The sequence below is a fragment of the Ammospiza caudacuta genome, chromosome 23 (genome assembly GCF_027887145.1).
Source record: "Ammospiza caudacuta isolate bAmmCau1 chromosome 23, bAmmCau1.pri, whole genome shotgun sequence".
In the NCBI taxonomy this organism is placed as follows: Eukaryota; Metazoa; Chordata; class Aves; order Passeriformes; family Passerellidae; genus Ammospiza; species Ammospiza caudacuta.
Window position 1 is genome coordinate 6,731,137 of NC_080615.1, and position 113,130 is coordinate 6,844,266.

The 113,130-nt window shown below is 44.5% G+C and overlaps 3 protein-coding genes across 5 annotated transcripts; all 3 read right to left on the bottom strand.

Moving 5' to 3' along the window:
* Nucleotides 1-2,620: 2,620 nt before the first annotated feature.
* ARHGEF12 (Rho guanine nucleotide exchange factor 12) lies at nt 2,621-90,169 on the bottom strand. Of its 2 annotated transcripts, XM_058818942.1 has the most exons (41): nt 89,976-90,169; nt 50,830-50,853; nt 50,056-50,144; nt 48,607-48,663; nt 41,306-41,404; nt 39,954-40,003; nt 39,181-39,238; nt 37,577-37,755; nt 36,489-36,566; nt 36,153-36,272; nt 35,015-35,149; nt 33,774-33,845; nt 32,827-32,919; nt 31,145-31,255; nt 30,104-30,202; nt 29,374-29,416; nt 29,148-29,253; nt 28,019-28,156; nt 27,296-27,328; nt 26,264-26,378; nt 25,464-25,569; nt 24,229-24,441; nt 23,724-23,853; nt 23,381-23,416; nt 22,638-22,792; nt 21,942-22,088; nt 20,578-20,663; nt 19,698-19,823; nt 18,314-18,428; nt 16,990-17,090; nt 16,099-16,176; nt 14,851-14,926; nt 14,284-14,451; nt 13,712-13,799; nt 12,865-12,954; nt 12,644-12,720; nt 12,121-12,330; nt 9,022-9,522; nt 4,967-5,274; nt 3,739-3,811; nt 2,621-2,897 (listed from the first exon to the last, which is right to left on the bottom strand). In XM_058818942.1, exons 1-41 carry the CDS (start codon nt 90,005-90,007, stop codon nt 2,887-2,889), a joined length of 4,626 nt encoding a protein of 1,541 aa, XP_058674925.1. In that variant the 5' UTR covers nt 90,008-90,169; the 3' UTR covers nt 2,621-2,886. The 2 variants fall into 2 exon arrangements, with proteins under 2 accessions (XP_058674925.1, XP_058674926.1); XM_058818943.1 differs by lacking the exon at nt 48,607-48,663.
* A 9,326-nt stretch (nt 90,170-99,495) lies between these two features.
* On the bottom strand, nt 99,496-103,895 carry LOC131567371 (TLC domain-containing protein 5-like; the record flags this gene model as incomplete). Its single annotated transcript, XM_058818957.1, has 3 exons — nt 99,496-100,034; nt 101,461-101,665; nt 103,785-103,895. Coding segments are annotated over 3 exons (855 nt in total), but the record flags the coding sequence as incomplete, so codon positions are not given.
* A 2,509-nt stretch (nt 103,896-106,404) lies between these two features.
* LOC131567442 (TLC domain-containing protein 5-like) lies at nt 106,405-111,696 on the bottom strand. Of its 2 annotated transcripts, none has more exons than XM_058819060.1 (3): nt 111,546-111,696; nt 110,748-110,944; nt 106,405-109,127 (listed from the first exon to the last, which is right to left on the bottom strand). In XM_058819060.1, the coding sequence occupies exons 2-3, from the start codon at nt 110,941-110,943 to the stop codon at nt 108,625-108,627; spliced, it is 699 nt and encodes a 232-aa protein (XP_058675043.1). In that variant the 5' UTR covers nt 110,944; nt 111,546-111,696; the 3' UTR covers nt 106,405-108,624. The 2 variants fall into 2 exon arrangements, with proteins under 2 accessions (XP_058675043.1, XP_058675042.1); XM_058819059.1 differs by lacking the exon at nt 111,546-111,696 and adding an exon at nt 111,225-111,267.
* Nucleotides 111,697-113,130: the final 1,434 nt, after the last annotated feature.

The window sequence follows — 113,130 nt, forward strand, 5'->3', positions numbered from 1 at the left end:
CTGGGGTGTGCCAGGGAATTCACTGGGGAAAGAATTTCACTGGGAAAAGGAATCCCATGGGAAAGGAATTCTCTGGGAATTACCCAGGAAAGGAATCCCATGGGAAAGGGAATTCCCTGGGAAAGGAATTTCGTTGGAAAGGAATTCTCTGGGAAAAGAGGCAAAAACGTGAATTTACACTGCCAGCTCTCCACTGCTGCCACAAGCACCAGAGGTGACGCCAGAGGTGACGCCAGGGACCACCACAGAATTCTGTAACCTGGAGAGACCCAGCGAGGATTTTGTGTTCAACCACAATCAAAGAGCAGGAGCCACCCCAAACCCCACCCGTGCTGCCCTTCCAGAACATTCTCCAAAGCCACACTGAGCTCCCTCTGCCCTGCAGCTCCATGGGAGCATCTGGGAACCTTTTAATCACTTTAGACCCTTTAAGGTCACCACAACTGCTCCTGGTTTTGGAGTGTGAGGGGAATAAAGGGGTCCAACCCCAGGTCTGGGCTGTTTTCAGTTTTCCTCCTGGCAGCATTCCAGGCTGAGGGGGTCTCAGAGGGAATCTGGATGTTTAAAATCCAGGGAATTGAGGGGCTGAGTGCTGGGTTAATACTGACAATAATCCCACACTACAGGATTTGGTGCATCCCAAAAAAACCCCAGGGAGCTCCTGGCAGTGGTGACGCTCCTCAAACAACAGGAATTCCTCCCTTCCCTCCCTGCAAGGGCTCCTGGCTCCAACTCCCACACCAAAATCACCTCTGCTGCCACCTGAACTCATCCTCCACAGGATTCTGGGGGAAAAACAACAGTGACACTGGGGACAGCTTGAATTGCTCCCTGTGCCAAGCAGGACAGTGAAATCCCCTCTCCTGCCACCTGAATTCATCCTCCACAGGATTTTGTGGGAAAAACAACAACAGTGACACTGGGGACAGCTTGAATTGCTCCCTGTGCCAAGCAGGACAGTGAAATCCCCTCTGCTCCCTCTGCTGCCACCTGAACTCATCCTCCACAGGATTCTGGGGGGAAAACAAGAGCTGGGATTCCTCTGACAGGGGACAGAGGTGATTTCTTGCCAGCAGACAAGAAGTTTGGCTCCCTTAAAGAGCTGAAAAACTGAAAAGAGGGTGTGTTCCTCACCCACCTGGCAGGAGCAGCCCAGTGGCACTGGGGACAGTTTGAAGCACCCTCTGCCAAGCAGGACAGCAAAACCCCCTCTGCTGCCTCTGCTGCCACCTGAATTCATTTCCCACAGGATTCTGGGGCAAAAACAAGAGCTGGGATTCCTCTGACAGGGGACAGAGGTGATTTCTTGCCAGTAGCCAAAGGGAAAATGTTTGTTTTAGAGGAGCTGGAGGATCCTGGTGCTGAGCAAAGCTCTGAGTCCATGGGATGTGCAGGATGCTCAGTTTGCCTTCCTTAAAAGAGCTGAAAACCTGAAAGGAGCAGCACAGCCCAGTGCCAATGGGGACAGCTTGAACCACCACAGTAAAAATTCATTTTTGCCCTCATTTGATAGACAAAAGCAGGAAAACAAGGAGACAGCTCAAGGGGCAGGGCACGGATCCAGAAGTCCCCGCTGTCAGACCCCTCTTGTGTGAAATCCAGCCCAGGGGATGGGAAATGAATGGAATTGGGCTCAGGCTGTGCCCAGGGTCACCCCAATTCCCACCCTGGCAGGAATCCCCAGCAGGACAGGCCTGAGGAGGCGCCCAGAGCTGCTCCAGCCTCCTCAGGTCACCAATCTCCCTCTCATTGGCACGAATGATTTCCAAAACAAAAAAAAAAAAAAAAAAAAAAAACCAAAAAAAAAAAGCAAAATTCCACAAAAACCAACCCCAAAAAAACAACCCCAGAGCCCACCCCGAGCCCTCAGCAAGACATACTCCAGGTACTAAAACTTACTGGCCCTAAAATCAGCAGTACCTGTGGCTAACTCCATGGCAGCCCTTTTTCATTCAGTAGTGAATCAGGGGCACAGCTGCCCCACATCTTTGAAACACTTCTGGGTTTGCATTTTTTATCTTTTTTTATCTTTTTTTTTTATGATCCAGAGAAGAGTTACAAAAGTGCTGCAGGTCCAAGTATTTTTCTTTTTATCACTTTACAAAGGAGACAATGATCAAAGCCAACAAAGTCAAGAAAAAAAAAAAAAAAAACCCAAAATTAAACCTTTTTCTCCTCTCCCAGCAAAGGAATGGGAAAGGGGAAAAGGAAAATTTGCCCATCTCAAGTGCCTGGCTGTTTAGTGCATGGAAAATTCCTGTTGCACACGTGGTGACACGAGCAATTCCCATGCAGTTGGCTGGATACAGACAAATCCCAGCCACAAATTCCATCCTAACACCTTCATGAGTAGCTCTTGGTGCCAGCAGGGAGTGCAGAGTCCATTCCAGTGAGGAATCACCTGCACACAGATCCCCCCTGTCCCCTCACCAGGCAGGGTGGGCCAGAACTGTCACTACCCAAAAAAAAAAAATAGAACAAAAAAAAAAAAAAAGGCAGATTAAAAAATTAAAATGTGCTTTTGATACACGGAATGAAGTCAAATAAATACATTGATTTTTTTTTTCTTTTAAATGTCTAAATACATTTTTTTTTTATATCCTACACCCAAAGCTCTGTACATTTGGTTTGGTTTTTTTTTTTTTCTGTTCTGAAAAAAAAAAAAAATTTGAATTTCTGGTAGCAAGGAGAGGAGCAGAATAGAATAGACTCCCTCACTGACAAGATAGTGCAGATGCCCCACAGGAAAAGCACCCCATGCCCACTTTGCTAGAGAATGGTTCTGTTTGGATGCTCCAAACCCTCATCCCAGAGTCCACAGGGGAGACAGCGGGTGCTGGGTCCTGATTCTCTTCCTCCAATCTTCAGCCACTCCTGGAAACACGACTAGCTTTTGTCTGGAAAGGGGAAAAAAGGGAAAAAAAGGGGAAAAAAGGAAAAAAAAAGGTGGTGAGAGAGGAGTGAGTGGCATTTCTGAGCACTCCCACAGGCAGAGCTGCTCACTGAGAGCTTCACCCCCAGCCCTTGGTCAGGTGTCACTGTCACAATTCTCTGAAAAATCCCTTCCACAGGATTTCTGCTCCTGGGAAGCTGAGAAACCTCAGAGAAAAATGAAAACAATAATTATCTGATTGCTTCCCCTTTGGAATGTGTTTGCACATTGTTTATCCAACATGTGAATTGTTTTTACTTAATGACCAATCATGGTCAGGTTGTGTTGGACTCTGAGGATCACTCATGAGTTTTTCATTATTATCTTGTTAAACCTTCTAAAATCACCAAAATAATAGTGTGAAACCAGCGAGTCCATTTTTGGGTGGGTTTTGTCTGCCCTAAATGTCCCAGAAGGCCCTTCAATGAACAGAACTGGTTTTTATTCTTTTAATCCTGCCTGGCCTCTGTTTTTGGGTGGCCCAAGCAGTGGATTTTGTGCTCTGGGAATATCCACTTTGAAACACTGGAATTTTAAATCAGAATATCTCACTTGAACGCTGGAATTTTAAGTCAGAATATCCACTTTGAAACGGCGGGATTTTAAATCAAAATTTTGGGGTCCCACCTGAGTGCTGTCCTGAGGAGGCTGAGCCAGCCAGCCCCCGGCACCGCAGAACGCTGTAATCCTCCTCCACCTCCTGCACCTCCTCAACTGCTTTTTATTCCCTAAATTCTGCCTGGCCTCTGTTTTTGGGTAGCCCAAACTGTGGATTTTGTGCTCTGGGGGTGACTTTGGGGTCCCACCTGAGTGCTCTCCTGAGGAGGCTGAGCCAGCCAGCCCCTGGCGCCGCAGAACGCTGTAATCCTCCTCCACCTCCTGCAAAACAGCAACAGCCCCAAAACTCAACGGTTGAGATTTTCCATCTATTTGATAGAGATTATATGATATTTAATACTAATGCTACTACTACTACTGACAATAATAATAAATGATATTTAATAATAGTGTATTATGATATTTTTCACAGATTTGTAACGCGGATCTCTATTTACCAGGCACACGAAGAGGGTTTCAAACAGGAAAAGAGAATTTTCACCACTGCAAACACCCAACTGGAGTGAGCCCCCTCAACTCCTTCAGCAGCAGCTTCATTTGCATGCAATATTCTGATTTCAGTGAAATTCAAGGCTGGCTGCTGAGTGTTTCACAAAATAAACTTTCTGTAGTTATTCTATAAAGAGAATCCCTGTCCCATGCAAAAAAAATTTGGAATATATCTGGAAAATAATTTGGAATATATTGGAATAGAGTTGGAAAACAATTTGGAATATAGAGAGCCTGAAAGCCTCAATATTGGTCTGATATCCTCGGTGCAACTCAGAATCTTCATTTGACACCACGAGCAAATTATTACTATTATTATTGTTATTGTTATTGTATAAATATAAATATAAATATAAATATATAAATATAAATTATATTTAATATAATTTATATTATATTATAATATATATAATATATTATATTATATATAATTATATAATAATACTATATATTATAATAATATTATAATAATCGTTAAGTTATAATTATTTATATTATAATTCTATATTATATTATTATTATATATTATATATATAATTAATTATATTATATAATTTATATATTATATTATATTATATTACATTATATTACATTATATTATATATAGTTACATAATAATACTATATATAATAATATTATAATAATTGATACATTATAATTATAAATAATAATATTATTATATAATGTTAATATTATTATTAATAATAAATATTATTAATTAAAAATAACAATAAGAAAAACAATGTACATTTAGATAATAATAGTAATAGTAATACTAATAATAGTAATAGTAATAATAGTAAAAATAGTAATAGTAGTAGTAATAATAATAATAATTATTATTATTATTATTATTATTATTATTATTATTATTATTATTATTATTATTATTTTGAAATACCAATAAAAATCACAAAAGCCACGCACCTTGAGCTTCTCCAGGGCATCCTGGATGTTGTGGATGTACTGCATGAGCTGCACGCGGCTCTGCAGGGGCAGCTGGGGGCTGCCCAGGAAGGGACAGGGCTCCTGCAGGCCTGCCCAGCGCAGCTCCTCGGCCAAGGGCGAGCTGTCCCTGTCACACCGGGGCTCCCTGGGGGACAGCGGCTGCTGCTGCTGGGGACAGCCCAGCGCGGGCTGCCGGTGCGAGGTGCACTGCAGCACCAGGGCCGACACCTCCTCGTCCGTGGAGCTCTCCTGCACCGTTCCGTATCCATCGAGGATCAAATAATTTCCTGTGGGGACAGCGGGCATTGGGCCTTCAGGGGCTTTGAGGAGATCTTTAGAGGCAGAATGGGGAAGTCCCAAAGCCCATCTCCTGAGAAAACTCAAAGAATTTCCTGTGGGGACAGCAGGCATTGGGCCTTCAGGGGCTTTGAGGAGATCTTTAGAGGCAGAATGGGGAAGTCCCAAAGCCCATCTCCTGAGAAAACTCAAATAATTTCCTGTGGGGACAGCGGGCATTGGGCCTTCAGGGGCTTTGAGGAGATCTTTAGAGGCAGAATGGGGAAGTCCCAAAGCCCATCTCCTGAGAAAACTCAAAGAATTTCCTGTGGGGACAGCAGGCATTGGGCCTTCAGGGGCTTTGAGGAGATCTTTAGAGGCAGAATGGGGAAGTCCCAAAGCCCATCTCCTGAGAAAACTCAAATAATTTCCTGTGGGGACAGCGGGCATTGGGCCTTCAGGGGCTTTGAGGAGATCTTTAGAGGCAGAATGGGGAAGTCCCAAAGCCCATCTCCTGAGAAAACTCAAAGAATTTCCTGTGGGGACAGCGGGCATTGGGCCTTCAGGGGCTTTGAGGAGATCTTTAGAGGTAGAATGGGGAAGTCCCAAAGCCCATCTCCTGAGAAAACTCAAATAATTTCCTGTGGGGACAGCGGGCATTGGGCCTTCAGGGGCTTTGAGGAGATCTTTAGAGGTAGAATGGGGAAGTCCCAAAGCCCATCTCCTGAGAAAGCTCAAATAATTTCCTGTGGGGACAATGGGATTGGGGCTTCAGGGCTCAGGGGGCTTGAGGAGATCTTTAGAGGCAGAATGGGGACGTCCCACAGCCCATCTCCTAAAAAAAGTCAAATAACTTCCAGCAAAGACAAAGAGGTTTGATTCAACTGTCCCCAAAAAGCTTCAAGGCTCAGGGGGGTTTGAGCAGATTTTTAGTGGGGATATCCCACAACCCATCTCCTAAAAAAACAAGTCCCACAGCCCATCTATCTCCTAAGAAAAATCAATTCATTTTCTCCAGAGACAATGGAGTTTGACTCAACCATCCCCAAGAAGCTTCAGGGCTCAGGAGGGTTTGAGCAGATTTTTAGAGACAGAAATGGGGATGTCCCACAGCCCATCTCCTGAGAAAACTCCAATAATTTCCTGCAAAGACAATGGGTTTCAATTCAACCATCCCCAAAAAGCTTCAAGGCTCAGGGGGATTTGAGCAGATTTTTAGTGGGGATGTCCCACAGCCCATCTCCTAAAAAAAGGAGTCCTGCAGCCCATCTCCTGAGAAAAATCAAATAATTTCCAGCAGAAACAGAGGGGTTTGATTCAACTGTCCCCAAGAAGCATCAGGGCTCAGGGGGTTTGAGCAGATTTTTAGTAGGGATGTCCCAGAACCCATCTCCTGAGAAAAATCAAATTATTTCCTGAAAAGACAATGGGTTTCAATTCAACCGTCCCCAAAAAGCTTCAAGGCTCAGGGGGATTTGAGCAGATTTTTAGTGGGGATGTCCCACAGCCCATCTCCTAAGAAAAGAAGTCCCACAGCCCATCTCCTGAGAAAAACTAAATAATTTTCAGCAGAAACAGAGGGGTTTGATTCAACTGTCCCCAAGAAGCTTCAGGGCTCAGGGGGGTTTGAATAGATTTTTAGAGACAGAAATGGGGATGTCCCACATCTGATTTTTCTCCTGAGAAAAGCCAAATAATTTCAAATAATTTTAAATAAATGGTGTTTGACTCAACTACCCACAAGAATCTTCAGGGCTCAGGAGGGTTTGAGCAGATTTTAAAAGATAAAAGTGAGGCTGTCCCACAGCCCATCTCCTGAGAAAAACCAAATAATTTCCAGCAGAAACAGAGGGGTTTGATTCAACTGTCCCCAAGAAACATCAGGCCTCAGGGTTTGAGCAGATTTTTAGTGGGGATGTCCCAGAGCCCATCTCCTGAGAAAAGAAGTCCCATTTGTGAACCCTCCAAGATCAGTGGTGCTGTCAGACTCAGCGGGTTCTGAACAGGTTCAGAGATCAGGGATGGTTTTTATACTGTATATTTTAAAAAAACCATAATTAAATGGCCAGCACCTGGACTCAATGATCCTTCTGGCTCCTCTCCAGCTCAGGATATTCTGTGAGCTCATCACCTCCCTTCCTGCCTGCCCAAAATCTCTGTTTTTATAATAATATCTGAAAATCCTATTCCTGCACCCATGCTTTTAGATGGGTGAGGTTTAAAGCAGAGCCTGTTGATACACTAAAAAATAATTACAGACAGAAAATGCTTTCACAACCTGCACCCAGACACAGGAATCTATTTAATGAATTTCTCCATAACAGCACAGGCAAAGCCAGCACAGGGGACTCAGAATTGACTAAAAACAGATCCATCTCATTTTGATGTCCCCATACAGCTAAAAAAGTAAACAGTGGAAGAGGTGACAAATAAATTAGATGCTTCAAGTTGTTGGCTCAGTTTTAATAATTCAAAATGTCTCGGGGAGAAAAATTATTTGCACTATGTATTTGGAAAGCAGCATTGGGGCAGTCATAAATTGGCTTATCCACATGGATATAATCCAATTTTTAAATAAGAGCATATTTATGGAAAAGAGACTTCTGTGGGGCTGTTAGTGCTGAATCCACCTGATAGCAGCTGCTTCTACTAGAAAATGCACAGAGACAAACCTCAGTTTCTCTACTAAGTTTGGTGTTCTCAGGATTTGTAAATAATTTGTAGCTGTCAATAATTTGAAGCCGTCAAATAGTCCATGAGCAGCAACAACAATAAATATAATAAAATAATAAACTTTTCAGAGGTTCAGAGTGTGGTAAGGTTACAGGAGGCTATTACAGTGTAAAATGAAAGTTGTGGGTTTCTTTCCTGAAGCTTGATTAGGAAAAGGGCCTTAAAAAGGGCTTTGATTGCAGGGAAAACCTTTAGGGAGTAGAGAGATGAAATTGTCCAGGCTACCCAAAATCCAGGGCCTGGCAATTCCAGTTGTCACAGGGACAACTGTGTCAGCTTCTCCTGTAGCACATGAAGAATGAACCAGCTCTGTGTTTCTTTCCTGAAGCTTGATCAGGAAAAGAGCTTTAAGAAGGGCTTTGACTGCAGGGAAAACCTTTAGGGAGTAGAGAGATGAAGTGGTCCAGGCCAGCCACAGTCGAGGGCTTGGCAATTCCAGTTGTCACAGGGTGCATCCTGTGTCCCCCAGCCCTTCAGTTTCTCCATGAAGAATGAACCAGGTGCTGTTTGCACAGGGCTAAAATGACTTGGTGAGAGCTGGGAGCTGATGTCCCACCCCAGACAAACAAACAGTGAAGTTAAACAGACCTGGCCAGGCCATCACCTGTCACAGACATCTTTTCAGGAAAAATGTTCTCCTTAGGATTTTTTTTCCTCCTGAGAAGCTGGGAGGCCTCAGGAACAAAATGCAAACAATGGTTATCTGCTGCTGTGGAATGCAACAGGTGCATCTGGGATTGGTCTCATGTGGTTGTTTCTAATTAATGGCCAATCACAGTCAGCTGGCTCAGACAGAGAGCTGAGCCACAAACTTTTGTTATCATTCCTTCCTATTCTATTCTTAGCCAGCCTTCTGATGAAACCTTTTCTTCTATTCTTTTAGTATAGTTTTAATGTAATATATATGATAAAGTAATAAATCAAGCCTTCTGAAACATGGAGTCAGATCCTCGTCTCTTCCCTCATCCTCAGACCCCTGTGATCACTTGTCACACTCACCCCCTGCAGGAGTGCCCCAGGCTCACCTGAGATCCGAATTTGCACCTCCTCCTCCTCCTCCTCTTCCTCGTCCTCCTCCTCCTCCTTCCTGCCCAGCAGCTCGCCGCCCTCGCCGGGGTTCTCGTCGCTGTGAGCCTCCCGAGCATCGAAGAAATGCTCCCCGCTCTCGTCAGCCCCCAGCCCCTCCAGCTCCGAGCTGGAGCCCTCCAGGTTCGTGCTGTCCATGGGCAGGGCGGCCCTGGCAGGGGGCTCGGTGCCCAGCAGCTGCAGGGCATCCCCCGAGGCCGGGCACCGCGCTGCAGTCCGGGCGCCGTGCCTCTCCTCCTCCCCAGTTCTGCCCAGGGCTCTGTCCTCTGCAGCCTGCTGGGATCTGCTCTCAGGGTTTGGAGTTTGCTGCTGCTCGGCGCCACTCTCTGTCTGGGCTTCCTGGGACACGTTCCTGAACCTGGGCAGGCGCTGTCTGTCCTCCAGGGTGCCCTTCTCAGCCAGGCCCAGCTGCTGCACCAAGAGCTGCTTCAGCAGCCCCACTGCAAGGACAGGCAAGGGTCAGGTGGGAGGGACAGGATTTGGGCTCAAAGTGACCAAAATAACTCAAATTTTGACCCTACAAAGGAGCTCAGAGCTGTGGTTATAGCAGGGGATTCCTACTTTGGGCTCAAATTGCCCAAATAACTCAATTTAGACCTTGCACAGGAACTCGGAGCTGTGGTTAGAGCAGGAGATTCCCACTTTGGGCTCAAAGTGACCAAATAACTCAAATTTTGACCCTACAAAGGAGCTCAGAGCTGTGGTTACTGCAGAGGATTTCCACTTTGGGTTCAAAGTGACCAAATAACTCAAATTTTGACCCTACAAAGGAGCTCAGAGCTGTGGTTCCAGCAGAGGATTCCCGCTTTGGGCTCAAAGTGACCAAATAACTCGAATTTTGACCCTGCACAGGAGCTCAGAGCTGTGGTTATAGCAGGGGATTTGCACCTCAAGGAAATTGCGAATATTCCGCTCAGGTTTGAAATGACAGCAAAAAAACAAAGGGGAAAAAATCTAAGAAGGGGGGTTTGAGCAGGTTTTAAGAGACAGAAGTGGGGATGTCTTATAGCCCATCTCCTGAGTAAAACCAAATAATTTCCTGCAAAAACAAAGGGGTTTGGTTCAACCGTCCCCAAAAAGCTTCAGGGCTCAGGGGGTTTGAGCAGATTTTTAGTGGGGATATCCCAGAGCCCATCTCCTGAGAAAAGAAGTCCCACAGCCCATCTATCTCCTGAGAAAAACCATTTGTGAACACTCCAAAGATCAGTGGTGCTGTCAGACTCAGCGGGTTCTGAACAGGTTCAGAGATCAGGGATGGTTTTTACACTGTATATTAAAAAAAAAAACATAATTAAATGGACAGCAGCTGGACTCAATGATCCTTCTGGCTCCTCTCCAGCTCAGGATATTCTGTGAGCTCATCACCTCCCTTCCTGCCTGCCCAAAATCTCTGTTTTTATAATAATATCTGGAAATCCTGCTCCTGCACTAATGGCACCCGACAAACACAGGCAAAGCTCACAGAGCACAGAAGGGATTAAAGCAGACACAAAGGTCACTCTCTGACAGAGATCTGACTCCTTGCTCGGGGTAGGAAAAACAGGGATAAAAATAAATGTATTGAAGGCCTCACTGTCCTGTTTTACCTTACAACATGTCAGGACAAGTTGCATCTCCTTGGAGAAAACCAAGGAAATTGTTTCCAAAAATGATCCTGAGTTTCACCCTGCACAGGAGCTCAGAGCTGTGGTTAGAGTAGGGGATCCCCACCTCAAGGAAATTGGGAATATTCCACTCAGGTTTGAAATGACAGCAAAAAAAAAAAAAAAAAAAAAAAAAAGGAAAAAAATCTAAGAAACATTTTTTCCCTAAAATTCAATGCAAATTTATGCCTGGTTGAACTTCAACCCACATTCCTTTAGCTCCCAAATTATCCCAAGCAAACACTTCATAATAGGGACATATTGTTCCAAACAAAAACGTGCTGCTGTCAAGAGCCCCAGATTGTTCCTCCTCACCACAAAATGCTCCTGCAACACCCAAAAAAAGCTGTGATGTCACACAGCAGAGCTGTCACTCAGCTCAGGCTCTTGTCACAATGTTGGAGAGCTGCTCTTTTAACTCTCAGCACTCAGGAGATGCTGAAGGGTCACTAAAATTGTCCTTACACACCCCCAGACTGAGATTATTTTAGTTCTGGTCTCTTAAAACAAGTACCAAGAATATCTGGGCAATATTCAGAACTGGAAAAGAACTTTAAATCCTCTGAGAAGGAGAATCAATGGAATTAAAGCTCTGAGATAACTCTGAGAACTGTCATTGCTTGGACAGAGGGATGGAAAAGGCAATTGGGGCCAAGGATGAGAGAGTTCTGCATTTTGGTAAAAGCAAATATTGCACAGACTCTTCCCTCCAAGTACAGCTGAGGGACTTTGTGTCCCTTCCAGAGTTGCCAAGGACAGATCTGTGCATTAATGAATTCATTGAAATTTTAGGGAGTTATATTTAGGAGTTGCACTGCCAGAGCTGATCCAGCAGGTTGCAGAGCCCTGCATTCCTCCTCTGAAAGGAGAGCAGAAGAAATTATAAAAAAACTTAAAAAGAATCTCAAACAATGATTTGTCCATCAGGAAAACTTCTCAACACACACAAGTGTTGATCTAATTAAAGCAAATTAAACTCAGGAAATCTGAGCCTGGGCTTTGGATATAAGTGAGCTGAACAATTTGCAGAATTTTACAGAAAATAAAAAGGAAAATTGCATTCTGCAACACAAGCAAGCTCTCCAGTTCTGCTCCAGTGCTGCAGGAATAAGGCCAGGGCTGAGTGCCTTGCCTTTAAAAACTGCTGACCAGCAATGGCACTGTGCACTGAGTTCTGCAATATAATTTTGCCATCAGAGCACTCCATGGATGGTAGAAATCCATGATCAGCCTCGTTTGATACAGAAAACGCCAGAAAAACCAGGAGATGCCTGAATCCCAGGGAAGGGAGAGTGCATGAATCCACAACTCCTGGCTGCCACATCCCTTTTGTGTGAAACCCAGCCCAGGGGGATGGAAAATGGATGGAAATTGCAGGTGCAGGGGGGTACTCACAGTTCCTCAGGGCATCCCGTGCCCACTGCCCCTCTGGCACCGAGGCTGAGCTGCAGCCAGAGGAGTCCTTGAGTGCCAGCTCTGCCTGCTGCCCCTTCTCAAACTGCCCCTCAGCCCCCAGCAGCCCCTCCACCTTGGCCTTCTCGGACATGATGGGCGAGGAGGACTGAGGGTTCAGTATCAAGGGAGACTCCAGGCCCAGATCTTTATCTGGAGGACAGAAAACAAAAATTCAGGTGAAACAACAATGGTAAAACTGCAGAAAATTCCACTCTGGAAACACTAAGATTCTTCAGCTACAAGGCCAGTTCTTGCCAGGGTTTATAAATCAGATGGGAATAGTAAAAGATGCATTTCCAAGAGGTTCAGCATCACTTCTCTGAATGACTTATAAAGAAATCATCCCTTTCCAGAACAATCTCAAAGCTGCCCCAGGATCCCCAATCCCCCAGGACTATGGCTGAGCACATCAGCACTCCCTGGAGCAAATCTCCTGTTCCTTTTCCCTGAATTCCTGCTTTACCTGGGCTCTGCAGGCTGCTGGCAGGAATGTCATGCTGCTCCTTGAGCTTCTGCTGCTCCTCTTCCTCACGCTCCTCTCTGCAGGGAGGGAAGCACAAACACATCCTCTCAGTCAGCCTCATCTGCAGCACAATCCATGCTTTGCAGGGCAGTTTTTAAACAGGAAAAGGTGTGCTGGAGAAGGAAAAATCAGCTTTTCTTCCTCCTGCAGCTTTGACTTACTCGCCAGGGCCTGACTGAGGCAGTGGGATCACTCTCCTGCTGCTCCCCATCTTCACAGTTCCTGCCATCTGAGCTATAAGGTCCTGCCAGCTGCAGCAGAAACAGCAAATAAAACCATGCAGCAAGTGAGGCAGAATGAGCATTTCTCTATTTAATCCTCTTAAACCCAGCTGATATTATCATTGCTTTTTTTTTACCAAAAAGAAATGTCTTTTTTTTTTTTTAAGTTCTGTTACACTCAGTCCCCTCAGGAACAGCCTGAAATCACCACAGGTGAAAGCTCGGCTCACCTGGATGCTCTTCAGCAGACAGAAATGATAGACAGGACCTTATCACTTGTCAGATCAAGCAGTTAATTGATATATAAATACATGAAAAAGCATTATTTCACACATCACTGAAGGGTACAGATGCAACAACAGGCATGTATCCCATAAACACATCTGTGCCTGGGTATTCTTTAGGAGAAAAGAGTTTCTCCCAATGAAGCTTTCAGCCATGGAATCCAATTCCTGCACTGGGGTGTTTGTGATGCCAGAATGTAAATCTGCCAAGATCTCTGGTGCTGCATGAAGATGCAGGATTATTTCTGTGGCTGATCTGGCAGTCAGGCCCAAAAAACCAGAATTTTAAGGGTAAATAAAAACATTTTGGAGGTCAGGACAGTCTGGAGTGAGCCAGCTGGGAGGGACTATCCGCAGATGCTTACAGAGACCACAAGACCTACAACTTACAGAGACCACAAGACTCCAGCTGAATTTAGAGAAGGAACTCAGGGAATTCATGGGGTAAAAGGTCTCTGAGGTACAACAAAGCCAGCAGCAGCTGGAATTTGCCCAGAACTTACACATTCTTCTCTGAGACAGTCTGTGCCACCAGCTCGTAGATGTGAGCCCCCGTCGCCGACATGGAGATGACAAAGAAAGCTTTGTTATCTGCACCAACACAGAAAAGGGAACTGAAACTTCCCAAAAATTCACAAATTCACTTCTCACTTCCCCAAAATTCCTACATAACCCCAGCCCAAAGCAAGGAAAAAGTCCTTGAGATAACTTTCCAACACTAATACAAAAACACTGACCTTGTCCTATCAAAATGTGCCTTCAAAGGGAAAAAACCCATTTTGAAAAAGCTCCATTTCTCCTCTTTTTCCTCCTAATAATTTCCAAAGTGCTTTTCCTCTAACACAATCAGAGTACTTTCATTTAGAAGTCTATTTAAAACTCAAGCAAATGCCTATTACTGATGCAAAGAAGTTAAACAGCTCATCCATACTAAGCACGATGTTGGACAACCAAGAATTAAGCCTACGCAGTTTTCCATGTTCTGCTCTGCGAATCTACACAAAATCATCTTCCTCAACTGAGCTAATCTTTATTTTTGGCTTCTCTTTTTGCTTCCTCAGTGGGCTGCACTGACCTGTGGCCACCTGGCGAACCAGCACAGTGTTGAGTTTGATGATGGGGCTGAAGGTGTGCTTGCTGTCAGCTGTGGATGCCAGGATCTTGCTGTGGCACTTCAGCACCAGTTTGTCATCTTGTTTCTGCAGCAGCACCAGGATGTCCTCCAGCAGCAGAGTGTACAGATCTGCCCAGAATGCAAAAAAAAAAAGAGAAAAAAAAAAGCCCAGAATGAGTTAAAAGATGAAAGCAGAAAGCTGCATTTCTGATTACTCATGCAGAGGCAGCAATCAGTGCTGTGCCATTCCAGGCAAAGCTTGCAAATCTTCCTGGTGAAAACTCCAGCAGAAAGCTACAGATGGAGCTGGATCAGCTCATGACTGACTGCTGTGTCCCTGCACGGCCCTAATGATACTCCAGCACTTTTCACAATTGACAAGAATAATTTAATCAGCTCAGAGGAGCACACAGGCATTATTAGAGGTGGCACAAGAAGCGTAATTGGGAGCTGCAGCAGAGCTTTTCCCTGCTCTCCTTCCCAGCAAACTCAGGCAGAGCCAGGGGATGGGGGATGGCCCAGACTCACCGATGGTTTTGTCACGATTCACCTTCCAGGTCAAGGGCCCTTCATGGAGCATTTTTCTCTTTGTTAGATCCAGGTTCTGTCACCAGAGGAAAGAAAATAAAATTAAAATTTCCATGGAAGCAAGTCATGATAAAACACAGGAATGCCAGAAGGACTCCAGTTTGGAGCTAAGCAGCTAAACCCAGAAACACAGAGCAGGGAACACAAAATCCTGTCAGAGATGCTGTTTATCACTTTTCCTCTTCCTCTGCTCTTTTCCACACGCCAAGTGCCACAGAGTGGGGAATTCTGCCACCAAGTCAAGCTCCTGGGGCACTGGGATGTCACCTGTTTCCTAGGAGGAGTTTTTCCAATCCCCCACACTCAGCTCCAGCATTACAACTGATTAATGCTGCAGCACTCGATTTGCAAGTCAAGTGTGCCTACAAATTATTTACAAATCATCCCCCTGATCTGACAGGCTTTGTAATGTCAATGGATTCTTCAGGCACTTCAGTGCCTGTGACATTTAGATCTGCAGGCAAGCAGAAGTGACAATTTTCACAATTCATCCCTTCCAAGTCTCAGAGTCTGCAATCAATGACAGCGAGATTTTGGAGCTGCCAAAAGTTCTTCCTTCCCTTGCTCAATGCTTGCAGGTTTATTTGGGGAAGGATACATGACACAGTTTTATAGAAAAGTTGGGGTTTTTTTAATTCACACTGACTTTGAGGGAGATGGGGAATAAACCAGCAGGTGACCAGCTTCCAACAAAACTGCAAAGATTTACAGGAGACATGGAAAAGAATATTTTTAATACTGGACTTCAGGTTTTATTTGGCTGTGTGGAACTCAGACATTTTTGTACAAGCTCTCCTTTTAAAGCCATTTCCATTGTTACACCTCAGGGCTCTCCAAGGCCTCCCCAGCTCCAACAGCACCACTAAGAGATGCACTCACATGAGATAAATACCCACAATAATCTCATTATCCATCAGATATCTCTTCTGGGATACAGTGCTTGAGCTTGCAGGCCATAAAGGTTTGTTGCACAGAGCTGACAAGCTCCATCAGCACCATGATGTGCAGAACTGAGCTGTTAGAGCCACAGCAATCTTCAGGAAGGTGGCAAAACTCACATTTCTGAGACTAAATTGTTTTCATTTTCAAACAGAAATATTTATCTCCAAAGAGCACTCGAGTGTGCACCAGGAGAAGCACAAAGTGAACACAAACTCCATTCAAACTGGATTTAATGCTCCCACTCACCCTGAACTCATCCATCATGGGATCCTCGGACTGCTTCAAGTAGGAGAGGTCGAGTCTCCGCTGATAATCCTCCAGGTGCTGCAGGAAATGCAAGGAAATGTCAGAACTGCCCAGGGTGGAGTGCAGGAAATGCAAGAAATTGTCACTTGGAGCAGCAGAAATACCCAGAGTGCAGGAAATGCAAAGAAATGTCACTGGGAGCACCAAAAAATGCCCAGAGTGCAGGAAATGCAAGGAAATGTCACTGGGAGCAGCAGAACTGCCCAGAGTGCAGGAAATGCAAGGAAATGTCAGAACTGCCCAGGGTGGAGTGCAGGAAATGCAAGGAAATATCACTTGGAGCAGCAGAAATACCCAGAGTCCAGAAATACAAGGAAATGTCAGAACTGCCCAGGGTGGAGTGCAGGAAATGCAAGGAAATGTCACTGGGAGCACCAAAAAATGCCCAGAGTGCAGGAAATGCAAGGAAATGTCACTTGGAGCAGCAGAACTGCCCAGAGTGCAGGAAATGCAAGGAAATGTCAGAACTGCCCAGAGTGCAGGAAATGCAAGGAAATGTCACTTGGAGCAGCAAAACTGGAAAGAATGCAGGAAATGCAAGGAAATGTCACTGGGAGCAGCAGAACTGCCCAGAATGGAGTGCAGGAAATGCAAGGAAATGTCACTTGGAGCAGGAGAACTGTCCAGAGTGCAGGAAATGCAAGGAAATGTCACTTGGAGCAGGAGAACTGTCCAGAGTGCAGGAAATGCAAGGAAATGTCACTGGGAGCAGCAAAACTGCCCAGAATGGAGTGCAGGAAATGCAAGGAAATGTCACTTGGAGCAGGAGAACTGCCCAGAGTGCAGCTGCCCTGCTGTGCCCAGCCCTGGGTGCTCACCCTGGCCCCTCACCTGTTTGTTCTCTGACTCTTTGACCGCCTGGTTCACGTGGTTGAGGATCTGGCGACAGTGATCTGCTGCTTTCTTGACTTTCTCCTTCTCCTCAGGCAGCTCTGCAAGAACAACACAAAGCGGGACAGTGCTCCCAGCCAGGCCTGCATTTTGTCCTCAAACTGGACAAAAAGGAGTTAAACTCACAGAGGAGTCACCAACAAAAGCACTGCAATAATGATAAAAATGAGATTTGTCAGGAGAGAATTGATTGTGACCTGCACATCATTACACACACTGCAATTGTTCCTCTCCCTTTTTTGGGGCCTTGTGACAACTACTCACAATAATCGGAGAGACCTAAAATCCTTATAAAATCCTTATAAAATCCTCACTAAGAGTGCAGGCACAGGTGAACCCATCAATTCTCCCCAGCAGCAGCAGCAGGCACGCTGAGAATTCACTTAACAGGAACATCACCCAGTACATCAAAGATAATGGAGTATCACATGCTCTCCTAATTAGGATTAGAGGGAACTTGTAGCTGCAGTCTATTTTTATGAGTAATGAAATTACCCTGCAGCAGGTATCAGATAGTAAAGCTGGGAAGGCATTTTGTGCTGTTATTTATCACATTTTTACCTGTTGTGCTGGAAGTATCTTTCAGTGTAACAGATCCTAATTAAACCCCACCCTCTGCAAGAGCATGGGGACGTTCTGTGCTGCTTTAGAGGTTTGATAGAGTCACTTATTTCACACTGAATGTCCTTTTTATTTTCCTTAGGAGGAACCAACACTGGTTTTTTATTTTTATTATTATTTTTACACCTCCTGTGCAGACAGCAGCAGTGAGGTCGCAATGCAAACCGAGACACATAAAATTAAAGTGTTATTTAACAGATTTACCTAAAAAACCTGCTGAGATGGGTGTCTGTCACAGACATCTTTTATGAAAAATCCTTTCCTTAGGATTTTTCCTCCTAAGAAGCTGAGAAGCCTCAGGAACAAAATGTAAACAATGGTTATCTGCTGCTGTGGAATGCAACAGGTGCATCTGTGATTGGTCTTATGTGGTTGTTTCTAATTAATGGCCAATCACAGTCAGCGGGCTCGGACAGAGAGCCGAGCCACAAACCTTTGTTATCATTCTCTCTTTTTCTATTCTTAGCCAGCCTTCTGATGAAACTTTTTCTTCTATTCTTTTAGTATAGTTTTAATTAATATATATCATAAAATAATAAATCAAGCCTTCTGAAACATGGAGTCAGATCCTCATCTCTTCCCTCATCCTCAGACCCCTGTGAACACCATCACAGGTGCCCAAACCCCAGTGGCAAAGCTTTACCTGTGTATTTAGCAATGTTATCCAGCAGAAGGGGGTATTTTGTCAACCTCTGCATCTCTGTGGGGATGATATCCTTGAGCTGCAGCCGCCGGCACAGGGGATTGCTCTCGGCATCCTAAATTCCAACAGCACAATATCTGCATTTGTCATTTTTATTAAGGCCATAATTACCTGAATGCACAACATCTATTCATCACTTAAACATCTATTACTTCACTTTCCAGTAATTAAATACAAGACAAGAGATGCCAAGATCTATCACTCAGACAACGCATCCCCTCTCCATCTGCAATTACCCAGAGGAAAAGCTCATCACAGCAGCAGTGCCTTCCTCCCCTCATTACTCCCCATGGGCATGGGCCCATCCCCAATCCATCTCAGTCAGCAGCTCCCAGGGAACACATCACTTTGGGCTTTCACAGCGCAGCAAAACTCGGGATATTTGTCAAGATAATCTGCCCTGTACTCCCAGAGCTCCTCCCAGGCTGTGCTAATGGAGATAATGTTCTGCAAATGCCACATGGACCCAAATCCCACCCCTGGCAGGCAGAGCAGCTGTGCAGCATCTGCCTCCTGCTCCTGGCACTCTGCCCAATGGGATTTGGGATCCTGGGGCAGCAGGAATCTCAGGGGAGATGGCATCTCCTGCCTGGGACACGGTGCTGCCCTGCATTCCATCCGTGCTGCCCAGAACTGAGGGCTCCTCCCTGCAGAAACCACCAGGAGAGATAAATACAGTGCTGGACGTGGTGCTCAGATGAAGGCATTGTTAGGCATGATGCCATTAATTAATGCAATTAATTATCAGAATTTTATCTAGGAGGATTCATTGGGCTGTGCTGAGGTTACTCCAAGCCTGGCGGAGAAAACTCAAAAGCCTGGTGGAGAGAACTCAGAGCTTAGGGGAAAAAACTCAGATTTTGGTGAAAAACTCAAAGCCTGGTGGAAACCACAAAAGCTTGATGAAAAACTCAAAACCTGGTAGAGAAAACTCAAAAGCCTGGTGAAAAACACAAAGGCTGGAGGAGAAAACTCAAAGCCTGTTGGAGAAAATTCAAAGCCTGATGGAGGCAACTCAAAGCTTGGTGGAGAAAAGTCAAAAACCCAGTGGAGAAACTGAGAGCTTAGGTTGAAAAAACTCAAAGTTTGGTGAAAAACTCAAGGCCTGGTGGAGGAAACTCAAAAGCCTGGTGGAGAAAAACTCAAAAGCCTGGTGGAGAAACTGAGAACTTACACTCAGAGTTTGGTGAAAAACTCAAGGCCTGGTGGAGAAAAACTCAAAACCTGATGGTGAAAAACTCAAACCCTGGGGGTGAAAAACTCAAAGCTTGGAGAAGAAAACTCAAAGCCTGGTGAGAAACTCCAAGCCCTGAGGCAAACCCACCTGCACGAAGGTCTGGAAGCGCGAGTCCTTCTTCTGGCGGGACTTGATGACCTCCAGAGCAAAGGGCTGGTTGCTGCAGAAGGTGGCAGTGGCAAGTTTCAGCTTCTCCTCTGCTGCTCCACTAAACTGTGCCAGAAAGCCAAAAAAGCCAAGTTTAGACAGGCTGGAGCTCGGCACGAGGCACCCTCAGCAGGCAGAGCCACACGGGACTAGGGTCACCAGGGAACAAAGGAATTATTGACAAAAATGAGGAGGCATTTCTGCCCTGGTTTAAGGGTTTGTCTTCCCAAACTCTTCAGTTCTCCTGAATCCAGCCCTCCCACATCACAGAATCCCAGCCTGGTCTGGGTTCAAAGGGTTTTTAAAGCTCATCCCCATCATGGGCCAGGACATCCTTGAACACTTCCAGGACTGGGGCAGTCAAATCACTCCATAAAGATCTCAAAAGTGAAGCCTGCAGCAGCACTACAAACTCCAAATTTATACATTCTAAGATTAGAAATCAGTATATTTCTGATTTTTTTAAACTGCACCGCAGGCAACACCAGGCTCACACTTCACTGTTACCGAAATAAATCGTGCCACTACATTTCTCAAAATCCCACTCTCACCTTTATGTACCCAAAGTACCTTTCTGTTCTACCCACACATCTTTAGGATATTATTCTTGTGCCTTAAATGACTCCTATTCCAGTCAGATGAAAATCCTCTGAGCTCCTCCTGCTTTCCTTCCCCCCTCATCCTCCAGCTCTGTTTTGGCTCCAGGACTCACAGCCCCTTCAGTTCCCATTGCTGGGAATTACCTCCTCCAACCTCTGGCTCTGTTGGTCATTCCATGACATAACTTTTTCAAATATAAGAAATATTAAAAGAATTTTACCCAGGAAAGCAAATCTTCCCCAATTTGGCCAATGACAGAAGTCTCGTTCCGTTTTCGGACAGATTTCATCTGATCGTTCAGTGCAACTTAAAAACAAGGGAAAAAAAAGGTAAATTTTATTAATAGTGGTCAAAATGTTGGCTTAATTTCCAGCATTTAACATAAAAGCTGTTCTAGGAGATCAGATTTGAAATAATTTTAATTAGCTAATAAACAGCATCCTGCAACTTAATAAATTTAGGATATCTAATGAAATGTGATGTAACTCCTCAGCACTTGTGTCTCACCTGGCTTCAAAGGACCCTTAAGAACCATTCCAAACTCATCTTTTCTGAGGCTCAATATCATTTTTCTATCAACAGGAATAATTAGGAAGCCAGAAAACCACACAACTGATGATTCAGCGGCTGAAATTCCTACTGTGAGCAGTCCTGTCCCTAAACAACAAGGAAGGGCCACCCTTCACCAATAGACATAAATCTTTATAAATCTGTTTTCTGCTCTCCTCAGGAACAGTTGTACCATCTCAAACCCTGGCCCATAAAGCTCACTGCTCTTTTATCAAGCATGAATCAACACAGATAAGGAAAAGGAACACTGGACACACAATTCCTTATCAAAATATCTTTGTGAATCAGAAACGGAAAAAGTGAGAGCAAAAGCAAGCCCAGCAAAGTGTCCTAAAGAATTCTGCTCCATCTCAAATATTGGGTGAAGCTGCCTCATGTTCCACCACCCTTCAGAAACAAAAAGACATCAATCTTTATAAATCTGTTTTCTGCTCTCCTCAGGAGCAGTTGTACCAGCTCAAACCCTGGCTCATAAAGCTCATTGCTCTTTTATCAAGCATGAATCAACACAGATAAGGAACACTGGACACATGATTCCTTATCAAAATATCTTTGTGAATCAGAGGTGGAGTAAGTGTGAACAAAATCAAGCCCAGGGCAGTGTTGAAGAATTCCTGAAGAATTCTGCTCCATCTCAAATATTGGGTAAAGCTGCCTCATGTTCCACCACCCTTCAGAAACAAAAAGACATCAATCTTTATAAATCTGTTTTCTGCTCTCCTCAGGAGCAGTTGTACCAGCTCAAACCCTGGCTCATAAAGCTCATTGCTCTTTTATCAAGCATGAATCAACACAGATAAGGAACACTGGACACATGATTCCTTATCAAAATATCTTTGTGAATCAGAGGTGGAACAAGTGTGAACAAAATCAAGCCCAGGGCAGTGTTGAAAAAATCCTGAAGAATTCTGCTCTATCTCAAGCACTGGGCGAAGCTGCCTCATATTCCAGGGTCCCTTTGCTTCAATTTTTCAGCCACTGGAAGCCCAAATTGCAGCGTCCAGCTGCTCCTACCGTGCAGCCCAAGGATGTCCTCGAGGTTGGAGAAGATTTTCCTCTTGTCACTGGAGCTGAGGATGCCCTCCCTGGTGACCCTCTGGTAGAAGACGTTGTGCAGGACCTTCAGCGTGCGCACGTGGGCTCGCTCCGTGTAGAACAGCTCTGGGGACACGGGGAGAGCAGGATGTGTCACAGGGCAGCTCAGAGCAGGGCCCCCAGCAGCATCTCCCTCCCTGGTCCATATCCCAGGCCCTGCTGTAATTCCATGTTTGGAAAATTCCATCGTTTACCCCAAACAAACAGCTCTGAGCTCACAAATCCATGCAGGGGCTTCTGTTGAAGTTTGGAGCAGCATTTCCATCGCCTGCTTGCCAAAAAACCAAGCTTTTCTTGTTGTCTTTAATAGAACATATTAAAAACCTGGCTTTTCAGCGCCTTAATATTTAATAACCACTTGATATTGTTTATTTCTCCTCTAAAGACTGGATCAATCTCACCTCAGGTCATTTCTCACTGGATCAATCTCACCTCAGGTTATTTCCGAGTAACAAGTATGAGTTTCACAGAACAAAAAGTTCTACAATTCTCCAGCCATCATTTCACAAAAAAAAAAAAAAAAACCCTAATTGTAAATTTTTAAGAACCTCAAAGCTCCAGGGGGAGGTTTTTCAGCTCTGAGCTTGGCCAGGTAGGACAGAACCCCCATCTCACCATTTATCACTTCCTGACGTTTGATTTCGTAGGGTTTGAGCCCCATCAGCACCTCCCTGCTCACGAGCTGCTGCCAGTTGGGAGGGTCCGTGTCCATGTCGAAGTCATAGAGCTCATCCTCACTCTGCACATCTGCAAAGCCAACACTGTCCATCCTGATGGGAGGAGAAAAAAAGAATTAATTCCCATTTCAGAGAAAAGCTGAGTACATCAATCAGCTTTATGAACACACTGTCCCTGCCAGCTGGGGGCTGTTTGATGCCTGAACCTCTGGGCACATTCTCTAATTTTGCCCTTTCCAGATTGACTGTTCTGACAGTGTTTTCATAACCCTCCTTTTAATGACAAAGATCAAATCATTTGCAGTCAGTTAGCAAGGCAGTGAAAAGGGCAGGTTACAGTTTCTTGCCTCAGTCTATCTGCAGGTACAGAACCAACAGCAACACAGGTTGAAAAGGAAAATAGGGATTTCTCTACTCCCTAACCCAACTGCCATCCATTCAAATCAGTGCATACAGCAATCATTCCACTCCACTCACAGATCAAAGGGGTATTTTTGCATCTGATTCACTCCACCTGCCCTACAAATGGCTGCAGTGTCTGATTTCGTGTGTTCTTAAAGAAAAGAGACCATGCAGACAACGGTGCTGCCTCAGAACAAAGAGCACTGCTGCATTCTGCTTCATAACCATCTGAAATCCAAACAAACTCACTCAAGTTCAAACATTTCTAAGCACACTCACTTGCGAAAAGGCTTTGGTGTTCCCATGTCAACCATCCTGCAAGGAAGGAAAGGAATCATTAGGGAGCTTCTCCCTGCTCAGAATGACTTCAGAATGGAGGTCTGAGCTCCAAGGCAGAGCATTCTGTCCCCTTTCCTGACAGTTTTCTATCACAGCAGAGACAAAACCAAAGTTTCCTAATTCTACCAAGAATATTTAACACAAAGAATGTCACTATCATTTTACGCACTAAATTCCAGCAGCCACTGTCACAATGACAAAGGTCACTCAACAATTTTATTTTCCAACCCATTCCAAGCTTTCCTGACTCTCTCCCAAGGCTCCCCCAAGCAGCCAGAGTTACCTCTCAGCCTCTCCCTCCTCCTCCTGCAGGTTTTCCAGAGGAGATGGGAACTCAAAGGTGTTGTTGGGAGTGCGGGGGGTGCCATCCATGGACTCGCTGGCAGGCGGGGCTTCCCCAGGCTGCTTCACACCTGGACACAGCAGAAATGTGAAAGGTGAGGAACCCAGTTAGAGGACACCAGAGAACCTCCCAGCCTCTCCAGAGCCTCCTGATTCCAGCTTCAGAGCTGGAGCAACTCCATTCCCAGGGCGGTGAGAACAAATCTCAGAGACAAAAGCTTCTGCTGGGCTTTTCCTGTTGGATGATCCAATGCCACACTGGCAGAACCCACTAACAACCCCTGCTGCTCGTGGGAAGATTCCCTAATTGAGGAAAGCCATTAAGGTGAGGAAGAGCAGCTCCAATGACATCAAAGCATTGCCTAATTAGCCCAGCTCGTTGCACCAGCGCTCTGCGCATCCTGCTCACAGCACACAACCTTTACCCACTCTTCATTCCACCCTACCTGCGTCACTGTCCTTGCTGCCCTCTGGGGAGGCAAAGGGCCCCATGGCCAGGGGGGACATGGGGTTGGCAGGGGCATAGGGGGCATCGGTGCCATCGCTGGAGGAGCCGCTCTGCCGCGCCTTGCTGCACTCGGGGGGCTCGGGGCTCACAGAGGAGGCTGTGGGCGAGTGCTTGGGGTGCCTGGGCTTCTGCATCTCCATGGCCCTGCCAACTGCACAGAGAGAACCATCACCCTGCTGAAAACACCCCTGCAGCGATGAGAGAAGCAGCAGTGCAGGGCCAAACGGGTTTGTGCGCCTTCGAAGCTGGGGTTTAATAAGAAGAAGTTTAAAATCACCCAATTCTACTGAAAAAATCATTAAATTGTGCTGAAAATCACTCAATCCTGCTGAAAATCACTCAATCTTACTGAAAAATCACTCAATCTTACTGAAAATCACTCAGTCCTGCTGAAAAGCACTCAATTCTACTGAAAATCACTCAGTCCTACTGAAAATCACTCAATCTTAATGAAAAACACTCACTTCTAGAGAAAATCACTCGATCTTACTGAAAATCACACAATCCTACTGAAAATCACTCAGTCCTAACAAAACCCACTCAATTCTAATGAAAATCACTCAGTCTTGCTGAAAATCACTCAGTCCTGCTGAAAATCACTCAATTCTACTGAAAATCACTCAGTCCTAATGACAATCACTCAATTCTAATGAAAATCACTCAGTTCTACTGAAAATCACTCAATCTTAATGAAAAACACTCACTTCTAGAGAAAATCACTCGATCTTACTGAAAAACACACAATCCTACTGAAAATCACTCAGTCCTAACAAAACCCACTCAATTCTAATGAAAATCACTCAGTCCTGCTGAAAATCACTCAGTCTTACTGAAAAATCACTCAATCTTACTGAAAATCACTCAGTCCTGCTGAAAATCACTCAGTCCTACTGAAAATCACTCCGTCCTGCTGAAAAATCACTCAGTCTCAGGCCAAAATGCCTCAATCCTACCCCAAAATGCCTCAATCCCAGCCCAAAATTCCATCCCACAGCCCCTCAGGGTGAGACAGGGCTGGAAGGGAACTGAGACAAGTGGGGTACAAGTTGTGAGGACTAGAATTGGGTGAGGCAGGATGGGTGGGATGAGGTTTAGGGGGAGAGAGGGATCCTGGCAGGGATTTTGAAGGCAGCAGGGATTTTCTGTGGCTCTCAGGGCACAGGGGTGACATACTGGCACTGCTGTCGTGTCTGCTTGGTCGCCTTGGGGGCCCCAGGATGTTGGGGAAGCCTCTCCTCTTCCCTTTCTCCTCTCCCTCTTTCTCTTTCTTGATGCTTTGCTGCAGAAAAAAGAAAAGCAAACTCATCACTCACTGCTCCAAATCCAGCTGTTTACTGAGATTTTAATTAGTTCTTCAAGGGAGAGGACACAAAGCTTCAAAAGGGTTTCACACTGTTTCACCTTTTTGGTTAGTGCAGAACTGCTTGAAATTCTCTTAATGTTTCAAAGGAAGCTGAAATGCTGATGAAAATAAGTAGCTACTGTGACCAGATACACCCCCATGCTGTGGGAGACAAGGGATCACACCCACAGGGATGAAGTTTTGGTGGAAATATTCATTATATAATTGGAAAAGTGGGGGTGGAAAGGAGAAGAGCTCTTCTGCTTCACCAGCCAGGAGGGTTTGAGTAAATTTCTCCAGAACAAAGTGAAGTAAACAAGGCAACAGCTTTAATGAGAGCCTCCTGTGGGTTCAAGGTTGTGTTGTATGAAATATTCCTCACCCAAAGTTTTAATAACAGCCAAAACAAGGTGAATCAGAGATAAAACAAATCATTCCAATTATTTCCAACTCACTCCTCTACCAACAGATGCAGAACCCAATTTCAGCTCTTAGGTTTGCTGTGCAGCTCAGCAACCCCAGATCCTCTTGAAACACAAAAATCACACCCATTTTTAACTTTTTTAATTGTTTCCCTGCAAAACTGGGGTTTGGATTGCACACAAATCCTCTGTGGCCATGGCAGCAATACCTTGATCTTTGGCAGGAACCCAATCCTGCCCCGTTTCTGCTCCAGGTTCCGAGGCTCCTTCACTTTCACTCCCAGGTGTTTCATGTAGGTGAGGATCACATATTGCATCGTGGAGCTGCCAAACACAGAGAAAACCAGGGAGCTTTAAGAGGAAAATATTGGGAAAATACATTGAGGCAATAAAATTAAGGCCAAGAGCCAAGGCTCTGTCGAGAAGTTCATTTTTATATTAAAGTGATGAAATGAAGGGAAATAAATTCCCACAGGTAATGGGAAGGCTCAGGCAACAGCAGAATTTATAATTTTTTAATTTAAAAATATTTTTATTATAATTTATTATTAATTTATTATTTATTAATTTTTTTCTTACTTATTTTCATTATTTATAGGGGGTTTTGGGTTTTTTTAAAATTATGGAGTAAATAAAGATGGAATATATGGATAGGGAGGCCCTGGCACAGGTGCCCAGAGAAGCTCCTGGATCCCTGGAAGTGCCAAAGGCCAGGTTGAAGCACCTGGAATAGTGGAAGTTGTCCCTACCCATGGCTGAGGTTGAAATTAAATCATCTTTAAGGTCCCTCACAATCCATATCATTCCATGATAAAAGGCACAGAAGCCCAGGAGGTGAAAATACAATTTTGAGAATTACACAGAAGGTCCTAAAATTCTACACTAAAACCATATTTGATGCCACATTATAGCTTTGAGTTATGGTAGAAATAACAGTAAAAGGTGACTGCAAAAAGGAGGAAAAGCTGCTCAGATAAAAACTGAACAGGACAAGGCACACACAGAAAATAAATGTTAGAGCAGATGGACGCAGTTACAACACAAAACAAAAATAAACACAAACTCTCAGTGACAGTAATTTTTAAGATGTGAAACACAGGCAGCAAACATCAGCAGAGAAGAGGCTGGTGCTCTGAATTTCAATGGTTTGTGCCAGGGGATTCAGGAGTTTGCAGAACAGCCAGGAGAGGGCTGTCGCGCTCCATCCGCACACACAGCCCGAGCTCCCCAGCTCCCATTACCTCTTGTCTTCCTCCAGAGGCTGAGATGTCATCCTAAAAACAAGAAAGGCTTTTAAAATTAAGCTCAAAACCCAATTAACACCCGGTCCCATCCACCCAGAGCATCACTAGTTGTGTTGAAGCGTCCTTTAGAATGTTCAGCAGTCCCAGCAGGGGGAAAAAAATAAAATCAAGAATCAAAAGTGAAGGTACAGCTGTGGAAATTAGATTCAGCCCACATTAAAAAGGGGAAAATAGGTTGTGAAGCTGTTGTTTCTGCAGGAAAATGGCTCTGATCTAATAATGCACAGCTGACAATAGAAGCATTGCCTGTAATATTTCACAGCAGCCTCCTGGACAAAACAGCTTCCCCTTCTCTCCTGATCCCTCCATTCCATCCTGAGCTTTCCCTTCCCTTCCTTCCCCAGCCTCCCCTTCCATTCCCTCCCCTTCCCTTCCCTTCCCTTCCCTTCCCTTCCCTTCCCTTCCCTTCCCTTCCCTTCCCTTCCCTTCCCTTCCCTTCCCTTCCCTTCCCTTCCCTTCCCTTCCCTTCCCTTCCCTTCCCTTCCCCTTTTTCCTTTTTCCTTTTTCCTTTTCCTTTTTCCTTCCAGCTGCCACCACCCCAACAAACACTCCAACTACACACAGTGACACCAAACCCCACTCCCCAATTCCTCCATCCCTGTTTTCCCAGCACTTAAGGTTATTTTTCTTCCCCCCATTGTCCTGTTTGGTGTCACTTACAGGACCTCCTCGATTTTGGCCAGGATCTGCTCTGCACAGCTCCTCTCCTTCTCCACGGCGTTGCGGTCGCGGAGCCGCTCTGCGTCCAGCCTGCTCAGCTCCCCCTCGGCCAGGGTCAGCCCCATGCTCCTCTTCTGCCTGCAACAGGGCACAGGGAGCATCACCTGCAGCTGGGCATTACTCAGGGGGTGGCACAGAGGGGTTTTGAGGGTGTTTGGAGGATCTACGTGAGGTTTTTAGGAATGGAAAATTCATCGCCGAGCTTGGCATGGAGCTCTTAGCACTCCACATGAGAAAGCAAATTGATTATCAACTTCTACTCCATGACTGTGAGAGCTCACAGAATTCACAGAGCTCAAAGAATTCACAGAATTAACTCACACAATCACAGAATCACTGGGTTGGAAGAGACCTTCAAGATCATCGAGTCAAATCCAGCCCCAACCTCTCACCCAGCGCCACATCCAGGCTTTGTTAAACACACCCAGGGATGGGGACTCCACCACCTCCCTCATCCCTGAGAGTTCCCAAAATTCCCCCAAATTCACAGAATTCCCAGAATCACAGAATCACTGGGTTGGAAGAGACCTCAAAGATCATCGAGTCCAACCCAGCCCCAGCACCTGAACTAAACCCTGGCACCCAGTGCCACATCCAGGCTTTGTTAAACACACCCAGGGATGGTGACTCCATCATCTCCATGGGCAGAACACCCCTCATCTATAAAGACCCTTTCTGGAAAAAAACTTTTTCCTAATATCCAACCTAAATTTCCCTTGGCCCAGCTTGAGCTCTGTAAAGGGGATTATTCCCTGCCCAAAGGAAAATAGGGACAGAAAAAAAAAAAAGATATAAGCTGATTATAAACACAATCAGTGAGAGAGATTTATACAACAAGACCTAAGAAAAAATACTCTGAATATTTCCTCACAGAACTTCCAGGAATGAAGGATCCAAGCTCTAGGATTGCAGCTGATGATTTGATTTAAGGATTGGCCACAGGGTGTATTCCTGGTATGCTCCTATCCAATCCAAGAGGAATTTTATCTCCCTCAGGTTTCCCTGTGCTGGAACACTGACTGAAATCAAATGTGAATGAAAAGGAAACTCCATAGAGAGCTTTTGGTACCTGAAATCTTCCAGGTTCCTCTGAACCTCTGGGCAGACTTTATCCTGCATGGTCTGGATGAACTGGCGGTGCAGCTCTTCAGGGAGGAGCTCTGGCCTTCTCCTGTCTGGGAGGCAGAAAATTCACAATTATTCCTCTGGGAACCGCCCCCACCTTCAATAAATCACTTCAATAAAGTCATTAATTAATGAATTAACCCACCCTCTGCCCTTCATTCCCACCCTACCTAATTCCAAGGAGATTTCCTCTGGAACTGGGACCTTCAGGTTCTGCAAAAGGAAAGAAAGGATGGGAGAACCCACAGAGAAACCAGCACCCCAAAAAAACCACACAAATCACTCCAAGAAATTCCCTAAAATGCCAAAATCATCCAAGCTGAGCACCTGAGCAAACCATTTATTGCTGGTTTGAAAAGGGAAGACTCCCATGAATATTTTATCAATTTATCATTTTATCATTTTATCATTATCATTTATCATTTATCACAGGATTATTTAAGATGAACATGGGGTACATAAAGCTCTGATGAAGTTTCTGGGAGTTTAATTCATGACAGCAAAGAATTTTCTCAGCTTTCCAACAGAGACATAACATTTCCCAATGCTTGGAGCAGCCACATCAATACCCACAGCAATTATTAACTAAAAAAAGTAACACAGAAGAGGCAGAACTTGCTGAATTAAATTATTTCTCCTATCAACAACAAATCCCCTGGGATTTACTTGTTACCAGGCACCTGAGGCCATTCATTCCCTGGTAACAAAAATACTCCAAATTTTTATTGCATTTTTACATTTTATGAAGATATTTATTAAACATTATTCTGATTTTGATTTTTAAAACTGTTTCTTTTGGATGGCTTTAACCCTCTTAATTTTTCACAGCTCAGGTGAGTGGAGAAAGGTCAAAGTCAACTTGCTGGATGGGTAAAAATGAGGAAAACAAAAGGAACCTACTGCAGCTCTGTCCAGGAAAAACTGGTAAAACTCCAGGAAAACACGGCGGGTCTCTTTGGAGTTGGTCTGTTTGTACAGGTCTGTGTAAAGGTAGCACAGCTGTGGGGAACAGGAAGGCAAGAAATGAGGTGAAAACCACGAAAACTCCAAATTTCTTTCCAGATTTGAAGGAATTTAGCCGTGCTGGGTTGAAAGCTTTCCCAGCTCCTCAGGGAGGTGCTCTGGAAATGGGGAGAGAGGGAGCTGGGAGAGGAGCACAGAGAGGGCAAAGCTTCCCTGTAGACAGCTGATCCCACACCTTGGGCTGGAATAAGAGGCTTGCAGGAAATAAATAATTATTTGTAAGCAGCCAAATGTAAAGGGAACAGTTATTTTCACAGTTATTTTTGTGTTTCTCTCTATCTGAAATGGAAGGAGCTGGAAGAGGGGAACAGAGAGGGCAAAGCTTCTCTGTAGACAACTGATCCCACACCTTGGGGTGGAATGAGAGGCTTGCAGGAGATAAATAACTATTTGTAAGCAGCCAAACATAGAGAGTAAGTTATTTTCACAGTTATTTTTTTGTTATTTTCTTAATCTGAGCGGGAAGGGGCTGGAAGAGGAGCACAGAGAGGGCAAAATTTCCCTGCAGACAACTGATCTCACACCTTGGGGTGGAATGAGAGACTTTCAGGAGATAAATAACTATTTGTAAGCAGCCAAACATAGAGAGTAAGTTATTTTCACAGTTATTTTTGTGTTATTTTCTTAATCTGAGAGGGAAGGGGCTGGAAGAGGAGCACAGAGAGGGCAAAATTTCCCTGCAGACAACTGATCTCACACCTTGGGGTGGAATGAGAGACTTTCAGGAGATAAATAACTACTTGTAAGCAGCCAAATAGAAATGAATCAATTATTTTTGTGTTTCTCCCTTTATCTGAGGAGATAAATGAGGATTTTTCACCCCAGGCCTGCACAGAGCGTGAGTGCTGCACAAGATCTGGTAAATTCTGGTGAAGATCCCCAAACGTGAGGCAGGGAAGGAACGGCAGAGCTTCTCACCAGCGCTGCAGGATCAAACTGGGACACCACGTGGTGCAGGAGCACGGCCAGGTGAGCCGGGCGGGATTTCAGCAGCTCGATGTTCTGGAAGCAGCTGCACTGCCCATTGATCTGCAGGCACAGGAATCACTGAATTATTCACGAATAGCAGAAATGGCGGCTAAAATAACGCAGGGGGAATATGTGGGAGCTGTGCTGCTGTGGGAAGAATTTGGGGTTTAAGAACAAGTGAAGGATGTGAAATAAATTATAAATAAGTTCAAAATTAATTATAAAATTATATAATTAATTAATTATATATGTGTGTATAAAAATCAATATTAATGAATTAATGATAAAAATATTTTATATAAATATTTAATTAATTATATATAAATAAATTTAAAATTAATTATAAAATTGTATCATTTAATTTTATAATTTAATTATTAAATTAAATCTATGTATATAATTAAACTAAATATTAAATTAAATATCTATAAATATTAAAACATATAATATATATTATATATTATATATTATATATTACATATTTTTATATATATTAAAATATATACAATATTAAAATATATATTAAAAATAAATATATAAATATTAAAATTATACATATAATTATATATATAATTATATATAGATAAATTATAAATTTATATATATGCAATAATTATATATATTATATAGATAAATTAATTATATATAATTAATTATATATATAATATATAATCATTATATAGAGATAAATTATAAAATTATATATATATAAATTTAAAATTTATTATAAAAATATATTATTTAATTTTATAATTTAATTAATTATATATAATTTTTAAAATAATAAATTGAAGTTTGGAGAAGAAAGAAAAATAACAGACCCAGAGATGGATATTTTCATAAATTCCCCAAATATTTCTATTTGGAAAGATCAGCAACAACAGGAATTCCCAAATTCTTATTTCACCATACAAGGAGCACTCAGCAGTTTAGGAACAGGGGAGGAGAATTCTGCTTGGTGGAGGGAAAAAAGGCTCAAAGTCATCCCCACCTGTTGGAATTCAGGACGTCCCTCTGTCTGTCCTGGAGTGCCCAGACCCTGCCAGGGGGCTCAGAGACCCTGGCACAGAGCCCAAAATGCCCCTGTGCGTTTGGTTATGACCCATGGAAAAAATTACCAACCACAAAATTTACAAACCACAAAAATTACCAAGCAACAAAAGTCTAAATAGAATAATAATTAGTTTGTCATGAGGTGAAAAAGAGATTTTTTGGGGATTTAGAATGGGGGTTCAGGGGGGCAGGATGGAGGAATCTGGGCATGTCCAGCCTTTCTCCTTCTTCTTCTTGGCCTCCATCTTCTGCTGGGATGGTGGCACTTTGGGATTGGTTTAGAGTAGAAGCTCACTGTCTAACACAGGTGATAGGGATTGGGAAGTAATTGTAAATATTGTACAGGTAGTTTTTAGTATAAAAAGATAACACTGCTCTGAGGGTGTCAGAGTGCCTCTGTCTGACCTGCTGAACGGACCTCAGCAGGCCAGAGAAAGAATTTTATAGATAAGAAACAATAAACAACCTTGAGAGTGGAACTGAAGAGCTCTGACTCCTCCTTTGCCTGCTGGGCTGGGAAAAGAGACTTTCTAACACAACTCAGGGTCTCTGTGAGCAGAAGAAGCCCCACGACTCACCTGCTCCTGCTCAGTGTCAAAATCATCATCCTCTGCTCCGATGATCTGAGTCCCCACCCGGGACAGGGGACTGCCAACACTGCACTGCGAGTCCTGGGGAGAGAAGGAGAAAAGCACAACCTTGGCATTGTCCCTCACAGGGAAACCTGGAGAGGTTCTGATCATTGTCCCTCACAGGGAAACCTGGAGAGGTTCTGATCATTGTCCCTCACAGGGAAACCTGGAGATGCTCTGATCATTGTCCCTCACAGGGAAACCTGGAGAGGTTCTGATCATTGTCCCTCACAGGGAAACCTGGAGAGGTTCTGATCATTGTCCCTCACAGGGAAACCTGGAGATCCTCTGATCATTGTCCCTCACAGGGAAACCTGGAGAGGTTCTGATCATTGTCCCTCACAGGGAAACCTGGAGATGCTCTGATCATCATAACTCTGCAAAAACTCCACCTTAAATGCCCCTCCAAAAATCCAAATATTCCCAAAGATCAAATCAGGTGCATCAAGAGCAGCTGCAGCCAGTGCCCAGTGCCATCCCTGCACAGAGGGGAAATGTGGCTTTGGGAGGAGGGCAAGGAGAACCCAGGAGTCATGCCAAGGGTGATGATGGGTTCAGACAGCTCTGCCCTTCCTCTGAGCTCCACTTGTAGCCCTGCAGGTCCCAAATGAGTGAATATCCTCAAAAACAGGGCTGGGCTCATGACAAAACATGTGCAAGTGCTCTCCTTGCAGGCCCAGCTGTTTCGCTGCTGATCAGGTATTTCTCACCCTGCTCTTCAGCTCCATAAACATTTACTCAGCCAATGAACTTTCCCTGCACCACTTTAATTGCATTTTATTTTCTAAAGCAAAGTTCAGGCATGCTCCATTTAGAAAGCGAGGGAAAACTGCAAGATTTTAATGGGACTGTTAGAGGAGGTGCTGTTCGGACATTTGATGCTTTGTACTCACAGTGTCTTGAAGCTCAGCCTTTTCTGGGCTCTCATCTGAATAAATCCTCTCCTTCAGGCCACTGCGAGGGCTCTGGGAAAGAGGGAAGTGCAGTTCTGGTAAGTACCAGCAGATCCAGGGAAGGGAGAACTGCACTGGGCACTCTGTCAGCCACAGCAGCCAAAAACTTCTCCTTTCTCACAGGAAAAGGAGGTGTGAAAAACCAGAGTAAAATCTGTGCCTATATGCACAGTTAAACAAAAAAACCCCAAAACTGGAGTGAATGCAGAAGTTTGGGTCAGAAATCTGGCGACAGCAGAGCTGTAAAATCCCCAGCCCTTGGCTTTTTCCTTGCTCTCTCCACCTTTTCTCACAGCTCAGCTCTCTTCTCCCATCTGCCAGAAATGCTCTAGCTCAGGAAGCCCAGCAGGGCCTTATTTGCAAAACCCACGTGCTGCTGGCTCATCTTCAGTGTGCCCAAAGGTTTTTCCAGCTCAGGCTGCTGCTTTCCAGCCTGGCTTTTCCCCATCTGCAGAACTCTTCCCACTCCCAAAGGTTTCTTTCACCCCTGATCCTTAATTTTCTCAGAGCTGGATGGAAAAGCTGGAATGTTGGGTGTGCCAATCACCTGCACTGATCAAATTCCATCCCAAAACCGACAGCATGATGATTATTAGGAAGATAATTATGAATTTTGTTGTTGCATTTATTAAACACAAGCACTGAGGGGGATCTGGTCAGATTTGCAATGTTTCAAAACAGAGCTGGGGATGCTCCATCTCACCCACCTCCCTTTCACTTCCAACTGCTGGGACAAATTTAGCTCCCACATCCTTAAGTTAATCAACAAACTCAGGCCAAATCCAAGCAGAGAGTCTCAATTCCCCTGCACTAATCAGAGAGTGGCTTAATTAAGGATCAGGCACCAAGGGAGAGCACACAGATGGATAAATCATGAGTGAGCACACCAGGAGCCTGGGCTGGAGCAGGAATTGAAGCTGATTTGGTGGAGGGAAGGATCTTTCCCACTCTCAGGGCAAGCTTGGGTCTGAGTCACAGTGCTGCAGTTGGAATATTCCCTTCAAAGATGCTCTAATGAGTTTAGAGAAACACACTGGCATCCATCTTTGTCTGGTTACAGGGATTAATGCCAGGACAATCTAATCCTGGACAAAACCCCCCCATTTATCCTCTCCCAGTCTCTAACACCAATCCAATAGAACAGGGAAATGTTTTCCCTATGAAAATCTTTTCAGACTCACATCAGCAATGTCACTGTTGGGTCTGGAGGGGCTGTCACCACTGAAATCCAGTTTGCTGCCACTGTCCCCACTCTCTGCCTCGCCCTCGCTGATCTGCAGCGACTCTGACACAGATCTGGAGGACAGGACTCCATCCTGCAGAGATGAAAGCAGAGTATTTCAAGAGATCATCCTTAAAAATCAACTCCTTCAAAAGCCAGGCAGCTCACATTACTCATAAAACCTTTAATTTATCTAGAAAAGGCTGCAGTGCTTTTCTAAGAGAAAACAACCACACCAAATTTTCAGCACTTTTAACACAGGGGAAAAGGGGAAAATGACACAGCCTAAATTCTTTTCTTTTTCAAAAGTGAAAACAAAATTGTTTAAAAAGCTTCCAAGAATGACTTAATGGGTGTATTTTAAGTTGCACTGACAGATAATAAACACATCATTGCTTGCACTTGTTCCTTAAAGCAGGTTTTTCAGAGATGAGAGCCCAGTGCAAAATGCACTCCACATTAAGATGACAGCACCAACTTCAAATCCCAGCTGCAGAGGGAGCAGCCTGCCTGTCCCAGCAACTGCAGCTTGGGAAGACTGGACAGAGCTAGAGAATAAAGCAGGGATTTATTAAAAGGATCTCCTCAATGGATCCACCTTGGGCAGCACAAGAGCCCAGCCAGGGCTGCACCCAAGATGAACCAAAATGGTCAAAAAATGAACCCAAAATGAACCCAAATGGCCCCAAAATGAACCCAAGATGACCCAAAATGGCCCCAAAATGCACGAGCGCTCCCGGGGTCTCTCCCTGGGATCAGCTCTGCTCCGTTTGCACCTTGCAGTTCATTGTCCCATTCCAGCTTTAGCCCAGGCAGTCCCACCCTGCTTGTTTTTCTCTCTGCAGCCCACGGGGTTTGTGCTCCTGGGCTGAGATTTGGATCATTTGTCCTTGGTGCCCAGCTGGAGCAGGAATTGTTTTGTTTCCCTGCTCTGTGCCCAGAGCTCAGCATCCCCTGATGTGAACCCAGACCCACACACTAAATGAGCACAGAATGTGAAAATTACAAAACCCAAAACCTGAGGCATCCTCAGAGCAGCATGAACCCCCTGGATCATGCCTGGGAGCCCTCCCCAGAGCAGGCTGAGCCCAAATTACCTGGGTGCAGCCCGTGGCCTTGGAGAGCTGCTCCTGCAGCTGAGGAATGTGTTTCTTTGCCTCCTGGATCTCCTTGAGCAGGCGGGTGGACGGGGTCCGGCTGTACTCCTCCTGCAGGTCCTGCAAAGGAATTGTTTGTGTCTTTTAAATTAACACCTGTACACCCAAAGAGCTGCCACACAGAGTCTGTTTTGCTCTGACAATAAATTAATGATAATTAAATTAACAAATAACAGATAATAAATGAAGTCTGGTTTACTCTGATAATAAATTAAATTAACAACCCCTCTTTGCATCACTTCCCCCAGGTCTCTCCAGCCTGCACAACTCCAGTACCTGCAGCCTCTCCTGCTCCTTCTGGAGCATCTTCCTCAGAATCTCCACCTTCTGGTTGTGGACAATGTTATTCTCCTCCTAGAAGTACAGAGAGATTAAGGTTGGGCTTTTTGGGCAGAAAAGCAAAATGGACATGCACATTTTTCACCCACTTCTTACAAACAGGCTCTGAAAATCTCTGTGAGAAGCAATTCAAATTTCCAACCCTATTCTATGTATTCTTTCTTAATTTTGAACAGCTATAACAGTATAAAAATTGTATTTCTATTATCTCAGATAGAACTGCATATTTTTACTTGCAAATTTTCAGATCTCAGATAGAGCTGCAAAATCTCAGATAGAACTGCAAATTTTTACTTGCAAATTTTCAGATCTCAGATAAAGCTGCAAAATCTCAGATAGAACTGCAAATTTTTACTTGCATTTTCTTAAGTGAAGAAATACCCACAGACAGGACAACAGGAATTCCCAAATTCTTACTTCACCATACAAGGAGCACTCAGCAGTTTAGGAACAGGGGAAGAGAATTCTGCTTGGTGGAGGGAAAAAAGGCTAAAAGTCATCCCCACCTGCTCCTGCTCAGTGTCAAAATCATCATCCTCTGCTCCAAATTTCCAAACCTATCCTGGGTATTCTTTCTTAATTTTGAACAGCTCTAACAGTATAAAAACTTGTATTTCTATTATCTCAGATAGAACTGCATATTTTTACTGGAAAATTTTCAGATCTCAGATAGAACTGCAAAATCTCAGATAGAACTGCAAAGTTTAACTTGCATTTTAATTACCCACACACAGGACAACAGGAATCCCATTTCCAAATTCTTATTTCACCATACAAGGAGCACTCAGCAGTTTAGGAACAGGGGAAGAGAATTCTGCTTGGTGGAGGGAAAAAAGGCTAAAAGTCATCCCCACCTGCTCCTGCTCAGTGTCAAAATCATCATCATCCTCTGCTCCAATGATCTGAGTCCCCACTTGGGACAGGGGAGCTCCAACACTGGGCTGGGAAATATCCCAATGCCAATTTGAAGTGTAAAAAAATAAAAATTCAGGCCAAAACCCCCCGAGTCCATTTCTCCACCTTACCCCCATGAGCACTGGGCTGGTGATCCTCTCTGCATTCCCTGACGTGCCAGGCGAGTGGGGGGATGCCATGATGGGAGGCATATGCCCAAAAGCTGCCAGCTCCACGTCAGAATCCGCCAGGGGGATCTGGGGCGACCCTGGAGGGCGCCCCTGGACAGTGAGAGCTACATAGGAACCCGCTGTGGGGACACAAGGACAGGCACAGGTCACACACACACACACGGGGACACTGCCGTGATTCTTGATGTCCCTCACCCTGCAGACACAACTCACACCATTCCTCCCCCAAGCTGAGCCTGAGAGCGCTGCCTGCTTCAGAAATTCCAGATATTCCCAAAACTTCCGTGAGAATCAGCCCTCACAAAGCAAGCAGCCAAATTTCCAACCCGGCAGGTTAAATTTGCAGTGCACACGCACAAAATAAACCAGCAGCATCTCCTTCCTCATGGAAGAAAATCCACCAGGAAGGAATTTCTTGTCGTGCTATGCAGGCATCACACAGCAGTGCACAGTAAGTGCTGCATAGCTGTGGTATTTAAGAGATACCACATTTAAGAAAATCTAAGTGTTTAAGAAAATATCTCCTTCCTCATAGAAGAAAATCCACCAGGAAGGAATTTCTTGTCGTGCTATGCGGGCATCACACAACAGTGCACAGTAAGTGTCTGCCCAGCTGTGGTGTTTAAGGTGGAAATATCTCCTTCCTCATGGAAGAAAATCCTCCACGAACATATTTCACACAGAAATCACACTAAATGCCTGCCCAGCTGTTGTATTTAAGGTGGAAATATCTCCTTCATCACAGCAGAAAATCCACCAGGAAGGAATTTCTTGTAGTGCTACGCAGGCATCAGACAGAAACGCACAGTAAGTGCTGCACAGCTGTGGTATTTTAGGTGAATTAATTTTTTAGAAAAAAATCCACCAGGAAGGTGTTTCCTGTAGAGCTGTGCAGGCATCACACAGAAATCACACTAAGTGCCTGCCCAGTTGTGGTATTTAAGTTGAAAATATCTCCTTCCTCATACAAGAAAATCAACCAGGAAGGAATTTCTTGTAGTGCCATGCAGGCATCACAGCAATGCACAGTAAGTGCTGCACAGCTGTGGTATTTAATCCAATTTAATTAATTTATTTCACCTTAATTAAGGTGAAAATATCTCCTTCTTCATAGAAGAAAATCCACCAGGAACATATTTCCTGCAGAGCTGTGCAGACATCACACAGAAATCACACTAAGTGCCTGCCCAGTTGTGGTATTTAAGTTGAAAATATCTCCTTCCTTATAGAAGAAAATCCACCAAGAACATATTTCCTGCAGTGCTGTGCAGGTATCACACAGAAATCACACTAAGTGCTGCCCAGCTGTGGGATTTAAGGTGAAAATAAAGCACCCAGGCAAGGTTTGGTGGCAATTCCAACATTAAGTTAAGGAGAAGCTACAGGAGAATGTATCAGCTTACATTCAGGATGTCAAAACCATTTCAATTTCACTTCCCTGTTTCACACACTCCTTGATCTCTCAGCATTGGCCTCACCCTTGGCAGGGCCCTTAAAATGATGCCTGTCACACTTTGAAGGTGACAAGAGCCACCTTTACTTACACTTGATCAGCTTGACCACCTCCAAATGGTTCGAGTGCGTTACCAGAGTCCCGTTCACCTGGCAGGGAGCAGAGAAAATTCAGTGTTTGCCTCCCGGTTTCCAAGCAATTCCACACATTCCAGAAGAACAGCAGCATTTTCTTCTCCTCCATCTCCATTACTGCCTCTTTCAAGACATTACCAGATAAATTATTTATCCTTCTAACAGTTTATCTCAGTGAGCAGAGCTCTGCAAAAGGAAAGCTCTGAAAGAACTCAAGCAGGCTGACAAACAAAAAAAGGGCAATCCATCTCTGCCTGGGCAGGAAAACAACAGGGTAGCTAATTTAATTCATTAATTTCAATGCCTGCTTGCAGTCCCAGCTCCATCTGTGTCAGGAGCTGCTGCAGCATTTTGCAGCAATAGTTTACAGAGTCTTTTAAGTCACTGACTTGATTTCTTACTTGCTTGGGACTAAAAAAGAACATGGATGTGGGAGCAGTTAGGGGAGAAAACAACAATTCAGGCAGGCTGTTTATTTACAGATCATTATTAACAACTCTGCTTTGCTTCTCTTCCCTGCCATTTCTGGTTTTATTGTATTTGTGATATTTGAGCCTGGCAGGATGCAGAATTTGTCCATAAAATTCTGAAATGAGGATCTGGAGGAGAGTCAGAACACTGGAGCTTAGACCATTCCTAATGCAAACAAATCAATGTTTTGGGTTTTTTTCAGAAAAAGAGCTCATTTAGGACAAAGGAGCTATTTCTCTCCCCATTTCAAAGTCCTTACCTTGATAATTCTATCACCTGTCTGCACTCCAGCCCGCATGGCTGCTCCATCTGGAGAGACAAGAAATCACTCAGTTCCCGTTTCAGTACAATCATTTAGAGCAAAAATGGTTTTATGACTTCTGTAAAACATGCAAAATACTCCTGCACTCAGCCAAGCTTCCTCTCTCAGTAAAATCTCTGGGTCTAGAGCAGTTTTGCTTTCACCTGGCACTGGATCCCACCATGTCCCATGGAGCCATTTCCTCCCCTGGGATGCTCCAAACCCACCAGATCCCAGATAAACCAGGGTGGAAAAGACCTTTGAGATCACCACAGAATGATCAAAGATGTCAGCTCCAAACCCACCAGATCCCAGATAAACCAGGGTGGAAAAGACCTTTGAGATCACCAAGTCCACCCTGTGACCTGACACCTCCTCATCCCCTAAACCATGGCACCAGTGCCACGTCCAGTCTTGTTTTAATCACATCCAAGGATGGTGACTCCAACACCTCCCTGGGCAGGTGATTCCAGTGCCCAATCCCTCTTCCAGTGAAGAATTTTCCCTTGATGTCCAACCTAAACTTCCCCTGGCACAGCTTAGGGCTGTGTCCTCTCATTCCCTCAGTGGCTGAAGATTGAGAGGAATAAACTCACTGCTCAACCCTGACCTTGCACATCCCTTCCCAAGCTGCAGCAGGAATCTGGGAGTTTTCTGCCCCAGCTCAGAGCCATTTCCAGGAGTTTGGAAGTTTTCTGCTCCAGCTCAGAGCAATTTTCAGGATGTCCTGGCAGGTTTGGGGGCTGCTCTCACCTTCCTTGACAGCAAAAGCAGCGCCACATCCCTTCCCAAACTGCAGCCACCCCACCTGGAGTGTTTGGGAGTTTTCTGCTGCAGCTCACAGCCATTTCCAGGAGTCTGGGAGTCTTCTGCCCCCTCTCAGAGCCATTTCCAGGAGTTTGCAAGTTTTCTGCTCCAGCTCAGAGCAACTTTCAGGATGTCCTGGCAGGTTTGGGGGCTGCTCTCACCTTCCTTGACACTGAAAGCAGTGCCACATCCCTCCCCAAACTGCAGCCACCCCACCTGGCAGGAACCTGGCAGTTTTCTGCTCCAGCTCACAGCCATTTCCAGGAGTTTGGGAGTTTTCTGCCCCAGCTCAGAGCCATTTCCAGGAGTTTGGGGGTTTTCTCTTGCAGCTCAGAGCCATTTCCAGGATGGCCATGGCAGATTGCACATCCCTTCCCAAGCTGCAGCAGGAGTTTGGGAGTTTTCTGCCCCAGCTCACAGCCATTTCCAGGAGTCTGGGAGGTTTCTGCCCCAGCTCAGAGCCATTTCCAGGATGTCCTGGCAGGGTTGGGGGCTGCTCTCACCTTCCTTGACAGACTGCACGAAGACGGGGTTGTCCCCGCTGACCGTCAGCCCGAAGCCGTTCTCATCCCGCTGGATCACCACACACCTCTGCACCAGGCCTGGGGACACAGGGGCGCCACAGGGAGGGCAACACACAGAGACACAAGCCAGGCATCAGTCCAAAACCTTATCCTCCCAGATAATCACACAGAGCTCAAAGGAAAGGGGACAACACGGCACAGAGGAGAGACAGGAACAGGGCGGCAGTCCAGAAATGGAGAGGGATGTCAAGACAGGTCAAGCTTATTGCTCCAGCTACACAAAACAGAGATGCAGACAGCTCTGGCACATCAGAAACAACCTGAGGGAAAAGCAGCTTTTAAAGAAGAGCAGCAGTACCCACACCAATGAGCAGGATTTCTTTTGTCTGCATTAATAGTTCAGGAACACCTCACAGGTTCTGCAGGCTGCTCTAAAACAGAAGCACAAATCCCTCAGAGTAATATGAAAGGGTTGGGCTAAAACAGATTTATTGATCAGGAAAATTCTCACAATTCTCAGCCAAAATCTCCTCCTGGGGCACCTTCTGCTCCAGGTGAAATGCTGCACAGAGCCAGAACAGCAGAAGTGAGTAAGTACAAGCCATATTTAACTGTCCTGAGCAGGATTTCTGAAATAAAGACCAGTCCAGGGCCAAAATCCCAAGAGATGAGTTTGAATGTGCCCCTCCTTTAATCTGCTGTGAGGCATCAAAGACAACTTGTTTTGTTTCCTGGTATACTCAGCATAACATGAGCACAAATGCAGAGATAAATTCATTGAGTAGGTGCAGCATTTGGACCAGGTGGAATGCTGGGGATGTCTTTTGTTCCCCTGGAAATGGAACAAGGGAAAGACAAAGCAGTCCTGGCCTATGCCTAGGATCACCTGCAGAAATCCTCCCACAATGGAGCCCTCACCCTGAAAAGTGCCTTCAGGAACTCTGGAAATGCTTTCCAGGGTGATTTCCATCACCTTTATTTCTAACAGATTGCTTTGCTTTTCTATTTCTAAAGGCACAGCAGGTAAAGTTCCTGCACTGGCACCTCGAGAAAGGAATCAGAGCTGTCCCAAACCAGTGCAGCAGTTTTGTTTGGTGTGCAGGGAACAGGGGGAATTGGGGAGACGCTGTCCCAGCCAGACTGGCTTTTCTGGAATGAGCTTTAAGGTATGAATGGGAGCAGAGCAGGGAGTCATCCCCTGGCTCACACTGCTCCCAAACCTCCTTTCACTGCTCTGCAGCAACTCCCCATGGAAATGAGCAGCCCCAAGAGCCAACACTGCCTGCCCAGCCAGTCCTGCCCTCCCTCCAGCGTGGCACCGATGAAAATGGGTGTGGGAGCAGTGGAAAAAATATTCCAGGGCTTCTGCAGCACCATCACATCCCAGGAATTCCCCTCCTGCCAACAAAGCAGGGGACAGCTGCTCTGCGGGGCTGCGGAGGGGATGGGAAGGAAAATCAGGAAAATCCCCCCACCTTCCACCCCCTGTGCACAGGGAGCCCTGAGGAAGGAGCCTCTCCCTCTGCACCTCCCCTGCTTTTATATGACCAAAGCTGCTTGAAGTCTCACTTCCCAAGAATGCTGCCCGGGGCTGGGGTGTGGGAATCGGGGCTGTTTGAGAGGAGCAGCTCCTGAGCAAGGCACCAAACTCAGCTTTTCGCTCACAAAGCCTGGCCTTGGTTAAAGGGTAGCTAATTTAATTCATTAATTTCAATGTCTGAAGTTGAGTCTGCTCTGCCACTGGATTTCTTTTTCTCCAGGAGAAATAATCCTTGGATTTACTGATAAACTTCCTCTGATGCCAAAGCAGTGCCCACACCACATAAACTGACCTGGCAGAGGATAACTGAATGTAATTCAAGTTGATTCAAGTTAAACTCTTCAGTCCACAAGCTTCAGCTGCACCCAAGACCACCTCATAGATTTAGAATGGAGAAACAACTGGAATTAGGACAACTCAAGCTGAAATTAGTCCATAATTGCTTTTTCCTGTACTTGTTTTCTTCAGATAAGGGACACTTAACCCTTCTCCTAATCCAATATAAAAGGCTGGAATGAGGCAGAGGAGATAGCACACTTGATAGAGAGACACACTTTAGAGTGATTTTAATGAAGTTATCTGGAAGTTTTCTGGAGATAACACAGTGACCTGCAGAACTAGATCGGCTCTGATAGCACTCCCTGCCTGAAGCAACCTTCAAGTGCTTTTACTCTGCTCATTTTGAAATATCCCACCAGGATATCTCACTTTTTCCAGCTGAAACTCAGTGAGAATTACAAAGCCATCAGATTTTGTCATTGATAGTACTCAAAATAAAATAATTAATTATCTTATTCCCATTTTTGCTTTCCTTAACAATATCCTTATGTTATGAAGCGAAGAGACATCATTAACTAAGCTTTAAAATCAGTCTCTGTTTGTGTCGGGAGTGGATTCCTAAAATTCTGGAGGAAAAACCATCAATTTTAACGTTTTCTGTCCTCATGGAGATGAAATTTCCCCCAAACTCACTCAAGCCAGGAGGACAACAAAGCAGCCAAACCCATGCTGGAGTTAAAGAGGTAAAAACGAAAAGTGAAAGCAGAGAGAAAAGCTGCAAGGAAAGCTGAGAGCAGCTTCAGTAGGTGGCACTCGTCCCTCTCGCTTCTCTAAGAGCTCTTTGGGATGGTGGAAGGACAAAGCCTGCACTTCTCAAGGTCACTGACACCCCAGGGCCAAAACAATCGTCCCAAACAGCCTGGCCAGACACTTCTGGGCTGCCCAACAGCTTCTCTGGGAAGCTCATTTTTCTTTTTTCTCTTCCCTATATCCTATTTGGAAGTTATTGAACAATACAGGAATTTCTTTAGCAATAAACAGAGCAGGGGTTAACTCTAAAAACCTGACTGAGAGGATGGAGAGACCAGGATGGACCAGGCTGGGGGCAAGATGGGCCACTGGAAGCTGTCCCTGCCTATGGAATGGTTGGAAAAAAATAATTTTTAAGGATTTTTCCACCTCAAACCAGCCTGGGATTCGTACACTGTTCCCAACCATGGAATGGTTGGAACAAAAATAATTTTTAAGGATTTTTACAACCCCAAAGCAGCCGGGGAGTCCTACACTGTCCCTGCCCATGGAGTAGTTGGAAAAAAAAAAATTTTTAAGGATTTTTCCACCTCAAACCAGCCTGGGATTCCTACACTGTTCCCAACCATGGAATGGCTGGAACAAAAATAATTTTTAAGGCTTTTTCCACCCCAAACCAGCCTGGGATTCCTACTCTATTCCCAACCATGGAATGGTTGGAACAAAAATATTTTTTAAGGATTCTCCCAACCCAAACCAGCCTGGGATTCCTACACTGTTCCCAACCATGGAATGGTTGGAACAAAAATAATTTTTGATGATTCTCCCACCCCAAAGCAGCCTGGGATTCCATGGGATGTGAATTCCATCTCCCAAGTGCAGTCCAAGCCTGGAGCTGAGATTTGGGAACCAAAACCTCCCCTGGGGGCATGAGGCCACCATAGGAAAATGCAGTTTAACAGAGGGGTTTGAAATGAATCATTCCGTAAACAAAAAACCCAAACCCCTTGGGGTTTTGAGAGAGGCTAAATGCTCCACTTCATTTGGGAAGCTTTTTGTCCGTGAAATATTGTCAGAAATGCTGCTCCACAAGGATAAACAGAACTTTTATAAAGGCAAATTTCTCTGGAAAAACGGAGGCCACAACATAAAGAAGACACAAAGCTGGTAAGGACTGCAAAAAAAAAAAAAAAAAAAAAAAAAAGAAAAAAACCTGGAGAGAGTAAGTTTCAATTTCAAAACATCTCAAATCTGGAATTCAAAACAAGAACCAAAAACTTATCACAAAGTTGGAGAAAATATGTGAAAGAGTTTGTGTCAAGTCCAGGCTAATATTCAAGCCAGAAACTGATGATTGCTAAACATAAAGGAAAATATTTTTGGAGAGCAATGGAGTTGTGAGGAAAAGGAAAGAGAAGCTGATGCCTCACCTACCACGCTGAAGGGTAATTTCAGTTTGAAGTTCATTTAAGAGATGAAAATGCTACTTTGAGAAAAAGATATTTAATATCATGGGAGGTCATGGCACTAATTAGAAAATTACAGCATAACAAACTACAGTCATTCTCTCTCCCGATAACCTGAATTTTGTTGAATATACAAAGGTGAGATGGCTGAGTTACTGAATGAAAAACTGAGAGTTTTACGTCACTATAAATTAATTTCTTTACATTACAGCAATTCCCTCCATGACCACTCTGCCCTTTCAAGCCACTCACAGACTTGAGGAAATTCTGGCTCCTGAATTAAAAATTTCAAGAGGTGAGAACAAACAGCCACCAAAGCCACTCCTCTCCTCCTGCTGTCACTCCAGCCCTCCCCATTATTCCCTTTCCAGCCCCCATCCAGTCAGCAGAGAGGAAAATATCAGTACAGGGTTTCTACTTGGAGGGCTTGGAATAGTTTGGTGCCTTCCAAAGCAAACAGCAGAGCCCTGCAGACATTCCAGAGAAACCTGGGAAAAGCAGACAAAAGGCAGGGCAGGGCAGGAAGGACGAGTGGGAGCTGCTCCCAGGCATCCTGGGCACGGGGACAACATCTGCAGGAAGCTTGGGGGAAGTCAGAGATCATGTTAGGAAGTTCTGTTTGCTTCTGGGAAGTCAAAATTTCCATTAGGGAGCTCTGTTTGCTTCTGGGAAGTCAAAATTTCCATTAGGAAGCTCTGTTTGCTTCTGGGAAGTCAAAATTTCCATTAGGAAGTTCTGTTTGTTTCTGGGCAGTCCAAACTCACATTAGGAAGTTCTGTTTGGTTCTGGGAAGTCAAAATTCCCTTTAGGAAGCTCTGTTTGTTTCTGGGAAGTCAAAATTCCCTTTAGGAAGTTCTGTCTGTTTCTAGGAAGTCAGAACTCATGCACAGGAAGTTCTGGTATTTTTTGGCAAGTCAAAACTCCCATTAGAAAGTTCAATTTGGTTCTGGGCAGTCAAAACTCCCATCAGGAAGTTCTGTTTGGTTTTGGGAAGTCCAAACTCATATTAGGAAGTTCTGTTTGGTTCTGGGAAGTCAAAATTTCCTTTAGGAAGTTCTGTTTGTTTCTGGGCAGTCCAAACTCACATTAGGAAGTTCTGTTTGGTTCTGGGAAGTCAAAATTCCCTTTAGGAAGTTCTGTCTGTTTCTAGGAAGTCAGAACTCGTGCACAGGAAGTTCTGGGTTTTTTTTGGCAAGTCAAAACTCCCATTAGAAAGTTCCATTTGGTTCTGGGCAGTCCAAACTCCCATCAGGAAGTTCTGTTTGGTTTTGGGAAGTCCAAACTCCCATCAGGAAGTTCTGTTCGGTTTTGGGAAGCCCAAACTCCCGTCAGGAAGTTCTGTTTGGTTTTGGGAAGTCCAAACTCCCGTCAGGAAGTTCTGTTTGGTTTTGGGAAGTCCAAACTCCCGTCAGGAAGTTCTGTTTGTTTCTGGCACTGCCAGGCTGGGGCAGAAGGACAAACACAGAGATGTCCCAGCAAATGTCTCCTGTCATTAACCCTCAGCACTCCAGCACTCTGTGGGGAAGCAGCAGCAGGCAGAACGAGCACAGGGCTCTGGTTCTCCTGGCTGAGCTGCCTTCACACCCCCAGAATCAGCCCCAATCCCGGCTGCTCCCCGGGAGGGTGGCAGCAGCAATGACAAGCTGCAGCAAGCCAGCTCTCCCCGAGACAGGTTTCCATCAAGGCACCCTCCAGAGGTGTTTACAGCTCCTGAAGGAACACTCTCACACCCTCAGCAACGTGACTATCATATTACTTTGCCTTTTTTTTTTTAATAACTGTGTGATTCAAAATTCCAGGGGAAACGAAGAGATCTCACAGAAAGAACAGGACACACCTCCCCAGCTGCACCAGCTTTTCCTAACATGCCTGTGTTGGTTTAAACTCCTCAGGGTTGGTGTTGTTTGGTTATTTTTTAGTGTTTCTTGCTCTGACAGCATCACTTTGTATTCCAGAGGTGGGTTAGGGAGCTGGAGCACAGCCATGAACACCTGGCAGTTTTATTGCAATGGAATGATAAAGCTGATGATTCTGGAAGAGTCACTGCATCCAAAATACCACGGAGGGTTTAGCAGCAGCAATTTGCTGAGCAGATTAAAATCAGAAAGTGTCACAGACTGCTTTCAACATGAATTAAATATTAAAAAAAAAAAGTAAAGGAAAAGAAAAACAACCTATGGCTGGAGTCATGGAAATAAGAATTGGAAATAAGAAGTGCAGCCAGATTCAGCCCGAGTCCAAGGGGCTGAAGATGCTGATAGGATCCAAAACACAACTTGTGAATCCTTACTGCCTTCTAGATCCTAAGGCCTAAATGCAAATATCTCCAGGACTGGAAGTGGAACAAGTCCCCAGAGCAGGGGGATTTCACAGCCCCAAGAGTGACAGAGCTGGAAAAGCTGAGGGAGCACAGAGGCCCCTCATGGTGTAGGGACAGCACCAGGATGGGTGGGGATATTCCCATCAAAAACTTGGGGCTGGGAATATCAGTTTACTGCCCAGGAGTGCAGGGTCACTCCCTCTCTCAGGGACAGGGAATAAGTTCACATCCTTCCATTTATTTAAATTATTCACAGACACATTTTTCCATTTCTGTCAAAAGGAACCGACAGAGATCCCCTACAAACAATGACTGAGAATATGGCCCAGACTCTCCTACAAGCACAAAACCCTTTGGGATCTTTGCCTCAGTGCCAGGAGCACCCAGTGACACCTCCACAGGTGCCAAATTGAACATTTTCCAGCCACAAGCTGAGAGCTGAAGCAGAATGGAAGGGCAGCTCTGGCTGTCCCTGGGCTGCAGAGCATTTCCAGGCTGAGGAAATCCCTGCTGGATGCTGGAGTCAAACCCCTTAAATACAGCTCCAAACCCTGTCCCTGCTGCTCAAACCCCCAGTAAACCCTGCCTGGGTTAGGAGTGAATGCCTAAATGGGTCAAAACCAGCTCAAAACCCTGTCCCTGTTTCTCCCCAGGGCCTGAGGGCAGCACAGCCACCCTGGCCTGGTGGCCCTGCTCACCCGGCAGAAGGAGCAGCTCAGGTGGACACTGACACCTCCACAGGTGCCAAACTGAAAAAATAACAATTTTCCGGCCGCTAGCACGCTACAAGCTGAGAACTGAAGCAGGATGGAAGGGCAGTCCCTGCTGCAGAGCCAACCATGCAGATCAGGGGAAGGGAGAAGCCTGGGAGTCACAGACAGGAGAAGCAGGAGCTGCCCAGGGGGAGGCTGCAGCTTTGGCTTACCATATGTCTCGGATCTACTCTCCTCAGAACTAGACTTTGTCTTCTTGGAGGAGCTATCTGCATGAGAGCAGGAGAAAAGGAGAGAGAGATATAGAAAATATGGAGACCAAACATGAGGAAAAAAAAAAAACTTCATGAAAAACAACACAGACTCGGATTTCTCGGGTTAAATCGTGCAAAACACAAATAAGATGTGAACAAAACACAGGTGGAACATTTGGAATAAGGGTGAATAATACAGGGAGACACAGGTAACAGCACACAGAATCTGTTACAGGAGCTAGGACACAACCACAGGAGCTCTCTGCAGTAAAACAGATAAAAACCAGTCCAAGCACAAGGCAGTGTTCCCACCCCAGAGTCAATACCCAGCACAGGCACAGCAGCTCAGCATCCTCAATTCACCCCTTAAATAAAAGGGTTTTCTGCAGGCTGCACTGCAGAGTTCCCCTATCAAAGCACGGGGTCAGGTAACAGCTCTCAACTCTGGAGTGACTCCCTGCAAATTAAGATTACAGCATTCCTCAGGTTTGTTTCTGGAGAAATTAAATTCCTTCCACAAAATGAGTTCACAGCCTGGGAGCTCCCCCAGCCTGAAATAATTTTACATTACCTGTCCCAAAGGACAAAGGAAAAGAAGATGAGCACTAAACCAGCTTTTTTTTCCCCATTAAATGAGCATTTAAAGCCCTTTTTAATTTATTTTGTGCACACTGGAATGACTCATGCAGCCAGTGGCAGAAACCATCACCAGGGTGGTTTATAAACATCGGCCTTGTGCACAAAAATCCCCACATCCTACAAGCTGTGCCCCCCTTCCATTCACCTCCCTAAGCCCCAGGGAAAATCCCAAATGCACAAACAGGAAAAATGCACCTTGCATGGGGCCAGGAGGCTCAGGCAGGAATTCCATGAGCAGGCACTGGGGGAGTGCTCCAGAGAGAACAAAAATCCTGTGTGCACACTCATCTCCCTAATTTAACTAAAATAAAACCAGGCTGAATCACAGGACAGCAAACCCTTTAAAATGAAATGTTTATCTTCAAATGCTTCACCTTGGGAAGCACAAATTCACTTTGCAAGGGGTAAAGAGGGATCAAAATCGACTCAAGAACAAAAGAAACCCCCCAAAAATTAAAACCCCAGCAGGGAAACTCAGCCCTGGCTGGGCCAACCACATCCCAAATTCAGATTTCACTACAGAACTCCTCACAGCTAATTACAGCCTTTGCCTCCTGACTCTGCTGAAAGTGGAAGTTGTTGTAATTATTTACTGATACACTAATCCAGGTTGATGATGAGGGCGTTTAAAATCAAGCCCACATTCACTTCAATGCCCACACTGCCTCTGCAGAACAACACAGCTCTGAAAACCACATTAAAATCATTTTTAATCGATTTCCCAGTGCTTTGTTTGGGTTTTTTTTCCCTGGAATTTTGGGATTTTACCTGTGGGGTCGAAGTCGTGGGTGCTGCTGCAGCGCTCAACCTTCTGCTTCTTGTCTGCTGGAGACTCTCTGCTCAGAATGCTGCCGTGTCTGGGGCACAGAAAAGCAAAATATCCTCACACCAGAGCCCACAGGAGCAGCCTGAGCGCTCGCACAAAGCTCACCCAGCTCTGCCTGCTCGCCAGAAATTGACATTAAAGCGCGGGCATCGAGTTGCCTTTAAAATATTTATTCCCAGGCTGAATTCAGAGGGGAAAATGATCTCCCTTGCAATCTCTGGGAGGGGATCCAAGGCTCCAGGAACAGCCTTGGTAACAGCAAGTGCATTCTCTTTAGCACTCAGCATCAGCCCATGTTTTATCTTAAAAGCCAAACAAATTTAATGGAAAAAACCCTCCTGAAATCTTAACCCTCCCAGCAAACTTTAAATATTCCAGCATGCCAAAATTAAAGATTTAGGATCTCCCCACAGGGAAGCACCTGTACCCAGTGTCCCTTTCCTTCCCTGAGCATCTCAAAGCTCAGGTAACAAGTCACAGAATGCAAATGCTCACCCCATGCCAAGGACACCACCAATAAATCTATTTTTGGTACCTCATCCCCATCTGGATATTGATTTCCTCACATCTGTAATGGGCACTACAAGCTGTGTTTGTATATATATATATAGATATATATATATATATATTTCAAAAACTTTTAAAAGCATTCCTCCTGCAAAAATGCTGCAGCATAATTTACAATACAGACAAAAAAGCAAATTTCAGGAACTCACCTCGAAGGTTTTTTGAGAGGAAACCTGAAAAGAAAAAGAAAAAAGAAGTTTAATGAACTTTTCTTTATCAATGTTAGGTACTGATATATTGATATCAATATTGATATTGATATCAGCATTAGTGCTTCAATACAAACAGTTATTTTACACTTCTGTGGTACCTTCACAAAAAACATCTCTATTTTTATGGAACTGCATAAACTTGACATCTTTGAGGTAATGCAACAAAGCTGAAATTAAGTTACCTATTCCAAGTAGTATTACACACACAGATAACAAAAGGAACAAAGCTCAAGGGAGAACAAATTATATTTGCATTTTTAACAGAGGAAAACACAGCATTTATGAATCCAGGATTTTTTTTTTTCCTTGAATTCCTGACAGAACAAGGTGGTGCCATTCACCAAAACGTCTACTCTCATAAAACAAAATTATTTCCTTCCCAGACTCAAAAGCTCAGCTCCATTCCTACTCCATTTGTGCTTTAGATCCTTCACCAGGAAGGCAAAACACACATTTGGAGCTGTGCAAGGCAAGAACAGGTAACTTAAATCACTTTTTGCTCTAAATGAAGGCTCTGCAGGTGCTTTATAGCTGATAATTTCCCACTATATATAAAATAATTATTCTTAATGCATTTTCTCCTATTTATATACAATTTTCAGGAAGTGCTGGGGCGAGGGATTAGAGGGAAGAAATTCAACTCAAACACCACAGAGGTGACCAGGGCAAGAAATGACCTTTTAGTTTAAATTTTATATTTTTAGTTGAAACACATCAATTTGCCCATGACAAATGGTCCCCAAATCTGGATTAGCAAAGGACAACAGGAGAGGGACTGGGATTCACAAATTCACTGGGAGTCAAGAAGGAGCAGAAGGGACAGAACCAGAGCACACAGCCTCGAGCTGCACCAAGGGAAATTCAGGTTGGATATCAATAAAAAGCTTTTTCCAGCAAGGGTGATAAAGTTCTGGAATGTTCTGCCCAGGGAGGTGGTGGAGTCCCCATCCCTGGGTGTGTTTAACAAAGCCTGGATGTGGCACTGGGTGCCAGGGTTTGGGTGAGGGGTTGGGGCTGGGTTGGACTCGATGATCTCGAGGGTCTCTTCCAACCTGGTGATTCTGTGAATTTCTGTAAATTCTGTAAATTTTATGAACAGCTCCAAAGCCAGGCTCAGGGGAAAGGAGACTGGAGCCAAGGGGGGTTTGGAATTTCTCCCAAATGAGTGAAAAATGAGAGGGAACAGCCTCAGGCTGGGCACAGCAGGAATTTCTCCCCGGAAAGGGTTTTTTGACACTGGGAGGGTCTGGAGCCCCCATCCCTGCATTTCTGTGGCCCTGAGCTGAGACACAGCCCCATCCCACAACCAAACCACTCTCCCAGAGTTTTCCAGACCATTCCAGCCAAGATTGCAGCACAAAACTGCCCCAAATGCTCCTCCTGTCACCTCCTCCCCTCCATAATTCCACCTGGAGCGGCCCGGGCAGGAAAAGCCCAGCCCTAAAGCTCCAGGAGCTCCCTCGCCATCACCTGAAACCCCTGAGTGGCTGCACAGAGCCAGCCCAAGCCCTGTCTGGGAGCCAGAGCTGTGCCATCAAGGGTGGATACACCCAAAACTGGCCAGCTCCCACACGCCAAGCCCCTGTGCAAACATGCACTAATATGGAACTCCAGAAGGAGCATCTGATGACACATTAGGCAAGGGAAATTAAAATGCTGTCTGCCTGTTCCTGAAAATAATTATCCACAGCAAGACACTTGCCATCTTTCAGATAACAGCACTGAATTCAGCTGAACTACAACAGCAGCTTCCAAATTAAGGGGGTAGATAGGGCCTGTGATTGCATAAACAGCAAAAAGTTAATTAATTAAAGGCAAGAAGTGGTAATCCTCCTTCCTCCTGCCCCCAAAAGCTTTATTTTAATCTTAAAAGCCTGGGAAATCCACTCTGATTCAAACAAGAAGCATCCTCTCCTCGTTCTGCTGTACCTGCAAAGCCACATCTCTGCAGCATCCCATCCCCCAGTCAGCAATTGCAGGCAGGGAAGGAGGACCCAGTGCAGGACAGACAGCTTGAAGCCCAAAGGAAAGCAAACAAAAGTCATCTCAGGCCAATCTAACCCTGCCTGAACCCTGAGCAGCCAGCAGATGCAGAGTAATCAAGTCTTACACTGAAAAGCAAAAAAGAGGAAAAAAAAAAAGGAATCCAGGGAAAGATAGGAAAAGATGCTTAGGATGAATTACACCCAATTTTTTATCTGATGCATTTGAACTTCTGAGCTGCACAAAACACCACTAGTAAATATTTTAGTGAAGCATTTTAGTGACCAACTTGATCCTAGAGAGGTTCTTATCAGCACCCAGAACTGCTGCAGCACCAGGCAGAGCTTGTGGATAACCCAAAGTGAGTTCACTGCTGGACCTCTGGCCTGGTTCAGAGCTCTTTATTACCTGTGAAACACTCATGTCCTATTTTCCAGGCCCAGAAGTTGTGCAAAACCTTTCTGCTTATTATACTGGGCTGGTGATTAATTATTTAGGAAGGAACTTTAAAGTTTTTGTAAACAAAGCAGCTCTGCAAACACCGGAACCTTTTACTGCGCTGTGACGTTACCGGTGAACGTCCAATTCCTGTGGGGTGGGAGCCAAAATCCCCATTCCCAACCCACAGCTGTGCTCACAGCTGGATGGCACAGGGGGTCAGGCTGGGCTTGGGGAATCCTCCTGCCTGGGAAGGGACCCCATTCCAGGGCTGTGCGCCCGCTCCAGGGCTGGGACCCCATCCCAGGGCTGGGACCCCATCCCAGGGCTGTGTCCCCGCTCCAGGGCTGTGTCCCCACTCCAGGGCTGTGTCCCCACTCCAGGGCTGGGACCCCATCCCAGGGCTGTGTCCCCACTCCAGGGCTGGGACCCCATTCCAAGGCTGGGACCCCATTCCAGGGCTGGGACCCCATCCCAGGGCTGTGTCCCCACTCCAGGGCTGGGACCCCATTCCAAGGCTGGGACCCCATTCCAGGGCTGGGACCCCATCCCAGGGCTGTGTCCCCACTCCAGGGCTGGGACCCCACTCCAAGCAGTGCTGGAGCCCCTTGGCTCAGCTTCCTGAGGTTCCTTCTTGTCCCAAGCAAGCAGGGATGGAGGCAGGGACAAGATGGGGAGCCAAGAAGGTGACAGGGACAAGCTGAGGAGCAGGGATAGGTTGGTGAGCAAAGAAGGAGGCAGGGAGAGGTTGGGAACAGGGATGGGGGCATGGAGAGGTTGGAAGCAAGGATGGACACAGGGACAGGCTGGGGAGTAAAGAAGGTGGCAGGGACAGGTTGGGAAGCGAAGAAGGAGACAGGGACAAGTTGGGAAGGAAAGGATGGAGGCAGGGACAGATGGGAGCAGGGAAGAAGGCAGGGACAGGATGGGAAGCAAAGAAGGAGGAAGGGACAGGCTGGGAGCAGGGATGGACACAGGGACAGGGTGGGAGCAGGGATGGACACAGGGACAGGGTGGGAGCAGGGATGGACACAGGGACAGGGTGGGAGCAGGGATGGAGGCACAGACACTGTGGGAGCAGGGATGGAAGCAGGGACAAGTTGGGAAGCAAAGAATGAAGGCAGGGACAGGATGGGGAGCAGGACAAGAAGGTGGCAGGGACAGGGTGGGAGCAGGGATGGAGGCAGGGACAGGATGGGGAGCAGGGAAGGAGGCAGGGACAGGATGGGGAGCCAAAAGGTGGCAGGGACACTGTGGGAGCAGGGATGGACAGAGGGACAAGTTGGGGAGCAGGGAAGGAAGCAGGGAGAGGTTGGAACAGGGATGGACACAGGGACAGGATGGGGAGCAGGCATAGGTTGGTGAGCAAAGGAGGCAGGGAGAGGTTGGGAGCAGGGATGGAGGCAGGGACAGGTTAGGAAGCAAAAAAGGAGGAAGGGGCATGGTGGGGAGCAGGGATGGACACAGGGACAGGCTGGGAGCAGGGATGGACATGGGGAGAGGATGTGGAGCAGGGATGGAGGCACAGACACTGTGGGAGCAGGGGTGGACACAGGGACAGGTGGGAGCAGGGAAGGAGGCAGCAGATGATCCCAGCACAGCCTCTGGGTGCTGCACAAGCACCACTCCCCACCCTCTCCTGCCTTTCCTTTGCTTCACAGGTATTCCCTAAAATCCATGGATGGGCTTTGTCCAGCCAGGCTGAAGGTGAAAGCTCTCCAGCCCCCAAAAATGTCCCTTCCTGCATCTGAAATCATTCCTGGGCACTGAGTTATGAAATCACAGAAGTTTCAGGTGGAAGACTGAGCTGAGCTGAGGCTCCAACACTGATCCTGGCTGGGAGCACTCAGCAGCACATTCCTCCCTTCTCCCATTGCCCTGCACACCCCCTGGAAGCCGTTCCTCATTTCCCAAGCACTGTGCCACCACAGCAGGAGGCAGAGTAAAAATGGATAAAACCCAATCAAAGATCACAGAGGAGCTCCTGGGAGTTTATCTGTGTTTCACTGCAACTGATCCTCACTTGGAAATTACATTAAATCTGAAAGCAGCCCTGAAAAATCCCCTCACCGTGCTACAGCACCCAGCACAACATAATTCAAATTAAAATACATTTCACCTCCTACTGTAAACAGCAGCAAGAGCAGGGTGTGGTGAACAGCTGGAGCCTTCATTCCAAATGGAGCTGGCAAGTTTAGGCTCCACGATAAAAACCCTGTAGACATTTTGTCTGATAACTGATGAACATCAGCACATTTTCAAACGAGTTGTTCCACTCTCCCAAACACCAGCACCAATTAAAAGCCAAGGCAGATTTTGTTTTTTAAAACGCTGGGCCCTGAATAATTTGAGTCATTTAAATGCATCAAATGACTAAAAGTGTGTCTTCTTAGTCATGCTGCATTAGGAAAATCTATTTAAGTGAGGAAAATACACCTACAAGTAGCAACAGCGTGGATTAAACATCGGATTTCAGGTTAGCTCACACAGAGGCCTAATAACCACCTTGAAGTCAAGCAGAAAAAGGTGATTTTATAACTTAATGTGTCAAAAAAGAGGAGAGCAGGGAGGATTCCCAGCTTCCAGCAGTACAAAGCATTCCATTCTAGCCTGGGAGGATGAAAATATAGCTGACCATAAATAGCACAGCATCCAGATAACCATGTTGGGAGTTTTTTGGGGTTTTTTTTATTTTTTTTTTTTATTTTCCCTCCCCTACTAAAATATTACCAGAATTCAAGTATCTGCTATCTCCAAAACTGATCAAAGAGAAAAATATTTAGATTCAGACAAGGGCCTCAACCTTGGAAATATTTATTCATGTGCCTAACTTTAGTTCCAGGACTGCTCACATGCCTGAAATGAAGCCTGTGTGTGTTTGCAAGGAGAAATTACTCCAAGTTGTGCCCAGATGAGTAAGAAATGTTGTGAAACCCATGCAGAAGAGAACAGCCAAAAAGTGCTTGCTTGACAGAACTAATCTTTAATTAGGAGATGAACAGTTGCAATAGAAGCTGCTTCAGTGCTTTATTAGTTTCATTTAAATAAGATGTTGCTTGTTGCAGAAAAACCCTCTGAATGAATTATAAATTTCAAAGGAAAGCAGCCAACACAACTGATCATGCCAAATTCAGGAGGAGAAACAGTCCAGGGCTGATCATTGATCTTTTTTAGGGATATATTTAGAAGGAGAAAAGGAAAACCAAAGGTTATCTCAAACTCCCCCAAATAAAAACCAAAAATTCCGGATTTTTAAAATCTCATCCTAATTCAGGATGTTTCCACCAACTCAGGAGTCAATGAGAAGCCTTTGGCCACCATCAGGTCCATGGATTTTGGTGAAAAATGATTTTAACTCGGTCAGAATTCCAGAATGGTTTGGGTTGGAAGGACCTCAGAGCTCACCCTGCCATGGCAGGGACACCTTCCCCTGTCCAGCCTGGCCTGGGACACTGCCAGGGATGGGTGCTCAGGATTTTGGGAATGCTGAGCAGATTGTTCTTTCCTCTTGTTCACACATCCCAGACACATCCTGGAAAAACCAAATTCTGTTCCTGGGTGACAGGTAAAAAAAAAAAAATCACTGAACAATTCCACGACTATTCCTATTCATCCAGCTCCTTTAATACCCATTAAACTTCACTTTCAACACCATGATTGGACCTCACTGACAGCACTCAGAGAAATTACACATTTTTTGCCTAAATCTAGAAGGTTTTAAATGGAGGAGACAGAATGAAGGAAAAGGAAAAACAAGGAAAAGGAAAAGAAAAGACAAGGAAAAGGAAAAGGAAAAGGAAGGAAAGGAAAAGGAAGGAAAGGAAAAGGAAGGAAAGGAAAAGGAAGGAAAGGAAAAGGAAGGAAAGGAAAAGGAAGGAAAGGAAAAGGAAGGAAAGGAAAAGGAAGGAAAGGAAAAGGAAGGAAAGGAAAAGGAAGGAAAGGAAAAGGAAGGAAAGGAAAAGGAAGGAAAGGAAAAGGAAGGAAAGGAAAAACAAGGAAAGGAAAAACAAGGAAAGGAAAAACAAGGAAAGGAAAAACAAGGAAAGGAAAAACAAGGAAAGGAAAAACAAGGAAAGGAAAAACAAGGAAAGGAAAGGAAAAACAAGGAAAGGAAAGGAAAAACAAGGAAAGGAAAGGAAAAACAAGGAAAGGAAAGGAAAAACAAGGAAAGGAAAGGAAAAACAAGGAAGGGAATCTGTTTCCAGGGTTGTAGAGGCACAGATCCACCAGAGCAGGATTTTAAAAGCCCTGACCAAGGTTTCAGGGGAGAGGGCAGCACCAACAGGAGCTGGAGGCAGTTTTGTGTACCAGGGGAAAGTCCTGGGACAGCCCTGACCCAGCACATCCCCTCCATTCTCCTCAGCATGAACAGCAGCTTTCTGCTGGGTCATCTTTGCCACGGATCAAAGCACAGGAGCTCAGGAAAACACTGATTTTTTTTTCCCTAAATTAAAAAAAAAAAACCAAACCCAAACCCATTGCATACTGATGGCAACAGACTGGAAAACAAGGATCCAAATGGGATTCCTGGGAGGTGTCACAGCCCAGGGATGGAATTTTGGGACCTGCAGGGAGGCAGAACCCAGGGATGGATTTTTGGGACCTGCAAGGAGGCAGAGAGAAGGAGGCAGAGCCCAGGGATGGATTTTTGGGATCTGCAAGGAAGCAGAGAGAAGGAGGCAGAGCCCAGGGATGGATTTTTGGGACCTGCAGGGAGGCAGAGCCCAGGGATGGATTTTTGGACCTGCAGGGAGGCAGAGCCCAGGGAGGCACTGCGAGCTCTGTGTTATTTTTGTGGCAGTCCAGGCAGCACAGCTGACACAGTGACTCATGGAGGAATCCTCCCTGGCATTGTTGACCTTGCACTGCTGACAGCTCATGGACAGGAGCGCAGCCTCCAGAAAAGAACATGGGGAATGTAGGGAAGGGATTGGAGAGCCCACAGAGCCAACACCTTCTGTGCCAACCCCCCTGAACACCCCCAGCGCTGCATTTGCCTCAATAAAACATCAGCAAATGCCTCCCACTCAATATTCCATCATTTTTCAGCCACTAATGTCTCCAGCCATAACGAGAATATGCCATTCCATTTTCCTGTTGGGAGAGAAAATGCAGAGTAGCCAACAGAGCCCATCAGCATATTCCTGATGGATCCGGGGATGGATCAATGCAAGGGACTGGTGCCATGGCAACCAACGTGCTGAGCAAAACACTTAAACTGGGTTAAGATGAATTTGATAAAAAAACAAAGTCTGGAAGGCTGGCAAGTTCCATCTGTATGATGGGGAGGGTCAGGGCACCAAGAGGGAGGTGTTTCTAAGGAGAATTTCACTGGTGCCTTCACAGCTTCCTCTTGGAGCTTTAAAAAAATTAAATATCTATATTAAAATTAAATAAATAAATAAATAAATATAAAATAACTATGTCTATATAAAAATGAAATATCTATATGTAAATATCTATATTTTAAAAAATGAAATATCTATATATAATATCTCTATCTATATAAAAATGAAATATCTATATATAGATTATAAATATATATCTGTATCTATAAATATCTCTCATTCTTGTGGTTGAGGGATTCATCAAGAGGAGTGAAAAGAAGGGAAGGAGAATTCCACAGGGAAAGAGAATTCCATTGGTGCTTTGCCTTCATAGTTTCCTCTTGGAGCTTTAAAAAAATTAAATATCTACATAAAAAATTAAATATCCATGTATTATATCTATATAAAATTAAATATCTATATTTTAAAAATTTAATATCTATATACAATATCTATATATCTGCATAAAATTAAATATCTATATATCAATATATAAATATCTATCTATAAATATATATCTGTATCTATAAATATCTCTCATTCTTGTGGTTGAAGGATTCATCAAAAGGGGTGAAGAGAAGGGAAGGAGAATTCCAGGGAAGGAGAATTCTACAGGGAAAGAGAATTCCACTGGTCCTTTGCCTTCACAGGATGCTTCCACTTGGAGCTTTAAAAAATTAAATATCTATATAAAAATTTAAATAACCATGTATTATACCTATATAATAATTAAATATATATATATTTTAAAAAATTAAATATCTATATATAATATCTATATATATCTATATGAAAATTAAATATCTATCTATCAATATATAAATATCTATCTATAAATACACATCTATATCTATAAATATATCTTGTGGTTGAGGGATTCATCAAGAGGGGTGAAGAGAAGGGAAGGAGAATTCCACTGGTGCCTTGCCTTCACAGCTTCCTCTTTGAGCTTTACAAAATTAAATATCTATATACAAATTTCTCTCTCATTCTTGTGGTTGTGGGCTTCAACAAGAGGGGTGAAGAGAAAGGTGGCAGCATGAGAAGGGAGCAAGAAAAGAGGGAAAAGAAACCAGCTTAAAATGATGAAAGAAAACCAGAATGCAAAGATAAATCTTCGCCATAAAACAAACAGCGGGAATTTGGAGATTTGCCTCCACACGTGGAATTTCCTGATGACACAGGAATGCATCATCATTCTATGGCCTGCAAAAATGACAAGCAGGCTACTCGGGGTTTACTACAGCCGGCTGTAGCTCCTTGCTCAGTGTCCTCCCCTGCAAAGCCCTGAGGTGGGAAGGGTTTCAGTCCCTCAGAAAAGGAAGAAAAGCATCTCCAGAGAAGTTCCATCCATTCAGCCATTCACCCCCAGCCCAAGCAAGCGCCTCCGCTATTTTCCATGACACAAGCAGTTGGATTTTTCCAAGAGCTGATGTCAGGGCTTTTCATGGAGAAAGAGCTGCATTTACAGGGCAGGCAGGGAAGGAGGGCTTCCCCAGCTCCATCTCAATGTGCCCTTTGTGCCGCTCTGCTGCTCAGGCCAGCACCCTGCAAGAACTTTGAGTGCCCAAGAAACTCTCCACAGGGGAGGGCTCGGGGACATTTCCAGCAGCCAGAGCTGTTCTTCCACTCCTGACTGATTTCCAAGGCTCAAAGCAGCAGCAGCTTTCCCTCTGCAGGCCCTCAAGTTGTCACACAAGGCTGTTTATTGTTGGATATCCCTACAAGGGGCTGCAAGCAGCCAAATTAATGAAAACTGGGGAGGGGGCGCTGGAGGGAACATAAATAAACCAAGGCTGCTCGTGTTTCCTTAATGCTGCCTTCAGATTCTGCCTAAAAGCAAGATTTGAGTAATAGGGGGAAGGTTTGGCCACTGAATGTAGCTCAGAGCAAGCACAAAACCCGCTCAGAAATTGGTGGGGAATGGAGTCTGCCAAATCCCAGGTGATTTCCTACTGGTTTCCCAACAAATTACTGGATCTCTGTTTTCACCTCTGGGAGAGAAAAATTTGACAGCTTTGAATGCAAAATATTAAACACCACAAATGCTGAAAGAGGCCAAGCGTGTTTCTAAAAAGGCTTCCAGAAAAATTTATCATGACGAAAATTTACAGAAAATGAGCCCCCAGCATCATGAAAAGAAACATTCAGGATTCGTTCCTCTCCAAGCTTTGACTGCATGACTCATTTAATACAAGTGACCAGGTACAGGAGAAAGGTCAAGCTTGTGATTTCAGAAGTTATGACCCAATTTTCTCACTCATTTATTTATTTTGAAGTAGGCCATAGACAAATATTCCCAAGCCTAGAGAGCTCAAGCTTCCCTGTAGCAAGAAAAAGCTGAAATATGTGGTTTGGCCATATAGAAAAGCCCCATAATATCCAATTTAATATAATAATTATATTTTCACACCATCTCATAAATACATTTTCACACCATCTTTGCATCCTGAGCTTTTGCTATTTGGAAGGAGGGAAGGAAGAGGGGTAGAACACATTTGTTGTGATTCATTCCTCCAGCTTTCACTTCTGAAAAATCCCTTTAAACCCCTTTGCCCAGAGCCTGAAAGAATCCAATCCAGCACTGGCGTTTCTTGCACAGACAGGGCGTGGAGTCCAAATTAACCTGCCCTCCCTAAACTGCAGCTAATTACAGGGAAATGAAATGTTTGCTTTGCTTGCCAATAATTGCAGAACGCAGAGCTGGCTCGGCGGCAGCTCCTCCTCCACAACAGCTTCCCACTGAACTGCCCCAAAAAATAAAGGAATAAAGCAATTTTCTTTTCTTAAACAGAGCAGAGAGACCCAAAGCTGGGAGTGCTACGGGGTTTGCTTTGCTTTCACCTGACACACACACACACACCCAGGGCTGGGATCACTTTTGCATCTCATTAGGCACCAAGCCTAGTTCCTTATTAATGCCATACCCAGCTTGTGGTTGTTATGAACCAGCAACGAGCCTGGTGTGGAAACAGTCCTTAAAAACAGCAAAAGACAGCAATTAGAAAGGGAGGAGAAAAAAAAAAAAAAAAAAAAAAAAACATCCCCAACACAGAGCGCACGTAATACAACTGGAAATGTAGCTTTCAAAATAGCATGATGCTGCCTCCAATTAGGCAGCTTGAAGTTTTGCAAATATATGTGCAAGGTTCAGAGGCACAGAGGAGTACTTGGCCCAGAGTTCACATTTCTGGGGAGTGAGTGCAGTTCCCTGGCACAGGAACACCACACCTCCATGGCTTGGAAGTGTTGGGAGTGTACTAAAGAACCTGCAGTAAGATAAATAATAATAAATGTATTTTTTAAATCATAATATAAATAATAATACCTTTATTATTCCTCCTATGTGTCTTTCAAAAGATGTTTTAAAGAAGTAACAAGGCCAAGCTGTTGTGCTCCTCAGCATTGTCAGCTTTGCCTGCTTTAACGTGGCCACCAAGGTGAGTAGAGGAAAGGTTGGGAGAATGGGGATTGTCCAGGCTAGAGAAGAATTGGGATTCTTCAAAATTGAGATTATTCAGTCTGCACAAGAACTGGGATTCTTCAAAACTGGGAAAGGCTGGGAGAACTGGGATTGTCCAGCCTGGAGAAGAATCAGGATTCTTCAAAACTGGGAAAGTCTGGGAGAATTTGGATTGTCCAGCCTAGAAAAGAATTGGGATTCTTCAAAAGTGGGAAAGGCTGGGAGAATTGGGGATCTTCAAAATTGGGGAAGGCTGGGAGAACTGGGATTGTCCAGGCTGGAGAGGAATTGGGATTCTCCAAAACTGGGAAAGACTGGGAGCACTGTGATTGTCCAGCCTGCCAAAGAATTGGGATTCTTCAAAATTGAGACAGGCTGAGAGAATTGAGATTATTCGGTCTGCACAAGAATTGGCATTCTTCAAAACTGGGAAAGGCTGAGAACTGGGATTGTCTAGCCTGGAAAAGAATTGGATTCTTCAAAATTGGGAAAGGCTGGGGGAATTTGGATTGTCCAGCCTGGCTTTGGGGTGACCTGGAGAGACCCTTTCCAAGGGCTGGGGTGACAGGGCGAGGGGCGATGGCTCCAAACTGACAGAGAGCAGGGTTAGGTTGGATGTTGGGCAGGAATTGTTCCCTGGGAGGGTGGGCAGGCCCTGGCACAAGGTGCCCAGAGCAGCTGTGGTGGATCCCTGGCAGTGCCCAAAGCCAGGTTGGAGCACCTGGGGCAGTGGAAGGTGTCCCTGCCCATGGGATTGAGTGACCTTTAAGGTCCCTTCCAACCCAAACCACCCTGGGATTCTGTGATTTCCCCTGACAACATCAGCAGCACCCTTCCCCACAGATTTACACATTCCAGAGGCATTATCAGTTTCTCTGCCCCACTGCACACCCCAAAACTTTCATTAAGTTACTCCTCTGACAAACGAGGTCAGCAGGCACTTTGCCTTAATTGAAATTTCCCTTCAGCCCTCGTTTGCTGTTTTAAAGGTTCACGTGCTTTTACTGCTCTGGAAATGTAAACCAAGACTTGCCTGCTCATCAGGAGCAGCAGTTTATGAGTTCAAAGCTGAGCAGACACAACCCAAAAGCATTTCCAGCCCTGCCTTCCCTTCTCCCACTCAGCGATGAACCTTTGGCCAAATTACACCCATCCTGCATGGGATGTGCAGACAACATCCACCCCTCTGACCTCTGCAGAGCTTCTAAATATTTCCCAGCTGCCATAAACTAATTTGCAGTTAATATGTCTAAAACCACCCAAAGGCAAAGTGCTCCCAGTGGCATCATTTACACCAAGGGAAAAATTGGATCCACAACTTTACAGAGAATCAAGAAATCATGACCACAGTGTTGCTTAACCTGTACAGTGTATTTTTAGCTCTTAGTCCTTCACAGCTAATTCTGCTCAAGTTTTACTCCTGTAGATACAAACACCAAGGGCAACCAAACTATTTGAGCCTAAATTCCAAGTATGCAACTAAATGAGCATTTCACCTTGCTGGTTTCCACACCTCCCAGCAGGGTTTGTGTCCCAGCACTAACTCAGATTTTAGAAACATCCATGGAAAGTTTCTCCACCATACATTGCAGTTCCCCAAATAAAAAAGAAAAAGTGATGTCAGCTGAGCTATAAAGAGATTAGCAGTGCTGAATAGTGGAGTTGGAGCTATCTCAGTTGTTTAAGAAAAAATAAAGAGGCTTCTGGGACATGCAAACCTATTATTTCTGCCATAAAACACAAGAGGAAAGATGCACATAGCACACATTGCATGAGGAGGGAAAAAATGTACACAGGCATTTGTGGCATGCTTTGCTCCTTCCCATTTCATCTCCCCTCCATCTAAACTACAGCAAAAATCCAGAAATACCGACTGGGAACGAGTGGAGCAGAACACAGGATTAGGATTTCTCAGCAACATCAAGCCCTGTTTTTTCCACTGTAAAATGGAAGATAAAAATCCAGGAGTGAAGCTCTTTGTAAAATGGCTCAAGATCCTGAGAACAGCCCATGAGTCAAACCCAGAGCTATTAATAGGCCTCTGGATGTGTTTGTATTAGTATTTGCCTCTTGGGACTTGTAAAATAAATAAAAATACAAGCAGAAGAGAAAAAAAAAAATCCAAACAAATATTTAGTCAGGAAAGCTCCCAGCTGCTAAAAGATGACTGCAGCAAAATTGTCCAAAATGTGTGGAAGGGGTTTGGAGATAACCAAGGCAGCAGATTGGAGCTGCTCCCCCACTGGGTTCAGCGACACCTCCAGCTCTTGGTGCCTCCCCCTCATCATGCAGCATGATGACAACTGCCAGCCCTCTCTGGCTGTATTTATATTTATATTTTAAAAAAACAACAAATCCCCTCAGCATCTCAAAGCCTTTCTACATCACAATCTCATATATTAGTACAAAACACTGCATTTTCTCTCATTGCTGATGGCTGTCATTGTATCAACCCTGCCTCAAATCTGTCCACAACACCACTGGGACTGATACAATTTGTTTAAATTTTAGAACACTTCACAATAAAATAACAAAACAGAAATAAAACAGTGAAAAATGCATGCAGGAAAAATAAACCCCACCCAGAACACTCAGAGATGGTTGCTTGAGCACCAGCAGCTAATTTAACATCAACATGCATAAAATATCAACTTATCAAAAATCACATTCCCTGTGGCTGGTGAGGAGGCTCTGGTATAGAATTACTGGGAAATGGAAAGAAGGGAGAACTGCCAGCATCTACATCCAAAGCATCTTTCCAGGCTGTCAGAACCTTTGTTCTTCAGCTCAGCCACCAAGACACAGATTTCCACAGCGAACACATTAAACTGGCCATTTTCACAGCAAAAGCACAAAGGAGTAACTCAGGTTTCATACAGCAGCTATTAAAAGGTGAAAGAAGAAAAAATAAAAAGAGACAAACCTCCCCTCCCAGTAGAAATTAAAGGAAAATTCCTTTTTCTCTGCTCTGCACCCAAGGCAGGTACTCCTGGCTCGGGGAACGGGAACAAAGGCTCAGCGTTACCTGTTCCACACGCCAGAGGCAGCAGAGCGGGCACATCCCAAAGGGCCATGGCAGGCTCGGCTCCGATCCCAAATCCTCCCCCGCCGGAGCTCCCGGGGCTCCCGGGCTCGGGATCCTGGCGAGGAACCGCGGATCGCTCGCTGACCACGGCGGGAGGCAGCAAACTCCTCCTCTCCTGTCCCACCTCCTCCCCCAGCCGGGGCTGCCCGTGGGCACGGCAGCACGGCTGGAGAACATTTATCTCTATTGCTATATTTGGGGATATGTTTGGTATTTTGTGAGCATCTATATGTGTGCATATAAATGCATATTTTATATATACCTATTATATATACATGTATATGTATATATATTATGTATGTATTATATATACATATATAGGGTAGCTGTGGTGAGCTGGGGGTCGGTCTCTTTCTCCGGGAGATAACAGATAGAACAAGAGGACACAGTCTCAAGTTGCGTCAAGCGAGATGTAAGTTAGAATTAAGAAGCAAATATTTCACAGTAAGAGTGGTCAGATACTGGAATCATTTACCCAGTGAGGTGATGGAGTCATCATCCCTTGAAGAATTCAAAAAAAGACTGGATGTGGCACTTGCTGCCATGATCTAGTGAACAGTTAGAACATCGACTGGACTTGATGATCTTATAGGTCTCTTCCAGTCTTGAACTTCTGTGATTCTGTGATATTATATATAATAATGATATATTATATACACATATATATACACACATACACATATATACATACATATATATATACATACATATATACATATATATACACACATATATACACATATGTGTATATATATGTGTGTATATATGTATGTATATATACACGTGTGTATATATGTGCGTGCGTATATGTGCGTGCGTATATGTGCGTGCGTATATGTGCGTGCGTATATATATGCGTGTGCGTATATATATGCGTGCGTATATATATGCGCGCGTGTATATATATGCGTGCGTATATACGTGTGCGTATATATATGTGTGCGTATATATATGTGTGCGTATATGTGTGTGCGTATATGTGTGTGCGTATATACGTGTGCGTATATACGTGTGCGTATATACATGTGTGCGTATATATATGCGTGCGTATATGCGTGTGCGTATATATATGCGTGCGTATATATATGCGTGCGTATATATATGCGTGCATATATATATGCGTGCGTATATATATGTGTGCGTATATATATGTGTGCGTATATATATGTGTGCGTATATGTGTGTGCGTATATGTGTGTGCGTATATACGTGTGCGTATATGTGTGTGCGTATATACATGTGTGCGTATATATATGCGTGCGTATATGCGTGTGCATATATATATGTGTGCGTATATATGTGTGCGTATATATGTGTGTGCGTATATATGTGTGCGCGTATATATGTGTGCGTGTATATATGTGTGCGTGTATATATGTGTGCGTGTATATATGTGTGTATGTGTATATATATGTGTGTGTGTATGTGTATGTATGTGTATACACGTGTATACACAATATATATTATATACACATATATATGTATATATAATACATACAAAATATGTACATATAATATATATAAACATAATATATGTACAAATATATATTCTGTAAATATATAATATATTTATAATGTATATATATTATATAAATATAATATATTAATATGTTGCCTATTTAATATATTTTATGTATTTATTATATATAAAAATTTATTTATATGTATTTTATATCCATTAAAAATATATAGTTATTTAATATTTCTAATTAATATTTAACCTAACCCTCTCTTCTCCCACCTCCTCCCAGGCAGCAGCAGCAAGGGCAGCCCAGAGCAACAGAGAGAGAGCTGAGACAGCAAAATTCAGGATTTCCAGCTGTCCTGGGGGCTGAAAAATATTTATCTATATTTCTATATTTTTTGGATATGTTTGTTTTGTGTGCATCTATATGCATGCATATAAATGTTTGCAGATATATAGATATATAGATATATAGATATATAGATATATAGATATATAGATATATAGATATAAAATATATCTGTAAATATATATTATATAAAATACATATAAATAAATATTATATATAGACTATGCAATAGTCTATTACATATAGAGTATAAATAGATATTATATATTATATGTATATATAATTGTATATAAAATATGAATTGATAAATATGAAATTGTAAATATAAATAATATATAATATTATAGACATTCATATCTAACACTAGTTATAAAGTGTTTTGACTTATTAGCCAATCCCAACCAAGCTGTGTCGAAGCTCTAGCAATTCACAAGTTTTTCATTCATATCTTTCAGCCTTCCATCTGTATCCTTCCAGTATCCTTTAGTATAGTCTAGCAGAGTATTCTTTAATATATTATGAATCATAAAATAACAAATTAGCCTTCTAAGAACACGGGGTCAGGTTCATCATTCTCCCTGTGAGCAAACACCAGAGTGGCCCTGTCTGCCGGGCACAGAGGCAAACCCAGAGCTCAGACCAGGGGGGCTCTGAGGATTTTTTGGAGCGGTGCAGCCCCAGGGAAGGGCTGCAGGCTGAAGGGGCTGTTTGCTTTTTCTGCCCCAATAAGTTAATCAAGTTTGGGAGCGGTGCTGGCGGGACAGAAATTTCTTCACGCTACACTGTCTGTTTGTGTCTGATTAATGTAAATCTTCCCAGGGCCGAGCACGCCCCGGGCTCCAGCTCTCCATTAACCAGCCAAAGTGCCACGTACAGAGTGAGCAGGGCAAAACCAAGAGCTCTATTTTAGTCCTTGCCATGAACCCCAGAGAACTCCACCAAACTCATTTCTGGTGAGTTGGTTCGAATTACACTCCTCCTCATGAAATTCTGCTCTTTTTTTCCCCTTCCCCAAATTAAAAAATGAAACTGCAGCAAACCACTTTAATATATTAATAAGAAGTTATCTTCTTTTTAGATCATTTTCTTTTTAGATCATTTTCTTTTCAGATCATTTTCTTTTCAGATCATTTTCTTTTCAGATCATTTTCTTTTCAGATTTCTTCAGTTCTCATGACCAAATTTTTCAGCCCGTCCAGAGGATGCCGGTACCAAACACCATCTCCAAGCCACAACTTCAGCAAGGCTGCAATTACCCAAAAGACAGGAAGCCAAAGAAATCAACTCCTACCCTTCCATCTCCCTGCTCCATGCAATCATTTCCCAGCCAGAACTTGTATTTTCCATGCTTCTCCCTTTCCCAGTGGCATGCATTATCATTTTTGAAATAGCACAGGGCTCCGTCTCATTGGTTCCTGTTTTGAAACGATTGCCCAGCTCCTCAATTTTCTAGGAATTTCACGAATCAGAAAATGTCAGCTGTCCAGAAGAAAATGGGAACCAGAGGGAAGGAGAAAGCCAGGCCAGGATCAGCTCAGATCCTCACAGGAATATTCACAATCCTTGGGAAGGGAAAGAATTATCAATACTGGGGTTTTTAACCTCTGTGGAATCACAGAGTTAATGAAACCAGGGAAAAGGGGCTGAAAATCCCAGTTTGTTTTTCATGCCTGGGTGAGAATCACATGCACCAAACAGCCTCTGCTGAGGGTGTCAAAACAGAAGTATTTTTAAACTTGGGTTACAGTCTAAAATCAAACATTTCCACATTTTTCTCCCTAATGCTCCTCATCATCAAGTGAAACACAGATGGGACAATCTGACAGACCAATAAACCTTAATTTACTAAAGGATATTTTGGTTAAAACATTGATATTTCCTATTTCCTTCATTCACATTTCCCAGCTGCCTGCCTCAGTTTACCCTTACCACCAATTTAAGGTTGCAGGGTGCTTTACAATCATAAAAATACATAAACATTATAGAGTATTATGTATTATTTCATATATTATATCTATTTATTTATGTCTTTTACATATTTATGTCTTTTATATATGCTTGTGGTTTTATATTATATATAATATCCTTGCAAAAAACCCCATCCATTTTCAATTTTCATGCAAAATCTTTAACTTGAAGTCATTAAAGTCAGCGAGGAGGAACCAGGAATACAAAAGGAATATGTTTCAAGGCTTTTAACTCAAGAGGGACATTTGCAATTCCCTCAAACATAATTCTGTTGCTGGCATGAGCACTTGGGAAAATAAATGCATTTGTACCATAAAACAAAGCTTAAAAGGGTCAGAAATGGATATTGCAGCTCCTCTTTTTTACAAAGAAGTCAAACAGACTTTGAAGAATCCAAATGAAATTTCAGTCCATCAGGAAAAATATTTAATATCTAAAAAAAGGACTTTAGGGCAGAGTCATGTAAGAGTTGTGTTGTCTGCAAAATTTTTTTTGCTCATAGAAATAATTAACTTTAAAAAATTAGAGGATTAATTTTTATTTCTATTTTATCAACAGCTTTTGGGAGAAAGCAACACAATACATCCCTTTCAAGTGCAAAGCAACACAGCTGCCAGGAAACAATGGAAAAACAAGAAAAAATCAGGAATGGAAGCTTCTATCTTGCTTCCTACTCTGATTTCCCACATTTCCTTCCCCCAGCACGCTCAGTCACAGGACATAATAAGAAAACAATTTGGAGGAGGGGGAAAAAAATGACCATAAAAAGCAAAAAAAGTCTGATGCAATCAGGTTTTTTAGGAGAAATTAAGAGATAGCCAAGAAATGGCGGGGACTGGAAATGGAATATCAGTGTTTTAAATCCACAGGGATTTCTACAGTGCTGCACAACAGCAGGGAAGGAAGATAAGGAAAAAGTATGGAAAAAATACATAATTATAAAAGAAATCTCTCCTAAGAACATGGGCAAGGTGGAGTAGGAATAAGTAGTGATTTACAAAGTTGTCTTTGCCTATTTAAAGAATAATAAAATTAATGAAAATTAAGTGTTTCTAAAACTTCACACAAGTTCCAAGCCTCAATATCCCAAAATCTTCTCATTTCTGTGGTCCATCCTTTTTACAAGGAACAGCAATTCTGGTCCCCAATATTGATTATTGATTATATATTTATATTGATTAAGGTATATTTATATTGATTAAGGAATTCTCTCCTCTTTGCAAAGCTCCTCTCCTGGTTCAATCCCATCTCTGTGCTGCTCAGGCCATGGTAACAACCTTATTTAGAGAGTTGTCTTTGCCTATTTAGAATAAATAATAATAAAATAATGAAAATTAAGTGCTTCTAAAACATTTCCAAGCCTCAATATCCCAGAATTCTGCAATCTCTGTGCTCCATCTCTTTTTACAAGGAAGAGCAATTCTGGTCCCAAATATTCTGTATTTATTAAGGAATTCTCTGCTCCTTGCAAGGCTCCTCCACTCATTCAATCCCAGCTCTGTGCTGCTGAGGCTGGGATATGGTAATAACCCTTTTTAGAGAGCTGTCTATACCTATTTAGAATAAATAATAACAAAAATAATCAAAATTAGGTGCTTCTAAAACATGACACAAGTTCCAAGCCTGAATATCCCAGAATTCTGCAATCTCTGTGCTCCATCCTCTTTACAAGGAACATAAGTTCTGGTCCCCAATATTAATTAAGGAATTCTCTCCTCTTTGCAAAGCTGCTCCACTCGTTCAATCCCAGCTCTGTGCTGGTCAGGCTGGGCTATGGTGACAAACCTATTTAGAGAGTTGTCTTTGCCTATTTAGAGTAAAGAATAATAAAAATAATGAAAATTAAGTGCTTCTAAAACATTTCCAAGCCTCAATATCCCAAAACTTTCCAATCTCTGTGCTCCATCCTCTGTGCAAGGAACAGCAATTCTGGTCTGCAATATTTTGTATTGATTAAGGAATTCTCTCCTCCTTGCAAAGCTCCTCCACTCATTCAATCCCAGCTCTGTGCTGGCCAGGCTGGCCTTTGGTAAATATTTACACACAATTTCCAGACCTTTCCCCCAGCAAGGAGCAGGCCTGGGTAAAAGCAGAACTTCCCAGAACTTCCCAGAGCTGCACAGGGCGAGAGGCAACGCTCCCCAAGGAACGGAGTCCCCACCCCTGTGGAAAGGATCCAGGAGGATCCAGCATCCCATCCTGCAGGGCTGGGGCAGCCCTGCCAGGAAATCCTCAGCCTTCAGCTCCCCAAACTTCCAGGATCCTGTTTGGGATGTGGGAACTGCCCCTGGAAGTGTCCAAGGCCATGCTGGGATAGTGCAAGGTGTCCCTGCCTTGCAAGGTGTCCCTTGCCCATGGGACAAAATCAGCTTTAAGGTCCCTCCAATCCCACCCCAGGCTGGGATTCCATCATGTGGAATCTGCAGTTTAGAGAGACCAAACCTCACTCAGAATTGTTGGGAAATTCAACTGAATTCGTTCATTCAATTTTATGGATGAAAATAATCTGTTATTGACAAAACATTCCATGCAGGCACCAGCAGGATATGGATAGATGGACACGGGCATTTTTAAGCAGTGAATCCCTAATATTATAACACATCACATCAATAAATAAAAGCTTGCCAATATATTTTATTAGCCCCAAAAATTACCAGTTAGAGAATGGCTGCCCAGTTTCCCCATCAGAAAATGCCAATACTCCACAGAGCTTTATATGAGCACTGAATCCCTAACATTTTTTTGTAACACATCACATCAATAAATAAAAAACTTTCCAACACTTTTTATTAGCCCCAAAAATTACCAGTGGGAGAATGTCTGCCCAGTTCCCCCATCAGAATATCCAAATACTCCACAGAGCTTTATATTAGCACTGAACCCCACACATCACATCAATAAATAAAAAACTTTCCAGCACTTTTTATTAGCCCCAAAAATCACCAGTTAGAGAATGGCTGCCCAGTTCCCCCATCAGAATATGCAAAATACTCCACAGAGTTTTACATTAGCACTGATCCTCATTCCCTCCCTTTCCTTTAGGCTCAGAATGTTCACTTCTCCTATTTTATATCAAGGAACAAAGTCCAACCCACACATCCTAAATAAACAGGAACTAGCAGAAGACTGCTACGGAGGTTTTTTGAGAGAATATGTAAATATTAAAGCACAGACAAGAAGAAATGTAAGAAATCTGATATATTTCAGCAAGGATCAGAGTCCACCCCGTGACCTCCACCTTTCAGACACATCTGAGAAACACCTGAGTCTTTTCAAGCACAAAAATCCTGCCCTGCTCTGTCAGCACATCCCACAAAAAGCCATAAAGGTGTTAGAGGCACAGAACTGCACTTTAATCAAGCGTGGGGAATTCTATATTTTCTTTTCTCTCTCGGTATGTTTTATGGAGAGCATGAGACAACCTGATGAAGAAATAAGTTAATTTTTGATGTGAGTATCCCAACCATGCTGGGTTACATAAGAGACAGTGAAAGTTAAAGACACAGCAGCTTCCTCTCAGGGTTTCTGTAAGTCAGAGGAGACAGCTTAGAGCAGATAAAATCATCATTTTCCAAACCCACTGCTTCACACAGACCAACCCCTCATTACCTCAGCTCCTTCAACTACTGGGACTTAGCTGGGAAAACAAAAAACTGAGCTACAGAAACAGGAAATTGTTTTTGCAGGAAAAAAGGAGATGGACAATTGATGTGGGAATGCTGCTCAGATCAGCCTTACATCAGTACCAGAACTCCTTTTTAAAAAAGAAGTGACACCTTGAGGTGCACAAAAAATATCACAGATATTTGGCACATACAACTTATTTGGGAAGGCAGTGCACAGGCCAGAACTCCTGCAAACTTTCAGTATTTTTCAACTATTTTGCTGTATACTATTGAACTATTTTGCTATATTTTTCAACTATTTTGCTATATAATTCTATATTATATAATAAATACTTTTATATAAAATATGAAATTGTAAATATAAATAATGAATCATTTTATAGATATGAATATATATAATATGAATATATTATATGTTATTATACTTATATTCTATATTATATACTATATATTATATACTATATATGACATACTATATATTATATACTATACAGTCTACATTATACAGTCTACATTATACATTGCATATTACATATTATATATTGCACATTATATATTACATAAGAGGTAAGCAAATGTTTTTAGGATGGAGATGAGAATGCCTTAAGAAAAATCCTCAATTTTTCAAGTACAATCATGGGCTGTAACAGTCACTGAGTGAAACCTGAGTGCAGCATCTGCACCATGCCAGGGAAAATTCAAATTAAAGCTGGCATAAAAGATATAAAAGATTAAATCCCATGCAGAAGTATTACCCACAAAGGAAAAAACAAAAGTGATTTACACAGGGGAGAAACTGCTTTAAAATCAGCTCTAAAAAAACCCCCACACTGAATCATTCAAACTTTCAGCACAAAATCTTAACTCCGAGCATTTGCTGCTAATAGATATTACTGGAATGATCTAAGCCAAGAAAAGAATTACAGAAAATTATCATTTTCAACTGTGTCACCCAACAAGCAGCTGAATGGTTTCTACAGACAGTAATTAAAATAAGAAAGTTCTGGTACAAATATGGAAACTGATTAAAAGACAGCTGTGAAGTCTGCTAAATCTGTGATTAAAAAAAAATAAATCTGCACAAGCAAAACATGAAAGATCCTTTATGAAAGAGAACCCTGTTTCAGTTTCATTGTCTGGGCTGACTTCTGGCATAGGAAAATGAGTTCTATGGAGCTGCATTGAAAAGGTCACCGAGTTTCCTTCCTTGATCTTTTACCATGAACAATTTTAGAAGGCATTAAACATTTCAGAACAGCCTATCTAAACAAATTTTTGCTTATCCTGTCATTGAATTAAGTTCAACCAATTCCAGTAAGTCTGACCAAAAAAACAAAAGCCCCCTCCCAAAGCAGCTCTAAAATGTAATATTTATGCCAGCCACTAAATGCAAACTTGAGTCCATGCCAAAACAGCATAAATTAGAAAGAAGTAATTATTCTATAGCTGACAACTTGAAAAGAGAGCAGTGAGAGCTGGGAAACTCCATTTGCTAAGGCAAAATCCATTTCATTCACAGCAAACTGACCAGAGCTGTTAAATCTGTGTCATAATTCAGAGAGAGAGAAAAAACAAAGCACCAACTCCATGGATTTAGCACTCAATACCTTGTTCTGCTTCACTCCAGGGCTGGGAATTGTCAGCAATAAATACTTGCAGGCCCATAAAACTCCATGAACTGCTCACTATTTGTCAAGGAGCAGGGAGGGAGGGGCACAGCTTCATTTATTGTTTCCAAAGAATTCTGCAGGTCCCTTTTTAATTCACCATAAATTTCATCCCAGCCCAGTTTTACAGTACAAAACATCAACAGACTCAAGGACAGGATCAAACATCAAAATGTTGACCCCAGAACAAGTCAGGGCTGGCTTTATCATTATTCCATCCCACACCTGCAGCTTTACAGACCCAAATTCAGAAAGCAGGGAGAAAAACCCAAGTTAAAATGCAATTTAGCAATACCTGTACTCACAGCCCTGAAAAGGAATAAATCCATTTTTTTATAGCATTAAAACACACTTTTATTTTCTCACTGCTTCAGTACAACAAAAACCACACAAATACAGATTTGCCAGTGTTTCCAGGTACTGTTAATGAGCCAAGCATCAATTTATGTCCCCCAAAATTCACTTTATTTCTGACTTTGTCCTCCATGCGATATTGGGATAACCCACAGCCTTTCCAGGGCTCTCCATCTCCCCTTCCGCTAAAGGCCAGCGCACACAGGGAGGAAAGGAAGGTTTCAAACCTTGCCAGGAAGTTTTATTGTTTAACTCCAATTTTATTGTTTAACTCCTGCATCTGCCCCTGGTTTGAGATTCCACAGCAGAAGGTTCACAGGGCTCACTGCCCCTCCTCCAGCAGCTGATTCACCTGGATTTTTTATTATTTACTCATCATATATTTGTACTGTGCTGGATATGAGGCGCTTCCTGCTCCTCAGCAGGGCAGAAATCAGGGAAATTTTAACCCAGTGCCTGCTTTGCAGGTAACATTTGACCATCAAATAGATAAAATGAAGTGTTATAATTTGCTTTAGCAGATCATGCACAGAGCTCACCTACAGAAAGTTGAATTATCCATTGAATAGATAACATAAAGTGTTATAATTTCTGTTTTAGCAGAGCATACACATACCTTACCTACAGAAAGTTGAATTATCTATCAAACAGAAAACATTCAGTGTTATAATTTCTGTTTTAGCAGAGCATGCACACAGCTCACCTACAGAAAGCTGAATTATCCATCAAACAGAAATCAAGGAAATTTTAACCCAGTGACTGCTGTGCAAATAGATAATCAAATAGACAATATTTAGTGTTATAATTTCTATTTTAGCAGAGCAGGCACACAGCTCACCTACAGACAGTTGAATTATCTATCAAATAGATAAGATAAAGTGTTATAATTCCTGTTTTAGCTAAAGAAAGCTGAATTTTGCTGGCTGTTAGCAGCTAGATCAGTCACCCATCCCTGAAAGAAACCACAACTCCCTCTCTGTTTGCTGTCCTGACAAACTCTAAATGCCCAAACAAACCTTAATTTCCAATTTCCTGTATCAACCAAGCACATTCATCACCCATCAGCTGTCCACATCGCACAGGATGAACAAAATGTTGTGTTAGCACCAGAGCTTAAGGAACTGAGATTGTCCAAAAATCTTTTTGTCCAGGATTTTCTCCTGGGAAGCTGAGAAGCCTCAGAGAAAAATGAAAATAATAATTACCTGATTTACTCCTTCTATGTTTTGCTGCTTTAGAATGTAGTTTGGGAATTGTTTACTAACAGGTGATCGTTTCATCGGTTTCGTGTGAATTGTTTTTATTTAATGGCCAATTGGGGCCAAGCTGTGTCAGACTCTGAAAAGAGTCACGAGTTTTCATTATTATCTTTTTAGCCCTCTGTCTGTATCCCTTCTGTATTCTTTAGTATAGTTTAGTATAGTATAGTTTAATATACTATATTATATAATCTATATATATATATATGATGTAATATAGTATCATAAAGTAATAAATGAGCCTTCTGAGAACATGGAGTCAGATTCATCATTCCTGCCTTCATCAGGGGTCTCTGAAAACCCCACAAAGCTGTAAATATTAAATTTAGCCCTGGTCAGCAGCAGAATGCCAGTGCTGAGGGCATTAAAGCCAAGGGAAATGCAGTTTTCTCTCAGCTCACTGAGATCGCTCCTCCCAAGGTCTCTGCTGCAGCAGGGGAAGCAGCAGGATGCCAGAGCAGGGTTTTAATCTAAAGCAAACATCTCCACGTGATGGAGCAGAGAGAGGGGGAGAGCCCAGGCAGCTCCCGAGCTACAGAAAATTCATTTCTGCTGGGCATTTCCTCCTGCACATGTTCGTGGAATTGGGGAACAGGTGCAGGGATGTGCCACCAACCCCAGCTCAGCTGAGAGAGAATTCCCTGAAATCCCGGGTACCTGAGAGGGCTCCTCACTGCCACACAGCTCCGCGCTGTATTTTACATTTATTCTCATTTACTGCCACAGCAAAGGGATCCAAACGCACCTCAGAGGAGAAGATGAAGAGATTTTCACATTGAAATTTACAATTTAAATAAACAAATCACAGTTCTTGTTTGAAGTGTCCAGAGTCCCTTTGTGCTCATCCCCAAAACCAATTACAAACTACCTATTTATTTAACTAAAAGAAAAAAAGAACAACAGACCCCACCTCATGATTTGCATGTTCTTTGTTATTTTTCTCTTTCTTTGAAATGTTCTTTTGGGGCAAGCTTTTTGATCTAAAAGGCATTTAATTAAACAAAAAGGATAAAAGAAAGGAAAACCCTAAATCCCTATATATACTATGCAGCAATATTTATTTGAGAGGAATATATTCCACAAAATTAAATATATAATATATATTCCCAGGGATTGTGCCTGGATTACCAGGGCCAGAACACAGCCAGATTCCCCAATAAAAAAACAGAAAAATCAAATTATTTCAAGGTTAAACTTTAAGTGCCTTGAGATCTTTGCTGATCAAATCCCATCAGTATCCCAAGAATCAATCTGGAGATGGGAAGGAGCCATTTTCTCTGGATATGGAAAGCGACAGATGGAGCAAAAAATTTTCAGCAGATTTTTTTGAGTTGCTGTGATTTTCCTGTGAGGGAGACTCAGCTGAGCCACCTCCCAGGAGCTGGGATGATGATAAAAACGGATTTAGATGTTAAAAATTAAATATAAAAATATAAAAGTGTGGAAAACAATTAAAAATAAAAGTGAAACATCAAAATTAAAAAGTAAAAATTAAAAAGTAAAAATTAAAAAGTAAAAAGTAAATAAATAAATAAATAAATATTACATTGAAATAAATAAATAAATATTACATTGAAATAAATAATTAAATAAATATTAAATTGAAATAAAAAATATTAAATAGAAAAAATATTAACTAGAAAAATATTAACTAGAAAAATATTAACTAGAAAAATATTAACTAGAAATGAAAAATTAAAGAAAAATTAAAGAAAAATTAAAGAAAAATTAAAAATGAAAATATAAAAAATAAAAAACCAAATATTTAAAAAATAAGAAACAAAGACTAAAAAATAAAGAAATAAAAAATAAAAACATAAAAATATTTTAAAAATTAAAAAATAAAAAAATAAACTTAATTAGAAAATCAACATTTAAAAAAATAAGAAACGCAAAAATAAATTAAGAAATAAAACATAAAAATACCAAAATATTTTAAAAATTAAAAAATAAAAAATAAACTTAATTAGAAAATTAACATTTAAAAACTAAGAAACGCAAAAATAAATTAAGAAATAAAACATAAAAATACCAAAATATTTTAAAAATTAAAAAATAAAAAATAAACTTAATTAGAAAATTAACATTTAAAAACTAAGAAACGCAAAAATAAATTAAGAAATAAAACATAAAAATACCAAAATATTTTAAAAATTAAAAAATAAAAAATAAACTTAATTAGAAAATTAACATTTAAAAACTAAGAAACGCAAAAATAAATTAAGAAATAAAACATAAAAATACCAAAATATTTTAAAAATTAAAAAATAAAAAATAAACTTAATTAGAAAATTAACATTTAAAAACTAAGAAACGCAAAAATAAATTAAGAAATAAAACATAAAAATACAAAAAATATTTTAAAAATTAGAAAATAACTAAAAGAAGGGAGTGGGAAGGGACAGGTTCTTTCCATCTGGCTGACTGCCAGGGAGAGGATTTCGATTTTTCCAGGCAGCCCAAAGCTGCTGCAGAGCTGTGTCCTCTCCCCGCCCAGCGGAACTGAATTCTCTGTGTCTGGGGGAGGCAGAGCAGCGCCCGGGGCCTGTCCCCTCCCCGGCAGCACCGGGGGCTTTTCCTGCCCTACACCCGGGGCTGAGCCTGCTCGGGCAGGGCCGGGAGCCCCGGGGAGGCCGAGGTGGGGCTGAGCAGGTGCGGACACCTATTACAGCGACCGCTGGCTGGTGAGAGAGAGACGGTGAATCTTGTATCTTGAATCAGAAGGCTTGATTTATTAATATATGATATAATACATTATAGTTATACTAAATAGAATATAGAGAGAGGTTTTGCAGAGCTGCTAGCTAGGCTAAGAAGAGATAGAAAAGAACCCACAACAAAGTTGTGGCCAAGGACTCAGTCCCCTGGCTTGCACTGGTGATTGGCTCTTAATTATAAACATAGAAAATGAGCCAATCAAGGTGAATCCTATTGCATTCCACAGCAGCTGATGATAATTGTTTACCTTGTCTTCAGAGGCCTCTGGCCTCCCGAAGACACAGAAATCCAAAAGGAAGGATTTCTGTGGAGAAATGTCTGTGACAGACACCAAAAACCAACCGCTGGCTGTCCCCCGGTGTGGGAGCTGATAATGAGCTGGGAGGGAAGCGAGAGGAGGCCAGGCTTGGTGTGCCATACATTCAGCTGAAGCTGCACTGGGTAACATCCAAAGTAAACAGCGCTGCAGCATTTACAGCCAGCACCAACATTCCTGCAGCTTTCCAGACTGCAAGAAACATGTGCTGGCCTTTATTTTCCCCTTTTTTCCCCCCTCACTATTTAATTCTCACAGCAGTTTGCATCATGCGAGTGAACAACTTGGGGCTTTCAGCTGTACTCAAAGGGGCAAATAATATTTACCAATTCCCAGTATTATCAAACTCTTAAAATGTAGTATCTGAAGAGATCAGATATCTACATATCAGATATCAGAAAGATATACTGCAAGAAACGTGTGCTTGCCTTTTTTCCCCCCTTGCTATTTAATTCTCACAGCAGTTTCCATAATGTGAGTGACCCAAGTGTAAAACTTGGGGCCTTCAATTGTCCTCAAAGAGGCAAATAATATTTACCAATTCCCAGGATTATCAAACTCTTACACCAAATCACCCAGCAATGAAATATCTAAAAAGATCAAATATCTAGACATCAGAAAGCTGATATCTAGATAAAGAAACATGTGCTTGCCTCTTTTTCCCTTCACTATTTAATTCTCACAGTAGTTTCCATAATGTGAGTGACCAACTTGGGGCTTTCAGGTGTCCTCAAAGGGGCAAATAATATTTACCAATTCCCAATATTATCAAACTCTTACACCAATGAAGTATCTGAAGAGATCAGATATCTAGATATAAGATATAACTACTGCAAGGAACACTTGCTTGCCTTTTTTTCCCCTTTTTTCCCCTCACTATTTAATTCTCACAGCAGTTTCCATAATGTGACCAACTTGGGGCTTTCAGTTGTCCTCAAAGGGACAAATAATATTTACCAATTCCCAGTATTATCAAACTCTCACTCCAAATCACTCAGCAATGAAGCATCTAAAGAGATCAGATAAGTAGATATCAGATGTCAGATAGGCAAGCCCATGTTTCTTGCAGTATATCCTTTTTTCCCCCTTTTTTCCCCCCTCACTATTTAATTCTCACAGCAGTTTCCATAACATGAGTGACCTGAGTGGAAAACTTGGGGTTTTCAGTTGTCCTTAAAGGGGCAAATGATATTTACCAATTGTCAATATTATCAAACTCTTACAATGAAGTATCTGAAGAGATCAGATATCTACATATCAAAAAGATATACTGCAAGAAACATGTGCTTGCCTTTTTTTCCCCCTCATTATTTCACCCCTCATTATTTCATTTTCACAGCGGTTTCCATAATGTGAGTGACCAACTTTGGGGCTTCCAGTTGTACTCAAAAGGGAAAATAATATTTACCAATTCCCAGTATCATATCAAAACACCCAGCACTGAAGTATCTAAATCTAGAGATCAGATACCTAGATAGATAATCCAGATATTTCTAGGGAGTAATGATCTAGAGAGCTCTGCTCTTTTAGATCATTATTTCTGAATTATTGCAAGGTGTTTGCCTTTATTTCTGAGTTATTGCAAGATATTTTCCTTTACTGCTGATGGTTGAGGGCAGAGCAGCACCTGCTCAGCCGCTCCTTTGGGCACCCCCAGCCTTTAGCACACCCTCGCAGCAAATCAAACCCCCCAAGAGGAGCAAAGGGCTCTGTGCAGGATCCCTGAGCACCTTCCCCAGCACAGCCACCGAGGCTGTTGGTGTGTTCAGATCGCATCTGTGCCCACAGGAACCACTTCCACTCCCCGGACCACAGGGCAAACCACAGCCCATCATTTGGTGCCTCCTGACAGGCTGCAGGAACAAACTGCAGAGCTGCACCTCAGCGCCCGGAGATTTATCCTTGGCACACCAGGATGCCCCCCATCCTCACATTTAGGAAACCCGCATGATATAAATGATATAAATTCATTCTCCCCTATTGCAGCTCCCCCTGGATATCTGCCAGAGCTGATGCTGCTGCCTCAGCCAGGACAGAGTCTGCAGCAGCAGGGAAAATCCCTCTTTTAAATCCCCAGAACAGCAGCTTGCTGTTGGCTGAGGCCACTGCCTCATTTAGGACACCATAATAATTATAATTAAACAAAACAAAAAATAAAAATCCTATTGACACAGAGCAGAAAACAAGGTTGTGCTGGTGCTTGTGAGGAGCAGCTTTGACAGCAGAACAGGAATTGCTCCCAGAAGAAAGGAATTATCGGACACAGCTCAGATGCTGCCACATGGGAGCTGCTGTCACCCAGAGCCAGAGGGGCACTCCCAGGCGCTGAAGGGGTTCCCCCAGCCCTGCCCAGCACCCCGAGCTCCAGCCCTGCCTTTTCAGACCTTTCTGCTCTCCAGCAGCAGCTCCTGGCCCCGGGGCAGGCAGGAAACCTCTCTCCTATCTGGCAGCTGCCACCGTTTCTCTCCCTCTCGCTCACTTCCTATTGATCTCTCCTGTCTTGCACTGCAGCTTTTTCCTATTTCCTCTCTCTGCTGGCTCGTTATGGCTTCCCTCCTTGAATTCTCTGCCTTTCCACGTTTTCCATCCCTTTTCTGGCAGCAGGATCCCCTTTTTGCATGTGGGCACAGCAGAAAGGCAGCGGTGCCACGCTCGGAGGAGACGCCTTGTCTGAAGTGCTGCCAAGGAGCTGCACCAACAGCCACTATCAAAACAGGCTAAAAAAGACTTTCAAGCAGCCATCAGATGCTTCAGGTGAGCCTGCAGGTTGCAGCTTGTATGTTTATGGGAGTGGTGGACTCCCAGTCCTCTGCCTGTCTAACACCGGTCTGGTGCTTTATTAAACACATGGGGCTTTTCCTCCACGCTGGGAAATGCTTGCTCAGGTCAATCCAGATCCCACCTAAGTTTTCCAGCCCCTCTCCAGCACTGCAGCTCACTCTAGAAAAGTGTTGAATTCCTCTCAGGTTATTGATTCCACTTGGGAAGTCACCCAGGGCTGCAGGTGGTAGCACAAATCAGGATTCACTGCCTGCAAATAAATTCAGGAGCAGCTTCTCACACAGACCAGAGTCAGCTGTGCTGCTACTCACAGGTTCAATAAGGAACAGCACCTGAACAAAATTCACATTCCCACCAATATCCCTGAAAATTTCCAAAACACATTTCATGAGCTCAGGAGTAAAACCAGTTTGAGTTCTGCCCTTGCAGCCACAGCTCTTGAGAGCAACCAAGAGCTGCCAGAACACGGAGATTATCTCTTAGGTTCTGAACATTTCAACTTTGTAGCACCAAGAGGCCCTGCTGATTGATTCACACAGTTCAGCTGTTACCCAACTCTGCTCCCTGCCCATAAAAAGTTTATTTTTTGGAAGAGCTGAGCCCCAGTGCCACTTGTGACCATGCCCCCCATGCCAGGACAGCTGACAGCATCCCAGGGATGGACAGGACAATGGATGGACACCACACCAGGATTATTCCAAGTACAGAAACCTGTGCTGTGATCTTTGCCAGTGCCACAGCAATTCCATGAAAACACTTTTGCCACCGAACATCCCAGCCCAGACCTTTCAGCCTTGTCAAAACAGAGCTTAAAATAACCCCAGAGGATCACATTGAAGTGTTTGCCAACAAATGTAAACAGAAATGTTTCTTATTTACCATCAGGCTGCAAGAAAGGGTTCCTGCCCATGGGCCTCAGAAGTCAAACAGACACAACACTGAAAATCCTCAAGGAAAGGATGCAGGGTGATAACAAAACATCCAGACCATTTGTGAATGTCACAGGCTGAACACTGTTTGTTTGGCTTTGACTATTTATACTTATGCTTACATTTGAAACATAAGGACGCTGTTTTTTTCCTGTCATTTTAATGTATTTATTTTTACATGTTTTATTTTCAAAGAAAAACGAGTAAACGTTGCTTCTTCCTGTCTTTTTCTAAGTGTGCTGTTACTATTTTGTATGTATCCTGTCTTGTATTTTATCCCTTTTGCATTCTTAATCAAACACTGCACGTTTTACATCCCTTTTCATTTTACTGATTCCCTTACTGCTCCTTATTTTAAGCTCTCTCTTCTGATGTTGAGATATTACCAACATCCAGGCTCCTGACCCTTCCTTTAATCAAGCTGAGACATGAACTAAGACTTTTATTCTTTAAACCTAATAATTATCCAGAGCAGGGCCACAGAACACAGCATCACCTACCTGAAAATATGCATTGAAATCTATTTTCTCTTAGTGCTATTGACATCTCTCACACAGGAAAATCTGCTTATCTCAAAGCAGATAAAATATCAGAGGGAGTGCTTAGGCAGAGGAATATCTGGAATGCTACAAGAAGCATTTTTACAGCAATATATCCACTAGAAACACCAGGATAATACAAATGGGATTCATTAATAAATCTCCAACTGCTCATTTTCAGAGGGGAGAGGTTTTTAGGGAGAAACCTGGAGGATAAAGGCTCAAGGCGAGAAGCTGAGCTTATCTTCCAAGCAGCACAGCCAACAGATCTCCCCGGTGACCCCAAGGACCACCTCGAGGAGGAGGAGTGGAGAATTCAATCTCCAGACCAAAGCAAACACTGAGACACTCTGCAGAACTGCACACAGAGCTGCCCAGGTAGGGCTGAGGATTTTAACCATGAGAGGTAAAGGATGCTGCTCCAAATACTGCAGGGAAAATGGGAAAGCAACAGTTAATGTCAAAATTCCTGATGGTTATACTCCAAAGCTTCTTGAGAAGCTGTCAGTGAAGCTACTCAAATTCTTTAGGCAGAAATTCACTGGGAGACCCCAATGCAGAAAAGAACCAAATAATCCTGGTGTCTAGCCATGAAATATAGAAAATAACAGGAATCCTGACGCCTAGCTTTGAAATATGGAAAATAACAGAATTCTGGTGTCTAGCCATGAAATATAGAAAATAACAGAATCCTGGTGTCTAGCCGTGAAATATAGAAAATAACAGAATCCTGGTGTCTAGCCATGAAATATAGAAAATAACAGGAATCCTGACGCCTAGCTTTGAAATATGGAAAATAACTGAATTCTGGTGTCTAGCCATGAAATATAGAAAATAACAGGTACAGGTGTGTGTGCCACCTTCCCCAGGCAAATTCACCAATGTTCTCTACAGCCTCAGGATGAACTGCAGAAATCTCCAGCGCCTAAATCACTACTTCTACAATAAAACATCACTTCTACAAAACCATCGCTTGTACAACAAGGTCCCGAGCAGTTGTGAGAGGGAACAGAGGACTCTTTGATTTGCAGCAGGACGACTGTGCTCGCTGCTGTCACCCTGCAGGACTGAGGAACTCTCCTCCCACACAGGCCATGGAAGTCAAAGGACACCAGTGAACACCCACAAACCCCACCAGTGACCCCAGCAAACTCCAAGGGCAAGCTGCACTTTCCTTCTCAAGCCAGGACAGCACTGAGTCTATTTTATTTTTGCTGCTAAATTCCTGCAGATACGGAATTTTGAAAATCTAAAATTGTAGGAGCCAACATCCCGGTCCCTTTCCTAATCCATCCATTTGAAATGTTAAAGTGCATTTTTTTTTGCTGCTAAATTCCTGTAGATATGGAATTTTGAAAATCTGAAATTGAAGGAGCCAACATCCAGGTCCCTTTCCTAATCCATCCATTTGAAATGTTAAAGTGCATTTTTATTGCTGCTAAATTCCTGTAGATATGGAATTTTGAAAATCTGAAATTGAAGGAGCCAACATCTCAGTCCCTTTCCTAACCCATTTGAAATGTTAAAATGCCATTTACAGGAGTTCTGTGCACACCAGTGACCACCCACAAACTCCAAGGGCAAGCTGCACTTTCCTTCTCAAGCTAGGACAGCCCTGAATTTATTTTATTTTTGCTGCTAAATTCCTGTAGATGTGGATCAGAATTTTGAAAATCTAAAACTGAAGGAGCCAACATCCCGGTCCCTTTCCTAATCCATCCATTTGAAATGTTAAAATGCCATTAACAGGAGTTCTGTGCACAGGGAGAATTATACAATTGGGCTCACAGATGAAATATCATTCCTGCCTCCACCCAAATAATCACAACGCCCACAGCTCCACTCAAAACTAGAAAATCAAGCTCACCTCAGCTCCTGTCTCCAGTAAAAGCCCTAATAAACTACGCAACATCAAGTGGTAGCATTTGTGTCCCAGCCTGCAGCAAACACCCCAGACAGTCCCTCTCTTCTGCCAGCCCCAAGGACAGCAGAATAAAACAGGAATTTATGCACAGACTCTGTCAACTGCTAATTTCCAAACATAGCCAAGGCACAATGATGAAAAGCCCCACTCAAAGACTATTATTCTTTTTAATCCTTAGATGCCATGCTGCAGCCCATTTTCCATAAATACTGGGTTTTACTAACTCTGCTAATTTAAAAAATGCACGACAATGACATCTAACTAAGGTGTGACTTTCTGTGCAGTTCTTACCCTGCTGAAGAACTGAAGAAATAAAACTCTTTTTTTCCCCACCATAGAGTCCAAGAATTCTCATTTACTACAGGGACTTCCAAAGAGCCAGAGACAGGGAAAGTGCATCTGAGGCAGATAAGAAACAATTAGAGTCTATTTTAATACCAAGTCAGGAGCAAATCACCAATTAAAACTTCTCAAGGGTAATTATGTGTAAATTTTACCTCTGCTGTTTTCCAATCATAGCAACAGAAACTACAGCAGGGTTATAAATAAAACTCATTTGCAAGCAACTGCAGAGAAGAGCCACCAGTTCCTCAGCGAGGTCCTGCAAAAAGCAAGAGCCTCCTTTCTTTTATTGGCCTTTAATAAACAGAAAGAAACATAAAGCAAGTCCTGCAGCCGTGCCATTGCTCAACCCTGAAGTGTGTTTGGAACGGTGACAGGAAGAAAAATACGGTTAACTCCGAGAGTGAAAAGAAATTAATGGCGCACAAATGTTTCTCCAGTGTCATAACAGGATACAGCCGAGCTCGGGCCGGCCTTTGGTGGCCAAGCAGAGGCTGGAAATGGCTGAATTTCAGAATTCCAGCCTGGCCCCAGCGTGGCCTTGGGAAGAATAAAGGCCTTATCTCACTCGGCCATGCACAGCACACAGCAACGCCCAGAGCTGGCCAGGAGAGCTCCAGAGGCAGGGAATGTGGGCACCCTGCAGCAGAAACAGGAAAACTCCTCCAATAAACCCTGCCACCCCTCAGCTGCTCGCAAATCTGCAATCCCCTCACCAAAAACAGCACCCAGCAACAAAAATCCAACCCAGCACCAGCGAGCGGCCAAAAACAGATTTTTATTTTTTTTTTTCGGGAAGTCTCACCTAAATGCAGCTCTGGATGAAGCTCAGTCACCTGACCGATTTTAGGATAATAAAAGGTCCCCTGGATGTGCAGATTTCCTTCCACTGACGAGCAAGTCAAGCCAGATGAGCAGCTCGGGGGTGTCTACCTCAAAGAGCTCCTCAGCCCAGCAAGATAAATGCCACCTTAGGAGGCCTCTGCACAAACACAGCCCAGCCAAGGGAGGATTAAGTGGAGGGGGTGTAAATGTTTACAAACATAAAGGGGCAGAGCAATAAGGCTGCAGATGAAGAGTTTGATACGCTCCAATGGGCATCAGGACTATGAAGAAAAAGCAGCTGACAAAGTAAAAGAACATCCTGAGGGAAAGAAGGGGAAGTTCAACCAGTGTTTAACTCTCTCACATCACCCAGCAGCCGTGCGAGGCACCGCGGCTCTCCTGGGGCACGCTGTGCTGATGTGTTTTTAAGCCTCAAGTGCTCTTTAGGAGATAATTTTTTGTGTTTCTGCATCCTTTAGGTGCTCCCCAAATGCTGCTGGGTGCAGTGTGTGTCAGGAGCTCCTCCGCCAACTCAGAGCAGCCTTTAACATCTGCTCTGCCTTTTTTATTTAATGCCTGATATCCCCCCACTCCCCAGGCACTCACTTGCCTCCAGACTGAAGGCACTTGAAGAAAAAGACACCAGAAATCGATGCTGCTTTGGGAGTTCTGATAACAGAATCCTGCTTTGGGAGTTCTGATAACACAATGTGAGCATAACCACTACCAAAACTAGCTGGGTTAAGGTTTAGTCCACAGAGAGAATGAGCCCAGACACACTCAGATATGAGCTGGCCTGACTGCGTTTCAGCAGTGCCAGACATTAAAATCCATTCAACTTTCCTGGGAAAGAGAACAAAAATTAAAAAAAAAAAAAAATTATATAAAAAAAAAAGAAAAAACAAAAAGGAAAGGAAGGGACTTAATAAAAACATCAGTTATCATCCTGGCTCCAAAACAGCATTAGAAATGGCCATTCATACACTCCTAATTTATATATTTATATAAATATATATTATATATTTATAATTTTATATATTCTATATATTTATATATTTATATTTATTAGCTATAAATATATTTGTATATAGTATATAGTATATATATACGTGTACGTAAATTTTTATGTAAACGTGTATAAAATTATATGTAAATTTATATATTTAATGGTAATCATGACATCATCAACAGATCTAAAATATGTCAAGGACGAGAAGTGCAGACTGCACGAGGGAAATGTGACAGCTGTCAAATCACTGCCACCTTAAACTGCAGGGATAGCAAAGGAAATATCTGCTGACTGCAATGTGGGTTTAAGCAGCTCTATATATGCAAAATGCAAATATGTAAAGCTAATATGGAGGAAAATCCAGGCCCAAGCTGCCCTATTATATTCCTAACGCCATCTGGCACGGATGCAGGCTGGGTTCTCCTGGTTTAAGGCAATTCCCATCTCAATCCCACCAAGGAAGGTGACTGACAAACACAAAGGGAATTGGACATGTCAGATGATTTATACCACGGAGGTCTAATGACAGTGGAAGCATCAATATTATTCCTATGGCACCTGCTTTGCATTCTGAGCTCTAGAGGCAGAATGAAAGAGGCAACACAGACTCTCCCCAGGCCTGAAGGGAAGGGCAACATTCTGCAGGGACAGGAGTGATGAAAATCCATCCTCTGCAAACCCTGCACAATGCTGGGGATGGAGAGGGATGGCAGAGATGGGAACAAACACCAGCACCGGGTCCGGGCTCCTGCTGAAAGGTTCAGCCAGGGAATAAACCAGAGAATCACCAGAGATTGTCTGATTGGGATGGTTTGGGCTGGGAGGGACATTAAATCCCATCTCATTCCCATCCCCTGCCATGGGCAGGGACCCCTCCACTGTCCCAGGGTGCTCCAGCCTGGCATGGACACTTCCAGGGATCACCATCATCATGGTGACACCTCATCACCATCCTCACAGGGAACAATTCTGCCCTAATGACCAACCTAACCCTGCTCTGAGTTTGAAGCCATTCCCCCTTGTCCTGTCACTCTAGGTCCATTAAAATAGCCTCTCTCCATCTTCCTTGTCGGCTCCTTCAGGTCCTGGCAGGCCACAATGAGGTCACCCCAAAGCTTCTCCTCTCCTGGCAGAGCCACGACCATGACTCTGCACCCCAGAGCTTCAGGCCAGAGGTGAAAAACAGTGACAAGAAAAGATCCAGTTCCTCCACATTCCCCCAGAAATCCCAGGGCTGCGGAGACAGCTCCTCACCTGCCACTAAAAGCCTTTTGATCCAAAACCTTAATGGAACACCAAACAGAAACATCCTCCTGACATGACTGAGAGCAAAAGGAAATGAGACTTTTTTTTTTTTTTATTTGGCTGCTCCAATTCAATAATGGAAAGTATTTTGTTTTACTAACAAGTAAATTAAATTCCCTGTTCTCGTGTTTTTCCTTTCCATGCATCACTCAGCTGCTCCCTGGGATGAAAATCCTGTCGTTCTTTTTGATATCATGCAACTGCCACAAGACATATGGCCTGAAGTACGTAACAAAATCCTCACAAATCCACTGAAATGCCTTTTTACTGTCATTGCCTCGCCTGCTACACAGCAAAAACACCCTGCAACTCAAGAATCATTCACGCACTGCAGAAGAGAGAATTCTGCTAGGACAAACCACAGAATTAATTGCCGAGATTTAATACTGTGTGAAGAGTTGTAAACACAGATTGTACACAACTCTGAGCTGTCCTAGAGCCTTTGGACTGTGCTGTGAGGATTTTTGGAGTACAAAAAGTCTGGGTTTAAGTGAGAACCACATCAGCCTCTCTCCTGCCCACACCTGGAACCTAAAATTGGTAAACTCAAGCACCCAAAGCATCATTGCCCCATCCCAGCCCCAGCCTCGCTGCTGGGCCACAACTGCTTGGTCAGGAAAGGCCTTGGCCACACACATTCACCCCTTAACCACCAAACAGCCACCACAGAGATACAATAAAATACATTCAATGGTTTTCACAGCATACAGTGTCAAAAAAGGTATCTTTTCTTCTCATTAAAAAAAAAAAAATCTGAAGACACTCATTCCACGCGCATGTTAAAATGTTTCCTACTTAACTTTTTTTTTTTGTCACATTTTTCTCCCTTCCTCTGAACCACCCAAGCACAAACAAGAGCACTCCAGAGGTAATGAAAGGCACCTGCAGAGCAGCCCAGAGGCCCGAGCAGGTATCCAAAGGCAGGCTCCTGCTCAGGGAAACACCAGCAGACATTCCTGCTTGTCAGCTATCCCTCCTGCCCTCACCTGGAGTGACCTGCCGGCACTACTTGACCCAAGGAGACCCAAGTGCATCCTCAACGCTCTCTCTGAGCTCAGGTTTGAGCTGGACGCCGAATTCTGGTGGTTTCTGCTGCTCCATCGCCTTGCAGGAACCCTCGCTTTCGGTGTTCCCTGCAGCACCAGCCCATCCTGGGAGCTCAATTACCGCCCTGGCTCCTACAAAGTCAGCCTGGCAGGCCTGAAAGCTGCTGGACTTAAAATGCGTCAGTTTCAAAGCTAACCCAGTTGCTTTGACAGTCAGGACACCCTTGGTTCCCAGAACCTCTGATTAAATCCTGCTTTTGAGATCCTGTCTGTCACTGAAGCCAGAACACAAAAAGTACGTGAGCTCTGCGAATAGTCATACTTCAAAAAAATAAAAAAATCAAGAAATCTCATTTCATACTGACCTGTCCGTGATTGTGGACTGTGTGCCGCTCATTGGAGCCTTTGGCAAGAAGTCGTATTATCCAATTTACATTTTACTCTTATTGCAGGAATATGAAGGAGGCTTTGCCCCTTACATGCACCGAGGTTCAGGATCCAGCCTTGCTCCACAAGAGGCATGCACAGAGGACAAACTCAGTTCAAGGGCAGGAGAAGGGAACAAAAAACCAAAAAAAAAAAAAAAAAACAAAACACCAAACCCAATCCAAAACAACTCCAAAACTCTTCTTTGCAGTCACCCAGAATATCCAAACCACGGAAGTGGGGCGTGGGGGATAAAGAAAAAAAAAAACTCCAGCAAGAAAAAAACTCCAACAACAAGAAACAACAAAACAATCTCGGCGGACTCGGCGGGGTTAAAGAAACCTTTTCAGAAGCGGCCGATGGTGCCCGTGCCCGTCCAGCCGGGCTCAGGGGCTGCGCTCGGGGGGCGGGCGGCGCTCCCCGCCCGCGGCCGGGCCCATCCCCGCTGCCCGCCCGCCCCGACCCCCGCCCGTGCAGCGCCCGCAGGGGTCGGGCAGGGCGGCCGCCTCTAGGCCCGGGGCTCCATCCCCCGCCGCTCCGCCTCTCGCTCCGGCCCGGGACCCAGCGGGGCGCTGCGGGCTGGCTCCGCTCCGCTCTGCTCCGCTCTCCGCGTTCCGGGCCGAGCCCCACCGCGCTGCGCTGCTCTGTTCTGCTCTCCCGGGCGGTGCTGGCCCCGCTGCGCTGCTGGGAGAGGCGGGAGCGGCGCGTCCCGAGGAGCCTGCGCCGAGCCGGGCCGGGCCGGGCTGGGCCGAGCTCGCTCCTCCCCGGCGCCTCCGTGGGGCTCTGGTACCTCCGGCCGCTCCGCCCCGCCGCCGGATCCCTCCGCCGGCCGCCCTCCTCTTCCTCCTCTTCCTCCTCCCTCTCTTTCCCTTCTCCTCTTTCCCCTCCTTCTCCTCCTCCCCCGTCTCTTCCCCCGCTCCTCCTCCTCGCTCGCCGCCCTTCCCCCGGTGCCTGCCGAGGCCTTTTCCCTTCGGGAAGCGTTTTCCAGACCCGCGGGCTGTTTCCTTCCCTTCCCGTCTCCGCTCCTCCCTCACTCCGCGTCCCTGCCGAGCAGTTTTCCATCCCCCTGCGTCCCTAACCCGAGGAGATTTCCCCTTTTCTCTCTCCCTTTTTTCCCTTTTTCCCTTCTCCGTTCGACACTTTGCCGTGTCACCAGCGCCCAGAGCGCCCGCGCCTCCATCTCCATGGAAAATATGACACAGGCGAAACTTGGAGCAGAAAGAAAATAAATAAGCAGCGAATGAAAAGAGTAGAAGTGCCAGGAGCTGTGCAGAGCGGCTGTGCTGTTTGCTCCCAGGCCTTTCGTGGCTCTGTTGTCCAGTCCCGCATTTCCCACGCACGGAAATTTCATTTCAGGTTAAGGTCAGCATAAATCCAAGAAATTGATCCCTCCCTGTTCATTCCGGAAACACTGCGGCCGAGGGCCTGTTCCTGTAACCCTTCAAAAGTAGCAAAACATGAGCCACACGGGGTGTTTGGGCATTTAAATTTCAGCAGGTAAATTTCAGTGGATTTCCTTTCTGTCAGCCCAGCCTGAACACAAACACATGAGCCACGCGGGGTGTTTGGGCATTTAAATTTCAGCTGGCAAATTTCAGTGGATTTCCCTCTCCTCAGCCCAGCCTGAACACAAACTCAGCCTTGCTGTAAATCCCTGCTGTCCATGCCGTGTACAACACAGTCTGAGAGAGAAATTCCTGCCTGGAATCTGCACAGAATCCCAGAATGGTTTGGGCTGGAAGGGACCTTAAAGATGATTTTGTTCCAACTTTCCACTATCCCAGCTTGCTCGGACCTGGCCTTGAACACTTCCAGGGACCCACCACAGCTTCTCTGGGCATAAAGAATTATTTCTTTCCTAATATCCCACCTGAACCTACTCTCTGTCAGTGTGAAACCATTCCCCCTTGCCCTGGCACTATGAGCCACTTGGAAATAACTTATAATAATTTATACCTGAGAACTTCAGGAATAATAATTTATACCTGAGAACTTCAGAAAACTTCCATGCTACTCCTCCAGAAATTACAGCAATCTCTGGGCAACCTCATTACCCTCACAAATATTTTTTTTTCCTAATATCCCACCTAAATATGCTCTTTGTCAGTGTGAAGCCATTCCCCCTTGTCCTGGCACTATGAACCACTTGGAAATAACATCTATACCTGAGAACTTCAGGAAACTTCCATGCTGCTCCTCTAGAAATTCCAGCAAATAAAGAATTATTTTTTTCCTAATATCCCACTTAAACCTACTCTCTGTCAGTGTGAAACCATTCCCCCTGGTCCTGGCATAACAAGCCACTTGGAAATAACATCTGTACCTGAGAACTTCAGGAAACTTCCATGCTGCTCCTCCAGAAATCACAGCCCATGAGCAGCACAGATGTCACAAGCCACTCGGAAATAACATTTATACCTGAGAACTTCAGGAAACTTCCATGCTGCTCCTGCAGAAATCACAGCCCATGAGCAGCACAGATGTTACAAGCCACTTGGAAATAACATTTATACCTGAGAACTTCAGGAAACTTCCATGCCGCTCCTGCAGAAGTTACAGCCCGTGAGCAGCACAGCTGTGCAATGAAAAGCAGGATGTCTCCACTGCCAGCAATTCCTGCCCCCTCTGCACAAAGGAACTTGTGGAACACCACTCTCCCCCCAAGAGCAAACCGCCAGCAGACTGAAATAACCTTATTAGCTAATCCCAATCATCCAGGACACCACGCTCCTTCCCTTGCATTAACCTTGCCGGGTTGTTCTTCAAAGCAGGGATGCTGAGAGGTGGAGAGCGGGCTCCTGGCTGGGCGCACAGGACCAGACCCTGCCCGAGGGCACGTCCAGGCTGCTCTGCTCCACCGAGCTGCGTCCTGCCCGTCAGGAAGCCAGCAGACTGTCTGAGCCCCCGAAGGATTTCTTGTGTTGTTGGAGTTCGCAGCAAAGAGGGGAAGCGTGGGATGGTATCGGTTTTTTTACATGATGCTTCGCATGTATGCGCAGGGCATTCGTGCTTCCCTTTTTGGCTTCCTTTTGGGGGGAAAATAGAGGCTTGGGGAGAAAAAAAAATAATAAATAAATGAAGTGTGGGAGTGCAAGACAAGCAGCCGCGTCTGCCTGTCCTTCTGCAGCTGTGTGCAATGCAGTCATCAGTGCTGATGAAGTGACTGAATGCCTCCATATATCTATATTTATTTATTATATATCTCTTTATTGCATCTCCTCTGCAATAAATCCCTCCCTGCTTTGAACTTTGGGAACATCGAGTACTGTGCCTGGAAAGGGGAAAGCTCCTGGGAGATCTGATTCCTGGCAGGCCCAGCATCTGCATATTAGGCCTCGATGCTTTTTTATTACTTTAATTATATTTTATTGTGCATGACAACATAACGAGAACAATTAGCTGGAGGAAATCCTAAGACAGATTCTGAAACTGTAACTGCTTCTCTTTTCTGCAAATGCTGATTTTTTTAATTTTTTTTTTTTTTTGTGGGAGCTGGTTACATACTTAGATTAAGATAGATGTCTATTTGTGATAATTCTGTTTCACAATCTGAAATATGAGGTGGGGAAATCAATAAGCAATTACAGTGTGCCCATTAATTTTTATCTTTTTTTTTTTTTTTTGAGCTCTGAAGTTGTGACTTTACACACAGAACCATCCCGTGGCAGGAGGGTTGGAGCAAGATGATCTTTGAGGTCTCTTCCAACACAAAACTATTTTGTGATTCTCTAATTAACCTCCTCAATCTGTTTTTAAGTCCACAACATAGCTAAGCAGGACCCTGAAGTGGAGGAGATTAATTCCTATAGATTAATTCTTATTTTGCCTTAAAATAAAGATCACATCCTTTAAGGTGCTTTAGAGGGGCTCCTGTAAAATCAGATTTATAGAGAAAGCGTTGAGCGAGGCTCCTTTGGCCAAATCCCCTTTTCCAGGCTCGCACCGAGGAGCTGTTGCCATCTGCTGGGAAAACCTCGAATGGCTCCTCTAACCTGAGCCCCGGGCAGGTAAAAGGTAAAATTTGGGAAAAAAGGAGCATTCCCGATTTGCACCGCTGTCAGCTCAGCATAAACAGAGATAAAAATCAGCAAAAAGTGATGCTTTGAGGTTTTAAGTGTGGATAAACAGTTCCTGGAAGCATTTTTTCTTTAAGAAATATTTCAGTTTTTGTTTCAGATTATCAGATTATTTCACTGAGCTCCACCACAAAAATCAAGTCCCTTTGCTCCTTACAAGTAATCAATTTCAAGCCAATGAAAGAATGCTCAGGTATTTTGAACTGTTAATTAAACTCAGCATAAATTGCTTTAAGGTTTTAAGTGTGGATAAACAGTTCCTGGGAGAATTTCTCTTTCAGAAAAATTTCAGTTTGTGTTTCAGATGATCAGGTGAGTTTCACTGAGTTCCACCACAAAATTCAACTGCATAAAGATGCTTTTGCTCCTTAAAATTAATCAATTTCAAGCCAGTGAGAGGATACTCAGGATTTTGAGCTGTTATTTATGCTCACTACAAGTTGCTCAGCCAGCTCCTGTTTTTTGCTGCTTTTGGAAGCCAACTGCCAAACCTTTACACCTTGGAGGGGAAAAGCACAGAGGAAACAATTCCCAAGTTCATTTCCCAAATATTCCCAGAAATTTGTGACTCCTAAGGAACACAGGACCTAATCCAGAAAACACAAATAAATTTGTGCTGTGTTCCACGTTTCTGTGCAATTTCATCTCCCCGCTTAAAATGGGCACCAGATTTTTCTCCCTACAATCCTGCACTCTGGAAACGCTGGTTGTGGGACACAAGGCTTTGCTGATTTTGAGACACAGAGTGCCTAATCTAGCAAAGCTTCTGGAGTGACAGCTTATTACAGCTCCTAAACCTGGATAATCCACGGGGCAGTCAGCATTTTTATAGCACTGAGCTTTCATTGCACATCAGCATAAGGAAAGCAGCAAGGACAGAGGAATCTGCTGCACATCCTGCCCTGAATCTCCTTCTCTTTCTCCATCCTCTGTCTGGGGTTAAAAAGAATGAGGTAAAATCTAAAGAAATAGAGAATATAATTTGAGGATTGTGGCACTGGAGAGATCTCATTCTGACACAAGACACAGTTCAAACAGCACTGCTGAAAATCTGTGTTCTGTAACATTTGAGAAGCTGCAGAAGCTGAAACTTCCTTCTTCCCATACAGAATTATCTACCTGCAAACCTTTATTACTTTACAGAAGCTTTTCCATGCACTTTGATCTGTTATATTCCTTCTTTTAGTAATTTTCTAAGGATCTTTTACATTGTTGACTTACCAGCTGCCAAGCTGCTCCTGGAATTTGAGGCAAACAGGGCATTGACTTCTTTGGGCATGGCAAACAAAAAATATCTACCTGTAAACCTTTATTACTTTACAGAAGCTTTTCCGTGCACTTTGGTCTGTTATATTCCTTATTTTAGTAATTTTCTAAGGATCTTTTACATTGTTGACTTACCAGCTGCCCCTGGAACTTGAGGGCATTGACTTCTTTGGACATGGCAAACCCCGTGGTATTAATGAAAAAGCAGATTTCAAAGACTTAAAATGCTGCTCTTACATCAGTGCCTGGACTACTGCTGCAAGGGAATAAAGCTGTGAATATAAAAAAAAATCCATTTTTTTCAAGTAGAAATAGGGAGTTCAGCTACAAAGAGAAGGCAGAGGACTGATAAGGGAGGTTAATTTTACAAAGCTCGACTGCAGGGCCAGCAGGAGAAGCAAAAGGCAGGCACAGGGTTGCCTGTAAAGAAATAATAGGATGATAAAGAATGAAATTAATTGGGTGTAGAGGGGCAGATCTCACTTTCCACAGACAAAGCACATCTGACCACTGACAATGCCAGATCTCGTCACTTCTGAGGACACCACACCTGTGAGACATTGAAGCTCTGAAGCAAAGCTCCAGAACTCTGCTGTACTTTCTTCTCTGCTTCTGGAGCCACCTCAGAGGTTCAACAAAATCCCAGCACAAATTCTTGGAGGTTCTGAGACAAAAAACACCTCCAGAGGGCTCAGTGCTGCTCACAGCTGCTCCCCAGTGCTGGAGGGGTTTAAGCTGGACTTAAGGGTTACATGCAAACAGCTAAATTGGCTTAACTATTTATAGGAGCCAGGACTTTTGGTGTGCTGGATCTGTGGCCATCAGCAAGCAGAGAAGCTGTTTACCCACACACCAGCACAGGGCTTTGCTAGGCAATAATATTAATTTATGGTTGGGAAGGGATCACAGTGTGGAAACACAGGAGATTCTTCTCCCATGGCATCCAGGGCATGGAAAACAAAGGGAATATTTTTGCTCCATCCCTCTGAACCACTGAATGTTTGATTCAAGCTGAAAAGATTCTCTGAAAAGCCCTCCAGAACCATCCAGTGCAACCCGTGACTTAAGAGCAGCACCCAAGCAGAGAAAGCCAATTCCTCATGTAGTTAAATAATCTTTATTTTTATAAAACATAATACAAAGCATCTACACCATTCACTGGTGGAACATTAGTTGCTATTACACAGTAATTCAGACACAAGTTATTATTTCACACTAGTTCTGCAGTTTCCTCTCACAGTTTGCTCTAGCCACTATGGACTAGCCTGAGGACAGGTCCCACCCTGTGCTCCACAGCTTGGAATTTGTACTTTTGGGCCTGTAAATCTATGCTGGAGCCCACTAAATGGGCTGTGAGGCCTTGCTGTGCCTCATAAAGCCATTTCTAATTGCCCTTTTGTTTCCTTGCTTACTTCCCAAAGCCTCAGAGCTGAGCAGTGCTCTCCTTCTTCCAACCACATTCAGAAAAGGGGGGAAACCATTTCTGCTTTCCCAAACTCAAACCATTGTATTTCAAAATCTCTTCAAACAGGTGATTCACAGATTCACTGCCATCCTCACCCACCTGGGCAGGTAACCCCAAAAAGCTGCACCCCAACCCTCAGCAAAACTCAGAGCCCAAACCACCAGGGCTGGTGGAAACTCTTCATGGTGGGCAGCTCAGCAGCAAGGACCAGGCTGTTTTCACCCCCAGGACCTGTTTGTTTTCACCCCCAGGACCTGTTTTCCCCTGCATTTCTGCAGGAGCTGCTGCTGCAAGCCCTCATTCCCTGCCCAGGCCAGTGGCTGAGACACTTTTGGCTCCAGATTCCTGCAATCCTGACCAGGGAAAAGCCAGCAAACCCCTTTTCCTCAGCTTGGGGCTCCCTGTGAGGATGCAGCAGACTAAAATAATATTTTTCTAACCTTTATGAGCACGTCCAGCTCACTCCCTGTGACTCCTGCCCTTTAATACCTTTGCCAAACACCTCACTCCTGCTTTTGGGATGTTGGGAAGTGCCCAGCTCAGGTGACAACACTCAAAGCAACTTTTATACACGAACCACCCAGAATCCATCAAAGGTGGCTTGGTGCTGAATGGAAACACCCCATGAGGTAGGTAAGACTGCACCCACTTCCCAAAGTGGGTTTAAGTTGAGGCAAAAAGGCTCCTGGATGTGCTCAACAGAGCAGCAGAGCTGGGAAAAAGAACCAGCAAGCCCCAACCAGCCCTTCTGGTCTCCTTTCAAGGCTTGAGAGTGCTGGATGGGTCACATTTGCTCTCCAGGACCAGCTCATCAGTTGGCCCTGCTCATCTGAAGGGGTTTTTTGGGGCTTCTTCAGGTCTTTGGCTGCAGCAAGCAAGGCTCAAGCAAAAGGGGGCACCTGAGCTGCACCGGAGGCTCAAAGGAAATGCTCAAAATCACAGCAAAAACAAAGGAACAGCTTAAGGACGTGCAATGAAATCAACTCCAGGAGCTGCCAGCTGGGCATGGTTTTTCCCTACAAATGGGACTGGATAAGTATTGCTTATTTTTCTCACAGGCAGGTTTATTTTTTGCTTTAAAAAGATCAGATTCTGGGCCTCTCATTTCTTTACTGAGCTGTAAAATAAATCTCTCTGACCCTCTAAATGTTCACTTTTATAAAGTCACTCAGACCCAATCAGAGGGAAATCAAAGCCCAGGGGTCAAGGCATCAGTTCAGATGAAGGAGAGCCAAGGTCAGTCTGTGGCTTCCACAGGGCAGATTCTGGGCAACCAGAAATCCCAATTTGGATTTGGGGCATGGCAGAGGGAATTTTGGTGTTCTGGAGACAAAATCAGGGCTTGGCTCATCAGCAAGAAAACCCCTGACTGGCAAATCCTGATGGGGCTTCTCAAAGTGGAGTGTGCTGGTTACCCAAGGAGCTAAAAGCAGTGTTTGTAGGGGAGTTTTAACAGTCAGGGAAGAAGAGGGAAAAATCAGGAAAAATTTTACCTTCTGGGTCTGTGTCTTTGGGTGTATTCACAGAGCACCTAGTCCTGTAATTAGGCAGTGCTGATTAGAGCTAGGTTCTGGACACTACAGAAAATAAGTTATCAATAAGTTAATGAATAAGTTATTGAAAGGAGTTAGAAAGGGTAGGAAACAACAACCTACCTAAAATACTGATTTTTTCTAGAGTCTCGCTCTAGCTCGACCACCAAAGTCGTTTCTCCCAAGGGAAACACAGGAATGATGAACCAAGTGCAGATAACAACCATCACTTTTTTCATATAGCACCTCTCGAGTAAAAATCTGAAAGTGCATAACAGATGGAGCAGCTCCATGTCCCCCAAGTCACAGAGGGGGAATGAGGCACAGAGTTCCACTTGTGAGACTTGCCCAAGGTCACACAACGAGGTGGTGGAAGAGCCAGAAATCCCAGCTTGGATGCAACACTGGAACACTTCTACCAGCATGAAGAGCCACTCTAGCTGCCTACACTGCACAGGATTTGGAGAGTCCAGCATTACCTCCTTCTCTCTTCCAAGATCCTGAAGGAACTGGCTACACACATCACTATTTACACCTGCACTACTGGACTTGCCATGATTAGTCTATTAAATTAGCCCTTCTTTCCCTCCTCGTTCAGGCTGCGCACACCAACGAGGTGGTGGAAGAGCCAGGAATCCCAGCTTGGATGCAACACTAGAACACTTCCTCCACCAGCATGAAACTCTGGTGAGAACTCTAGAACTCTAGCTGCCTAGACTGCACAGGACGTGGAGACCTAGTGTTACCTCCTCCTCTCTTCCAAGATTTGAAGGAGCTGGCTACACACATCACCATTTACACCTGAACTGCTGGACTAGCCATGGTTAGTCTATTAAATTAGCCCTTCTTTCCCTCCACATCACCATTTACACCTGAACTGCTGGACTAGCCATGGTTAGTCTATAAATTCTTCTTTCCCTCCTCGTTCAGGCTGTGCACACTCTGCCAGCTCTGCCCAGTGAATCCATGGCATAGCTCCATGGCTTTCAGTGGAGTTAGGCCAGGGATAAATTTGGCTCCAGATCTGCTAACGTGCGTTGGCTCCTCTCCCTCCAGCAGCATTTCAGGCACGAACTCCTCCTTGCCAGCCCGTGAACTCTGCAATTCTACTCATCCTCCATCAGTGCCCTTTGAGGTGCCCGTTGGTTTTCCAGCCCAGCTCGCGGCCCCTGCGGCTCCTCCAGGCCTGGTACTTGCTGATGCTCTTCCTCCTGGCGAAGCGGCAGATGCTGACCATGAACACCCAGGACACCACGTACATGACCACCCCGCCCAGCTTGATGTACCAGCGGGGCCGGGGCGAGGCCAGCTCGCAGTACATCAGCCAGGCCCCCACGCCGATGCGCACGCCCGTGAAGAGCACCACGAAGAGGAAATCCACCAGGTCGCCCGCGAAGGTGTGGTAGCGGCCCAGCTCCTTGAGGAACCAGCGGGCCTGCAGCAGCGGGTTGGTGATCTCGCTGCCGAAGATGACGGCGTTGACGTCGCCGGCCGACTCGCCCAGCGCCAAGGAGGCGGCGATGCCCACGATGCTGACCAGGTGGTGGGCCAGCATCAGGGCACCCTCCGTCTGGAAGTACACGCACCAGCACAGGTCAAAAATGAAGTAGCCCAAGCTAAGGCACAGCCCGTGCACCTGAAGGGTTGTGTTGGGTGAGCCTGAAAGGTAAAAAATAGAGATTTAAAGCGTGGAGGTTTGTCGCAGACATCTTTTATGGAAAATCCTTTCCTTAGGATTTTTCCTCCTGAGAGAATCTGAGATGCCTCAGGAACAAAATGCAAACAATGGTTATCTGCTGCTGTGGAATGCAACAGGTGCATCTGTGATTGGCTCATGTTGGTTGTTTCTAATTAATATTGGCGTACCAAAGGTATGAATATGTATTTGTATTTTGGGTATTCAATAGTTGAATTGAATTGATACCTATGGATATCAAAATCCATAGATTTTGGATATCAAAATCCATAGATCAATATCCATATTGGGAATGGGATGTACCAAAGTTATGAACATCTATTTGTACTTTGGGTATTCAGTACTTGTACAGATAAAAGGACTCTGTAATCACCTGTAAATTGCGGTGTGTATTTGGGAGCTATCCCACAATAAACACACACTTTCTAACTCTAAATTGTTAGAGAGTTTTTGGATATTGGTACCAGATCAATACCATATTGGGAATGGGATGTACCAAAGTTATGAACATCTATTTGTACTTTGGGTATTCAGTACTTGTACAGATAAAAGGACTCTGTAATCATCTGTAAATTGCGGTGTGTATTTGGGAGCTATCCCACAATAAACACACACTTTCTAATTTTAAACTGTTAGAGAGTTTTTGTCTGTCACATTTGGATATTGGTACTAGATCGATATCCATATTTTTAATAAATCAGAGGCAGCAGGATGTGAGACGGGGCAGGGGTGTCACCTCCCTGTGACAATGCCACAGTTGTTAGTCTGGCAGCTGCACACACGTAATGGCCACACACGAGGTCACACGCTCTGCCAAACTGCAGCTGGGGAGGGGCAGTGTCATGGACAGATTTTATGAAAAATCCTTTTGCTAGGATTTTCTCCTGAGAAGCTGAGAGACCTCAGAAATGAAATGTAAACAACAATGGTTATCTGCTGCTGTGGGATGCAACAGGTGCATCTGTGGTTGGTCTCATGTGGTTGTTTTTAATTAATGGCCAATCACAGTCCAGTTGTCTCGGACTCTCTGATCAGTCACAAGATTTTATTATCATTCAATTCTTTTCCTTGCTAGCCTTCTGATATCTCCTTTCTCTTTTCTTTTAGTATACTCTTAGTACATAATTTTCTTTTAACATAATATATATAATAAAATAATAGATCATCCTTCTGAAACATAGAGTCAAGATTCTCATCTCTTCCCTTGTCGGGGCTGCTTGCAAATTCCACATTTGGTGACCCTGAGTGAGGAACATTACTACAGCAAGATGCAGTACCAAGCTCTCCATTTCTCTGGGGCTGAGATATCACTGCAGGCACCAACCCTCCAGCAGGCTGGGGACTGAGGAGAGGCCCAGAGGAGGTGGGATCACTGATTTCCTCACTCACCTGGGTGGCTGAGGGGCCAGGGGCCGTCGATGAAGCCGATGTAGGCGGACAGGCAGGTGGCCAGGATGCCGTGGGTCAGGGTGACCAGCCTGCAGCTCCACTCGAGGCTCCGGTGCCGGTAGCGGTGGCAGAACCACTTGTAGAGGCAGAACCAGGCCAGCAGGCTGCAGGCTGCACGCAGGGGCAGCGGGAACTGCATCCTGGCCTGGGAACAGCGGGACACGAGGGATCAGAAGGACAGAGTGAGCAGGAGGAAGAGCCTGTGCCAGTGTCAGCTTTGCTCCATAACCATCCCGGCCCTGAGTGTGCAGAGCTGCTCCTGAGGGAGCTGCTTGCTCCTGGCTCATTTTCTCTGTGTGAAAACCACTTTATTCTTCTCACTGCGGGGTTCATTTCATCCTTACTAGCACCAAAACCTCCAAATCTTTCGGATACAAAAGAATAAGAACCTATGCCTATAAAGATTTGCTTTTTCAGCAGTATTTCTTTTATACATCTTCCCTTTATGCAATAATCTCTCAAACAAGCAAAAGACAAATTGCCAGAACAAAACTACAGCACATAAACACTTGTGGATGTTGCTGAAACCCTCCAAACACACATTACTTAATTCTACACCTCGTTCATACAATGCCTTCCCACGAAATTTGTTCATACTATGCCTTCCCATGAAATGTGTTCATATAATGTCTTCCCATGAAATGAGCAGTCAGGGCAGTGCAGCTGCGTCAGGCTTTGGGATACAGGAGTTTCCAAATACACATTACTCTATTCTACACCTCGTTCATACAGTGCCTTCCCACGAAATGTGTTCATACAATGCCTTCCCATGAAATGAGCAGTCAGGGCAGTGCAGCTGAGTCAGGCTTTGGGAGACAGGAGTTTCCAGTTGTGCCAAAGCTGCTGCCCAGCTCTGGGGAGCACCAGAGGGACTGCACGGGATGAGGAGTCAGAGCTGCAGAGCCCAACCTTCCTGTCGGGCCTGTTGGAGCATTCCCAGGCGTGACTGCAGGCTGGGTAAACAAATCCATCATGTTTCAATGGGCCTCGGGAACACGGGGAGGTGAAACGGGGATGGGATAACTGCTCTGAGCAGGCATTGCCATTCACATCCCTGCTGCTCCAGCTCCAGACTCACAGCAGATGAGGAAGGGAAAAGGGACAAAAGGGACTGATGCTAGGAAGGCCAATATAATTTAAAAAGCAGCAATAATTATAGAACAATAAATAACAAAAAATCATATATAATAAATAACAAATAATTCTATATAATATACATGGACACAATAAATTAACAAACAACATGCAATCACATATAAAATTATGTATTTCCCTATATATTATTTTGTATTATCTCATATATTATTACGTATCTATACATAATAAAATATGTGATACTATCTATAATATCTATTATGTTATAAGATATACTATATCTATTATATAATATCTATATTATCTATGTAGCTATGTATCTAATATCTTTTATCTATGTATCTATCTGTATTATAATTTATAATATAGGTAGATATATAATTTTATATATAACATATAACATATATAACATATTATATATTTTATATATTTATATAATACATAATATATTTATATTAGATATATAATATTTATATAATATATTATATATAGCATATAATATATGATATATAATAGATAATATATAATATATAATATATACATAATATAATATATATTATATATAATTATAATTATACTATATCTATTATATAATATCGATATTATCTATGTATCCATCTAATATCTATATTATATTATAATCTTATATATATATTATAATTATAAATTATAATATAGATATCTATCTGTATTATAATTTATAATACAGATGCATATATAATTTTTATATATACACTATATAATTATTATTATTATACTATATCTATTATATAATATCTATGTTATCTATGTATCCATGTATCTAATATCCATATATCTATATTATAATTTGTATCACCGGCAGCAATGAGGCCCTGAATGAAAGCAGCCTCTACAATAAACACACATGCCTAAAAACCCTGTGTGCAGAACAGCCCGAAAACGACTAAAACCCACACGGGCACCTCCAGCCCAGCCCCGTTATCCCGTTATCCACATTTTTTTCAGTCCCGGCGGGAAGATGGAGGAGCTCCCGGACGGCACCAAGAGCAGAACCGCAGCCCCGGGCACCGCCTGCGCACTCCCGGCCCGTCCCCGGACCCGCGGGACGCAGCGGCCCCGGCCCCATCCATGGCACCGGGACAGGGACGGGGACAGCGACGGGGACAGGACCCTTCCCCAGCACCCACCTGCCGGGCCGCGCTGCCGGAGCCGCCCCGGATCACGGAGCGAGCGGCGGCTGCCGAGGGGCACCTGGCGGCCGGGAGGAGGGAGCGCAGGGACGGGGATGGGGAGGAGGAGGAAGGGCAGGGATGGGGATGGGGATGGGGAGGAGGAGGAGGGAACGGGAGGAGGGAATAGGGGCGGCACGATGGCAGGAAAGGCGACCCGCGGCACCGCAGAGCATCCCTGGGAAGGGGCACATCCCTGGGAATCCGCACATTCCTGGGAAGGGGCACATCCCTGGGAATCCGCACATTCCTGGGAAGGGGCACATCCCTGGGAATCCGCACATTCCGGGGACGACACAACATCCCTGGGAAGGGGCATCCCTGGGAACTCGCATACCTCTGGAAAGGGGCACATTCCCTGGAACCCGCACATCCCTGGGAATCTCCACATCCCTGGGAAGGGGCACACCCCAGAGAATCCCAACATCCGTGGGGAAGCCGCGCATCCCTGCCGTCCCTGCTGCATCCTGCGGTGCCCTCAGCTGGAAGGGATCCACCAAGCCCAGCTCCTGCTCCTGCGCCCCGACAATCCCACTCTGTCCCTCGGAGCGGTGTCCCAAAGCTCCCGGGGCTCTTGGGGCAGTGCCCATTCCCTGGGGAGCCTGGGCAGTGCCCAGCACTGTCGCAGACATCTTTTATGGAAAATCCTTTCCTTGGGATTTTTCCTCCTGAGAAGCTGGGAGGCCTCAGGAACAAAATGTAAACATTGATTATCTGCTGCTGTGGAATGCAACAGGTGCATCTGGGATTGGTCTCATGTGGTTGTCTCTAATTAACGGCCAATCACAGTCAGCTGGCTCGGACTCTCTGTCCGAGACACAAGCCTTTGTTATCAGTCTTTCCTATTCTATTCTTAGCCAGCCTTCTGATGAAATCCTTTCTTCTATTCTTCTAGTATAGTTTTAATGTAATATATATCATAAAATAATAAATCAGCCTTCTGAAACATGGAGTCAGATCCTCGTCTCTTCCCTCAACCTAAGACCCCTGTGAACACAGTCACACAGCACCCTCTTTTCCCGATTTCCAGCCTAAATCTCCACTGGCACAGCTCCAGCCTGTCCCTGATCACAGAGATCAGCGCTCCCCCTCTGAGGAAGCTGCAGACCCCAAATTGTCTCCTCCAGGTGAAAATACCCAGCTGGGTACTCAGCCCAGCTGCCACCCCAGGTCGTGTCCCCACGGGGCAGCCCGGGGACACAGAAACCGGTGCCACACCCGCTGCAATCACCTGTGTGTGCCCCAGAGGTACAGCACGGAGCACGCCCAGCCTTTGCTCTCCTCACTCCCGATGGGAACAGAACCTCTGCAGAGCTCCCTGGCAGGGCAGGCATCTCCATTCACATCCTGGTGCTTCTTCTCACTGCAGGCATCCAGCACTGCCCATTCTCTCCGCTGCCTTCCACATCCCAATTTCCCAAATTCAGGCTTTAAGCAGGACACTAAAGCAGCTACAAAAGTTCCTCCACCTTTCATGAGTTACAGTCAAAACAACCTCTCCCGCCCAAAAACACGGGGTTGGTTTTTTCCTTCATCCCGTCAAGTTTTACCTTTTGAAATGCACAGGGTGGGAGTGGTTTGACCTGCCTTTTACAGCTCTCATAATTAGTGCTTTCAGCTGGGTATTCACCAAGATACAGATCTTACTTTTCCAGTTCAGGCCGGGTGCAGGCTCCTGCTGCTCCAAAACGCTCATCCTCCTGCTATTTCAGCACATCCTGGTGAGCATTTACAGGGCATTTGCTTCTCTGACAAATCTGAGGTCTCATCGTGCCTCCCTCACCTTTGCTGGGCCTCCAGCAGCCTCAGTAACACCTGAGATGGAGCTGCTTTGATATTTAGCTTAGGAAAAAGAAAAGCGTGGACAGACAGGAGATTATAGGGCATTTTCACATTAGGAGCCTGGGTAGGGGGAATATTAGGAAAATAAAGTTCTTGGCTGTGAGGGTGATGAGGAGCTGGGAGGGAATTCCCAGAGAAGCTGTGCCTGCTCTGGAAGGGCCCAAGGCCATGGATGGGAGCAACCTGGGATAGGAACGGGATTTTTGGGATAAGATGAGATGATCTTTAAGGTCCCTTCCAACCCAAACCACTGTGGGATCCTGTGAGCAGCCAGGAAGAAAACCAGAGATGTTCACAGAGGAGCAGTCAGAGTTTTAGCAAGGCACAGATCATTTCATGCAGGACGTGGGACACACAGAAATTGTGCAGGATTATTTTTTTTTTGTAAACTTTGCACGGTGAGGTGCAAGGCAGCAAGTGAAACCCTCTCCCTGTGGATTGTACCAGAAGTGAGGTGCAGCTTCATACACCAAATTTCCTGTTTGCTTTGTGCAGAGTCAGCCATTTCAATGGGCTGCACTGGATGAACAGAGTTCAGCAAAACAGCTCAGGGCAGGAGCCTCTGCAGATGGTTGTTTGCACGCTGCTGCCTCATTTAGTGCAGCCACAGCCTCCCTCTGCCCTCCTGGAGCTGTAACCGGAGCTCACGGCACTGAAAAGCATCACAGGATGTATTTATTATCTTATCAGAATGTATTTATTGTCTTACCCACACTGGGAAGCTCCTTGTCCACAATTAAACTGGGAATAAACAAGAGCTGGAAACCTGGGAGTTCAACAGAACGTTACTAAAACTCAGCTTTTGTGGCTATAAAAGCCCTCAGGGATATCTGACAGATCAAAAGCATGAAAAATCACATTATTTGAAATAAGAAATACAGTGGGCTAGTGGAGCTGGGTGATTTTCTACTATCACATTAGAGGGTTCAGCACTAAACTTACCCTTAGGTGAGATGTGGCAGATGAGAACCTGAGGGCACTTATTTTACACCAACCCTCCCCAGGTAACTCTGGTTGCACACAAGCAGTCTGGGTGCCCTGGGATACCCTCCAGCACTGTTTTTGAGTTGAAAGAAGAGGTTTTTTCTCATTGGAAGCCAATCCAGGCTCTCCTCAACTCCACACAGCAGAGCCCTGGCCCAGCAGGAGCAGAAACTACCAGAAACAGCCACTCTGTGGTGAGTTAGGGCATCTTATAACCCCCAAGATGCTTTTGATTGCTTCTCAAAAAAAACCACAATTACTATGCAATTCTTATGAACTGGGCACTGCCCCAGTGAAACCAGAGAGGCAGGGAAAAAACAGAAGCACCCTGGGATGGAGAAGCCATGGCCAGAATTTAAATTATTATTTTTATAATTTATGGGGAACAAACCCCTCAGTTTGGGGGCTCCCAATCCCTCTGCAGCACTGATTCCTTGGCAAAGCACGTTGTGGGTGCCTTGCTCACAAACCTGAGCTCCAGCTGAGCCCCACAGCTCCAGCCTGGGCTCATTTCCTCAGCCCCTCTCTGTTCCTGAGCTGCACAAAGGGAATGCTCCAGTGGCCTTGGCATCCTCAGCCTCCCCTCAAGACCCAGAACAAAAGAACATCGTGGCCATCGGTTCTTTTTCAAAGGAGAACATGACTTTATTAAAGTTCCATGACTCAGAGGAGGTTTTGGAAGGAACACAGAGAGCCTGGCAGGTGCCCACACCTCAGGAGGCCACTCTGGCTCCTGCTGTCCCAAAAAAACATCGGCCCAGGAACTTGCCCGGGTTCACAGCTGCAGTGCCTTCAGGGGACGTGCCCAAAGTGAGGTTATTTCAGGTTATTTTTTAATCTCTCCAGGCACCTTGAGGAGCCCCAGCCAGAGGCTGATATCTGCCCTGAACAGAGCCAAATTCAGTGAGATAAAGGCAGTGCAGGAGCCGTGTCCCCACTGCTGCCCTCCCTCACCTCTGCTTTTGCTTCTCAGCTCTCAGCGAGGCTTTTGGAGGAGCTAAATCTGAACTGTGGCCTTGAACAGAGGGAAATTCACATTAAAACCCCAGGGAAAAGGTCAGAACACGATTCTGAGAGGTAAAGAAAATGCAAGAACTGTTCCATGCTCTGAGACCTGCTGGTGCCTAAACATTCTTGGAAATAATCACACTTTTGACTCATTTGCCATGAATTCAGCTGAAATGGCTTAAAAATGAGCCAACCCCAGAACAGAAAGAGCATCCAGGGGGACCTTCACTATCCTCCCTCTCCCACAAAAACCCTGATTATTCTTTTATTCTTCTTAAGCAATCCCAGCCCAGGCCAGCACCTGTTCATGGAGTTTATTGGCACAATTCTAATTCCTGACTCTTGTTTGTGAGGGCCTGAGTCAGTCCCAGAGAAATCCCTCTGCTCTGAGATCAGCACCCAATGGAAGTGTGAAAAAAGCAGTAAAGGAAATGTGTCATTAAAAACAAGGAGGTAAAACACTGCCTCGCCTTGAGTACCATCACTTCACACACTCAAAGGACAACTCCACTACACCCTGCAAGCACTTCAGTCTTGTTCAGAATCTTTCAGTCGAGTATTTACACATTGTCCAAATCCAGGATTATTAAGGAGGGTGAGGCTCAGTAAATCTTTGCCCCTTACCCAGTCCCACTGGCAGGAAAATGGGATTTTTTTTCATATTTTTCTCTATTCTGCATTGGAAATGAGGACAGAACATACAAACTGTGCAATTAGTGGTTGCAGGTTGATAATCTCTGGTGTTGCTGGAGAGCTCAGGGAATCAGTGCCAGGCTCCTCAGTTCCCACTCAAATCTCTCAGCTTGTCCTTGTTCCTAGCACCGATCCATCTCCTCCAGGGGCAGCAGAAAGTCAGTTCTGTGTCATTTTGGGAGTTCTTTTCACAGGAACAAGCTCCAGCAGCCAGGGGATCATCCTCTACAGCCCATTAACGAGCAGCCAAGCAGTTTCCACAGGCGCACTGCTACTCCTGACGGGATCGTGCACCCACAGAAGGGGCTTTTTTCCACAATTTCCTCCTCACAAAGCGACAGATTTCAACCATGAACCCCAAGGACACCACGTACATGGCCAGGCACCCAGCCTTGAGCAGCCAGTTGGGTTCTGGGGACGTCACCATGCCGTACGCGATCCACGCGCCCGCCCCGATGCGCAGCGCCAGGAAGAGCAGCACGAAGAGGAAATCCACCAGCTTGCCCAGGGCAGTGTGGTAGGAGCCCATCTCCCGCAGGAACCAGCGGGTCTGGAGCAGGGGGTTGGTGATTTCGCTGACAAACACCACGGCGTTCACCTCCGTGGCCGATTTGCCCAGCCCCAGCACCAGGATCATGCCGCAGATGCTCAGCGTGTGGTGGAGCAGCATCAGGTCCCCCTCGGTCTGGAAGTACAGGCACCAGCCCAGGTCAAAGATGAAGTAGCCCAAGGTCAGGGAGAGCACGTGGATCTGGAGAGGGGTGTTTGGTGAGCCTGCAATGGAAGGTGTGCGTAAGAAAAATCTTAAATAAAACCCCAGGCTGTTTTAAGATTTTCTATTTTTCTGCGTTATAGATCAGTACAGGTCGATTGTGCTTCTCTCCTCCTGAATTTCCAGCCTTATCCAAGTGCCAGGAATTACTTGGCACTATTAGGTGGATCTGGAGAGGGGTGTTTGGTGAACCTGGAATGGAAGGTGTGCGTAAGAAAAATCTTAAATAAAACCCCAGGCTGTTTTAAGATTTTCTATTTTTCTGCGTTATAGATCAGTACAGGTCGATTGTGCTTCTCTTCTCCTGAATTTCCAGCCTTATCCAAGTGCCAGGAAGTATTTGGCACTATTAGGTGGATCTGGAGAGGGGTGTTTGGTGAACCTGGAATGGAAGATGTGCATAAGCTCAGGGTTTTATTTAATATTTTTCTATTTTAAGATTTTCTATTTTTCTGCTTTATAGATCAGTACAGGTCGATTGTGCTTCTCTCCTCCTGAATTTCCAGCCTTATCCAAGTGCCAGGAATTACTTGGCACTATTAGGTGGATCTGGAGAGGGGTGTTTGGTGAACCTGGAATGGAAGGTGTGCGTAAGAAAAATCTTAAATAAAACCCCAGGCTGTTTTAAGATTTTCTATTTTTCTGCTTTATAGATCAGTACGGGTGGATTGTGTGTTTATCCTCCTGAATTTCCTGAATCAGGTGGCACTATTAGGTGGCAATATTTGGTTCTGCTTCCCCTTCACACCCCAGCCTGCCCCACACGTGAATCTGGAGAGGGGTATTAGGTGAACCTGCAAGGGAAGGTGTGCATAAGCTTGGGGGTTTTATTTAAGATTTTTCTATTTTAAGATTTTCTATTTTTCTGCTTTATAGATCAGTACAGGTCAATCGTGCTTCTCTCCTCCTGAATTTCCAACATTATCCAAGTAGTGCCAGGAATTAGGTGGCAATATTTGGTTCTGCTTCCCCTTCACACCCCAGCCTGCCCTGCACGTGGGTCTGGAGAGGGGTGTTTGGTGAACCTGGAATGGAAAGTGTGCATAAGCCTGGGGTTTTATTTAAGTCTTTTTTCTATTTTTCTGCTTTATAGATCAGTACTGGTCGACTGTGCTTCTCTCCTCCTGAATTTCCAGCCTTATCCAAGTGCCAGGAATTAGGTGCCAATATTTGGTTCTGCTTCCCCTTCACACCCCAGCCTGCCCAGCACACCCATCCCATCCTGCCCCACCGCTGCTTCCTTTCTCCTTCCAGCCTTTTAGGACAGCCAGACCTCCATCAGCAGCACCATCTGAGATTTAAGGACAGCAAAACCCTGCAGATGAATTTCAGGAGTTATTGGACCCTTCAAGATGTGAAAGCACTTTGTTCTCCATGCCTCGCTACACCTGATGCTGCGATAACCTCAAGCTGCCAGCCTGGAAACTTTCAATTTGTACGTGGACTAGCCAAAAAAAAAAAAAAATTAAAATAATAAAAGGATTAACAGTGAGAAGTGGTGGAAAAAGAAGCAGTGGAATTAAAATTTGGCCCCAAACACACAGCTGTGAGAGGAGAGGAAATCATCCCCTTCCTCCACCTGTGCCAGGTGAGCACAGGTGAGGGTGAGATTCCAGCCATACCTGCGTGGGTCAGGGGCCAGGGGCCATCCAGGAACAGGACATAGGCCGAGAGGCAGGTGACAAGGAGCCCGTGCAGGAGGGTCACCAGGCGACAGCTCCACTTGCAGGAGCGCTGCCTGTTGCAGCGGCAGAGGCAGCTGTAGAGACACAGCCAGGCGGCAAAGCTGCAGCTCACCTCCAGGGCGATGGGAACCATCCTGCTGGGCACGGAGGGACAGCGTCAGCAGGGCAGAGAGCCGTGCCCACCCCGAGCACCCAGCCCATCCACGGAAATCCCGGACAGCGTGGGGAAAAACCCCACAAAAAGCGGAACAAACCCGGTCCCCCTGCCGTGAGCGCCGTCTCCAAATTTCCCCAGCGGGAAAACAAACCACAACCCCAACCCTCCCTCTGAGGGCAGAGGTGCTTTGGCAGCGGGAGGGACCAGACCCCATCCCCATCCCAGCACGGGGGTACCCCAAAACCCCAAATCCTCACCCCGCTCCGGCTCTGCGCTCCCGGCACCTGCGCCCGGCTGGGGCTGCCCGGGCGGGGAGGCGGTGCCAGAGCTCCGGGAGCTTTTTATCGTCCTGCCCGGCCCTTCCCAGCCCTGCCCGGCCCTGCCCACCCAGCCCGGCCCGGCCCGGCCCCGCCGCATCCCCCGAGGATGCTCCGCCGCATCCCCGCCGTCCCTGCCCCGCTGTCCCTGCCCCGGGGCTCGCAGCTCCGCTCCGAGCATCCCTGTCCGCCCCCGGGGCAGGACCAGGGCCGGGCAGGGAAGGGGAACGGGGCGGGGGAAGCGGGAACAGCGCTCGGTACCTCCGCCCAGCCCCGGCTGGAGCCGTCCCGGAGAGCCCAGACTTTATTTTGGCTGGGCGTGTTCCTCCCTGGGGATGGGGAATGAAGCTGGATCAGGCTGGGTGCGAGGTGCTGGTGCTCTTTATCTTCTTTTCTTCCTTTTATTTATTTTTCTATTGTTTTGCCGGGTGTCCTGGAGTCTTCCTCCAATCTTTCAGCTGGGAGTACAGGGAGCACCTTTGTGCGGATTGCACATAAATAAAGCTGGAGGAGGTTGGATGGGAGGTGCTGGTGCTCTTTATCTTCTTTTCTTCTTTTTATTTTTATTTTTTCTATTGTTTTGCCGAGTGTCCTGGAGACTTCTTCTAATCTTTCTCTCAGCTGGGAGTACAGGGAACACCTTTGTGCAGATTGCAGGGAGGGGAGGGTGAGGAGAATGAGGAGGGACTCAGAGGTGATGGAGAATAAAGCTGGATGAGGCTGGATGGGAGGTGCTGGCGCTCTTTATCTTCTTTTCTTCCTTTTGTTTATTTTTCTATTGTTTTGCCTAGTGTCCTGGAGTCTTCTTCCAATCTCTCTCCCTTTGTGCAGATTGCAGGGAGGGGAGGATGAGGAGGATGAGGAGGGTTCAGGCCGGGCTGGGAGTGGTGCTGGACACTCGGGTGATGTGACACAGAACGTGCAGAACAGGATGAGTGAGGCAGGAACTGAGCTGGGGCCAAGTTCATGGCTGCAGTGAGTAACAGGACAGGGCTGTGCTTCTGCCGAGCCCTGCCAGCCAGCTCGGTGTCAGCACTGCGTCATCCCTGACTCAGGCTGCTTTAAAATCTGATACTGTGTCCCCAAAACAAGCCAAATTTCCCCTGCAGCCAGAGCTCTGCACTTGGAGTGAAACCACTGAGAGCACAAGAATGAGATCTCCTGTGAGCTGCACAGGATGCTCCTGTGAGTTACACACTCAAATATCCTTTTATTTGGATTGTAGATTATAGGTTGTTCTTATATTTGAGCTAAAACTTGCTGATATTTGTCTACAATTTTGAATTGAAAATGGGAGTGAAACCACTGAGAGCACAAGAACCCTTCCCAGTGAGATCTCCTGTGTGTGCTGCACTCCGCAGGATGCTCCTGGGAGTTACACACTCAAATATCCTTTTAATTAGATCATAGATTATAGGTTGTTCTTATATTTGAGCTAAAACTTGCTGGTTTTTATCTCCTTTTCTGGCATTTTGAAGTGAAAATGGGAGTGAAACAACTGAGAGCACAAGAGCCCTTCCCAGTGAGATCTGCCATGTGAGCTGCACAGGACGCTCCTGTGAGTTATACACACAAATATCCTTTTAATTGGATTGTAGCTTATAGGTTGTTCTTATATTTGAGCTAAAACTTGCTGATTTTTGTCTCCTTTTCTACCATTTTGAAGCAGGGGGAAGGGGATCCCACTGCAGTTTCAGCTTCTGTAAAGCTGAGCCTGAATTTAAGCTAAAATGTTTATTGGACTGTTAGGATCCATTCCAATTCTACCAGAGCTGGAAATCCCGAGGCTGTGAGCATCAGGAACGATGAGGGACCTTGGTGGCATCATTTGGGCGCTGAGAAATGC

Coding starts and splice junctions, on each gene's coding strand:
- ARHGEF12 (XM_058818942.1), bottom strand. CDS start 90,007: ATGAGCGGCACACAGTCCACAATCACGGACAG. Junction 48,664..50,055: donor CCACGACTTCGACCCCACAG/GTAAAATCCCAA, acceptor GCTCTCATGCAG/ATAGCTCCTCCAAGAAGACA. Junction 24,442..25,463: donor CAGACACGACAGCAGTGCCA/GTATGTCACCCC, acceptor CTCTCTGTGCAG/TTGGCAGGGCCATGGAGATG.
- LOC131567442 (XM_058819060.1), bottom strand. CDS start 110,943: ATGGTTCCCATCGCCCTGGAGGTGAGCTGCAGCTTTGCCGCCTGGCTG. Junction 109,128..110,747: donor CTGGCCCCTGACCCACGCAG/GTATGGCTGGAA, acceptor CTTCCATTGCAG/GCTCACCAAACACCCCTCTC.